Genomic DNA, 144,179 nt, shown 5'->3' with positions numbered 1-144,179 from the left:
TCTGTTTGCTCTCTGAACCCCTTCTTTGTACCAGGTCAGCATTGCTTCCGCGGCATTTCTGTTTCTCCTTTCTGATCCACATGATCACGAAGAGTTTGAAGCCTGACTCAATGTTGGAAATAGTCTTTTAAATCTTTCCTCACTTGTTTTCAGCTTTAAATTTTCGTTCTATTGAGTTTCCTGAGGTGATTCATCACCCCCGATGCTGCTTCTGGGTTTGCTACCATGTGGAAGGGGAACTTACTTTTCTGATTTCTACCCCTTCATGCTTCATCTTCTCTGCTCTCTCACTATCTCTTCCTTAAGATTTTGCTTTTCTGCTTCATGATCTTCTTTTACTATAGCATTGATTTTTGTGATTGATGAGATGTTTAGTTGCAATACCAATCTATTGGAAACAATTTGGGATTCTACTTAGTTTTGCAGTTTCCTTCTTCCCTCCCTCCCTACTTCCACCCTTCCTTTGTCCCTTCCTCCCCTACTTCCCTCCCTCCTTCCTCCTTCCCCTCCCCCTTCCTTCTTTCACTCCTTCCTTCCTTCCCTCCCCTCTACTTCCTTCTTCCTTCTTTCCTTCCTTCCTTCTTCCTTCCTTCCTTCCTCCTTTGTTATTATTATCCCTTTTCTTCTATGTTCCTAATCATTGAATGAGTGGGTGTTTCATGAGCCAGGATTTTCTAGAGGTTCCTCTGAGGTGAGAGGAGCTATACTGTTCCTCACATGGTTTGTATGATGCAGAAACTCACCTTTTCTTCTGCCACGGAGGGCACTGCTTTCTGCATATGTGGTTTGTCTCTTGATTCCCTGTGCACACCCATCTTTTCTGCTATGCGAAAGGAGCTGGTGCAGGGTTGGGTTGGGTGTTCAGCAAGCCTTCCTAGTGGACTTCTGTCCAGCTTTTGTTCCTCAGCATCAAGAAGCGGGTCTGCTGGCTCTTCACACCTGCCCTCAGGTTCTCTCTGTGCACTGTGGTCTGACCTCAGTTCTGTTTGACATTCCTTAGAATTCACATGGAGTCTGCAGATTATGCCGGCCGCCATGTTTTGTTGAAAATGGAGTTTTCACCAATTTTTAAAAATATGTTGCCCTTTAGTGATTTCCCAGAGGATAAAGGGGGAATGCTCACGTATTCAGTTACCTTCAAACTGAGAGTCTGGATTGACATGTTCAAATGTTAAGGTGTCAGTATTTTTTGTGTGAATTAGAAAAAATATACAAATATCACACCAAATACATGTTTCATAAATTGTATTAGTTAAGATAAGAGAAAAGGTAATCTTTTAATAAAAATCTACATTGTGTAGATCATACAAAATATAGGCATGAGCACTTATAAATATAGATAAATATTTAAAGACTTCAGTAACTAAATCATCTGCTGCTTATGTTCTGAATTTTGGGTAATATGAATGAAACCAAAGAAAAACTGTATTTTCTAAGCTTCACTTCCACTCACACCCTGAGATGTGTACCATGAAGCAGGCTGAAGATTTAAAATGACAGTGAACATTGTCAGTTATGTTAGGAGCAGAGTACTACATTCTCATTTTATAGAAAGTCACTGAAAATATTTCAAGTTGAAATATTTTCAATACTTCATAAATATTTTCTCAAACCAGGTGGCAGTAGTGAGTGAAAACTAGGCTTTTTCTGCTTTCTTTCTAGATATTATGAAATAGCATAGTACAACAGAAGAACAATCCATTGCTCCTAGAAACAGAGATTGTGGAAGGCTTTTGGAAACAGAAGTATTTTTTAAAAATATGTTCTTGATTTTGATTATAAATTAATGAGAATTTGATAATGAGAAGAGGTGAAATAATTGTGATTTTTCAAACACATGAGTTGATTTTTGGAGAATGGCTTAACATCAAAACCAAAAAACTGAATTCTCTTCTGAAATGATCGATGTTAGGGAAATAGTACATGGGAGATCTTGACACCCACTTTTATGAAAATACGGCAATGATCTGTGATTCACGTGAGTCTCAGAGCTCACATTACAGGAGAAAGATGCTGCTAGTGCAGCACGGTTGTTTATGGAGATTCCACAAAAATGGATTGTATGGATCAATCTGAAAGTCAGCTTCAGTGTTTGATCTTCTCTAAGCTACAAAACAAACAATGCTATGTACAATCTATGAAACATATTATTGATTTAATTTCACTTAAGATACATTTGGGAGGCTTATAACATAAACCTAATCTGAGAAAGGCAATGCTGCACCGTAGAAACACTATGGAAAATTAGAATAGTAACTGGCCTTCCTAGGCTTATTCCTATTCAAAAGTTTCATTAGCATGTTGGGTTTCACTATAAAAGTCTTGATTATCATGTTCTTAGATTAAGCAAATTTGGCAGAGATCACAAATATGTAAAATGATATTTCACTTGCCAAATATCTTTACAAACTAGAGCATAAAGCCAAACCTAATATGATATAATTCAACCAGGCTAAAAATAAGTCAGCATTTTCTCCCCTCCCCATAGCCCACTCCCCGAATTGAATAAATTAGAGTGGCAAAAGATTGGTTTAAAAAAGCAAATGTGGGGGTTTAAGAATTTAAGGATTTCCATACCCCTACCTCACAGTCAGTCTTCAGTGAAATATCTATTTTAGGCAACATTTTTGTGTTGGCTGGGGATTAGCAAAAAGGCAGAGTAAGAAGCTCAGCATAATTCTCTCTCCAAAAAGCAATGAAAAACCTTGACAAAATTGTCAAAAACAAACATTTCTGAACTCTAAAAATTAACCATAAGCATAAGCAAGCTGAAAAACATTTATTCAAGGAAAATCACTGACCTTGGTAAAAACAGAGGGTTTGAATGTTTTCAAGTGGTGACACTCCCAGCCCCGCCTCCCGAGCCTCCCCCCAAGAGCCTCAGTGGCCCATGGAGGCCCTCAGGTAAAGTTCAGCACTGCATGGAAAACCATCAGGGAAGGTCAGGCCCCAGCTGCTTGAGGTGGGGACAATGGCGAGAACAACAGACAAGTCCACAACATGCGGAAGGGAGATCTGTGGACTGACCCGAGGCTTGATAAGCCCCACGTATTCCTGTTGATCTCAAAGTGTGCATGGATCCATCTTCACAAAACACAATTTTCTCCTCTTGTACGAGCCTCACGCTGGCGCCTGCAGTTTTACCCTCCTAGTCTCTGCTAGAACTTGAAGCTGCCTTTGACCAAGGAAACAGATCACATAGATAAAAGCATCCCTGTGTGTGTCTGGGGTGCAACCAGGGAAAGGTGGGATGTGTCTGACTCGGAATGATCTGCAGTTAGATCATGTGCCTGTCTGGAATCCAGTCTCTGCTCAGAGTATTCTCAGAAATGCCTCTGTCCCACACAAGAGCCCAGATGAACACTGGAGGTACCATGATGCCAACATTCACCTCCACAGGGCGGTTTTCCACCAAATTCATCAGAGGTCTTTGGAAAGCCACCATGTAAATAAAACTTCACTTTAAACAGAATCAAAGATCATGAAAGGGACATAAAATGAGCAGAAAACCACCCAGTACACTCGCTGCCTTACAAGTGAAGGGTGTATGTGAGCCAGAGGGCTGGGAAGAGAAGGAACTTGCCGACTTCACTCCGACAGCATTTTGATCAGGTAGTGTAAATTTAACAAAGAAATTTAAAAAAATATACACAAGTACTATGTTCTAGTTGGTAAATTATCTGTTTAGTGGTGTGGGAGAGCCATTAAGAAAGACTTCATGTATGTACCAGGGTTGAAGAAACAGGAAAATACCTGAAGATATGAGAGCCATGGTTCTCATCCTTACAAGAAGTTACAAGTACAAGCCAGGGGAAGGGGCAAACCTAAGTCTTGAATTAGAATCAGAGGCATCAATATGAACTCATGGTTTTCTAATATGCATATGGATATGTAAATGCAGGAATGTGTGTATAATGGGTTAGTCAACACACTTGATTACAAGGGGAGAAACAGTAACCTGAGAATAAGAGAAACCAGCAAGTAATCAGGGTTAACATCCTCAAGGGTAAGATATTGAGGGACAGTCTCTACAAGTCCCCTCCTCTCATGATAGACATGAAGAGACTGAGGACTGTTGACACAGGGAGAGACCAGGGAGGTATGGCAACTAGAGGCAGCGTGGGGCCTGCAGCTGGATCCTGGAACAGTGAAGACAACAGTGGAAAGACATGAAATCCAAATAAAATCTGTAATTCAGTTAATAGTTTAGATAATTGTATCTTGGTCACATAAGATATTAATATGAGAGGAAGATGGGTATGTGGGAAATCTATGTATTATTTCTGCAAATTTCCTGTAAGCCTAAATTTATTTCAAAATAAAAAAAAATACAGAATTGCATTTGAATTTTTTGCATAGAGTTTTTTTTTTTTTTTAAAGTCTGCATATTTTTAAGTGCTGTTTGAATATGTCTTTAAGGCCTGAGTCTCTCTTTGGCATTCTTAGGGGTCATGGCTAAATTGCTGTCCTTGGCTGGGTCACTGTTGTGTTTGGCTTTTCTGTATGGTTTATATGCACATTTAAATGATTTCAGAATTGTATTTTTGTTATCATAACAGTGAAAACAAAGCTGTCTCTCTTCACGCACAGTTCTTGTGAGCCATGTCAGCAAAGGGTGGGAAGTAGAGACAGGGACGACTTCGCCCGAGGCAAGGGGACCTTCTCGCTGGGTTTCTCAAGGGCCACCTGAAGATTGTCTGCAGCCCTTAGGCTGTTGGCTCATCAAATATTAAAACAATATTTCTGGGAAAGCTACCCAGACTTGGACATAAATTTGAAAGAAAAAGAAGCCAGTCTTGAGGATTTCTTTCTTTTCTCAGCCAGGTCAAAGCCATGCTGTGAACACACCGTTCCTTGCTCAGAGGGTCCTGCTGGCCCGTCTCTCCAGACTTCATCTGGCTTCCACGGATGAGAAGCTGGCGTTCCTTGTTAGTTAAGACCCACACCCACTTAATTTCTGTAGGGCCAGTGTAGATTCTGATAGGCTGATCTCTCCACCAGATGCCCCCAAAATTCCTACTGGTCACAGCGTAAGTCAATACAATATGCCTTATGTCATATCAAGAAGAAAATGATCAAATAATCTAAGTAAAACACCAATAAAACAAAGTTTTAAAACATATAATTGTATTAGTTAAAAATGGTGAGCAATGTTTTTCTTTAACATGTAAAAATGTCTACACTGTCATTTAAATCAAACGAAAAGTGTTAAGAGTGTGTTTCAGGCTTCATGGCTTACCAGTTATTTTTTAAAATCGATCTGCCCTTGAGCCCTCACGATTGAGTGAGTGCAGGACTATTGTGCAAATACTGATGGTGAGGAAACCACCAGCAAGTGCAGAGCAGAGCTGCAGGACCATCTGCGGTGCTGTTTCAAAGCCACGCAGGGTCTCTGGTCGGCTGGGACCCGTGGGGACCAGCTCTTCTCCACTGCAGTTCTCAGCCACACACCGCAGGGTGCTGTTTCACGGTAGTCCTTCCAGGGCCCTCACTTGGGGTGACTGAGTCTATGCACATACATGTTAAGTCAACATGAGATGCTATGATCAGACAAATACCAGATCTGGAGCACAAATGCCCGTGAGACACTGGCCCTGCTGTCCACCAGCTCCAAGCTCATGTAGACAACTTGCCATTTTGAATCCTGGTTTCTCATCTGCAGAGTAGGTACAAGAGAAGATAATAAATATGAATAATCTCAGTGAGGGCTGGGCACACAGGAAATGCTCAAACAGCATTACTAAACTATTATTACTACTGTCACATAAAATCTCCAACTTGAGCTGGTGATCACCATTGACCAACAGGCTTAAACACAACAGGTCATTCAGATTCCAGCCACAAGTGGAGACACAGAGCTTTACTCAGCTTTTGCCACCTTCTGGCATGGTCATCAACAGAACTTCTTGCAACCCGGAACAAGTGGTAGGAGCCCGTGGAGCATCACACAGGGTTGTTAATTCAGGAATCCCTGCACGAAGGATTCTAACTGTAGTTTCTGTCACACATTTATTGAGGATGGGTCATGAGCTTAGTCCCTGAAGGTCCTCACTCTAACTTAGCCTACCTCTAGCTCACACGGTATTTTCTGTGCCAGCTTCCATCTCGTATCTCCCACCAGACAGCAGTAGCTCCCTGCAAGGACAGAGCTGTGTCATTGTGCCCTCTGAGCCCAGCATACTAACGGATGAGCAGTAAATGCCAGTTAATAACTGGGTGTTGGGTAAGTTTTGTAGTTCCCATGTTAAGATTTGATACCTACATTGTATATTAAGACCACTTCTTATAAGAATTTAATACAAGAATCTATTATGTAAAATGCCAATTCAATCATCCATTCATTCGATCGACATGTGTTTATTATCTACTATGTTCCAGACACCGTTCCAGGCAGAGAATAAAAGAGACAAGCATTCTTGCCCTTGTGTGGTGGTGTGGGGGTTACTGAGGAAATGCCCGGAGGCTCTGTATCTGGTGTGCAACAGAAGTTGCTTGCATTCCTGTCACTTACCAGGGCCTAGGAAAGTAGCACAAGAATGCATTAGAAGCAATGTTTGGTGGAACTAACTCCTGGTGATGCCATGCTATGAAATAAAAGTGAAACTCATCTGGTTTCACTTAGGTCTTAGCCTCCATGAAAGACTGTCTCTTTCCTGCCCTGGACACACAGAAGCCAGGCGTTTCCCACCGCCAAAGTACAAACCTGCCATTTGACAGCCTTTCTCCTGTCTGTGTCCCTCCCAAGACTGGACTCCTGATGGCAGGGCTGTGCTCATTCTCCATTCTTTCCTCAGTACACATGTCAGGTCAGCAATATGCTCAACTGAACTGAAGCAAGTCTTATAGCTTGCTTGCATCCTTGCAAAAAAGGCAATAGCCAAATTAAGGCTGAATAAGACCTAAATGCATGTGGGGATATGTTTGAGCTACTCAAAGACAACCAACAGGCTGGCAGGACTAATTTTTACTCAGTGTTTTGGATTTTTATTTCCCTAACTATTCTAAAATGTTGGTGCTGCTTTATTCCCACAGAATAAGAACAGAGGAAGAATACCTCCTTCTACAGACCTTGGCTGTTCTACAATGTACCCATCCCTGAAAAAGCAGCTTCCATCTCAGAATTTATTTTCCTCATTACATGCACGTTATCTAAAAAAACCCAAAGAATGTGGGAAAGGATAAAGTTTAAAATAAACTTTAAACTGTGGGAATGCAGGGGACCCTGAGAATGACAGAGAGAATGAGTTTAATATCTCTGTTTTAATGTACTGACCCAACAAGACCCAGGAGAGGGGGAGTTCATGTTGCCAACTGGAAATTAAGGATGCAAAAATGAGATAAACTGATTTTATTCTAATATATTTAATGAATTTTAAAGTATATGGGCATAGGCTATTGTGGCCGTGCATGTTATAACATTTAACTTTTTAAATGCCTAAAGCTTCGAGTTGTATTTCTTCCTCTATGGTACAATGTTATTTTGTTCACAGACATGCTAACATTTTATTTATCAGTATTAAGAAACTGAAATATTACTCAGCCGTTAAAATTATGATTGTGACAACCAAACACCAGCACAGACAAGTGCTTCTGATACATTGTCCAGAGGAAACCGAGGTCCCCCAACTCCGTGCGCATTATGGCCACAGTGTTTAAACTGCGCATGTTCAGAAACCGGAAAGAAAACGGAGCTGGAAATGTTTTGTGTGTTGGGTGCTGAGGTTGTGCACTGAGACTTTTTTTTTGGCCAACATTTCATAGCATGTCTTATTTTCTTAGTAATGGTAACAGCTACAATAAGAATTCAAATAGAAACTAATTTTTTCTGAAGGATAAAAATAAACAGAACCACGTACCACTTGTTCTTGCTTTGTTCTGGCTTATCTTCACCAGACTAGCTGGACCTTCTCCCCTAACACCTCTAAGGAGATTATAATTATAGTTTAAATCCTGAAAAAGAGACCTTCCCATGAAATTACATTGGCGGCTCCTTAGAAACAGGGTCTGTGCATCACAATGTGGACAGGTTAATGTCATGTAAGTTCTAAAACAAAGTTAACTGGGAAACCATCTGCATCGGTCCACACACTTAAAGAATAACTTTCTTGGAGCACATGTCAACAGTTAACCTTTTATTTTAAAGATTTTATTTATTTATTTGAGAGAGAGAGAAAGAGGGAGCATGAGCTGGGGGGACAGGGAGAGGGAGAAGCAGACTCCCAGCTGAGCAGGGAGCTCAATGTGGGACTCAAACCCAGGACTCTGGGATCAAGACCTGAGCCGAAGACAGATGCTCCACCAACTGAGCCACCCAGGTGTCCTGATAACCTTTAATTTTAAATGATTAAAAGCAAGTGTCTTTTACCCAATAGAGTAACAAAGAATCAAAGGCGTTGCTTGTCCCTCCTCGGGTTGTGTGGTGGACTGAAGGAGAAACCCCTGTCCGGACCCTCTTCTGGAACTAGCGGTACCTACCACCTGGGCCTGACTGAGGTGACTTCAGTAGTTAGGCGGGCCACTTGGACCAGGTTCTTAATCTCCGACAATATTTGAAGGGTTTCATAAACATAGGACTTTAAAAAGCTATAATGCGTTTAGTGGAAAAAGATTGAGTGTGTGATATATGCCTATAGGCACACACCACATAATTCTAGAAACAAAGTAATTAAAATCCTTAGCTTCTGCTTCCCAGGGATTATAATGGTTTCACTAAGGTTCCTGTGCTCTGCTGAATGAAGTCCATTTTCAGTTTAGACCGGGGGAAGCAGTGTTCTTTCCACTGAAGAAGACGCTCTCTCCCCCCGTCCCTGCCGTGAGCACAGCTGACCCTGCAGAGTCCAGCACCCACCAACAGGGTTACAGACATATCATGGGCTAATTCTTCTGTGGTTGGTGATAAGGAGCTGAAATAAGAACCAACAAAATCATAGCACAGAGAAGTCCACGGAAGTTAGACTTTAGACACAGAATGAAATCCACCCTGGACAGCAGTCCTTTCCGTAGGGGCTGCTGATGTTGCACTTTACCCCAGTCCACGCTCCTGGAGAAGAGCAGAGGTGAGGCAGCCCCAATTCCTGTTCCGAGAAAGAGCCGCCTCCTTCCCCATGTTCGTAGATGGGACTCACAGTGCCGCTTGGTCCCATTCTTGGTCCTATAAATGATGTAGCTGAACTGCTTCGTCTCCACTGAGGTATGGAACAAAATGCTTGTTAGCCAACCCTTGGCTAAGATTCTCCCTTAGGAAAGGGCCTTGAGCCTTCCCTTGAGCATTGGAAGGAGGAACAATCCCCTACTGCTTCCCTGACCTCCTGCTCAGCAGGTTTGTTCACAGCCCGCCCCGGTGTTCCTGGCCTATTGATTCTTCCTCAGGAAGGAAGAGCCTTGGACCACAAGATGTTTAAAGATGTAGGGGCCAAAAAGCCCTCCTTATTGCTATAAAGTCCCCTCTGCTTTGTGAAAGAGGCTTTTCAAATAAAGCCTCTTCTTATCTACTCAGGTATATATGTATTTATTTTGCCTTTTATTTGACTAAACTGGTTGAGAATTACACAACCAGTCCTTAATCACAGTGAGCAATAAATGATAGAGAGAGAGCTCACTCTCTATAATATGGCATATCTGTGGATCACAGCAGAGAATACACAAAGATGCCAGAAAAAATAAAGCAAACGAAACATTTAAAAAATTATGGCTGAGCATGTAGAAACATACAGTGAGACTTGGAATTCTGATCTGTAAGAATAGGCAAGTTTTGTTTGGCTGAAGGAGAACATTAATCCTTGGTGGCCAGAAGTATGGATTTCATTCTACAGATGGGAGATAGAAACAGTTTTTGTAAATTCAGGTCCTCTGAAGGGGGACAGCTCCAGCACTTGAGAAGGAAGCTGAGCTTGCTGAAGTACACACCTCTCTAATGGAGGGAAAACAGGGTAGAAGAGAGAAAAAAATCACACAATGCTTCAACTTGGGGCTTCAGTTCACACCCATGACCCCCAAACCCTAATTCTAAAGTGTAAAACCTGGTATCAAGCACTGCAAACACATGTCCTCTGTGGGGCAAAGGGTTCTGAATATGGCCTGGGTTTAGGTTCACACGGGCCAACACCTTTAGTTTCAGGCCTTTGCAAGATTCCTGGTAGGTGAGTGATCCAGTGCTGGGGAGTGGTGGTCAAGGAAGGACGGAGGTGGGTGAGTAGAGGCCACAGAGGAGTTGTGGAAACCCCCAACTTCCTAACGGATTGAAAGGTGAAGGCAAGGGTGAGGGAGGGGTAAGGACCCAAGCTGTGGGAGGAAGGGAGTATGTGTGCTTAAATGGAGGACTTGTGCAGTAATTCTCTGAGGGTGCCTGTTAGCAAAGGGATCTCGAGAGGAAAACGGGGTCAGCAAATCTGAAGCCTGAGGAAGAGCTGAGGTCAGGATGCTTGCATTTACCCGAAGTGAAGTACAGAGGAGGAGAGAGAGGCAGGTCCTGGGAAGAGCTCTGTGCTGGACTGGGCAGGACTGCGGATGTGGGTAGTTAGCAAAGTAGGGAAAAGCCAGGAAGATTTAAGGAAAGGAAAGCTAGGGAAGAAAAATAGTCAAAATTAGAGGCAACACCAGTGGGGCCAGCTGCCACTGGGATGTCAAATAAGACGAAGATGGAGGAGAGGTCCTTAGGTCACTGGCAGGGAAGCCATTGATGGTTTTGCCAACAGCCATTCCAGGTTTGAGTTGAGGACAGGATGGTGGATCCCATAGAGGAAGACACAAGAAGCAGGGAAAGTCAGCTGTGAAGGTGGCTACGGGAAGGCAGAAGCAGTGCACATGGAACAAGGAGGCCCTTCTGCAGGGGTTCGATGCTCTCAGTGGGGGCACAACTCCAGGATGGAGGCCCAGGCAAGGGCGGTTCATTCAGACCAGCCCACCAGCTACCTTGGGAGGCAAGAGGAATGGCTGAGTTCAAACGCTGACAGACTGGTAGGTCTAGGGCTCGGAAGACCACGGCTGTCCCATCTGACTTCTATTGTCACAAAAAAGAAGGAACGCAGTTTCTGTGAGAGACATGGGGGTTGAGAGAGGAGAGTAGTTGGTGGCTTTGGAGACTGAGAGGTAGTTTTAGGGAATGGAGTGTAGCTGTCAGTGACAGTCTGGGGCTGAGTCCTCCCTGGGCTGCCAAAGGAGGCCCAGGGTGAGCTGCCTGGCGGGCAGTGTGGCCAGGGGTGACTGCAACAATGGGCACCAATCCTGAGCCAGAAAGGAAGCTTCTAGGTGATTAACGTGGGGCACCAAGGCATGCAGAGTAGATTCAGCTCAGGCTGATTTTTGGTTCTTTGTTATTTGGTAAGTCCCCCTGCAGGGACCAATTTCTCCTTTGAGAAGCTTAGAGACCCATTTAGGAGCAGACAGTGAGAAAAGAGCAAGTATGGGAGAGATGCAAGGCTTGGCTGTGGGGCTGGAGACAAGCCAGGCTTCAGGGCAAAGGGAAGGGGAGGAGAGGGGACTGGAGAAGAGCTATGTTGAGAGACGGAGAAGTCCCGTGTTTCTCTCACCTAGGTATGAGGATGGTTCAAATCATAGTATTTCAAGCCCTTAAATATGTACTCGTTTGTAAAAGCTAAAGACTATCTCTGATATTACTTGGCTAAATATAAGGACATGCATCTCAAGAGAATAAAGGGAGAATGAAATGATAATAAAAGGTACTCATTTCAATATGGATTGGCATAATATGACCTAAATGTCTAGTGATGGCAGTGAGTGTGAGAGAATCTTGGAAAGTCGCTCTTTAGAATGTTGTGCAAGAATACAATGTAGCAACACATTATGATACTTAGAGTATAAAGTGAAAGGAATGCAATATCAGGATATTTTCTCTAAGCGAGGATTAAAATGAGGTAAACATGATTTATCCATATGAGAAAGGACTAGAAGGGTACATGGAAATACAAACAAATGATTTGGGGTAGAGAGAAAATGAGTAAAAAGAAGGAACTTTGAGGGGTTTTATTTAATGTTATTGTTTCTGCATTAGATGTTCTTTAAAGCTGTACACGCACATTCTCTCTAGTTGATTAAAGGTGCACGTGATTAGCAGAGGGTACAGCAGTGAAGCCCAGGGAATGTCTACACAGGCATGTCCATGTCTGTGTCTACACTGCTCAGGCTTCTTTCTTCGAAGACTAATAGTTGTGAGACCGTCGTAAGAGACAAGAGCCTGGCTCCCCATCCTTGAGAAGTTCTCCTGCCCAATTCCGGTCTCTGAAACCTGCTGCGAGAGTCACGGTCTGTGCCTCCATCTCCTGACCCCGCTATGTGTCCAGAGCCAATCAAAACATCCACAGGTTCCCAGTTAAGAATTAATTTCTATTGATTTGGTTATTCATTAAACACAGGTTGTGAGCTAGTAAGAGAAAATACATTTTAAGTCTTGGTGATTTTTTAAAATCAACCTTCTCCTCAGGCTCATGGTATGTTATTAGTTATGGGAAAATGTCCATATGGGCCACAGAAGGGCCAAGACTGTGTAAAATTGGAAGGTTAAAAATAATTTCTAAAATAACCCTCTCTTTCTTTGCTTCCCCCAAAGCTAGAAAATTTTAGAGGAGTCAGATGTTTTCAGAAGGGAAATAATGTCCCAGGGAGGACTGTTTATAAATCTGAGTAACAGAGCTGTGCCTCTGTGGCCTATTTATAGTCGCCCTGAGCTTTGGGTGAAGGAAGGTGCCCTGAAAGGAGTTTTTGGAGGCAGCCATGAAGATGTGAGCCTCCAGGCATCGGTAGGCATGATAAAGGACGTAAGTTCTTTGCAGAGGCAGAAAACACTGGTGTGGTTATCGTGCTCAGTGCAGCGCTTCGTGCTCAGTGCAGCGCTTCTCCAAACTACAGAGTGGAACACAATCTGGGGGTGAGGTGCAGATAGATCTGCTCGTGATATACTCAAGCAAGTGAAGTTCATGGCTGATTTTCCAGGAGTAAGGAGCAGCCAGTCCCAAGCTTTACTGAGAAGGCCAAGTGGTGAAGGCCAGGTGAGAGCTAGGGAGAAGTCTGAAGATCCTGGGGTCCCAGAAGTTGAGGAAACACACCCTCTCTAGGAGGCTCTTTCTCCAGCAAGACACTGGATGTCCACGGCAAAGACGAGAGCTGTCCGCTCTCCTGCATGGCTGGTGAGGACACACCGCGCAGCCACTTCACTAAATTGTCCCGCAGTTTCTCAAAGTTAAACACATCAGCCCAATGACCAACAATCCACTCTTAGATATCCACCTGGGAAAAATGAAGACTGTCACCTGATATTAGGTAGTATCTATAAGTGCGAAAAAAGAAAACATGCCCACAAATACTGATATCAGCTTTCCTCACAATCCCCCCAAATTGCAAACAGCCCGGAGGTTCCCTAGTGAACACACTGTCATACAGACGTTCAGTGGTAATGCTACCAGCAGGGCACTCTCCCCGATCTGAATTGGAGACAATTTGGTTAAAATGGAGAAATTGCTAAGGGTGTTCAAATAGCTGGAGGCCCTTGACGTGGGAAAAGCACAGATGTAGGATTCAGGAAGGCCCCACGACAAGCAGCAAGTTGGCCTCAGGCAAGACTCTTAACAGTTTTCACCACCAGGATTTTCACAGGTTATGAAGAAACACTTAGAACAGGTAGGTGTAGAACTGATACCCAGTGTTCCTGCTTTCCTCCTGAGTTCTCTTGCTGAGAAAACACTGCTATCTTTCCTTTGTTTATTCCTTTATTCCAGCAGTGACCCTGCTTCCAGGAGAGCCTTGCAGAACGGGCTGCTGTCCTGCACCAACTGGACAGGTTTGCTTCTGTTAGTTCCAGCAGGAGGGGCTGGCTGGGGTGTGGCATGGGGTTTTGAGAGGAGGCAGATAAAAACAGGTGCAAATAGAGGAGAGAAAAGCTGGCTGTCATCTGGCAGAACAGGCAGTGACAGAAAATCTACAAATGCAGGTTGTGGGGCAGATGTCCTCAGTCCCACGGCTGGCCCTGCACCTGAGATCCAAGCTTCTCCTGGTTTGGGAGATTATGCCCCATGAGTGGGTGAGCACGTGTACTTTTTAAAAACTTTAAATTTCATTTCTAATTGTTATTACAATCACAGGACATTAAATTTACCACCTTAAACATTTCTAAGTGCACAGTTAAGGAGTGTTAAGTATACCTACATTGCTCTGCAACACATCTCTAGAGCTTCTTCATCTTGCCAAACTGAAACTCAATGCCCATTAAACACTATGCATCCCTTCCCTCCCCAGCCCTGGGCAATGACCTTTCTAGTTTGGGTTTCTGTAATGTTTGAGTGGAATCACCAGCATTTGTACTTTTGTGACAGGCTTATTTCACTTAGCATAAGATCCTTGAGGCTTATCTGTGTTGTAGCATGTGTCACAAGTTCTTTTTTTTTTAGCTGAACAATATTCTCTTGTATGTTCAGACTACATTTTCTTTATCCATTCATCTGTCAATGGACCTGGGGGTTGTTTGCACCTCTTGACTCTTGTGAATAACACTGCAGTGAAAACATGGGAGTGCAGATGTGTCTTGGGATCCTGCCTTGAATTTTGGGGGGTATATACCCAGAAGTGGGATGCTGGATCATATGGTAGTTCTATCTGTAATGATCTGAGGAACCTCCATCCTGTTCTCCACAGTGGCTGCAGTAATTTACAATTCCACCAACTGGGCAAATGGTTCTAATTTCTCCACATCCTTGCCAACACTTGATATTTTCTATTCTTCTGATCATTACCCTAACGAGTGTGAGCTGATCTTTCATTGTGGTTTTTATTTGAATTTCTTCAATGATTCCTGATGTTGAGCACACTTTCCTGTGCTCATTGGCCATATACATATTTCTTTGGAGAAATGTCTGTTCAAGTCCTCTGTCCTTTTTAACCAGATTGTTTTGTTGTTGCTGCTGCTGAAGCAAATGTGCTTTTAAATCACACAATTACCACACAATTAGGTTAATGAAGAAAGCTGGTGATTTTCTTCCCTTAAGAGATGCATATGACTCATCTGTCATCTGATATTAGGGAGTATACACAGGTGTAAAAAAAAAAAAAGAGAGAGAGAGAGAAAACCCATATCATTTTGAGGTTTCATTTAATTCAGGGTTTCTCAACCTCAGCACTGCTGACATTTTGACCTAAATAATTCTTTGTGGTGTGGGCTGTTCTGTGTGGGGTGGGGTATTGGGCAGCATGGCTGCCCTCCACCTGCTGGATGCCCATTGTGACAAGCGTGTCTGCAGATGCTGGCATCTGGGAGTGAGGGCAGAACACCCTGGCTAAGAGCCACATGGTCCTTGTGATGACGGTGTTGTCACTGGGATTGCTGGTCTGGATATTGCCCACGACGGTAAGATTGTGGCTTCCTTTCTTACCCAAGCAATGTTGTGCCCTGGAGTGGAGGTCTTGTATGCCCGTGTAAGAAAGATAGAAGACGGCCAACAAGATTCTCCATTGGTTAAACTATGGGATACAAATGACTCTGAGAGAAAATTCTGATGTTGTGGAGGAATTTAAACTTTGTTTTTACCTAAAAAAAATCTTATCAGCAAGTGGTTGGAAGCCAACAGGGAGGTACAATTTGTTTGTAAAACAACTAACTTAGTATTATTTCAATTATATTTGACATGTGTACCATATTCTAAGAATATAAAAATAAAACATCTCTCTAGACCATTATAAATATTCTTAGAAAAATAAACTCTGTATGTAATTGCTCTTGAATTTTGGCACAACCGCATATTCTTTAAAAATGACAACAAAAACTCTTTTTAATTTTTCCCTGGTGTCCACTTTAGCTAATTAAGTCTATAGTTTACCAAAATTTTTTAACACAAATGACATGTCTTCTTAATTGTCCTAATTATTAAAGAAAATATCAGATAAGCCATTCTCATTTCTCCTACAAGATACTGAAGTGTTGTTCATTACTGTATGTTCTTTAGCACATGCACATTGTATTGTGTATAGCATATAGACACATGACCATCAAACTTTCACAGGTGGATTTGGAAATATGTGATAGTATTAAGAAAAAAAATAGTGTTTCTTCCAAGTCTTTATATGAAATAAAAAGTGATTTAAATTACACTGTGCATTACTATTTTATACATTGCTGGTTAGATTTTAGCATTTCCCCAAGTTTTTCCCACTTTTAAATAATTTATTGTAGTTATATGTATAGATTATTTACAGGCTTTTGCTGTTCCATTTAACACTGTCACATACAACTTTGTGTTTAGGATTTTCTTGTAGCACCCCACATGGGCAGAGAAACTGCTAAAATACTAAGTCAGAGGTTATATTTTAAAACTTCTGATATATATTAACAAACTCTTTAACAAAGTTGTACAAATGTGTTTAGCATCAGTAGACATATGTATTCCCAGTAAGATATGTTTTCAAAAAAATCACAGGGGCATGCTGCTGATAGAATTATATAGGAATGGGTATAAAGGTGAATACATTTTTGTTCATAAAAATAAGAAGATGAACAATAAACAAAGAAGTAGTTGAAATAGCTAATAGCCATGTGTTTCCCAGAGGTTTTTAAGGTTTTCCAAGCTAAGAATAATAATTTATAAAATAACAGTGTCTGTTGCTTTTGTACAATTTTTCTTTATTTATGCAAGTCAGGTTTTTTTTTTTTAAGGTTCTATTTATTTATTTGACAGAGAGAGAGAGAGAGAGAGAGAGCGCACAAGCAGGGGGAGTGGCAGAGGGAGAGGGAGAAGCAGGCTCCCTGCCGAGCAGAGAGCTTGACCCAGGGCTTGATCCTAGGACCCTGGGATCATGACTTGAGCCAAAGGCAGAGGCTTAAGAGACTGAGCCACCCAGGTGCCCCAAGTCAGGTTTTTTTCTTAATAGCTCTTATTACTATGGACCAGATAATGATGCAGTGTTTTCAAAATCTTGTTACCTTTGATATACCAGTCACAGGATTCCATATGCTGTAACATACTCATATCTAATCAAAGAATAAAAGCTCACTTGTTTTTTTATGTGATTTCTTTTAAAAATTTTAAATTAAATTAGTATTATTGAGGTATAGTTGACATATAACATATTAGTTTCAGGTGGACAAATTACTGATTTGATATTTGCAAACATTGTGAAATGATCTTTGAAGTATGTCTAGTTTCATTCATCACCTTACATGGTTACAAAAAATTTGTTTTCTGGGGACTTTTATTGTTTTTATATTTTTTGTTTATTCATACAACTTTGTTAGTATTCACTTTTATAATTTTTAACCATTCCCTTCTTAAACTGGTCTTTTTTATTGACCTTATTGGTAATTTTTTATTGTGGTGTAAGTTGAAATAATTCTAAGAATAGTAGAAGGAACTATCACCTACAATTTGTCCTCTTACACCCATTGTGTACATTTTCCCCCATTTGCTTATTGTTTCATATATCTTTATATATTTTCATATATGTGCATATTATTGTTTCTGAACCACTTGAGAGTAAGTTGGAGATATTGGGTCACTGTGTCTCTAGATACTTTGGCAGATATTTCTTAATGGTGAGAACTAAGGGTGGAGGAATATATTTGTTATCTAATGCTACATAATATATTACCCTAAAGCTTAGTGGATTAAAACAACAAACATTTCTGTGCTTTAGGAATCCAGGGGTGACATAGCTGGGTGCTTTCACCCCTGGGTTTGCACAAATCTGCCATCGTATTTTCAGCCAGAGATGTGATCCCATCTGAAGGCTTGGCTGAGGGTCTGCTTTCACACTCACTCTGAGGTTGTTGGCAGGATTCGCTTCCACTGGGGCTGTTAGACTGAGGGCCTCAATGCCTTCTGGCTATTTGTCAGTGGCCCCTCTCAGTTTCTTGACACATAGGCTTCTCCAGAGGGCAGCTCACAACATGATGGCTGGCGTCCATCAGAGCAAGCAAGTGAGAGAATGGAAGAGCACAAGCAAGATGGAGCCCAGAGTCTTTCTGCAGCCTCAGCTTGGAAGGAACTTGCCCTCACTTTTGCCACATTCTGTTTATTAAAGTAGGTCACTAGGTTCAGCCCACCCTAATGAGAGGAGTTTACACAAAGGCATGAATAGCAGGAGACAGGATCACTTAGGGACCATCTCAGAGGCTGCCTACCCCAGGAAAGATTCATTCAGTTCTGACTGCCCATCTCCAGCGAGCTTCTAATAAAACTTAGTAACGACTCGGGAGCTGAGGCCACCACACATCCCAGGTCAGCTTGATCATGTGTGCTTTATGTTACAAAAAGCAACAAAATGAAAAATAATAACACTTTCAAATATAATCTTCTTTAGAATAACCTGCATTTGTTTCTTGAAGGAATTGGAATACAAATCATACTCATTGTTGTTTCTCTTCCCCAGTAAAGAACAGTGACTATTTGGAAACAGTAAAATAATGTGCACATTTTCTTTGAAAGATATACTACTGTGTTTGTTTTCCTGTTAACAAGCAATGGGAGTTTTATAGAACTAAACTATGTAGGGTCCCTAGTTGCCTCTTTACCTCATCTTCAATTAGATTCATGGGTCGTTTACTTAGCTTGATGCGTAGAGACAAGCATGTTGTTGTGTGAACAGTGAGCGTGTGCATGGAACTACAGAGACTTGGGCTGGTAGTGTCTCCCATGGAGCATGCTGCACATCGAGGGCCCACTCGGGACTCACACTCCAAACACCTTGATGCTTCTGAGACAGTTGATATGTCTCTGCATTGAGTTGTGCCTACTAATTCGTCCCATTTATTCGCTTACTCTAAAAGCATTTAGGGAATCCTTGAATGAGGCCTGGTGGGCTGTCCCTGTATTTAAGTGACTCTTAGGTTAATGAAGGAAATGAGGGATATTTACAGGGTTGCAGATGTGCACAGATGATCACAGGAAGACGGGATCCAGAATCGTGAAATTCAGCAGTGGGTGTTGCATGCCGGGCCCCTCTGGACCTGACTCCTGCTTGCTCCTGCAGTCACACCTCTCCTCATGCAGTCTTCGCACACTGCTGTAGGGAATTATGTGTGGCTCTCTGAAGTTGTAGTTCTTTCTGCCTTTGCCCTTTCTCACCCAACACCTGGTGCTGAATGAATCAATGTATTGATTTCTCTTTCTGGGTCAAACATCATTCTAGGCACCTCACCAGGCAACACGTTTTATCCACACATTGGCCCTGACAGGTAAATATTGTTATTTTCTGTTAACTGGAAGAAAATCGAAGTTCGGAAAAGTATGCCCACGTTCTGGAACCCCGTACAGGTGGAAAGGGGCTCAGGATTCATTCTGCTCAAGTCCAGCTGCTTCCTGATGGACATGCTCTGTTTCACATGTTCAATAAGCCAAGGACACTGAGAGAGCACAGATCTTCCACAAGTTTCTTCTTTGAATCAAGGTCATCTTTTTGTAACTTTTGTTGCAAGAGAAATATTTGAGGCCTTTGTCAGATCAAAATGTTGATGTTAAAGGTGTGTCTGTTTTTCTAGAATACACTGCATTTAGGAATTTATGACTCAGTAATGAAAACTTCCTCTGGCATAGCCTGAGGCGTTTAGTCTCCCAGACCAAGAAAGATTTGTTTTTCCAATAGCTGACAAAACCTGGCTCGATTATGGTACATAGGAATGCAACACCCCAAGAAAGGACCCCAGCATTTTGGAGAATTTTGTTTAGATTACCTTAAGCCCCAAATGACCTTAAATTCTAAATAAAAGTTCCATGGGCAATTTGTATAAGAAGCTTGTTAAAAAAAATAAATTATATGACAGTTTTATTATATATATTACAATCTAGACTGGTGAGCATTTTACTCAACATTTTAAAATCTTTAATTAAGACCTTGCAGTAAATAAAGCTTACATAAGAAAATGTAGCAAAAATCTTTAAAATCCAAACACATTTCTAAAAGAAAGAACGGCGCCACATCAACTTACAGGGTGGCTGCTCTGTGCTGGGACCTCCTTTTTCCTTGTCTCGCTGTCTGGCTTACCCAACAGCGTCAGCCCACAGGAACTTCCACAGCGCTGCGTCCTGTGGCATTTGGCAAGTAAGGTCTGTTTAATATAAGGTGTCAATGAAGCCAAGGTCATGATATCTAAAAATAATCAACACTCATCCCCAGGACTGCACATTTTAGTTAGTGTGCTCTATGACCTTTGCTTGGATCCATCTTCCCAGGATCTAGAATCCAGCATATGGCACCTCCTTTTTTCTGAAAGAAGAACTGAGCAGCCTGAGGACTTGCTGATGTTCACAAAGTTTAGAAGAGGAACAACAAAGAGCCTGTCCTGTTCTTTATTCTACAAGGTGGGCAGTGTCAAGTGCATGTGAGCTTTGCCCTAGGTCACAAGGGCTGTCTGCTAATATTGACTGCTTTTTCTTGGAAATCACAGAATTTCAACTTGTTTTGTTTTTACACATTTCCAAACAGATCATTTGAAAGATCAAAGAAGTTTGTATTCACTTGGAATGAAAAATCTGAGCGATTAGGCGAAGCTGAATGTCAGAGCACAGGTTTGGTGACCATCTCTGGTGTGCCTTCAAGCAATGTGCAGAAGAAAGCTGCCCCATGACCCTGGAGGGCCTGGAGAGGGGCCTGGAGGGGGGCCTGGAGGGGGCCCTGGAGGAGGGCCTGGAGAGGGGCCTGGAGGGGGCCTGACTAGCCTGACTATGGGCTGGGATCCCCTTTCCCTGGAGGAGGGACGAGCTTCCCCACTGACATTCTGGCCTCACAGGTGCCCCAGCCACCTGCTCTGCAGGGGAGAAAGAGAGGAGCCAGAGTCCAAGTCACTGCTCCTTCTCCAGCGGAGTGTGAGGGTTACAGGTGGGGAGGGCCTGTGGAATTCCTGTAAGCCGCAGCACAGCTGCGTCAGCACAGGTGGTGGAATTTTTTCGAAGATGTCCGCCTTCCCCCGCTCTGAGCTGCAGGGAAGTTCACCCCGTGCAGTCTCGGTTTGTGGATGGTTTTTCAATCCCCCCATGAATATTCGTACACAGTGGGTACTGGGGCGTACTGGAGTGACTCTCCAGGCACCATCTCCATCCATCCACTGCCTACATTTTCTTTTTCTGTCTGTCCTTGAGACTCATGTGAAAGAGAAAACGAAATCAGGTCTCATGAGTCACACAGGTGTCCTTTGGCTCCAAAGGGAGCTGAATCGAATTCAGCAAGCACAGGCCTTAGTGTGGGACTGGGATTCATTTCTAGACAAGAAGAACAGGAGGACAGGGAGACAACAACCCTCCTGCCAAGGGCATACCCCCAGCAGCCCAAGTGCCTTGTTTGACCTTGTTTTGCATGGTTCACTGTGGGTATGTGTGAGCATGCATGTATCCACATTGTGAGCACATACGTGTGTGTAAGTGTGCATGCTTGTGCTTGCACAGGTGTCCAGATGTGTGGGTGTGCATGTATGTGTGGCACATTTGCTAATTTAGTCTCCAGAAATCTGACCAGAGTGTTTTCTTTCCTGTATTTTTATGTGGGCATATACGTTTTCATTTCTTAACATGGACATTTTGCAGTTATGTGGGTCATTCTTTCCAAGTGAGGGTTTAATTGTTTCACATCTGGAATATCTCAACTTTATCCTTCTTGGAATCAGTGTCATGCGTGTTTTTCCCCTGGGTCAGTTCAAGAGTCTGCTGCCAGCACAAAGCTCTCTAATTACATGGATTCGTGCAAGTTCTGGCTCCATGAACATAAGCTCCTGTGTTTCAGGCTTCTTTCACCCCTGTTTGCATATTGTCCCTTACTATGCCCTCCCTGCCGCCTCTGTCTCCGGTGCCCCAAGTTCCCATCTTGCCCCATTACTTTCGGGTGATGGAAGTCAAAGGCATGGAGTCAGTCCTCTAGGGCTCTGGTCCCATCTCCACTAATTACTTGCCAAAAAAAGCTGTGTTCCAGCAGGTAGCTTCATTTATTTGGTCTTGGATTTCTCAATAGTTAGATTTTTACATATATTAAAATTATTATAATTACGTAGTTGTTTAATAGTCAAACAAGACACCGTATATCAGCCTGTTTTGTAAACTTTAAAGCTCAGATCTTGCTTTTCTTATATGATTTTAAAATCCTCCACGCCTTGTTTCTTCCTTGATTGCTGGCCTACATATTGAGTTAATTCTATCCTTCTTATTTTTTTTAAAGTTGTCATGTTGAACATGTGAAATTGGTAATATGACTATTTTTACCTATATGAGTGGTGATTTCATATGGTTTGTCCTAGTAATTAAACATATATCAAAGTGATATATTTGCCTGGCTGAAGCCCTAAACAGTGTCTAAATGAACAGGAACACAGGAATGCTGCTTGTGTCTCATTTTGCTAGGGGCTCAGTTTCTTGAGAATAATCATATCAGCTGGTTTATGTTCATGTTCTTTTCCCTGGAAGCAGTTTCCCTTAAATGTCTGGTGATCCTTTATTTTCTGTTCACATTTAATAGTGTTCCCTTAAAAAGGTGAACAGAATCTATGTTATCATTAGTAGGGCTTGTTCAGGGGCTTCTGTGGGGTAATTTGACAGGGAGTCCATCGCTATGCTGGAGATTTCCTGAACATCGGAAGGTGAGGTCTTTGGTCTAGTCTGTGTCCTTTCTCTCCAAACAAGTTCTTTCTCTCCTGCTGGAAGGCAGGTGCTTGCTTGCTGGTGTCCTGCCACTAGTAGCAGAGAGGGCTGAGGTGGGGTAACGGGGTGCCCCACTTGAAGTACAGATCTTACTCGATCCCTCTATTTTCAGGTAGTTGTCTGTGTTCTCCTCTAGGCCAGTGCCCTGCAGTCTCAGGGCCCAGCATTCTGTGCCTCAACTCCACAGACCTCTGATGCTCCAAGCCGGGGTCCCCCTTTCCCCGGCTGTGCTACACAGTAACAGAAATGTTTTCTGGGGAGAGGAGGGTGACGTGTGTGAGCACTTGGTCTAACATTATTTTATTTTTAAAAAGAGATTTATTTCATTTGTTTATTTGAGAGAGAGAGAAAGCACAAGAGCACAAGTGTGGGGAGGGGCAGAGGGAGAGGGTCTCAGGCCGAGATGCGGGGCTCCGTCTCAAGACCCTGACTGAGATCATGGAGCTGAGCTGAGACCAAGACGCTTAACCAACTGAGCCTCCCAGGCGCCCCTTGGTCTATCACCATGAACTTGGAAGGCTTGTTCTTCTAACTAATAGCAAAGCATGGGAAAAAAGTTTAGACATACTCAGTAACTCAACTTTTTGGGACAATATGAACATCTTAAGGCACTAACTTCCTGAGTTTCCTGAAAGTGATGATAAGGGAATAATTAATTATTTAGCCTCTGCTTTGTTTTAAATCTAGTCTAAACCTATCAAATTTTGATGTAATGTTTTCTCTGAAGAAACCACGTAACTATGCTTTAGTACCATGCTTGCAGTGCCCCCGAATCTTTGAGACAAAATGGACTGTTTTTCTATATAAATGCAGATACTGTATTTTGAAGAAAAATTATTTGGGAATTCTTATATTTTTCTTGTTTTCTTGAAGTTTTGGGATGAAAGAAAATGACCAGATTACTTACCGTATTGTTCCTGTTTAACACCTAGCTGGGCAAGAAATTAGTGGAGCTTTGTAAGAAGAAAACAGGGGAGAGGGAAACTCTCACTGACGCCCTTCCACAGAGGAGGACACGGAGCTTCAGAACTTTTTTAAGTGGTTAAATTGAGACTAGAACCTGATTTCCCATTTAATAGTTTAATGTTCTTTCTCTCAGAACCGTGTGGTGTTCCATCCTTCTGCATGGATTTCTTTGCTAAGGCTGATAATGAGTGCCAGCCCTCGACACGCTAAGGCTGATCATGAGTGTGCTAGCCCTCGACACGCTAAGGCTGATCATGAGTGTGCCAGCCCTCGACATGCTAAGGCTGATCATGAGTGTGCCAGCCCTCGACATGCTAAGGCTGATCATGAGTGTGCCAGCCCTCGATATGCTAAGGGTGATCATGAGCGCTCTCCCTCGACACGCTGAGCCTGATCATGAGTGCTCGCCCTCGACACGCTAAGGCCCTCGACACGCTAAGCACACTTTTCTTGCTCTTACCCTTTATTGCTGTGGTGTGCCCGTGGATTGGAGAAGGCTCCGTGTGACCATGCTCCCAGGGTGTGGCACGTCCACCTGGGCCTGGGTCTGTCCCCTGCAGTGGCAGGGGGCCCCCTGGTGGCCGGCGTCCTAGAGCCAAAAGGACGTGCTCAAGGTTCCCAGGAGAACCCCTCCTCTTCTGTTAGACTCACCTGTCTCCATTCAAACAGGTTCCCAGAAAAAGGTAAATTATCCAATTAGATCAGGGATATTTGAGAGGTTAGATGTCTCTGACATCATCTGAGCCAGTGGTTTTCAAAATGTATTCAGGGAACATCAAGGAGCTTCATAACTTACATATTTTATATTTAAACTCTGCCTAAAATAGTTTAACCACTTTATTTCCTCCATTCTAGGGCATAGTTTTTCAAATTTTCATATTTCTGAAGTCACAACACATCTTACAACTGTTGTTCTGCACTACTGTGATGTGGCCTCTCATTGCTCTGAAAAATATAAGTTCATTGGTCGTCAAGTTTCAGTTACTAGGATCTCAGAATCAAGAACATCGAGATTACAATCATTAACCATTCCACAATGTTTAAATGCATGAGGATTATATTTATTTTTAATGTAAATTAAGTTATACATAGCAGAAGCTTCCACATATCAAGATGAGGAAAATTCAGGTTCATGGGGGTTCCTCTTCACATTCTCTAACAGAACACTGGACACTTGTGTGACTCACAGTAAACTGGCAGGACCCACTTCTGCAAGCCCTCCTGGCTGTTCCTTCTCCTTTGCTACACCTGCTAGGTGGCCCTTCCCTGTTTGGGTGCTGCCCCTGATCCTGTGGGAGGGATGCGCCTTGCAAGACTTCGGGGCAATCAGATGCTGGGCCTGCACTGGACAAGGGCTTAGCGTACTAGGAGCCTTGATATGCGCGCCTCTCTTCTGGCAAACACCACCCCAGGACCTTCATTTTGCTTTCCCATTAGATAGTGCAGCTTAATACTTTAGAGGACTCCAGATCTCCTCAGGAAGGACCTTGCTGAGTCACACAAGCAAATTTTTTTTCCCATTTAAACCCCCCAAATCTGTGTGTGTGTGTGTGTGTGTGTGTGTGTGCGTGTGTGTGACAGAAAGCCCTAATCTATACAAATATATCTTGGTCTTTGGGAAATGGGTTGGAGAATGGGAAAGGAGATGCAAAGCACACACAAAAAAAGTTATGAATCAGTAATTTCTCTAATAATTTAGTCTGTAACACTGGGCATGTCTGTAATAACAGATTTAAAAATTGTGCTCATCAAGTGTGTTTTAAATTTTAGCATTGATGAAATAATTGAATTTTGCCTGTTAAAACCTATATTTGGAATAAATTTCCCCACTGTCTCCATGTACATAAGTGCTGCTGGCTAGGAATTGTAGACCATTTTTAGTTTGACTACAATCCCCTGGCAACCACTGATCATTTTAATGTTTCCATAGTTTTGGGTTTCCCAGAATGTCATATAGTTGGAATCATACAGTATGTGACCTTCTCAGATTGTCTTGTTTCAATTAGTAATATACATTTTTGTTACTCCATGTCTTTTTGTGAATTCATAGTTTATTTTACAGCTGAGAGATACTCTGTTATATGGGTGTACCACACTTTGTTTATCCATTTGCGTATTGATGGACATCTCCCTCGCCTCTAGTTTTCAGAAATTATGAATAAAGCTCCTCTAAACATTTGTCTGCAGGTTTTGTGTTGGACATAACTTTTTAACTCAATTGGTTAAATATAAGCACAATTACTAGATTATATGAGAAATGTGTCTGAGCTTTGTGAGAGACGGCCAAACTCTCTTCCCCAATGGCTGCACCACTTTGCATTCCCACCAGCGACGACAGAGCGTCCCTGCTCGCCAGCACCTGTACTGTCCACGGTCTGGATCTCAGCCATTCTAATAGCGTGGAATGCTAGCTCATTGCTGTTTTAATGTGCATTTCCTTGGTGACAACTGATATTGAGTATCTTTTCATGTGCTTATCTGCCATCTGCATACCTTTGCATATTTTCCAGGCATCTGTTCATTTTCAATTGAGTTACCTGTTTTCTTATTTTTGTTTTAAGAGTTCTTTGTATATTTTAGATACAGCTCCTTTCTTAGATATGTTTTGCAAATATTTTCTCCCATTCCATGGCTTGTCTTTTCGTTCTCTTAATAGAAGTTTTAAATTTTATTTTTATATTTAGGTAAATCATAAATTGGTAAACTTTGGAAAAGATTCCAGTATTAGAACTCTGAACTATAAAACTTGAATTTTCATCCTAAACTGTGTGGGGTTTTATTTTCCATTTATTTACCAAAAACTATAAGAAATTTCATTTGGGTATCTTCATAGAGTGGGAGACGTGACATCAACATCTGTGTATTAAGTACTATCACAAAAGTCACACGGATTTTTCTTTCCCTTCTAAACAAAGGTCAATGAAATGTAACTGGAACTTAGCCCAGTATTTGTGTAAGGTTACCCTGGTAGGCTTCTCATTTGCTGCACACATCTCAGGGTTTCCTCAAGCAATTTCAGGGGGAGGAAAGACACTGCCTGTGAAGGCAGTTCATGGCCTCTGTTAAGTCGAACTACTGGGAAATTTTCCTTGTGTGGCATTGAAGCCGGGCTTCCTCTGGCAGGCATCTGTGATCCATAAAATGTCCACGTGACTTTTCTACATAGCTGCACAATCAGTGTTTGGGGGACTACATGCTCCTGCAAGAAAAATGTCATTGTTTATGTTCCTGAAAAGTCAAATATTCAACTGCAGTATTAAGCATCCATTCCAGTGTGGAAATGTGTTGAAATTAGACTTAAACCTTGGAACTTAGAGTTTAATTTGTTGATATGCAGCTGTTTTCAAATTTCAACTACAATGTTCAAAACCACTAGTCATATTTTTAGGGAATATTACATTAAAATGATTAACCATTGTTTTGAAATTGATGAAAAAATAGAATGGAAAATTTCACCATCCTTTCTGAATATTCCAGTGGAGGGAAGATTCCAAGGCAGCAAGGTCTGTGAGGAAACAGTCTCTTCCAAATTTTCTCTGCACTTAAAAAAAAAGAAAAAAAAAGTTTAACGTCCTTGCAAAAGTCTAACTTTGATTTACTTCTTTCACTAGTCAAAGGCTATAACTCATATATCCCAGAACAGCATATTGTGAACGACAGCTACCCCACCTCCACGAAGTCCTATTTGTTAAAGATTTTGGAAAGCCAAAGTGTTAAGGAAGAATATCAGATTTATGGGGCAGAGGGGTTTCCTTTCACTAAAATCCTGCGAGGTAATAAATTATGTACCATTACTGCTTTAATTTAAAACAAGTTGGTTTTTTCTCTGTTACAGTGTTGTGATTTTTTGAACATGGATTTCATGGCCATTAGTGCTTGGTGATAAGAAAAGCTCTGTGGAACAGGAGAGAAAATGACAAAAATGGTGTGCAAGTACCATTAAGTAAAACTCACTCCTGCAGGATGTGAGAACCAGACCAGACCCAACAGCGTGTGGGGGAGAGCAGAGGAAAGGACAGGTAGTTCGTGATATTCTGGGCATTTGGGGCGTCACTCATCTCAGAAGTTCTTATCTTCACAGACCTCATCCCTGGAGCTCATGGTGCACCCGGAAGGAGCGATTGGGAAGATGGTCATGAAACTACTGAGCCAAGGAAGGATCAAGGTTACAGGAGCCAGCACAGGGCCTGCTGTGCCAGAGGGACCACATGCACATCTCAAGGGGGAGGGGGTTGCTGCCAACCCTGTCCAGTCTGAAAGGTGGCATGCAGCTAGGCACTTTTTCAAAGGAGTGACTCTATGAATCACAAACATGGCTTTACATCAGCATAACTACATTTCATTCTGAGGAAATGCTTATTGTAAATTAAAATAGATTTTTTTCAACTTTTATACACATCTGCTAATTTGGTAGATGTTTGATACAGTCAGAACCATTTCTGCCAATTAAATTAGTTAGACATGTGTCCTGATTTGAAAACGGGATTACCCAACATGCACTCAGTTGTTCTTGTTTGAAGTATTGTCAGAAAGTAATGTTTCCTTGAGATGCCACTTTGCCAAAATAAATTGTCTGGATTTGCTTTCTTCGTGTTTGTCCTTATTTTTCCCTTCTACCTCAACTGTCATAACTATCGGCATTTCCTGAGAGTCTGATGACAGAGAATGCAATTTGCAATCATGAAGCAATGTGGGCCTAGCAATTACAAACAAAAAGAAGAAGAAACATGCCACTCTGAGCAAGTCTGGAACAGCATTATTGACCCTCCAACACCCATCCCACCCAAGCCTGCCCTGTGACCTTGTTTATTCGTTCCCATCTCAAGGCACAATACTCCCAGCTGCTCAGATGGGGAAACTTGTGAGCTGTCATGGTCCCTCTTATTTGCATGCTCCATGTCCAGTCTACAGAAAGTCATTTGTCTCTTCGTATAAAGCATAACCTCACTGTGATCCCACCTTGCTGTGTCCACTTGGCAGCCACAGCTCCTTGTCCCCCTGCACCACTACCGCTATTTCTAAGTGGGTCCTTGCCCGGGCTTGCATGGCCTATTTTCCCTCAAAATGCCTATTCCACCTGAACACTTTCCCCCCAGACCTTTACATGGCTGTCTGTTGCATCATTCATATTTTGCCTCAAAGAAACCTCCTTACAGATTCTAGATAAAATAACACAAGAATACAATCACCCCATTTCCCCACATCACTCATTGTCTCATTGCTTTGTTTTGTTTCTACAGAATGATCACAAAATCCTTATCTAATTGGAAATTATTTCTTATGTTCACTTATCATCTGCTTAGATTTTAAAATTTCCTCCATTCTTTCGAACATAAATGTTATGCTGAAGGAAGTCATTAAGCATTCTTTAATTCTCGCTTTAGGCTGAGCTATGAGAACTACTCTGTCCAAGACTTACTTCTTGTCCATTGGTCTCCCACAATGCCTCACAAAGATAACCAAATTCTCAAGATTGGATAGGAGGATCGCTTAGCAAGTCATGTCACATCCAATAAGCCACAACTACCAGGCTGGGTCGTCATGCCCTGACCAGAGCAAGAGAGGGGCCACCACTGTCTTCATCCTGAAGCTTTAGCAGCTGGGCCCCTTCCAAGATCTCACTGTTGCTCCCTGCGGGAGGCTGGTCTGAGGTGGTGGCTTTTCCCCCTAAAGCCCTGCATATACCCTTGTTAGCTTGACAAGGTCTTTAACTGCCACTGAGATGCAATATCACATAAGAGGATTTTGTAGCCACTCTGTATACCACTGACAACCATATTAAATTATAATTTATTTCTTTGGTTGTTTTTACTCTGAATTTCTCCATTAGGAGTCCTTCTCTGTTTCTTCTGACCGTGACAGTGAATGGGAAATAGTAGGTTCTTGATGAGCATTTGTGAGATAAGTAAAAGAATGAGAGATAAAGTATAGTGAGAGTACATTTTTTTTAAAGATTTTATTTATTTATTTATTTATTTGACAGAGACAGAGATAGCGAGAGCAGGAGCACAAGCAATGGGAGTGGGAGAGGGAGAGCAGGCTTCCCGCCGAGGAGGGAGCCTGGTGTGGGACTCAATTCCGGGACCCTGGGATCATGACCTGAGCCGAAGACAGACGCTTAAGGACTGAGCCACCCTGGCGCCTGAGAATACATTTTTTATGGCTTTTGCCTTTTCATCCCTCTTTGTATATAAATAAGAGAAAATTAGAACATGTAAAACAGTATTTAAAAATTATTATATATACTTTTTAATATAAAAGGTTTTTCTAACATTATCAAGTGAAGAAAGTATATTCAAGCTTATTCAACTATATCTGCAGTGTAAATGGATTAAGGTAAAGTGCTACACACACACACACACACACACACACACACACACACAATTCTCTTTCTTTGTAATTGTTTGAATTTTTGCAATAATATGCAAAATGTTATTTAAAAAGAAAAGTTTTTCCAAGTTTCACCCCTGGTATGGTGGAGAAAGCTTCAAACAGACTAAATATCTTGTAGAAACCCCAAATTCTGAACATAATACATAAAAACAACTGCTTGAAATCTCTGAAGAATAAAAAATGCCAACAGGATTTTAAACAGTAGCAAAATATGTAAGAGGGTATTGGCACCATCTTTCTGGTTTTCACCTAAGAAAAGGCCATGAACATAGTATGGTGCAGGGTGGCTAGAGCTTCCTTGAGAATCCCATTGTCTTTTTGGCCTGAGAAAGGGGTCAGGCCAGCAACAGCCACTCAGAAGTGAAGATGAATCCAGGAGAAGAAAGAGTTAGAGATGCGGACCCTGGATCTATTGTAAACTCAGCCCAAGTCTCTGGCTTACATGCAAGGCATGTGTGAGTAGGACAGTTCAATGTGGTTTACAGGTGAGTATAAGAAACTAAATTGAGGCTTGAGTCACTGTCCACTGCAGTTAAGAACAAGTTTGTCATTTGAGTCAAATCAAGTTGTTAATCTGCTAAATTTAAAACAACAACAACAACAACAACAACATTGTTTGGATTATAACAGCATAATATTCACCATGTCCAGGATACACTCCAAAATTACTAAAAATAGGAAGAACCAGGAAAATGAACCCATTCTTAAGGAAAAAAGACAACCAAGGAAAGGTCAGTCTCAAGGTGATGAAGAGGTTGCAGTGACAGGGATTGTAAAGTAGCTATTGTAACCATACTCAGTGAGGCAAAGGAAATTAAGTTCACGATGAATGAAAAATGGAAAATCTCAGTGGAGAAACAGAAAATATGAACAAGAACCAAAGGGAAATTTTATAACTAAAATATGCAATATATGAAATAAAAATTCACTGGATGGATATACTTAAATTGCAGAAAGGAAATGATAGGTTAGAGTCAGATAACTTGAAGACACATGAATAGAAATTGTCCAATCTAAAGAAGAAAGAAAGGGAAGAAAAAATAAAAATGTGAATAGACTGTGGAACAATAACAAGAAACTTAGAATTCATGTTTGAAGTTCTAGAATGACAGAAGAGAGAATGAACAATAATATTTGACTGAATAACTGAAAACTTCTCAAATTTGTCTAAAGACAAATTCAGATTCAAGAATCTCGGCAAACCAGGGCACCTGGGTGGCTCAGTTGGTTAAGCGACTGCCTTCGGCTCAGGTCATGATCCTGGAGTCCCAGGATCGAGTCCAGCGTTGGGCTCCCTGCTCAGCAGGGAGTCTGCTTCTCCCTCTGACCCTCCCCCGTCTCATGCTCTCTGTCTCTATCTCATTCTCTCTCTCAAATAAATAAATAAAATCTTAAAAAAAAAAAAGAATCTCGGCAAACCACAACTGAGATAAGTAGAAAGAGAGCCATGACTAGGGACATCATAGTACACTGTTGAAAATCAAAGATAAAGAGAAACTCTTGAAAACTGCCAGAGAAAAACAACACATTACATACACATAACAATGATTCAAAAGAACTATGAACTGCTGATCAGAAACTACGTAGGCTAGAAGACCATGGAATAGCATTTTTAAAGTTCTAAAAGAAGAAAAGTCAACCTGTAATTCTATATTCAATGAAAATATCCTTCAAGGGCGCCTGGGTGGCTCAGCTGGTTAAACGGCTGCCTTCGGCTCAGGTCATGATCCCAGGGTCCTGGAATCGAGTCCCGCATCGGGCTCCCTGCTGAGCAGGGAGCCTGCTTCTCCCTCTGCCTCTCTGCCTACTTGTTCTCTCTCTCTCTGTCAAATAAATAAAAATCTTTAAAAAAAAAAAAGAAAGAAAATATCCTTCAAGAGTGAAGAATTAAGAATAAGATATATTTTGAAAAAGAACACTAAGAGAATTCATTGTCAACCAATCTGAATTACAGTAAAATGGACATTTCTTAGAATTCCTTAAATAAAACATGATCTTTCGTGCCACCATAATATTTATTCATTCATTAAATAGTCATTGAAAGCTTCTTATGGCCCAGGCACTGTGCTAGGTTCTGGAGATATATGGCTTTCCCTTTCCTCATTACCTTGGGCTCCTGGCAAACATCTATTCATCTCTTAGGTTTCAGCTCAAGCACTGTATTCTTTTTTTTTTTTTAGATTTTATTTATTTATTTGACAGAGAGAGAAACAGTGAGAGAGGGAACACAAGCAGGGGGAGCGGGAGAGAGAGAAGCAGACTCCCCACTGAGCAGGCTCAATCCCAGAACCCTGGGGTCATGACCTGAGGGGAAGGCAGACGCTTAACCATGGAGTCACCCAGGCACCCCAAGGACTGTATTCTTTTTTTTAATTTAATTTAATTTTATTATGTTATGTTAGTCACCATACATCATTAGTTTTTGATGTAGTGCTGTATTCTTGATCAATCCTTTACTGATTGCTCCAGATAATTTACCGTTTCACAACTAGAATGAAACTAACTATTGGACAGACTTCTTATTTTCAGCCAGGATTTCCAATCAGTTTGGTAGAGCCATGCAACTAAATAAGAATGGATACCAAGTATCACCTTTAAGGAAAGCTTTCAAATTGAAAGTCAAAGGCCAAATTGAAAAAAATAAACAAACATAAAAATAACAAAGAAAATACAAAAATTAGGAGAAAAAAATTGAAAAGAAAAATTTCTGTAATATTCTCAGAGAGATTAGAATGTATATTTCCTCAGTGAAATAATAATAGAATGTTTTTTGTTTTGTTTTTTAAGAAACAAAGAGAAAATGGGCACATGGAAATTTCAATACCATATCTGATTTTTTAGATAAACTAAAAAATAAAGATAAGAGTGTAATATTAAATTCTGGTGTACAATACAGTGATTTAGCACTTCTGTACAACAATCGGTGCTTATCATAGCAACTGCACTCTCCACTGTATGTTAACTAACTGGAATTTAAATAAAAACTTAAAAGAATAAACATGAGAACAGTGTTAAAATGTCTGTGCTACCCAGAGCAATCTATACCTTCAATGCTATCCCTATCAAAATTCTAATGACATTTTTCAAAGTGCTGGAACAAACAATCCTAAAATTTGTATGGAATCAGAAAAGACCCCGAATCACTAAGGAAATGTTGAAAAAGAAAAACAAAGTTGGGGGCATCACGTTGCCCGATTTCAAGCTATATCACAAAGCAGTGATCACCAACACAGCATGGTACTGGCACAAAAACAGACATATAGACCAATGGAACAGAATAGAGAGCCCAGATATGGACCCTCAACTCTATGGTCAAATACAAAGCAGGAAAAAATATGCAATGGAAAAAAGACAGTCTCTTCAATAAATGGTGCTGGAAAAATTGGACAGCCACATGCAGAAGAATGAAACTTGAGCATTCTCTTACAGCATTACACAAAGATAAACTCAAAATGGATGAAAGACCTCAATGTGGGGCAGGAATACATCAAAATCCTAGAGATCATAGGCAATAACCTCTTTGACATCGGCCACAACAACTTCTTTCAAGATACATCTCCAAAAACTAGTGAAACAAAAGCAAAAATGAACTTTTGGGACTTCATCAAGATAAAAAGCTTCTGCACAGTAAAGGAAACAGTCAACAAAACTAGGAGGCAACCCACAGAATGGGAGAAGATATTTGCAAATGACATTACAGATAAAGGGCTGGTATCCAAGGTCTATAAAGAACTCAAACTCAACACCCAAAAAACAAATAATCAAGTCAGAAAATAGGCAGAAGGCATGAACAGACACTTCTCCGAAGAAGACAAACAAATGGCTAACAGACACATGAAAAAATGTTCTTCATCATGAGCCATCAGGAAAATTCAAATCAAAACCACATTGAGATACCACCTTACACCAGTTAGAATGGCAAAAATTGACAAGGCAAGAAACAACAAATGTTAGAGAGGTTGTGAAGAAAGGGGAACCCTGTTACACTGTTGGTGGGCATGCAAGTTGGTACAGCCACTTTGGAAAACGGTGTGGAGGTACCTCAAAAAATTAAATATAGAGCTACCCTATGACCCAGCAATTGCACTCCTGGGTATTTACCCCAAAGACAGAGATGTAGGGAAAAGAAGGGCCATATGCACCCCAATGTTCATAACAGCAATGTCCACAATAACCAAACTGTGGAAAGAGCCGAGATGCCCTTCAACAGATGAATGGATAAAGAAGATGTGGTCCATATATACAATGGAATATTACTCAGCCATCAGAAAGGATGAATACCCAACTTTTGCATCAACATGGACGGGACTGGAGGAGATTATGCTAAGTGAAATAAGTCCAGCAGAGAAAGTCAATTATCATATGGTTTCACTTATTTGTGGCACATAAGGAATAGCAGGGAGGACATTAGGAGAAGGAAGGGAAAAATGAAGGGGGGGAAATCGGAGGGAGAGATGAACCATGAGACACTATGGACTCCGAGAAACAAACAGGGTTCTAGAGGGGAGGGGGTGGGGGGATGGGTGAGCCCAGTGTTGGGTATTACGGAGGGCACGAACTGCATGGAGCACTGGGCGTTATATGCAAACAATGGATCGTGGATCACCACATCAAAAATTAATGAGGTATTGTATGGTGACTAACATAACATAATAAAATTAAATTAGAAAAAAGAATAAACATGAGAAATTTTTCAAAAAGTTAGAAACCAGCCAAAGGTTGAAATGAGTCAGTCACAAAAGAGCAAAGGAAGAGGTTGAGCACACAAGGTCCAGTGCCAGAAGGAGGGGAAGGAGGTTCCAGGGTTACCACCAACGCTGGGGAGCCAAAGGTCAGAAGTGTTGCTGCTACTTGATGCTACTTTTGGGAGGCTTCTAACTCAGAAGATAGTCTTACACACCTTGAAGAACAGATTTTGAACACTAAGAAATGTTTTGATGGGCAAATAGATCAGTTGCAGAATTTGTGAAGGAAATTGTAGTTTAATAGAAATGCATAATAATGAAAATTAAGAAAGTAATTGAGTAAAACACCAAGTGTTATGAGAAAGGAAATACAGTCACAGTACGTCTGGCTCAGCAGTCACCGAGCAGTACAGTGATGAACAATATAATTAACAGTCACAGTAACACGAACATGGATCGTTGGTACCACAGGGTTGTAACTTGACATGGAGAAGACATCAGGAGAATGGGAGAGATGTACATCTCTCTGCCAGAACAAAAGGGCAATAGGATAAATCAAGAAAGAGTACTCTAAGCACAGTACTTAAAAAGAAGTAGAAGAAATACCAGAATATACTACTAAAAATGATTGTAGTGGCTGCCTCTGGGATTGGTGGTGGGGAAGTGGTGTAAAGATGGTGCAAAGGACTCCCATGTACCATAATAAACCTTTGATAGTCTTTGATTTTTCACTATGGGCATGTAATATTTGATTGAAAAATACCTTTTCCTTTGGAAGAATTGTTTGTGGTGGGTGATGTATCCTTTTAAAAGTTAGATAAAGGAGTTCAAAACTATAATCTTAATTTGGCCCAAAAGATTAATCTCTCTTTTTTAAGTTAAAAATATAAGAGTTAAAGTGCACACTAGTCACATCCCAACGGCAGACTCAGAAATAATAATTTTTAAAAATCAGTGAACAAACACCATTTACACAAATTAACTCAAATAGATCAAAGTCCTAAATATAAGACCTAAAAGTATAAAATCTTGGGAAGAAAACAGAGTAAAAGCTTCATGACATTGGATGTGGGAATGATTTCTTAGACACCAAAGGCATAGGCAACAAAAGAAAAATAGCCAAATAGGACTTTATGAAAATTAAAAGAAATTGTGCATCAAGAGACACCATCAATACAGTAAAAAGTCAACCCACAGATTGGAAGAATATATTTGCAAATCATACATCTGGAAAGGGATTAATATCTAGAATATATTAAGAAAGACTCCTAAAACTCATCAACAATAAGAAAACTTGATTTAAAAATGGGTAGATGACTTGGATAGATATTTCTGTAAAGAAGACATATAAATGGTCAATAGGCACATGAAAAAATGGCCATCATCACTAATCTTAGGAAGAGTAAATCAAAACCACACTGAGATACTGCATCACACACATTGTGATGGCTACTATAAAACCAACAACAATAGAAAACAAAACAGAAAACAAGTGTTCATGAGGATGTGGAGAGATTGGAACCCTCACACACTTTTGTGGGAATGGAAAATCATGCACCTGTTGTGAAAACAGTTTGGTGGTCCCTCAAAAAAAAAGAAAGAGAATTACCATTTGATCCAGCAATTCCATTTCTGGGTATACATCCAAAACAATTGAAAGCGGGGTCTCAAAGTAATATTTGTGTCCCCATGTTCATAGCAGCCTTACTCACAATAGCTAAAACATGGAAGCAACCCCAGTGTCTATCGACAGATGAATGGATGAACAAAATGTGCTCTATCCATACAATGTAATATTATTCAGTCTTAAAAAGGAAGAAAATTTGGGGCACCTGGGTGGCTCAGTCAGTTAGGCAGCTGCCTTCGGCTCGGGTCATGATCCCAGGGTCCTGGGATCGAGCCCCACATCGGGCTCCCTGCTTGGCGGGAAGCCTGCTTCTCCCTCTGCCAAGCCCCCTGCTTGTGTTCCCTCTCTTGCTGTGTCTCTCTCTGTCAAATAAATAAATAAAATATTTAAGAAAAAGGAAGAAAATTTGACGTCTGCTACAATTTCGATGAATTTGAGGATATTATACTCAGTGAAATAAGCCAGTCACAAAAAGACAAATATATATGATTTTACATATATGGGTACGTAGAATAATGAAATTCATAGAGGTAGAAAGAATGGTGGTTGCCAGGGTCAGGAAGGAATTATTGCCTAGTGTGTGCAGAGTTTCAGTTTTGTAAGATGAGAAGAGTTCTGGAGACAGATGGTGGTGAGGGTTGCACACCAACGTGGATGTGCTTTGTGCCACTGACATGTACACTTAAAAATGGTCAAGATGGTAAATTTTATGTTTTGTGTATTTTAGCACAGTTTTAAAAATTGGAAAAAATAGGAAGTAAATCTCAAAGAGTGCTATGTTTGTCATATAAAATGAACAAACATATGTAACTGGCTGTTGATATCGTTAGTATATTGGGACCCTCTGGATCTTTTTAACTTAAAGAAAACTATCTTTAAATTTATTTTGGCCTGGAACGCCGGGGTTTCTCAGTCGTTGGGCATCTGCCTTCAGCTCAGGTCATGATCCTGGGGTCCTGGGATCGAGCCCCACATCGGGCTCCCTACTCCGCGGGAAGCCAAGTTCTCGCTCTCCCACTCCCCCTGCTTGTGTTCCCTCTCTCGCTGTGTCTGTCTCTGTCAAATAAATAAATAAAATCTTTAAAAATTTTATTTTGGCCTAAAGAACACTAAACAGTTGGGATAGTGGTCATGAATTCTACTTTTTACTACACTGAAATAAATCAAACTCCCAACATCTGCAGAAAAATGAGTGAATAAAATGTAAGTGTTTATATTGGTTATTAGTATTTTTTTAAAGATTTATTTATTAATTTATTTGAAAGAGAGAGAATGAGAGAGACAGCACATGAGAGTGAGGAGGGTCAGAGGGAGAAGCCGACTCCCCGCTGAGCAGGGAGCCCGATGCCGGACTCGATCCCAGGACTCCAGATCATGACCTGAGCCGAAGGCAGACGTTTAACCAACTAAGCCACCCAGGCGCCCGGTTATTAGTATTTTTAAGTGCTCATGAATTGTAAACTATAGATTCACATAGACCTAGCTTTATTTTGGAAACTAGACACTGAAATAGATCACCTATGCTGAAGATAACCTCAAGTTTATTCATCTCATTTGGAGACTTGGCACTTTCAGAATGAAAGCAGAAAATATGTCAAATAAGACTGCATAAAGATAAAAAACCTAAAAAATTTTAATAGAGAAGTAATGTCAGAAACAATGTTTTGCATTTTGGAGATAAGATGCCGTGGAGAGAGAAGTACACCGGAAATCAATTAACGGTGGTGCCGCTACTTCACGGTGAGACCCTGGGAGAGAGCCAGCCTCCAGCCTCCAGGGTCTTTATCTGTAAAATGGGGAGAGAGAGATTTGCCTCATATGTTTGTTCTCTGAAAGAACAGATATGTGAGAGGCTTAGGAGCTAATATACATTGTATAATATTACTCTCATTGGCATTCATTTAAAATTCCTGTGGAGATTAAACTCAGAAATAAGATTGATGGCAATGTTCCATTTGTTGAAGTGTCTGCTTTTTTAGGCTGTGGCTGGGCTTACAGAAATTCTCATTTTTCTATTTAAGTCTAAAATATTTATGTTACTACTTTAAAATTTGAAGTTCAGTCGCCAAGAAGCAATTCTTTCTTCTTATACTCTTTATAGTTAATAGTTACACGATGCAGCAAATCAGGAGCAGCATCTGGTTTGCGTTCTATAGCTAAGGTAACACATGCAATGTGCTACCCGTTCTTCATGCCTAACAAATATTATCTCATTTCATCCTTATCATAACCCATTTACTTTTTACTCCACCTTCACAGACAAAGATGGGTTTATACTATTCAAAGTAACTTAGTTTTGAGCAAGAGAGCTGGCATTTAGGCCCAGTTTAGCTGGGTTTAAGTAAACTAAGACCCGACCTTGAACTTCTACTCCACATTCTCCATGTCACTTCTCATCTTTTGAACCCAGGGCTTTGAGGCACAGACTTGATCGAGGTGGGATACAGCAAAGCTATGTAGAGGCACTCCACATGCTTTATATGTATTGAATCAAGGAAACTGGAAACACCAAAATTAAATGACATGCCAAGTCTCCATCCTAGCAAGATCTAGAGCTGGGATTTGGACGCCAGAGATGTGGAGCTAGAGGGCCTGCTGCGCGGTCAGCACACGTGGCCATCTGTTCACTCGCGTTCAGACTGTCCGGGGACACAGTGAATACTGATGTCTTTATGGGGTTTAGTCCCCAAAGTCTACTTGAATGAGAATTTTCACTTGGATAAATAGAGCCACAATCTTGCTTTTCCCTTTTCTTTTCTTTTTTTGTTACACTTACCATGGTGGGACCAAAATCATCTCAAATTAATCGATAACTTTATGTGTGTACATGGTAATGTGCACAGTGGGGGCGGGGCAAGGACTGATTACCATTTAAACTTCTGTCCCTATAATTTAGTATACTTCCCATTAGTATTAGTTTATTAAAACCAACTAAAGAGAATTAAAGCAAATAGTTCACCATTGTATATTCACAAGGTAAAAGGTTTCCAAGACAGAAAAGTCCACTAAAATTTGATCTTGAAGGAAAAGGTGGGTGGCACTTTTTTCCTTCAACCATGACCAGCATTATATTTGGAGTCCTGTATTTGCCTACATGGGGTCTTTCTGTCTCTTGTCCTTACTCTGGGGCTCATGACCTTGACTCCATCATAGCAATAGACTTGCTTCTATGTATCATTCTGGATGTTGTCCTCAGTTAAAATTTCATTCCTATATAAGAACCAATAGAAAAAAAATAGCTAAATAGTTGCTTCATTTCTAGACCTACTATAGATTATAGTTTGTGTTTTGTATGGCTGTTTAACTATCATGGCTTATTTCTTCCTCGGTTACTCAACTGAAATAATCCCCATCCACGGAATAAAACACTGAATATTTTAGCAGATGCTAGGTTAATTTCTACCACTTTTCCTGATATAAACTGAACTTCCATTGTTTGCTTTCCACATTGACTTTTATGTGATATCTGGATAATACTTCTTTAATTCATAACACCTGATGGTTAATTTTATGTGTCAACTTGACCAGGCTAGGAGATGCCCAGATTAAACAATTTTCCTGGGTGTGTCTGTGAGGGTATTTCTGGATGATATTAGCACTTGAATTTGTGAACTAATCACTAATTGAATTTGTGAGCTCTCCCCAGTGGGCATCACCTGATCTGCTGAGGGCCTGGGTAAAAGGAAAGGAAGAAGAAGGAAGAATTTGCCCTTCTGCCTCCTGACCACCCAGATGTGACAGGCAGGAATCCTTTTTCAATAGGGCAGCACCATCTGAAGAGGAATTACTGTCAGCATTTGGCAGGATTTCTTCCAAGCTAAGCTTTGTATTCCATTTTGTCTCCTGCTTTCTTGCTTCACATTGTATTATAAACACTTTCTACACATCAGAAATATTAACATCATTTATTGGCTAAATCAAATCTCATTTAATAAGAACAAATTTATTTAAGCCACTTCTGTATTTGGGGGACCTTCAATAGCTTTGTTTCTTCACTTTCTTTTTGCTATGTATATATTTTCATATAAACATATGTAAGCAAATCTGATCATTTAATTTGGATAGATATTGTGAAATGGAATTAGTAAGCCAAAGAATATAAACTTTTTAAAACTTCACATTTATATCGCTGCTTTGTTTTTCAGATGTATTGCACCAGTGCATGGTTCATCATTAAACTGTTGACAATATTGCTTTGTAAGTGGTATTTAGTTCCCAGCAACATTAGAAAGCTTCTGTTCTTCCAAATTTGGCCCATGCATCACAGTCCCCCAACACATTAACCATCAGTGTAGGGTTTCACACGAAGACCAATGGCTAATTCAACAGCTTGCATAAGAGCTGTGAGTTCTGGCCTTCGTGCTGATTTTATGTTTAGGAGTACATAAGCCCCTGAAACCTCATGGAGACTGACTACGGCACTATGCTCTTCTCTTTCCCAAGTGTTTCACAGAAGAACCACGACTGAGCACTGTCAAGTCAGCCCTGGGACGAGGAACAACACAGGATCCAGACCAAGGGCCAGGATCTCCCTTGAGGGCTGTGAAGTGGTCAGGATCTGGTGATATCCAAGCTGGGTTCAAAAGGAAGCATCAGGGCCGACCACAGGCCTGTTCATAGCCGGTAAGGAATGGCAAGACGGGCTGTGTCTTATGAACTTGTCAACAAGCAGCAACCCCACATAGCACATGGAAGCTAAACATCTCATTGTTGAAGCCGGAGCCTTTGTGGTCAGGGGGACAGCTGCCCATGGTCCCTGAGCACCCAACAGAGTCTCCTACCACGGAGACGTGAGCTGGACTTGTGCACACACCTGCAGCCTCACAGGGTACACCACGAGTGACTCTCTTGTCCTCTTTCCTTACAGCAGGAGAGGCATTTAGCAGAGTTAGGCACTCCTAACACAGTAGCTACTCTAAGACTTTGAAAGGTTTCTTTTGCTTATTTTGGCCACAATAAAGGTTCTTCTGATTTATCATGTAACATTTCAGAGAAAGGCTTTGCTTTTAGGGAAAACTAACCCCCCAAATTGACAGGCTTTTGTTTGTTTGTTTTTGATTTCTGGGAGGTTGCTGCCTTTGTAAAATAGGCTGACTTCAGGATTGAACTATCCTCCATCATTCAGCCTGGAACAAATGTCTCTAATACCTGACTTCGTGTTGATAATTTTGCAATGCATCCAAAGAGGCTAAAATGTTTAGTAAAGCTAAGGTATCTTATCTACAAAGATGTAGTGTTAGCAGCTACCAATAAATCATCCTCATATTGAATTAGAATGGACCCTCAAGCTGAAGAAAATTCTTTTGTTTCTCTTGTAAATGCCTAAAATTTACAGCAGACAAATCTGAGGACACATTGCCATAAACGTTGAAAGCCTCTCTAGGTAAATACAAAGAAGAATTTTGATTCCTCATTGAAAGGTGTAGAAAAGAATGGGATGCAAGTCCCTCACAAAATAATGGGTGTTGGAGGGGCAGTAGACTCTCCCTAAATCCGGGTGGGCATTCCTTTTCCCAGGGTCCTGACTTCTTACAATAGTGACAGGCTGGCTTTCCACTGGAGGGTTCTCTTATCTGTTGGTGGCCTCAGATAAGGGTTTATCCCCTTTGTAAATAATTCCATCTGGGTAATCTTAAATTTTTTTTTGTCTTCTTTATCATTCTCTAGAATTCACCAGAATTGGGTTGCTGTCCCCAATTTATGAGAGCCATTCCTGCCACCACTTACATTCCCCCTTACTTGTGTCTGAGTCCCAGGAATAAGGCTCCCACAAAAGTGGCAGTATATGGCCATTTTGTTTATTGTTCTTTGCTCACACTGTATTTCTTTTTAAATCAAATCCCATCTGCTTTTTATCTTTCAGAAATTTCTCTAAATGTTCACTGATCACACTCTTTCTCATTTGTCATTATGTCACAAGTTTTCCTCATTTTATTGTATCTCTTCTGTACTTTCAAGGACTTGTGTAGTGGGAGGAGTCAAGAACAGGCCAACTAAGTCTGCCTTTTTAAGGTCAGATCCAAACCACTTTGGATTTCAACCAAAATGATGAACTACCAGGATTATTCCTCTGCTTAGCTCAGGATTCCTCTGCTTAGGGTTAGTTTTCAACTGAATTTTAAGTTGCTTCCCACAAGAAAGTCTCTATCACTCATTTTTCTCAGGAAATGTCATAATTTTACTTAACTTCATTTAAAAAATAAACCTATTCCCCTTAACCCATTCTCTCTGACAAGTTTCATAAAAGATTATTATTTATACATGTCAATGAATTTGGAACACGTAGTTTCACTTTCTACCTATGTCCCTTTCTTTACAACTCTATAATAGAAAAGAAATAAAGCTTCGTAATTTATGTCCTTCTTGTCATTCTCTAGCACATTTTAAGAATCTGATTAAGGGGCGCCTGGGTGGCTCATTCGTTAAGCGTCTGCCTTCAGCTCAGGTCATGATCCCAGAGTCCTAGGACCGAGCCCCGCATCGGCTGCCCGCTCAGCGGGAGTCTGCTTCTCCCTCTCCCACTCCCCCTGCTTGTGTTCTCTCTCTCGCTGTGTCTCTCTCTGTAAAATAAATAAATAAAATCTTAAAAAAAAGAATCTGATTAATAAAATTTTAGCACATTTAACTTTTTTTTAAAGAATTTATTTATTTATTTCAGACAGAGAGTGTGAGAGAGAGCATGAGGGGGAAGAGGGGGAAGAAGGGGAGGCAGAGGAAGAAGCAGACTCCCTGCTGAGCAGGGAGCTGGCATGGGGCTCAATCCCAGGACCCTGAGATCATTACCTGAATGGGGCTCGATCCCAGAACCCCAAGATCATGACCTGAGCTGAAGGCAGACACTTCACTGACAGAGCCACACAGGCACCCCCAAGTCTAATTAGATTCTGATAAAAACCTGATGTGATAGGTCTCCATGGTTGTGTGCTATGAAGTTCTAAGTGGTGCACAGAGGTTTGGCTGTCACCCCTCCTTCTGGCCCCAAGAAATGGGTAGCAGCTGTTAATGGGTGTGGCCAGAGTTCTCTCTGGGTCTCCCCCCTTCTCTTGTCCCCATCCCAGCTTCCATGCCCATAACCCAGAGTGCTTTGACCCTTGGTAATGTTGTTATTCGACACTACTTACTCAAGCAGATTTTGTAAGTCCATGAATTTAGGTGGTGAGTCTTTTTGCAGAATGCCTTACTCCTCTAAAGTGCAGGCTCCATGGCTGGTGTTGAAGAGCCACACCACCCTCACCTCTGTCTCAGCCTGAGCAGATCCTGCTCACTGTCCTCGAGGACAGTGTCCTTGCTTTTCCTCAGTAGGCTTACTGCCCCCTTGCTAGGGAGCACCCCTTCCTATTTCTAATCTGATTGAAACAGGCCCCTGATGCCCATCACCATGACACTTGCCCAAATAGCCAAAGCTCAGAAGTAGGGCTAGGGTTTTCCCATTCTCATATTTCAAGTCTAAAATTTTAAGGTCTTACAAGGTTATGAATATTGCAAGTTTGAGTTCCCTCATGTCCTTTAAAGACTAAACACAATGCTTTCTGTGCTTTTACCATGAGGCAGAGGTGGCGTGGTTGTGGTCCACTGAAAACCTCCACTGGCCGTTCTGCATTTCCTGGTGTTGAGGCACAACCCTACCTGCTCGCCTCCTCTCAGAAGCTCCTATCCCCCATGTTCCTCAACAAGACAAATGGAGTGAGATATTTTTAATCACCCCAATCCAGAAAGGTACTATGAGTAGCTAGTTCAGAATTAGTGTAGCTCATTTCAGAAAATACAGACTTCTAAAGTTAATAGTCCTAGATATTTAGAACCAGAAGCAATATTGACATGGTGGCAGAGGCCCATGGAGAGCAAGGGACTTGCCCAGGGACAAGACATTTGTGGTAGTGAGACCTGAGCACATGCTTCCCATTTAGAATTCTCTCTGCAATGCTGCACCTGCAATCTGCCAGGCTTGGTACCAGCCTTGCTTTGTAGTTCTATGACCCAGTCCAAGGAAAATGGAGTAAACCATAGTACAGGGGTGCTCTTGATGACAGTTTTTCTAGTGAACTGCACCATCCAACTAAGCAAGTCCTGAACTTGTCATCACTTAGCTTGAAATACATCTTTAGAGTGTGAGTCAAGTATTAAGTGTCAATAACAGGTCCCAGAGGCACCTTCCACTTCATGAGTAGCTTGAAACCACTTGGTTCTAGATGTATTTCTTCACATGAACAGCCCTGCAAGTGAATTTCATTTCTGCTCACAGATTTCTGTGCTTTGAGATGATCCCAGGTGAATGGAAACACAGAATCTCTATAATATAAAATATGCTTTAGAAGATTAGTGAAGAAAGAGAAATGGTAAGATGCCATGGAAACCACAAGTCATTATGCAAACACTACTGTTGTCATGATGCACTCTGCTCTCCAGTCACCTGGGGGTTGAGTGTGGAAAGTTCCTGGCTCAGGTTACTCTTCTAAACTAAGAATAAGAAGAGACTCAGAAAATGCAAGGAGTAGATTTGTACCAGAACATGACATTTTGACTGGTTACTTTTCACTACCTTTGAAAACTAATCTGGGTGACATATAGACCAATGGTTCCCAAACTGGCTACAATTTAGGATTATCCTGGAGACTTAAAAAATAATAATGCTCAGATACTCTGATATAGTTATTTTAGGGTAAGACCTGAGCATTGGTATATTTTTAAGATTCCCAAGGCAAACCATTCCTTAGATGAAACCCAACACTGAAAATTGCAGGAATATAGATTTCAGAATTAGACTTTTATGTGTTTAGGTGAATCTCTGAACAATCTTCAGCAAAGTTTTGCACTGCCCATGCTGGAGTCTAAATATTGTGTAGCCAACTATCTGAAGAGTTCAATATCATTTATTAATCATTCTGCTAAAAAATAATGGGGTTCCCTAAATCAAGCAAAAAGCCTTCCATATCTCAACACTAAATTGTAATTGTGACTTCCTATGATTTCTGATTTTCATTTGCTGGTCAGAGCCTAGGATTGTTGTGGCTAAAAGAAGAGAAAAGCGTATTCCATATGTGTGTATGTTCTAGTTCCTCAAATGAAGATCTTAAGAATTACAACAGTATACTAGTAAGTATCACAATAAGAACTACAATTAATGAAACATAAGGGGCATCTTTCTTTGGATTTCTCCCACAGTCCTGTTTCTCCTGCTAAAATATCTCTTATGTGTTTACTTTAAAACAGCTGTCAGTTTTCTTCCTTTTCTCATTGCCATCACCTGCATCTGGGTCCATGCTGAGCTGTGTCCTAGCTGGTCATCTGCTGCTCAGATATCCCCACTTCAGTTTATTTTCTCTAACCTGTCATGTCCACACATGATTAAGTAACATCCTCATCAGTGCCCAAGGCTAATGCTCTCGTGGTTGCGTGTCCATCTAGACTGCTGTCCTGGTTCCCAGGTCTTCTCTGACCTGCCCCAACTTTCACTTTGAGCTTCTCACCACAAGTCTCCTGCTTGTAAACCTCACATCAATCTCTGAGCATGTTCACGGGTTTTTTGTTCTTAACTCTATGCCTTCATTTATGATGCATCTTAACCCGGAATGCCTTTCATCTTCTTCACGAAAAAGGTCCTTCCTAAAAAGTCTAACTAAAATCTTACCATCTTCTAACCATTCATTCATTTGTTCATTTACCTGTGTATTCATTTATTTAATCATTCAAGAAATGCTTATTGAGTGTTTAGCACAAGCCTGGAATTGGCACATCTACTTTGATTGAATGTAATTTTTTTCATTTTCTGGATCTTAGTTAAAAATTAAGAGAAAACAAAGTATAGAGAAAAAATGTACATTAAGTCTAAGTTCCTATTTCTTAAATGTATCCAAAAGAAAGATTTAATTTTTATGCTGTAAATGAAAAAAATATGTAAAAATATTTCAGGTAGAGTAAACATTAAGCAAATATAAGGATTATTGTTTTTGTTATTTTTATAACTCTTAGGTCTCCTGGAATTTAGACCAAAATGATCTTTTTATACTGTTATCAGTTGATATCCAAGTCTGTTAATAAGGATGTGCCATGGATTGTCCGTGTTAGATGTCACAAAATTAAATGTCCTCAGGACCAAGGCAGGTAAGGTACTGTTTAAGTTGGCTAGGTATACAGGCAGATAAATGGATAAGTTGACCACATGTACAGGAGAAAAGGACCTTTGGCAAAGGAGAGGATACACATCCTGCTTAAGAGATTCAAATCTTAAAAGCTGCATATATATATTGTGTTGGCCATAACAACAACATCTATGAGTCCTAATCAGCCTTCAGGCTGATAATTTGTGACTCTTGACCAATATCATTCAAATTTGCCCAACTTTTCAATACAAACTTTCTGAATCAAGGCAAATGTGTTTGCTTACCACCCTGGGGATATGTCAGGCTGATCCCACCTCCTCCTCCTCATTCCTGAAGAACCTCCTGGTCTGCTTTCTGGACTAGATCCTACATGAGGTCAAGGAGTAGCTCATTCCTCCCCTGTGGGGTCCTCATGGACCACTGTAGTTTCCAGCATGTCAGTCTCCTTAGAATTAAATTTTTTCTGATTCTTAATTATACATTACCACCCACTGTTTATTTCACATTTGAAGCATGTTTATCTATCAGCTTCCAAACTGTTCAAGGTGTTACAAAGGAGAACACCTTCTCACATTTTGTTTGTGTCCCTAATCCTAACAAGTAATCCTAAATCCTAGAACACAGCATGGGGAAGTGCAAGGGTTCAGAGTCATGCAATCTAGAAAAGAATCCCAACACCATCTCCTGACAGCTGTTACCCAGGCTGGAGAAGAACTTGCCAGTCATTGAAACCCCAGTGTCCTCAGTAGCAAGATGGGAAAAACAGTACCCATGTTGTGGTGTTGCTATGAGCAAACAAAGGTACAAGTACCCAGCCCACCATTGAACTGTAATAGATTTTCAACAACTGGGGGCTATTGTTAGAGCTGAATAAGTGAATGGAAACTAGATGTAACAATTCCACTGAATCAAGATTGTGAGGTTCTTTTGCTGGTACAACTGAAATTTAAATATCATTGATAGCATAGTATCAAAATTTTAAAAATCCTGCTGCACAATGTCCACAATAGCCAAACTGTGGAAAGAGCCAAGATGTCCATCGACAGATGAATGGATAAAGAAGATGTGGTAGATATACACAATGGAATATTATGCAGCCATCAAAAGGAATGAGATCTTGCGATTTGCAACAATGTGGATGGCACTGGAGGGTGTTATGCTGAGCGCAATAAGTCAATCAGAGAAAGACATGTATCATATGACCTCACTGATAAGAGGAATTCTTAATCTCAGGAAAGAAACTGAGGGTTGTTGGAGTGGTGGGGGGTGGGAGGGATGGAGTGGCTGGGTGATAGACATTGGGGAGGGTATGTGCTATGGTGAGGGCTGTGAATTGTGCAAGACTGTTGAATCACAGATTGTACCTCTGAAACAAATAATACATTATATGCTAAAAAAAAAAGGGGGGGAAGAAGATAGCAGGAGGGGAAGAATGAAGGGGGGGAAATCGGAGGGGGAGACGAACCATGAGAGACGATGGACTCTGAAAAACAAACTGAGGGTTCTAGTGGGGAGGGGGGTGGGGGATGGGTTAGCCTGGTGATGGGTATTAAAGAGGGCACGTTCTGCGTGGAGCACTGGGTGTTATGCACAAACAATGAATCATGGAACACTACATCAAAAACTAATGATGTAATGTATGGTGATTAACATAACAATAATAAAAAAATAAAATAAAAATTCTGCTGCAAAATATTGTATTAAATGTGGGAACCTACTCTCTCATCCAAACACAAAGTAAATGAAGCTGTCAAGGATTTCTTGTGCAATAAGAATTTGGAGCATTGAATTCATAAATGGCACTATTTTATGTGCTTTCCTTCCATACTTTAGTCTATCTACTACGGACAAAAATGGAATAGCAGTGTTATAGGAAATCCACTAGAGGTAGTTGCTGAGTAAGCTTGCTATGCGGTGAATACAGAATGATATTTGTCTTTAAGAAAGACAACCCCTGCTCTTGGACTTATTTTTAACAAAACAGAGGACATAAGGAGCTTGATAAACTAGAAATAGAACCCTAATGACTAATGTGGGTAATACTCAAGTTCTGATTGAATCCAGCTCATATCTAGAGAAGGAGTTTTGTAGAATCAAAGAACCATAAAAAGAACAAAACTGTTATCATTCAACAACACCTAGAAGATCCGAATTCATGGGGAAAGCACAGAAGGCGGTCTTGTAGTTCAGAATTGCCAGCTCAGCTATTTCTGACTTTTCAACACCCAGAGTCAAACATTCTTTTCAAATCCTCTTGGCCATTTCAATAGGTAATCTTTGAAGCCCATCTGTCAAATAATTCTAGAAATTTTAGGTAGAAGACATTGTGAAGAAAATCTGATTCAACACTCTCCTTTAATAGATGAGCGCCAAGGGATTTTCCCAAGTCCTGTAATTATTTAGAGACAAAGCTTGGTCTGCAATTGGGTGAGTTTGCCTTCAGTCAATTGTTCTGTAAGAAGCGTACCTTTCATGCAACTCTTTAGCATAAGTCTCTTCTCGTTTTCTGAGTCCTAGGCCATTAAACAACATTAACTAAAAAATCAATTAGAAGGACATTTTTATTTATATTAAAGTGAAGAAGAGAAGGGTAAGCAAATACTCTAACTTCTTGCTGAAAGGGACTGTCTCTGAGAATTCTGGCACAATCTTCTTTCAATTAAGAAATTTCTTTATATACAGCAAGTCACAGCAACCTGTGGTCATTTGGTATTTTACTGTTCTCGGTCACTCTTGGGCACAGGCTAGGTGAGCCGGCCCACAGTTGAAACCCCGTCCAGAATTGTCTTGTCTTCCTCTCTACATCCCATATTATCTACCTCAAGGCCTGACATATATTGAGTCACAATTTTTCATCTCTCTTGTGCCTGACTCTATGCTAGGTTTTCAAGGTACAGACATAAATAAGACATGGTCTCTGACCTCAAAGGGGTTAGAGTCCATTGCACTCAGTAAACAATTATTGGCACGAAGTAATGTAGTTTCATCTTTAGACACTTTCTCACAACACAGGAGAGTGGTTGAGAGAGAGTTCTCTAGAGTTGAACTTCCCGGGACTTAAATTTCCATCCTTCCACTTCCTGTCATTGCTACTTTGGGCACGTCCTATAAAGTCTCAGTTTAAGTTTTCTTGTAACCCAGAACAACCAATTGGCATTTGCCAAGAGCTGTACCTATGTTTACTCCTTTATTTTTCACATCAGCTCTATGAGGTAGGGGTATTATTATCCCCACCTTACAGATGAAGAAACTGAGGATCCAAAATTTTAAGCAAATAGAAGGGGCAGAATTTGAATGCTCTGTGCTTCTAGTCACTGTTATACTGCCTGGAAAGAGGTCTATTCAGAGAGTAGCAGCAGGTGGCTGTGGGTTGACATGAAATAATTTATAGTAAATGCCAACCAGAATGCCCAGCTGTATAGTAAGCATTCAGTCATATAATAAGATGATGATGCTTCTCAGTCACTGAGAATTTCCTATGAAATCTTGTCATTCATCCTGCAGGAGGCTTAGATCCCAACAGTTCACCTTGGTTTTGACCATCTTTCATCAGAGCGCTTCCTCCGCTCATTGCCTAATCTCGAGGTGTCCTCAACTGCAAGGAACGTTCCCGGACATTCTTCAAAGGGAACTGTCAGAGTCGACACTTGCTAAATGATGTATTTTTGCTCAAAACAAAATGAGGGAGTCTATGTGCCAAGCTTCTTACTCATGATGCATCACAATCACAAATATTGCTGGCAGAGGCAGGAGGGGCCAGTGTGCTCACAAAGGCACATTTCTGTTGCTCATTCTAATGTGATACTTCATTTCATACTAAAATTGCCTATTCTCCAAAGAAGCATCCCACAGACTTTTTCTTTCTTACTCTGTAAACACTTCGTTGGGCCTGTGGTTCAGCTTTTTTTATACTGTAATGACCCAGCCTTTGATCTAGTGCTGGAATGGTCTTCTCTGAGGCACATTACTTCACCCAGATTTGCTCCAGGTGTTCTGAAGTCTTGGCGGCCCAGGTGGGCTGCGTCTCTGGTGTCTTCAGGTAGGTGGGTGTAAGTTCTATGGACTTCGGGCCACAGTCATGCCTGTGAAACTAAAGGCAGAACAAGGTATATCCACCATAGCAATTGCTTTTAAGTTTGTTTTTCAGAAGTGGTAATGGTAATAAAATATTGTGTGGGGCTAATGCTGAGATGTTAACGAACACTGCTAGGCAGGTGCCATTATAAAACAACTTGCACCAGAAAGCATTTACAAAAGTGTGCAAAATCATCCTTTGAATTTAGCTCTTCTCATTCTGATTAGTGTTTGAACTAACACATACTTTGTATGCTCAATTCGATTATACTTTATGTATTTTATTCATTTTTGTCTTCCTCCAGCACAGTCTGTGACATCAGTAAGATTCTCAAATATTTGTGATATTAAAAACATGCTATGGTTGACACTTGAGAGGGTGCAAAAGTGTAGTAAATTCATTTATAATTTTTTTAAGGTTTTATTTATTTATTTGATAGAGAAAGACACGGCCAGAGAGGGAACACAAGCAGGGGGAGTGGGAGAGGGAGAAGCAGGCTTCCTGCGGAGCAGGGGGCCCGATGCGGGGCTCGATCCCAGGACCCTGGGATCACGACCTGAGCCAAAGGCAGACACTTAACCAACTGAGCCACCCAGGTGCCCCATCATTTATAAATTTTATTATATCCTCAAAATATACCATTGAATCTGACGGCCTCGGGCCTCACAACTTTGCATCTGGGGCTATGTCGTAAATATTTTTGGTTTGACCTCACATGAGTATTTAATTTGCCATCCAGATGACAAATGTGTTTAATTTAAATGCATATTCTGCAATTATGTCTATAAAAATTTGTAATTTTGATCATTATAGGTTCTGGGGTAGGGAGCACTCATTATCTATAATGACCCATTTCTTTTTTCCCCATATTATCATGACAGTTCTATACACGAATGAGGTGTGGAAAGAGTCCTACACAGCTCATGGGCCAAAAGTTACTGCATTTCCCAGACCCAATCCACAGTTTCTGAATTACTAAAAATATGTTAACATTGTTTGATCTTCCATATAGTTAGTAGGGATTGTTGATGTAACTTAACAACAGGCCTCCCTGAGAAAAGAGATGGTCTTCTGAAGTTCCAAGGGTGTAATGGGTTTGTTTAAAAATATCCCTGACCATCCTGAGGCAGTATGTGATTTATATTTTCAACATTTAGATTCATTAAATAATTAGATTTATTTTTTAATGTATTGGAATTAAGTCCTGGCGTTAAGATTGTAGTTACACTTCTCCAAAATGTTCCATCTCCAACTACTACTGAGTTTGAAGAAAGTGGAAGTAAATAAAATAAAAACATACAAATACCTGCTTTTCAAAATAACCAACAATATATATAAATGCACTGACATAAAATGAATTCTCAGACACTGCACATAGCAACTGCACATAGCAGAGGGGAGATTAATAGAGACAGATTTTTTGTCATTTGGTTGGAATGCTTTCGCTGAATTCATTCACTGAAATAATGGTAACTGTGCAAAGGCAGAGGATATGTCCATCAAAAGCTAAAACTAAAAAATACCTCTATGTGGCAAGCACTATGCTAAGAAGTTTTCATTCATTCAACCTGAACAACAATCCAATCTCTGGCTTCATGAGTGAGAGCAAAGAGGAGTTCAGGCACTTGCTCAGGTCTACACAAGTGGGACACAGACATGCAAGCAAAGCCCGTATTAATCATCAACCACCCTATTCACTACTATCAGTTCTCTATTATCAGGTATTTTAGAGGAGTTTTAATAAAACTGGCGGAGGTATGGAGGAGTAATAAAAAGAAATGCAGCTTCACTCCCACAGGCTGCTGACCATGTGGATTCTTTTTTTTTAACCTGTTTATATGCTTTTTGCCTTTGGAAGCTTATGTCTCAACATTGGAACACCAGTTCTCCTCATGTATTCAATTATTCATTCAGTTATTCATTTCTCAAACTTTCCCTTGTGTTCCACACCAAACAGTGTCTTAGGTGTGGGCGTTACAAACAGGAGCATGCAGTGGACATCCCCCATATGAGCCATCTTTCTCTGTGCCACCCTCTGATTCTGCACATCTTCCCACCTGCAGCTCCCAAATGGGGCTGCCCTTTGGATATCTCCAGACTTTGGTGATCCTACTTTCTGGAATGTGCTTCCTTCTGTCTTGTACTGGATAAATTTTACTTATTGTATCCTCCTTCTGCTCAGCTGGGGGGTTCCCCTAAGAAACCTTCCACGACTGTCTCCTCCTGCCACCTCAGTTTAATGTGCATCCTTCCTTGACACTTATCTTTGCCAAGCACTCCCTGAATTAGGTTGTGGTTGCCTCCCTGGCTGACTGTCCTTGATTGCAGAGACTGTGCCTTCTTTAGCAGACAGAGCCTGAGAACTTAGTAGAGGTCATGGAATACAGTGAAAACCAAATACATGGTTATTGAATGAATGTTTATGTCCCCATCTGTACCCTAATTACTGACCTCCCTGAAGCTTGCTTGTTCAACTCAAATTTCTCTGATCTACTGAATTTCCCTCCAGTCTTTCTTCCTGCCCCACCCCACCTCTCTCTCTCCACCCCTCCCATCCAAATCCTGCCTTTATCATTTATCAGATCTGTGACCTAAGGCAAGTTTCTTCTCTGAGTCTCATTTTCTCATTTAGGAGATGAGAATTGTAGGAGTACCTAAATCATAAGCATCACTGCCAGGGTTAACGAGGCCATGCACATGAAGTACTCACCAAGTAGCCCAAGACAAGCTTTAGTACATGTTAGCTCCAATCTTGGAAGAATAGAACTGAAGAACTATTTTGGGATTCCAGTTGAGGACTGTAGCTCTGGTGAACTACATTCATTTCCTACTGAAAATTAGTCCTCCATACTTCAGAAATTGGTCTTTTTCACTCAAGCACATGATTCCAAAGGAATTTGCATAGAACAAGAAGTCCAGAGAAGCCCCTGCCTATTTGGTCCTGTTATCCAAACGAGTCCTGGCATCAGGGGGGTGAAGCTGCCGCAGCCTGGCTCACCTTGCATTTGTCCCTCAGACTGCTGGAGTATTTTTTACATCCAGACCTGTCAGTGGTGCTGAATATTTTGAAATATACAAAATATCTTATGAGTAGTGTGACCAAATAATTTATTGTCCAAACCCGGAGACTTCAGAGAGTGAAAGGGGCCACATGCATAATTACACTTAGACAAGAGGTAAATGAGGACTTGCCGGACAAACCGGTTGGCATGACACTTAGACAAGAGATAAATGAGGACTTGCCAGACAAACCGGTTGGCATGAGCATCTCACCTTTAGCTGCCAGCTTTCTCTTCTGATGATAAGAAGTCATGTCTCCACAATGCCCAAGTGATTTCTCCTCAAGTGAACTACATTTAAGCTGTTAGGTTTTTTTCCTCTTGTCACTAATCTTCCAGTTTACAAGACACATCAATCAGGACAACCAAATTTAATTATTGGGAATGATAAAGGTGAGATAATGTTCATCTTGCAAAGACATTAGATATTCAATAAGTACAAACAAGATTTGTTCTAGCCATCGGGTAGCAAGCAAACAAAACTTTGTATGGAAAGTGGTGTCAGCAAAATATAGTGGACACTCACCACTGCAGTCATGGCAGGAAGACCCAGGTGCCACTTCTTAGCTGCAAAGTGTGAATGTATTTGAAATTCTTAGCAACCGTGGGCACTAACCACCATGAAAGACACAGGTTGGCCATTGAACAATGGGAGGAGATGTTAGCCCTAATACCAGCCGAGTGCACAGTGTGTTCACCAGGGCAGTCCCACTGGATTTCAGAGCTGACTGACCATGGTGTCTCAGTTTCCTGACTCTAAGGGCCAGGATAGTCCTGTGTAACTCTCAAACCTGGGTGCTTACTTGAATCTCTTAAGGGAGTTCCAAAAAACATGCTGCATCAGAAAACCAGATCTAGAATTTGTTTTTTTTTTTAAATAGACTCATTGCTAATTAATGATTAGCCTATTTAGGAATCATGAACTAGGCAATATCAGAGTTCTGATTCAGGCCTAAAATGTTGTTTGTAATTCCTAAAAGGACAAGTAAATAATAGAGAAAATATCAGTATATCTGAGGCAGAAATAAATATTCTTCCCAATTCTCAATTTACTTAGACATAAGTAGAAATTGTTCCCAGTAGCCTGACTTCTACCAGATGCTTCAGGACTTGGAATCAGTTCTCAGTTTTGAATTAATTTCACAGCAGAATTTTAAACATGGCATCCGAGTAGAAAGTGTGGGTGACAAGAGGAGAGTTTCACTTCCCAGTAGGGGTCTATCCAGGTAATGTGAGTCATGAAAATTCACACCTAATCAGCCATATGAACCAAACATTTTAGGGAAGGTGTAGTGAACAAAAGCTTGGGATTTCAGAAGTTTGGAAATCCTTGTCTGCTACACGAACAATTCCTTAGATACCATATTCTTTCCTTCAGTCTAACAACAGTCAGGCCATTAGACTGGGGAATAATTCTGTCCAGCTTTGAGGACTTAGCTGATGACTACCCACATGACAGGAGCAACATGAGCATAAAGTAGCTTCTTTGCAAGAAAACCATTAGTTAATACTCAGAAGCCTTTTTCTTGGTTGTATTAGTTTTAACCATTCCAGAAGTGTATGGATGACGGAACAATAAAACCCTAGAGTAGATTGGAACAATAGAACCCTAGTGTGTGCGTATGAAATATGGAGGCAAATGCCAGGAAAGTAGCTATAAGATTAGAAAGTAGAGAAGTGGATCAGGAAAAGCTACTTTGTTACTGTTTTTTTTTTAATTTTATACATATTTAATTAAAATGGAATAAACATAAAACAAAAACAAAAGAAAGTCAAGATAAAGTGTCATGGCCATTTTCTTTGCAAGGAGGGTTGGGAAACAGGACAAATGACCTGGAAAATACCCTAAGACCATCCCAAAGTAGCTAGGTTAAAGAATGTAAGAGTAAAAGACAAAATTAGGTATTATTCCACTTAATCTACAAATGAAAAAAGGGAATCAAAAGTTCATACTATTTGGTATAAGAATTTTTAAAAAAGATATCCAATCAAAACCATAAAATTCCCAGCCATAATAAAAGATAGAAGGGTCTTCATGCAGCATCCACTGTCTGGCTCCTAGAAGGCTTCGTGTGCATAATATAAAGTTATGTTACTCAAGAAATAAACTGGGGAAGTTCGTTGAATTTTCCATTGTGCCATGATTTTTAAACCTCAGGAATGGTGTGATCCATAATGCTTAGTACCATCCATTTAATAATATGTTCAAAGAAAAAAGCAGGCATGATTGTAATAGTAAGTTTAGTCTCAAATGTTGACAATATGTCTGCAGTTTGGCAGTTCTCAGCCGAGTGACATTCTGCCCATGACTTCACAGATGTTATGTTTTGGGACAGGACTGTTGCTGGCTGCAGAACTATCTTTCACTATGGGTGTTATCTTCCCATTTTAAAAGATAAAGCCACCATGCCCAGTACTATCCTTATGCATGGTAATTGTCCCTTCAAAGGGCCCATCCTGAATAGTCAGTTATGTTCTCTCCAAAAGCCTGTTGGAGCAACTTGTGCTTTATCAGAGCTCTAGCTTCTGCACAGTTTTCCCTGCTGATCTGGAGTACTTGGTTCCCAAATCTCAGACCAACCAATGAAGCTGGAGAATTGGCCTGGACCAGCAGAACAAATAAACTGTTATCTATTGATTTAAGCCTGAGCTCAATTTTTCCATCTTAATCCCTACACAGAATGACTTCACAAATTCCTTGCTTAATTTCTGTTCTCCAAATTCCAACATCATTGCCAGTTACAGGAGCCACCATATAGTTCATACTGGAAGGTCTTTCTACCAACTGCCTCTAAACTGATGCTCCAGGGACCAAGGCCATATTTGCATGCAGTTCTTCTTCATTTAAACTCAGGCCCATGTACTGAGAGAGCCCCACATACAGTTTAGGAAGAGATGGGATCTTGAGAGAAGGAAGCAGAAGCTTCAGACAAAATTGTTGGGTTGGCAGGATTTGCAGAAAAGGCAGTTTGAGCCCAAATTGCTTTGTCTCCCTTCAGGTAGGAGAGGGGTACAGAGACATTTCTGTAGGCCTTTTCTAGGCCCCAAGGACCCACCTGCCGCTGTTGCTGCCTCCAGTAATCTGCACAGACTTCTGAGACCCGGTTAGAGAAGAGCTGTCCCTGTTACTGGTTTTAAAAAACTTTTGAACTTACTGGAAGTAATTTGAGAAAAATAAACCTTTATTTAAAACATTAATTACAGGGGCGCCTCGGTGGCTCAGTCCATTAAGCATCTGCCTTCAGCTCAGGTCATGATCCCAGGGTCCTGGGTTCAAGTTCCGCATCAGGCTCCCTGCTCGGAGGGGAGTCTGCTTCTCCCTCTACCCTTCTCCCCTACTCGTGATCTCTCTCTCTCTCAAATAAATAAAATCTTTAAAAAACATTAATTACAGGTATATAATGTGTGACTCAAAATGCTCAGTTTTTGGGCTTTAAATTAATCCATTACATTTGCAAAAATTAAATAAATTAATAATAATTAAGGCTGTATGTATTATTACATGAATATTTGATATTTTAAAGAAGTACAACATAATTTATTTCAATTATGTACATATGGCATAAAAATGGCAATAACCTGTTTATTAGAAGGTTGGATGATAAACATATGAAACAAATCCATAATAGAAGAGAGTATATCCACTAAAATATAACAAAGTAGATTTATTTATATATATTATATTTATATTGATAATAGAGACATTTAAATTACATACTTTAAGTTAAGGATCAGAATACTGAATATCCTTATGGTATAATCTCTATTTTATCCAATTATATGTTTTATCTAAGAGCTCATAAAGGAATTTAGAAAATTATTCTTTAAAATGTTTGTGATGTTTGCCCCTGGAGAAAACTTACCACTGCATCTGAGCAAGCTGACTGTATCAAACTTGACAGAAATGACCATGGGCACGTGGTGCAGAGGGAGAGAGAGAAGGAGACTCCCCGCTGAGCAGGGAGCCCGATGCGGGGCTCGATCTCATGACCCTGGGATCATGACCTAAGCTGAAGGCAGACGCTTAACCCACTGAGCCACCCAGGGACCCCTGAAAAGACCATTTAAGTCATTAGAGATGAACCAAAAAGAGAGACAAACGTGTACCCTGCTAAAGGGTTGTGCCAAGAACGCTTCTAACCCTATAATGATATTTGATGTCCTAGTTTCTGCTTCTCTTCTCTGGAGAGAATGGAATTCCTGACACTTCTCTTCTCTGTGTCCTTTGGAGGCCTCGCTGTGGGCTGAAGTTCTATACACCTCAGCCTTCCCTTCACATGGGCAGTTGATTTGTACTAATAAAAAAATATGTACAAGTGCACATATATATTTATCTCTTTTGAGTTTACAACTATACAGTAATTTCTCATTAGGCCGATGTTTATATGATTTATAGCAATTGCCTTTAGCTCAGAGAATACTTCTCAGATACCCAAGCAAACATCAAAGAATCTGACTCTAATTTTAAACTCAGTCAGCAGTAAACAGCCTGTTCCTATATGTCCACAATGACATATTCCAATAACGAGAATAAAGGTACAAACCATTTCAGGTATCTTTCAGTTTCCAAATCACCACTGGCCTACAGTAAAATGAATATAGATGTTTTTCCTACTGTTAATAAGCTCCCTATCCTTGGGTGTTAGGTAAAGAATGGGGGAAATTAGACATGGAAAACAGATTTAATGACTATGATACTGGATGAAATAGCTCATATTTCAAATCCTGGAAGTATTTCCCTGAATTCAGGGTTGGTAATCTGGAAATAAAACTCTGAGCTAAGAGTATGTCTATCATTGATTAAATCTCCAGCCACATACAAGAGGCAGGGTGGTTCATTCTACCACTTTTTAAAACATTCCAGTAGTACATACTTCTGTATGTCTTTACTTTGGACCCTAAAGTACACTCAGGAAGACATGTCCCCATAGTTTATGGGCTCATTAGGATACTTCTCCTTAAAGACATTGGATATGGCTCCCCACTCCTTAGATGTGGGCTGTGTATGATGACCTTTTTCAACAAGTATGCATGGAAAGGGGGGGAAAGATTAATTTTACAGTGAAGAAACCTGAAAAACATGACCTCAGCCAGGTGATACAGGTGACCATCACCATGATGCCATGTTGATCACATGCATTCTTGATACGACATGATGAAAAAGACTGCTATGATCTTCCTCCCAAAACCACATAATCCCAGTCTAATCATGAAAAATAGGCATACAGATTCCAAGTAAGTGACATTATACAAAATACCTGACCAGTCGTCCTCCAAACCATCAAGGTCATAAAAATAAGAAAAGTCTGAGAAACTGTCACAGAGAAGAGGATCTTAGGAAGACATGACTACTACGTAAGTTGATGTTCTGAGGGCTCTTGCAACTGAATGAGGACATTAAGGAAAAATTAAGCAAATCTGAATAAAGCATGAGTTTTAGTTAATAATAGTGTACCAACATTGGTTCATTAATTGTGACAAATATACCATACTAATGTAAGATTTTATGATAAGGAACACTAGATATTGGGTATATGAAAACTATTATTTTCACGATCTTCTATAAAATATAGATGATATAATGTATATACCTTTATTGGCTATAGTACATTTATTCAAAAACCACCTTTGGAGGTGACATCAGCTAGACACCTGCATCCTTTGCCAACAAGGGCCCCATAGTCTTCACCAATGTTGAATCTAGTTGAAGGAGCAGCCCAGGGTCCTTGGGACCAGAGCTTTTGCTGCGGTGAAACCTGCCCCAGAGGCCGGAGTTGCTGCTGCCCCACAATCCCTGGCATTGGGATCCACAACTCCTCAGCATCTATGGACCTGACTAATGCTGTGCTGCGGCCTGACCCCCGGGTCCTAAGTTAGGCTTCTGACCTGCCATTCCTGGGGCCACAGAGCTGCTGCACCTTGCACCCTGGGCCCAAGCCACTGTTGTGCCCTCATTCCTGGGCCCGTGCTAATGCTCTGTTTCATCCCCAGCCCCAGACCTGAGGCAAGGTGGTGAGCCCCAGACACCTGGGGCCCGTTGCGTTGGTGATCGGCACACTCTCCAGCCTCACACACCAGCTCTACCACCACAGCAACTGCTCATTCCTGTGCCCTGAGCCCCAGGAACTACAGCAGCTCCATGCACCCCTGACTCCAGCTCCAATGTCCCTCTGAGTGCTCTATGCCAGACCCAACGTGAAGAGGGTTCCCCTTGGCTGAGCACTCCACCCATGGAGGACAAAAGGACTTCAGAAGCCTTTGCCACCAAAGACCCCAATGGCCCTCACACCGAATGTCCAGCAGACTCCCCCAGGACCCCTGCAGTCTTGGTGCCTGAGGACCGTTGCCGTGTTCAGCAACACTGACCTCAGTTCGGAGCTGCACAAAGACTGCACCACTGTGTTCTCCCAGAATTAGAGATGCTGCACCCCACCACTCCGCCTTCAAGCTGGTGCCCTCCTTGCCAACTGCGGGTGAAAATCTTTCCCTAACAGGCCTAGTCCAAAAGCCTGGGAGAGGTGCTGCTCCCTTAATGGCACAGACATGAGATGGCTTCTGTTTCCAGGGACAATGAGGACTACGTAGTAGCTCCAACTATTCTTTAGCTCACTTCTCCTACATGGTGGCTTTGCTGTGTTCTGATGACAGGCCCTTCCATCCCCGAAATGACGGAATTCAGAGAATGAGTCCCACCAGCATTCCTCTGAATATGTCAGCACATTGGCAATGATAGAAAATCAAAAACACCTCAAGAGCTATACCAGAAGGAGGCAGGGAGATTATCTAGTTCCGTAAGCTGCAGAAATAGAATGAAATCTATGTAAACCCTAGTCATAAATCATTCTCGTCAGGGGATTTAGCCATTGGCGCTGTCTTTCTAGGAGAGGGAAGGAGACACAGATCTCCTCTCAGTAAATGTTCGGTCTGACGATAGAGGAAGACTCTTCTTGCCTGAGTGTAAACAGTGTGACGGTTTTAGGTTCACTAAGCTGTTACTCTATCTTTCAAATAAAAGCAGTTCTCCCTGCGTATATAAATTGTGAGCCAGAAAACAACCTTACTTCAGCAAGCCAGAGGGCCTGGCAGAGACTGGGCATTAAACAAAGAAGAGACAGCATTAAATACAGTTGTGTGAGAGCCAACATTTCAAACTGCAAGACATTAGGAGTTTATTGACATCTATTCAATGTAAATGTCTATTAACAGACTGTTAGCAGAAGGTGACAAAAGGATTGTTTATACTTCAATGCATGGTGTGTAAATGAGATGTGGCATGATTATTTTTACATTGCCAAGCTCTACCCCTGTGTAGCTGCCACACATTCCCCAAGACCAGAGAGAGAACCTGTCCCCACTCCTGCCATCTCTCTTGAAATTCATCTGGAATAGAGACCTGTGGCCGTGTGACAGGCAGCCTCTGTGGTCCCCCAGCTGCAGTCTGCATGTGGTTGCAGCTCACCACAGCTGCCAAATCCGTCACAGAAGCATTTTGAGTCCTACTTTTGACTTTTGGGTTTCATGTGCACATGCATGAACAATACACACACACACAGGGTTTATTGGTGAAAACTATGACTAGCATCAGAGATTCCATCAAGTGTCTGCGTTAGCACACAGAATCCTTCTTTCTTTTTGTCTGAGCAGTGTGAAATTTTAATGGACTGTGTGATTTCAGGTACAAAAAAAAAAAATCTCATGAAAATCCCACTGTTACTCTTAGGGAACCCACACTAAAAATAAATCAACAATGTTTGGGGAAAAGCAAAGCAAATTTCACCTTAAGTTATAGGATCAGAAGTTTAGTTACTAGAGTATTAAACTAATGAATAATGAGCATTTTATTACCTCTGTGTCAGTTACTGTGCTAGCCATGAGATAGAAAGTATGAACAATATCAGATATGATCCTTTCCCTCATGCATTTTGTTGTCTAGTGGGAGAAATATCTACTAATCAAATAATCACAAATGCAAATAAATAAATTTTCTATGATGATAAGTGTAATAAAAAGATAAGTACAGGAAGCCATGAAATATATGAGGGGATGTGAATTAATCATGATCACTGAAGGGTCCCCAGAGGAAACCCTTAACTGTAGGAAGAGGTTGGAGAGGAGAGTATTCTTGGCAGAGAGAGTGACAGGCTAGAGAAAAGGGAGAGGACCAGAGCAAATGGGGAAAAAATCCCCACAGATCCAGCTATACCTAGAGTTCTGGAGGCTTCAGTTGTGGTTCCTTTAACCTTTTGCAGGATATTAATGACCTGGAGTCTGTCCTGAGGATGACAATGAGGATGGTGGTGGTGCTAGAAGCTATACCATTTTAGGAATGGTTGAGGAAATCTGGCAACAGTCTGGAGAAAATAGAATGACCTTAAATTGTGTAAAACTCTCTCCAAAAGGAAATAAAGATTTAGTTACTTATTGCTTCCATTGGCAGCTAAAAAAATAGCAGGTAGAACATGAATGCAGATGGGTTTTCAATTCCACATGGGATTACAGTTAGGATAAGTCTGGTTGAAATTTCTCAGTGTTCCCGTATGTAAATTCTACATAATTCTATGAAATATGTTTTCCTTTTACTCTTATTTTTAGACTTTTTTATTGTTTCAAAATTTGATATGAGTGTTACCTTTCATGGAATACATAATTATTTCTCTAAAATCCATATCTATTTATTTTTTTCTATGTCTTTCTTCAAAAAAGGTAGAATCTCAAGGTCTTATTCTTGGGAGTAAAATTTAAATGAAGTAATTCATTAAAGTAGTTTATTTATTTATTCATTCATTATTTTTTAAAAATAGTTTTGGAGTGCCCACTTGCCATGTTGGGGCTAGAGTGGTAAATGAGGTTGATACTTTTGAAAATAATAATCTGTGTCTGCTTGCCAATTCTCAGACTGGAGGATCTAGATTCAGCCCTAGTTTCCTAAGCAACTGGAACTCATCTCTTCCTAGTTGTATTACACTTAATATGATGCAGTCTCTTAATTTAATAGCTTTGTGGAAAGTCAGTCAGTCCATACCCACTGTAATCTGACCAATCATTGCCCACCAGTCAACACCAGGCCACCATTTTACCCTGGGGAGTTCCTCTGCTTCACTACCAACTTGGAGGATGCTTGTGTGCAGACGGCCCCAAGAAACTGAAGAATTGTTTACTGCCTTTTATAGGGAAAGAGAAACTCAAGTTTTGATATATTCTTAATTCCAATCTTTGGGTTATCTTTGGCTATATTAGTATCTCAAAAGTGAAAAAATTTTTGCTGACCAAATTTTATAATCTTCCTATGCAATAAAATTGCAAAGAATATTTTTAACACTTCATTTCACTCATTCAGCAAATAAATTCTAATCCATTCTACTTGGATGATGATCTTAATTCTAATTTACTGCCTTTCCCTGAAAACATCACAAAAGGATAGTTTTGTTGGTTGGCATAATGTACTACATTTTGGAGTAATAAGAGACATTTTTTCTTGGGTTTCTATGAGAAAGTTAAAGACTTGTCCAAAAAACAGAAAATTGACTTATGCTATAACTCTCTATGACCTGGTGAATATCAATTGTTTTAATGTCAAGAATGAAAATGTGAACAAAGTAGTCTTGCAATTATGTGAATGAGCTAGCACAATGGCACCGCGCTCTCTTCCCACAGTCCTGAGATTTATCTACCTCATAGAGCATGCTTTTTAAAGCTCTGATCCCACCATCTGGGCTTTGTAGTGAAGGAAATAAATCACAAATGACTTTTTAAAAAGATAACAGCACATACATTTTAAATATAATACGTAGCTGTGAGTTACAGTTAGAAAAAATACCTTCATCTACATTTTTATTTGTTTTGCATATTCTACCAAGATCCTAGAGCAAATGATATCACAATGAAATGAGTTCTGGCCCTGCAATCAGAAGACTCTCCCACTTACTACCATGTGACCACAGACAAGTAACACTCTCTTTGTTTGTTTCCTTATCTGCAAATCAACAAATACAATACCTAATAAATTATTGTTGCAAGACTGAAAGAGATAAAGTATGTAAACTATCTGGCACATATTAAGTGGTCAATAAGTGGTATATTAATATCATTGATATTAACAGATTTTAACAATTTTTATTCTGTATAATGTCTACTGTATCTCATTTATGTACCGAAAGTTACATCTTAGGTTGCTATTGCTATTTCTGTCTTAGGAATATATGTAAAATGAAATTTGTCTTATAATTGCCTCTTCTTTGTTTTCTCAGGATGAAAATATGATAATGAGTTTAAGAGAAAAAATAGTTCTTGAATATTATTGGCCCAAATTAATGCAATTTATCAAATAATATCTAATCTTTTATTTAGGGGAATCAAGGTTATGTGTCAACATTTAGACCTGACCCTTAAAAGTTAATAAGCAGGTGAGGAGTTTTATGTCCTTAAACAAGTCACAGTCCTTTAAGATTAGATAAAAAGATGCAAGTGAACAAAGGTTTTCAACTCTTGGAGCCTTTGATAGGGATTCTAAGTTGGGCAAAGAATGAATTATACAATGTCAGTTCAGGGAAACACATGCCAGCAACTTAGTGATTTCTAGACTGGAAATGCACACGTGCACATGCACACACACACACACACACACACACGCAGAGCTATATTATATAGATAGATAGATTTAAAAAATAAAATGTCTTCAAAAACAGAGAACTATACAAAATGCAAATGTATATCCCATATAATCCCACACATGAAACAATCATTCTAAATTTGTTTTACAAATCACAGAATTAATATATGGATATGACTAGAGACTACTATCACAAGGAACATGAACCCGGACATACTGTTTTACATCTTGCTTATGTTACTCACACTATATTATGGATATGATTTCTAAAGAAAAATGAAGTTTACCAAAATGCTAGAATCAGCTGAATTTAATTTTTTGCCCGGGGCAATTTTTAGGGTAACATCTTTTTCAATGGGGTTAAGGGATAAGCCATTTACAATCCCGGGACTTAAAAAAAATACTGCTCACCTAACACAAATATAAACTTGAAAAGCTTTTCAAGCCAGATATCTCGACGTTTTGTCTACATAAACCTGAACAGGTAATAATTTAGAAATATGTGTATGTCTGTGGGAATTTATCATCTCATTATATTCCTTTTTCTTTTTTAGTGTTCAGGCTCCATTGAATTATTTGGAGTAATGTGGAAACTATAAATTATCAATACCAATGAAGAATATTTTAAATTTTGTCCTGCCTTACCAGGTGATGCTGATTTTTCTAGTACATTTGATTTGCTTTCAGGAAATCATAAAAATAATCAATTTTGCTAATCTCTTAGCTGTTCCAAACTAAGCCTAAAAGTCAAGATAAATTAAGGATGAAGAGCCTTTCAGTATTTGGGTAAGTTGACAGTCAACCTGTAAGTCATTACTTTAAGGTACACAGCAATTACGTGTGTATATAACCAGGTTTTCAAACAAACATAGCCTCTAACATTTACCCCAATTGTAAGAATTTCTGTTAGTGTAACATCTTGGCAAAGCCAGAATTGGTTTTTGTCAGCTCATAAGTATCCTTTACCTTGAAAAGTTTATACTATTCCTCTGTGGACACTCTCTTACCAAAAGAAAAGAAAACAAAACTTCTTAAAATGTTGCATGCCCAATCAAATCACTAAGCAAAAAGCTTACAAATGGTTTTTCTTAAGAAAATATAACAGGTGGTTCAAGTCACTAACTTAACAGGATCGTAAAAATGTCAGCATTATGCAATTACTTCAAAAAAGAAGTTAAACAATACAATATGGTTAGTTCACAAATTTCCAACTTGTTACACCACTGTTGTCAGCACAAGGATCAGAAGACAGTAAAAAAGAAGTCACTTTACAGAAACAAAATTCTAGACTAAGAATTAAATATTGTATTACTTTTTTCCTTTTTTTAAAGTCAGTTTCCTTCTCCTTTGGGCCTCACTGACTAATATTTGTTTAAACTATTAATCAGTAATGAAATGTAGCACAAGCTGCCTACAGTTCTTAATCATAATGATATCAGTTTAAGAATTAGGGAGAGTTTTGCTTTAAAATTTCCTAAAAAGTGTCAATACAATTTACGTGGCAAGTATGGGTCTTGTAGTTTAGTTTATGAGGACACTTTACTCTCAGTACTAAATGAGACATGATAGTAAGATTTGTACAAACCAGTGTTCAAATATCTGTTTTTTAATTTAATTTAGCAACGGTCATCTAGGCAAAAGACCAATGAAAATTACCCTAATAAAGCTAGTCATATGGTTTTGGCATACCTACTGTAATACAGCCACCAGGCTAAGTGATATGGAGGCAAGATCTCATTTCGTCCTCCTAACAACCCTATAAGATAGATTGTTTCAAATATGGAAACTGAAGTACAGAAAATTCAGTAGCCTGACTCCAGAGGCAGCACCCTTCATATCTTTACATCTCTCTTTGGACCAAGGGAAACTAAATCCTGCTTTTTAATTATTTCTCTTTATCCTTAATCTTTGCATCCCTAGTGCCACACCGTGAGTGCTTTTTCAGGAAAAGAACTAACTCTGTAATGCTGGAACCTGATAAATTAGAGGTGGCAGGTTTGGAGCTCGAGCAATAATTTCCTCCTACTTAATTGGTAGACTGCTAGCATACACTGTTAGTAAGAAGAAAATCGAATCCCAGGGGAGGACCCCACGGTCTAAACCATAGGACTCAGATTTAAAGTAAAGAATTCCCTATTTTCTTTGAAAACTTAGTACAATTTTAGAAAAAATTGTTTCTAAGCAGAAGCAATATTATTGGGGTGCCTGGGTGGCTGGGTATGTTAAGCATCTGCCTTCGGCTCAGGTCATGATCTCAGGGTCCTAGGATCGAGTCCTGCATCAGACTCTACTAAATGGGGAGTCTGCTTCTCCCTCTCCCTCTGTCTCTTCTCACTGCTCATGCTCTCTCTCTGAAATTAATCAATCAATCTTAAAATAAAAGAAACAGTATTATCAAATACTATATTTTAAACAAACAATATCTGATTGCAATTTAAATCTTTTAACTAGTGATTCAAGCTCCATCTAACCTTGTCATGGTCATTGAAACTCACCTTGAATTCTGTTTTGGAGTCATACCTGTTTCTCTGGTTTATATATCTCCTGGGGTTCATGTCATCTTGCCATAAGACATGTTTTGACAATATGTTATTTCATTCAACATATGAGTTGTGTTGCTTAAAGTCAATGCTTCTGGATATTTTAGCTTAAGGAATCATTTATTAACAATGGCCTATTACAATCTCCTCCCCAAGCCCTACAGGAGCAACCATCCACAGGTTTAAGCCTGAACAAAAGAAAAACAATTTGGTAGGGAAGAAGTGGAGGAGGAGAGTAAGTTAGAAGAAGAGAGAAGAGGAGGGAATGAAGGAAAAGGGAGAAACTGAGAAAAACAAAAGAAGAAAATGAAGTCAGTATGGCCTTCCTTTCCCAGGCTTGAGTCAAAGACAGCACAGTAACCAGAAGAACCAGCTGTCTGATCTGCCTCCCAAGTCTCAACCAGAGAGGTTGAGGACATCTTAGGGCTGTCTCTGAGTTCTTACCACCCAGTGACCATGTACATACCTTTACTGAGATCTTTATTTCTCAATATGTTTTTCAAGTTTCTGTCTAGTGTCCTTTCATTTCAACCTGCAGGACCCTCGTGAGCATTTTTTTTTTCAGATCTAGTGGTCATGAATTCCCTCAGCTTTTGTTTACCTGTGAAGTCTTAACTTTTCTATCACTTTAGAAGGATAAATTTTCTGTATATAGGATTTTTGGTGGACTTTTTTTTCCTTTTAGCATTTTGAATACATCAGCCCACCATCTTCTGGTCTCCACAATTTCTGAAGAGAAATCTCCTTATAATCTTATTGAGGATTCCTTATATGTGACAAATCACCTCTCTCTGGCTGTTTTCAAGATTCTCTCTTTTCTTTGACAGTTTGGTTATGTCTTAATGTCATTCTCTTTGAGTTCATCCTAACAGAATGAGTTGAGTTTATATTCATGTCTTTCCTCAATTTGGGGAAGTTTTCAGCCATTATTTCTTAAAATATTCTTTCTTCTCCTTCTGGGACTCCCATAATGCACATATTGGTCTCGTTAGTGTTGTCCCAAGGGTCCTTCAGGCTCCATTTGCTTTTCTTCAGTCTTTTTACTTTCTGTTCCTCAGACTTAATACTTCCCATTGTTTTATCTACAAATTTGCTGGTTCTTTCTTCTGCCCACTCAAATCTGTCTCTGAATCCCTCTAATGAATTTTTCATTTTAGTTACTGTATTTTCCAGCTCCAGAATTTATTTTTGGTTTATGTTTCAGTTTTGTATATCTTTACTGATATTTTCATTGTGCTTATACATTGTTTTCTTAACATTCCCCATGTCTTCTTTTAGTCCTTTGTGATCCTTAAGACAGCAGCCTTAAAGTCTTTGTCTGGTATGTCTGCCACCTGGTCTTTCTCAGAGATAGTTTCTATTGTTGTTGTTCCCTTTGTATGGTCATACTTTTCAGTTTCTTTGTATGCTTTGTATTTTTATCATTGTTGTTTTTGTTGAAAACTGGATGTTTCAATATATCATGTCATAACTCTGGGAATCAGATTCTCTCCCTTCCCCAGTGTTTGCTGTATTTTTCTTTTTGCTACCCCAAAGTGGGGATGCTTCATGGTAGCAAATGGCTCTTGAACTGGGTGATAGATAAAGCCTGGAAGAGTTTTTATGTGCATACCAGAAAAAAACCTAGATTGCCATCAAGAGACAGTAGAAATATGGATGTTAAAGGCAATTCTTGTGAAGCTTCAGAAAATGAAAAGGAGAGCTGGAGAGAAAGCTTCCATCTTCTTAGAGATATAAATTATATATATATAAATAATCATGAACAGAATGTTGGTAGAAAGATGAACATTAAAGTCCATTCTGGTGTCTCAGATACAAATCAGAAATGGTTATTGGGAAATGGAGAAAAGGTAATCCTCGGGACTAAAGTGGCCAAGAAGCTGGCCAAACAGTGTTCTGGCTTATTCTGAAAGAGAATTTGTGAATGATAAAATTGAATATTTAGCTGAGAAGATTTCTAAGCAAAATGTTGAAGGTGTGTCCTAGGTCCTTTTGACTACTTCTAGTAAAATCCAAGAACAGAGACATGAAGAATTGTTAAGCAAAAAGAAACCAGAATTTAGAGATTTAGAAAATTCTCTGCTTATCTGTATTGTAAAGAGAGAGAGAGAAATTGTGTTCTAAAGAAAACACTAAAGGTGCGGTTGAATGACCATTTGATAAGATCAGTATGCCTGTGAATTGCAAATTTAATCAGCCACCTCAGCAGAAATCAGGAATGAAAATGGATTATATGAGCAGAAACAATGCCAGTTCTAACTGAAGGAAATGGAATGGAGATGTGACAGAATGAAGGAAGGCTATTGGATTCTAAGATTCTACAGGACAGGACAGTAAAGCTAGTCAGCTGTGAATATGTGCTAATCTTCAAGAGCTCATCAGGGCTACCTCTTGGGTTTCAAAGTTTGTGGCCACTGTTGAGGTTTCAACAGGCCATGCTGCTGCCTCCTGGAACTTGAGAGTGTAACTTCTCAGAGCCTTAAGTGTGGGATCCCTGCCTGGCAGAGACATGGGTGTATAACCCACACCTCACAGAGCTACAAGGGCATAACCTCTGCCCCAGGGGGTCCAGAAGGCAGGACCACCATACCAGTGAGTCAGGAAGGCAGGGAATGAAGCAAACAGGATTATTCTCAAGACTTGAGATCTAACACAATTTGCCTTCCTGTGTCTTGAACTTGTTTGGGACCTATCACATCTTTATTTTTCCAGTTTCTCTCCTTTTTATAATGGCAATGTCTAACCTATGTCGGATCCCTACTCCCATTATAATTTAGAAGCTCATAATTCTCTGACTTCACAGGTTCACAGCTAAAGAAGAATATTGCCTCAGGATAAATCATACATCACATCGTACCCATGCCTAATTTAGATGACATTTAGATGAAACTTGGACTTTATACTTTAAAGCGGATCCAGCAATTGCACTACTAATTATTTACCCAAAGAATAAAAAATAGTAATTCAAAGGAATATATGCACCCCAACGTTTGAAGCAGCATTATGTATAATAACCACTTTATGGAAAGAGCCCAAATGTCCATCAACTGATGTATGGATAAAGAAGATGTGATATATATACATATATCTATATATCACATGGTACTTCCCGCATGAAGTGTTTTCATAGCAAGAGATAAGATGGACATACACACTCACACTATGTATATATATGTATGTGTATATATATGTATATGTGTGTGTATATGTATATATATGAATATTACTCAGCCATAAAAAAGAATGAAATCTTTCCATTTGCAACAGCATGGATGGATCCAAAGAGTATAATAGTAAGCAAAATATGTCAGTCAGAGAAAGACAAATATCATATGATTTCACTTATATGTGGAATTTAAGAAACAAAACAAAAGACCAGAGAGGAAAAAAAGAGAGAGGGGGGCAAACCAAGAAACACACTCTTTTAAGTATAGAGAAAATACTTACGGTCACCAGAGGGGAGGTGGGTAGGGGGTGGGTTAAGTAGGTGATGGGGATTAAGAAGTGCACTTGTTGTGATGAGCACTGGGTGATGTATGGAAGTGTTGAATTACTAAATTATACACCTGAAACTAATATTACACTGTATGTTAACTAACAGGAATTTAAACAAAACTTCAAGAAAAAGTTGATGGTAGAATGAGTTAAGAGTTTGGGGGCTGTTGGGATAGAATAAAAAAAATGTATTTTGCATGCAATGAAGACATGAATTTGGAGGGGGCAGGAGGACAATGTTATAGATTGAATGTATGTGTCGTCCCTGAATTCATACATTGAAATCTTAATCCCCAGTGTGACTGTATGTGGATATGAAGGCCTACAATGAAGTAATTTAAGTTACATGAGGTTTTAAGGGTGGTGCCTTGATATGATAAGATTAGTGCCCTTTAAAGAAGAGACACTAGCTCACTCTCTGTCCACCATGGGAGTACACAGTGAGAGGGTGGCTGTCCACAAGCCAGAAAGAGAGCCCTCACCAGAACCTGACTGTGCTGCACCCTGATCTCACACTTGCAGCCCCTAGAACTGTGAAAAAATGAAATTCTGTCATTTAAGCTACCCAGTCTATGGTATTTTGTCATAGCTGTCCAAGTAAACTAACACAGTGCCAAATAACTTACTTCAGAGCATATTGCAGGAAATATTTGATGTTTGTTAAGGGATTTTAGTCTGTAGAAAGAACCAAGGAGACAAATATACCGTGCTGGATAAAAGCACCTATTTGCACAGGCCTAAGTGAGGGAGCTGGTATGAACACTGAATTATAGAAAACGGTCATGCTTCAAATATGAATTAGAAAGTGATCGACCCTTTTGGGCTAAAGGGAGTATCATTGTCTCAAGAGGATCATCTATAGAAAATTCTTATACTGTAAGCATAATTCTTTTTTTTAATAATTTTTTATTGTTATGTTAATCACCATACATTACATCATTAGTTTTTGATGTAGTGTTCCATGATTCATTGTTTGTGCATAACACCCAGTGCTCCATGCAGAATGTGCCCTCTTTAATACCCATCACCAGGCTAACCCATTCCCCCCACCCCACCCCCGCCTAGAACCCTCAGTTTGTTTTTCAGAATCCATCGTCTCTCATGGTCCGTCTCCCCCTCCGACTTACTCCCCTTCATTCTTCCCTTCCTGCTATCTTCTTCTTCTTTTTTTTTCTTAACATATATTGCATTATTTGTTTCAGAATTACAGATCCAAGATTCATCAGTCTTGTACAATTTACAGTGCTCACCATGGCACATACCCTCCCCAATGTCTATCACCCAGACACCCAATCCCTCCCACCCCCCACCACTCCAGGAACCCTCAGTTTCTTTTCTGAGATTAAGAATTCCTCATATCAGTGAGGTCATCTGATACATGTCTTTCTCTGATTGACGTATTTCACTCAGCATAACACCCTCCAGTTCCATCCACGTCGTTGCAAATGGCAAGATCTCATTCCTTTTGATGGCTGCATAATATTCCATTGTGTATATATACCACCTCTTCTTTATCCATTCATCTGTCCATGGACATCTTGGCTCTTTCCACAGTTTGGCTATTGTGGACATTGCTGCTATAAACATTGGGGTACACGTACCCCTTCGGATCCCTCCATTTGTATCTTTGTGGTAAATACCCAGTAGTGCAATTGCTGGATCGTATGGTAGCTCTATTTTCAACTGTTTGAGGAACCTCCATACTGTTTTCCAGAGGGGTTGCACCAGCTTGCATTCCCACCAAGAGTGTAGGAGGGTTCCCCTTTCTCCACATCCCCGCCAACATCTGTCATTTCCTGACTTGTTAATTTTAGCCATTCTGACGGGTGTGAGGTGGTATCTCATTGAGGTTTTGATTTGGATTTCCCTGACGCCGAGCGATGTTGAGCACTTTTTCATGGGTCTGTTGGCAATTTGGATGTCTTCTTTGGAAAAATGTCTGTTCATGTCTTCTGCCCATTTCTTGATTGGATTATTTGTTCTTTGGGTGTTGAGTTTGATAAGTTCTTTATAGATTTTGGATACTAGCCCTTTATCTGATATGTCATTTACAAATATCTTCTCCCGTTCTGTCGGTTGTCTTTTGGTTTTGTGGACTGTTTCTTTTGCTGTGCAAAAGCTTTTTCTCTTGATGAAATCCCAATAGTTCATTTTTGCCCTGGCTTCCCTTGCCTTTGGCGATGTTTCCAGGATGAAGTTGCTGTGGCTGAGGTCGAAGAGGTTGCTGCCTGTGTTCTCCTATAGGATTTTGATGGACTCCTGTCTCATGTTTAGGTCTTTCAACCATTTGGAGTCTATTTTTGTGTGTGGTGTAAGGAAATGGTCCAGTTTCAGTCTTCTGCATGTGGCTGTCCAATTTTCCCAACACCATTTGTTGAAGAGACTGTCTTTTTTCCATTGGACATTCTTTCCTGCTTTGTCAAAGATGAGTTGACCATAGAGTTGAGGGTCCATTTCTGGGCTCTCGATTCTGTTCCATTGATCTATGTGTCTGTTTTTGTGCCAGTACCACACTGTCTTGATGACAGCTGTGTAATAAAGCTGGAAGTCCGGATTTGTGATGCCGCCAGCTTTGCTTTTCTTTTTCAAGGTTCTTCTGGCTATTTGGGGTCTGTTCTGGTTCCATACAAATTTTAGGATTATTTGTTCCATTTCTTAGAAAAAGGTGGATGGTATTTTGATGGGGATTGCATTGAATGTGTAGATTGCTCTAGGTAGCATTGACATCTTCACAATGTTTGTTCTTCCAATCCATGAGCGTGGAACGTTTTTCCATTTCTTTGTGTCTTCTTCAATTTCTTTCATGAGTATTTTATAGTTTTCTGAATACAGATCGTTTGCCTCTTTGGTTAAATTTATTCCTAGGTATCTTATGGTTTTGGGTGCAATTGTAAATGGGATCGACTCCTTGATTTGTCTCTCTTCTGTCTTGTTGTTGGTGTATAGGAATGCCACTGATTTCTGTGCATTGATTTTCTATCCTGCTACTTAACTGAATTCCTGTATGAGTTCTAGCAGTTTTGGGGTGGAGTCTTTTGGGTTTTCTACATACAGTATCATATCATCTGCAAAGAGTGAGAGTTTGACTTCCTCTTTGCCGATTTGGATGCCTTTGATTTCTTTTTGTTGTCTGATTGCTGTGGCTAGGACTTCTAATACTATGTTGAATAGCAGTGGTGAGAGTGGACATCCCTGCCGCGTTCCTGACGTTAGGGGAAAAGCTCTCAGCCTTTCCCCATTGAGAATGATATTCGCTGTAGGTTTTTCATAGATGGGTTTTATGATATTGAGGCATGTACCCTCTATCCCTATACTCTGAAGAGTTTTGATCAAGAAAGGATGCTGTACTTTTTCAAATACTTTTTCTGCATCTATTGAGAGGATCATATGATTCTTGTTCTTTCTTTTGTTAATGTATTGTATCACATTGATTGATTTGCGGATGTTGAACCAGCCTTGCAGCCCAGGGATAAATCCCACTTGGTCATGGTGAATAATCCTTTTAACGTACTGTTGGATCCTATAGGCTAGTATTTTGGTGAGAATTTTTGCATCCATGTTCATCAAGAATATTGGTCTGTAATTCTCCTTTTTGATGGGGTCTTTGTCTGGTTTGGGGAGCAAGGTAATGGTGGCCTCATAAAATGAGTTTGGAAGTTTTCCTTCAATTTCTATTTTTTGAAACAGTTTCAGGAGAATAGGTATTAATTTTCTTTAAATGTCTGATAGAATTCCCCTGGGAAGCCATCTGGCCCTGGGCTTTTGTTTCTTGGGAGATTTTTGATGACTGCTTCAATTTCCTTAGTGGTTATAGGTCTGTTCAGGTTTTCTATTTCTTCCTGGTTCAATTTTGGTAGTTGATACATCTCTAGGAATGCACCCATTTCTTCCAGGTTATCTAATTTGCTGGCATAGAGTTGCTCATAATATGTTCTTATAATTGTTTGTATTTCTTTGGTGTTGGTTGTGATCTCTCCTCTTTCATTCATGATTTTGTTGATTTGGGTCATTTCTCTTTTCCTTTTGATAAGTCTGGCCAGGGGTTTGTCAATCTTGTTAATTCTTTCAAAGAACCAGCTCCTAATTTCGTTGATCTGTTCTACTGTTCTTTTGCTTTCTATTTCATTGATTTCTGCTCTGATCTTTATTATTTCTCATCTCCTGCTGGGTTTAGGCTTTATTTGCTGTTCTTTCTCCAGCTCCTTTAGGTGTAGGGTTAGGTTGTGTATTTGAGACCTTTCTTGTTCTTGAGAAAGGCTTGTATTGCTATATACTTTCCTCTCAGGACTGTCTTTGCTGTATCCCAAAGATTTTTGAACAGTTGTGTTTTCATTTTCATTGGTTTCCATGAATTTTTTTAATTCTTCTTTAATTTCCTGGTTGACCCATTCATTCTTTAGGATGCTCTTTAGCCTCCATGTATTTGAGTTCTTTCCGACTTTCCTTTTCTGATTGAGTTCTAGTTTCAAAGGATTGTGGTCTGAAAATATGCAGGAAATGATCCCAATCTTTTGGTACCAGTTGAGACCTGATTTGTGACCTAGGATGTGATCAATTCTGGAGAATGTTCCATGGGCACTAGAGAAGAATGTGTATTCCATTGATTTGGGATGGAATGTTCTGAATATGTCTGTGAAGTCCATTTGGTCCAGTGTGTCATTTAAAGTCTTTATTTCCTTGTTGATCTTTTGCTTAGATGATCTGTCCATTTCAGTCAGGGGGGTGTTAAAGTCCCCCACTATTATTGTATTGTTGTCAATGTGTTTCTTTGCTTTTGTTATCAATTGCCTTATATAATTGGCTGCTCCCACGTTAAGGGCATAGATATTTACAATTGTTAGATCTTCTTGTTGGATAGACCCTTTAAGTAGGATATAGTGTCCTTCTTCATCTCTTATTACAGTCTTTGTTTTAAAATCTAATTTGTCTGATATAAGGATTGCCACCCCAGCTTTCTTTTGGTGTCCATTAGCATGGTAAATGGTTTTCCACCCCCTCACTTTCAATCTGGGGGTGTCTTTGGGTCTAAAATGAGTCTCTTGCAGACAGCATATTGATGGGTCTTGTTTTTTAATCCAATCTGATAGCCTGTGTGTTTTGATTGGGGCATTGAGCCCATTTACATTCAGGGTAACTATTGAAAGGTATGAATTTAGTGCCATTGTATTGCCTGTATGGTGACTCTTACTGTATATTGTCTGTGTTCCTTTCTAATCTATGCTGCTTTTAGGCTCTCTTTTTGCTCAGAGGACCTCTTTCAATATTTCTTGTGGGGCTGGTTTTGTGTTTGCAAATTCCTTTAGTTTTTCTTTGTCCTGGAAGCTTTATATCTCTCCTTCTATTTTCAATGATAGCGTAGCTGGATATAGTATTCCTGGCTGCATATTTTTCTCATTTAGTGCTCTGAAGAGATCATGCCAGTCCTTTCTGGCCTGCCAGGTCTCTGTGGATAGGTCTGTTGCCAATCTAATGTTTCTACCATTGTAGGTTACATATCTCTTCTCCCGAGCTGCTTTTAGGATTTTCTCTTTGTCTCTGAGACTCATAAGTTTTACTATTAGATGTCGTCGTGTTGACATATTTTTATTGATTTTGAGAGGGGTTCTCTGTGCCTCCTGGATTTTGATGCCTGTTTCCTCCCCCACATTAAGGAAGTTCTCTGCTATTATTTGCTCCAATATATCTTCTGCCCCTCTCTCTCTTTCTTCTTCTTCTGGGATCCCAATTATTCTAATGTTGTTAAGTCTTATCGTAGCGCTTATCTCTCTAATTCTGCCCTCGTTATCCTGTAGTTGTTTATCTCTCTTTTTCTCAGCCTCTTTATTTTCCATCATTTGGTCTTCTATATCGCTGATTCTCTCTTCTGCCTCATTTATCCTAGCAGTTAGTGCCCCCATTTTTTATTGCACCTCATTAATAGCCTTTTTGATTTCGACTTGGTTAGATTTTAGTTCTTTTATTTCTCCAGAAAGCGTTTCTCTAATAACTTCCACGCTTTTTTCAAGCCCGGCTAGTATCTTTAAAGTCATTATTCTGAACTCTAGGTCTGACATCATACTAATGTCAGTATTGAGTAGGTCCCTGGCAGATGGTACTACCTCTTGTTCTTTTTGCTGAGGTGATTCTTTTCGTCTTGTCATTTTGTCCAGAGGAGAACAGATGAATGAGAGAACAGAATGCTAACAGGTTAACAACGTCTCCAGCAAATATACTCTATACAAATCAGAAAAGACCTGAAACCATGGGACAAGAAAGGGAAAGAAAGAAGAGAAAAAAAAAATAAAAAGGAAAAAGAAAAAGAGAAAAACAAACAAAAACAGAGCAAAACAAAAAAAAAAAACAGAAAATGATCAAATATGATCAGGCTAGTGCATAGATCAGTTCCACACACTAGCTTTTGGGCATATTTTGGTCTGTTAGAAGAAAGTGCCTGCTAAAATTTTAAAGGAAGAAAGACTTATATATGTACAAAATAAGGGTTGATACAATGAAGGGATGGCAGATGACTGTAAGGATGAAAATTATAAAAGATTTTATAAAAGGAATTGATAAGTTAAGAAGTTGTTTTTAAAAAGAAAGAAGATTTAAAAAGAAAAAGAAAAAAGAAAAAAAAGAAAAAAAAAGGGAGAGAATGTGATCAGGCAGGAGAATAGAACAAAGCCATACACTAGTGATTTAGGGTATATTTTGATCTGTTAGAAGAAATTGTATCTCATAATTTTAAAGAGAGAACAACTTATATATATATGCCAAAAATAAGGGTAACTACTATGAAGGGATAAAAATATGACTCTAAAAATGAAAAATAAAAGATTTTTTTTTAAAAAAGGGATTGATAAGATGTTGTTTGAAAAAGGGAAAAAGAAAAATTTAAAAAAAAAAACAGTTAAAAAAATTAACTTTGAAAAACTAATGAATTATGGTAAAAAAGCCATGAATTCTATGTGCAGTATTCCCCTACCGCTGGAGTTCTCCCATTCTCCTTGATCGGTAAACTTGGTCTTGGCTTGCTGGCTGTTTGTGCTGATCTTCTGGGGGAGGGGCCTGTTGCTGTGGTTCCCAAACGTCTTTGCCGGAGGTGGAATTGCCCCGCCCTTGTGAGTCCGGGCTAAGCAAGCTGCTCTGGTTTGCTCTCAGGAGCTTTTGTTCCCTGCAAGGTCTCGGTACAGCGTTGGAGGACCAGGGTGAAAATGGTGGCCTCCCAATCTCCGCCCGGAGGAGCTGAGAACTCGGGGCCCCGCTCCTCAGTGCGTCCCCAGAGAAAAGCAGTCACTCCCGTCTCCCCAGTCTCCGGCCGCACTCCGTGCTCACCCGGCCTGTGACCGAGCATTTCTATCTCTGGCACCCGACCCTGTATGGAGTCTCCAAACCCAGCAGATCCCTGCGGTGCGCTTCCACGCCGCTCCTCCCGGGGGAGGAAGGGGAGTCTCCCCAGCTCTGCCGCTTGCTGGGTCCCTGCTGGTGGAGCAGTGGCCCGACTGGGCCACGGATCACAGTTTATGGCCACCCTGAGCTGAGAGCCCGCGCCTTGGCTCCGTCTCTGCAGCCGCCTTCCCCACTCTGATACCTGGGAGCTATGCCGCACTCAGGCACCCCCGGTTTTTCTGTGACCTCGAGGGTTCCACCCCCAGCTTAGCCACTGGAGTGACGTCCCTCAGCGGAGCCAACTTCTAAAAGTTCCGATTTTGTGCTTCGGGGCTCTATCACTTGCCAGAAGCAGCTGACGGCGGCCCCTCCCCCCCCCCCCCCCCGTCTATCCTCCCGAATATCGCCTCAGATTCACTTCTCCGCACGTCCTACCTTCCAGTAAGTGGTCCCTTTTCTGTTCAGAGTGTTATTACTCTTCTTATCTTAGATCTCCTGTTGAGTTCGTAGGTGTTCAGAATGGTTTGATCCCAATTCAGCTGAATTCCTGAGACCAGACCAAATCCAGGTCTCCTACTCCTCCGCCATCTTGCTCCGCCCCCTAGTGTAAGCATAATTCTTAATTTACTTTAGACTTAAAAGGGAACTAAAGAGCAATGTTTTTTGTTAAAATGAGTTTTCTAACATAATAATAAAAAATAAATAGGGTAACAATAAGCACCTGCATTTCTGCTTTATCTCACTTAGTTGGAAAGAGAACATTCATACATTTAAACAGATATTCGACATCTGTTTTGCACCAGCTGTTGTATAAACACGGCAAGTAAATTGGAAGTAAGTGTGGTACTTCCCTCATGAATTGTTTTCATAGCAAGAAATAAGGTAGACACACACATAGTTTACTCTGTTGTAATGGAAAGCAGCTACTAAATAAGTATGGCCAATTCTGTGACAGGAGTAATTCAATATATCTTATGTAGGAAGGGAGAATTCACCAAAACCTCACAGCATTTCAGGGAGTTCTTCAAATAATTGTAGGCATTTATTAGGTGAGGAGGAAGGTGCATATTCTGGACATAAGTCACCATGTATGAATTCATTTGCAATCAGTGATCTTAGATAGAAGAAGCTAAAGAGTCAAATTATTTACTTAAAGTCATCCCTCTAATAGAAGAGTCAACACTTAAGTTCAGGTCTTCTGATGCCAAATCTGTCAATCTTTCACTATTGGTAAATCATGTGTGTGGTAGCACTTTGGAGATTCTGGCTCCTTCCTTTTGGCAGAGGATGTTGTATTACTTAACTATTGCTGCACATCCAATCACTCAGAATGACAATACTCATTTGTTGTCTCTCATCCGTTCTACTGCTTAGGTCCTGGGTTGTCTCAAGAGGCTGTAGTTCTATGTCAGCTTAGGCTAGAGTCATCTGAAAGTTTGAATGGGACTCAAAAGTTGGTGCTAGCTGTTGTGGAGGCTTTAGTCCTCTGCCCATGGACCGTCTCTAGGATGGTGACTGGGTTTTCCAGAGAAAACAACCCAGAAGGCCAAAGTAGAAGTAGCAATGCCTTTAATAACCCCTCTTGGAAGCCACACACTCCCTCCATACTATATGGATCAGATAAGGCCAGCCCTGAGTCAATGTGGGAGAGAACTAGTCAAAGGCATGGTTATCAGGGGGTATACATCACTAGGGGCCACAGGTCATTATATTCATATTTTATAAGTAATAATAATTTTCACCTGGTTAGAATAAAAACTTCTCTATAACAAAAATAGTTAATGCCTTAAAAAAAAAGTCTTTGTAATCCTTGGGAAAGCATGACTACAGATGTCAAGATTACTCCTATGAGGAGCCAGTCATAAGAGGGCCTCCACAATTTCATGAATTTTACCTCCAGGATTTCCACCAGGTGCTCACATGAAAATTGGAGGACAATCTGCTACACTTCCAATAGACAGACAAGATAGTAACCACTTTGAAATATGTCTGGGAAAATTAACCAGTAGGAAGTACACCCAAAACATTGTGTTCTCCCTCTGCCCTCAAAGAAACCTCCTTTACCACAGCCAACCCACTGTGGGAAGGGAAATAGCCTTCCTGTTTTACCCAAGCGTGAGAAAAAGACTGGGAAGCACATTTGAAACTTGCAGCCAAGGGAAATGGGCTCACAAAAAGGCTAAGATATAGCACAGTATCATGGAATGTTTACTCTGCACCCATACTTTGCCACAGCAATAGGGCTCCCATGTGGAGATAACAAGTGAAAAGAGCTGCAAGCCTCAGAACCTATTAAGAAGTCCAAAGAAACCCTAAGACATCAGGGGAGACAAAAACAAGGAAACTAGAGAAAATTTTAGTTTCTACATCTTCAGCTATAGCAAGGAACACAGTCTAAGTCCTAGCCAGACACACGTAAGTCCTCACACTAATGGCCTATTTACCTCAATTCCTTTTACTATACACATCATGTCCAGCTTTCACCATAAAATTACAAGTCATGCTAAAGGGCAATACCCAATCTGAAGAAACAAATGAGCATCAGACTCAGATTTGGCAGAGATTTTGTAATAATTAGACGGGGAACTTAAGACAGCTATGAGTATTATACCAAGGGTTCTAGTGGGAAAAGTGTACAAAATACAGGGACAGTTGGGTAATGTAAGCAGAGAGGTAGAAACTAAAGGAAAAAATCAAAAAAGAAATGGTAGAAATAATAATTTAAAAAACATGTTAATAGAAATGAAGAATGTCTTTGATGAGCTTATCAGCAAACTGGAAACAACCAAGGAAAAAGAAAGTGGCTTGAAGATATGTCAATAGAAACATCCAAAACTAAAAAGCAAAGAGAAAAAAAAAAAACACATTGAAAAATATGGAACAGAGTATCCAAGAACAATGGAACAATTACAAAAGGTATAACAGAAGTATAATAGGAATATCAGAAGAAGGAAGAGAGAAAGGAGCAGAATAAATATTTGCAGTAATAATGACTGACTGAGGATTTCCAAAATGAATGACAGACACCAAACCACAGATCCAGGAAGCTCAAAGAATACCAAGCAGGATAAATGTATACCTAGGCATATCATGTTCAAACAACTCAAAACAAAACAAATCTTGAGAGAAGCCAGAGGGGGGAAAAAAGAAACACCTTACCTATAAGAAACAAGGATAAGAACTGCACCAAGCTTCTTTTCAGAAACTGTGCATGCAAGGAAAGAGTGGGAGGGAGATATTAAAAGTATTGATAAAAAGCCCCACAACATAGAATTCTGTATCCAGCAAAATTATTTTTCAAAAGTGAAGAAGACTTTTACAGATATACGAAATCTGAAGAAATTTGTCTGCAGTAGAGCTGACATGCAAGACATGTTAAAGGAAGTTCTTCAGAGAGAAAGAAAATGTTATAGATCAGAAACTTGCAACTACATAAAGAAAGAAAGAGCATTAAAGAAGGAATAAATGAAGGTTAAAATTAAATATATTTTACTTATTAATTTTATTTTAATTATTCCTAAAATATATATTGATCTGCTGGCCTTTTTCAAAATAATAATAGCAACAATGCAGTGGACTATTATAGGTCAGGGAGTGAAATAAATGACAGCAGTGGTAAAGGGACAGAGAGCAGGAGTGGGGTGCTCAGTTACAAGACCCCTGTGCTGTCTGTGAAGCAGGACAGTATTATCTGAAAGTAAACTTACATTCCTTTCAATGTATATTGAAAACCCGGTTGCAGCTCCTTAAATGATGTTTTATTTTTTAATTTTTTTAAAGATTTAATTTATTTATTTGACAGAGAGAGACGAGAGAAGGAACAAAAGCAGGGGGAGTGGGAGAGGGATAAGCAGGTTTCCCGCAGGGCAGGGAGTCTGATGTGAGACTCAATCCCAGGACCCTGGGACCATGACCTGAGCCGAAGGTAGACACTCAACGACTGAGCCACCTAGGCACCCCTTAAATGAGGTTTTAAAGTACAATTAATACTCTAAAGAAAGAGAGAAGGTGGAATTATTTAAAATGCTCATCCTATAAACCCAGAGTTGGGATTACTGGCTCATGAAGTAGTTCCATTTTTGAGTTATGAGCGACCTTCATACTGCTTTCCATAGCATCTAAACCAATTGAGATCCTGATTTCAATTCTTTTGGAAATCTCTCCAGAAGAGAGATTGCTTGAATCATGTTATATTTTTTTAGAAACTTGCATGCTGTTTTCTACAGTGGCTGCACCATTCTTACCAATAGTACACAAGGGTTTCGATTTCCACCAACACTTATCTTTTTTTTTTTTTTTGGTAATGACAATTCTAACAAGAATGATGTTATATCTCAGTGTGGTTTTGATTTGTATTTCCCTGATGATGAGTGATGTTGAACAATTTTTCATACACCAGTTGGCCATTTGTATGTCTTCTTTGGAGAATGTCCCTCATTTGGGTTTGTCATGTTTCTTCCTAATTTGAGTCATATCATGCATCTTTGGCAAATATATCACAAAAAGGATACTATGTCCTCCTCCGTGCATCCTATGGGAGGACAAATGATTTCAACTTGTCCCATCAAAGTTTATGTCAACTTTGATTGTTGAAAGTCATGTCTTCTGAGTCTTCCCACTATAAAGTTACTATTTTTTTCCTTTAAGGGTAATGAGCACAAAATAATTGGTCTGTAATCTTCAAAACTGGCATGTGTTAAAAGACAAGGTTACAAAAGATAAGCAAAAGCTAAGATCCTTGAATTTGGAAGTAAAATAATGTCTACCTTATTTAACCAACCCCTTTTTTGTATATGGCAACCTATTCCCAACGAATACAATGGCTTTGCTAAGCAATCTATTAGGGATTTTATTTTAAGATAGAAAATACATTTGCATGTTTTCTGAGTACTTTGAAGTCAGACCTTACAAAAATTATTACATTTTTTTCATACAATTGTAGATTTTTGTCTCTAAAGATGTGATATTTGTTCACAGATATTCACAGAAAGATGTCTTCATCCTGTACATGTGGAAGAATTTAAGCTTCTGGCTCCATAGTTAACAAAAATATAAAATAAGCCATTTGGCCTCTCAAAGAAACTGTTATTATCACTAACAAGGGGTTAAGATAAAAAATATGTTAACAATATGTATGTGTGTGTACCTTTTCTAAAAATAACAGATGTCCATGGCATTTAATGACATAAGCACTTTCAAATTGTTTTGGTATCAACTAAAGAATGCTAATTACTATTTTCTGGTATATGGCTCCCCGGGTTCTGGAAAGACTGCATTACTGTTATGCTTACAGTGCTTCATTGCTCCCTTATAATCAGCAGCCTTGTATTTCAGGCTCCCCCCTACTTGCAAGTCTTCCACAGATGAGCACACCTTTTGACATTGTCTGATTCAGAGTGGCCCTTAGCTCTGCCTCCTTCATATAGCAACTTGTGAGCAGGTGGCTAACGCTAAACAAGACACAACTACAAACGACCAGTAAGTAGGCCATGAGCCAAACTCCCCATGGGAGTTCTGGGGCTTGGCTCTGTGGACTTGGGTTTCCCCACAACAATTTCACTCTGCTTGCCTTTGGTTCCTGCTTCTGATCTGACACTTTCTTGAGATACAGTTTGGGCCTGGTACTTTACTCATGAGTGTGTACTTGCACTTTGCTTGTGATCTATCCCCTACCTCAAACTGATTCTGTTTATGGACTTAATCATCAATCTCAACAACATTCTCTGCTCCAACTACCCTGGTGCCTTCCTTGGGCATCCAAACCCTGAAGGCTATGACGGAGTCCCTGTAACGTTCTTTCTCCACTTACTTCTTAAACAATCTTTCCTGCTTCAATTCATAACTTCAAGCTAACGTTAATCAGTGCTTGACTACTGATTAAACCATGACGATCAATAACTCTTTATATATTTTACAATATGCTTTTACATGCCTTTGTGAGGTAAGCATGCAAAGATTTTCCATCAATTTTAAAGATAGAACCAAGATTCTGAGTAGTTAAATGATTTATTCAAAGGCATACAGTTAGTAATGTATAATTAAAGCCAGCCCCTAATTTTGTACTTTAAGCCTAATCCTTCCCTTAAACCATAGCTGCCCGGGTCGTAGCATCTTTCTTGGCTAAATTAACAGTGCAGGACAACATCCAACTCTAGGTATTATGGATCAGAATAGGCGCTGTGTGCATATGTTACTCATTAGTAAAAATGTTTTTAGACTGTGGTTCCTGTAACCAGACAATGATTCCCCTCAAGATTCTGTGCAATTGCCTTTATACTGAATAAAGGATAGTAGAAGAATTAAAGACAACTCACTTGTATTAGACTGAACCCTTGGAGAAATGGCAACATAGCAGATTGTGTTAGCACAGATTTTGGGATAAGAAGAACCTCAATTTGAATCCTGCCTTTGGGACTAACTAGTGGTTTAATCTTATTCTGTTTAATCTCAGTATCCTTATTTGTCAATCTGGAATATTAGTATTTGGTGCATAGAGCTTAGTACCCATTAGATGCTCAATTAATATTTGATAAATAATATATAAATACTGATTAAGTGTTCTTAAATTAGTATGTGTATGTGTTTGTGTGTGTGTGTTTCCTGGGGAAAAGTTTTGTAGCTTAATCACAAAAAATAAAGTGCAGATGAGAGCAATGCACATGAAGGGCCCAGAAAGTTCTTGACAGCTGTAAGTTGTCAAGGTTTCATGTGATCTTATGGTGTGAAGTAGGTGCTCAGAGAGTAGGGAAGGCAAAAAGCCATGCATTTTCTCAATTTTAAAGTCGAGTTATACGCAAACAATGAATCATGGAACACCACATCAAAAACTAATGATGTAATGTATGGTGATTAACATAACATAATATAAATAAATAAATAAATAAATAAATAAATAAATAAATAAATAAATAAAATAAAGTCAGGAAGATAATCTGAACAATTTTTAAATTTAATTCTTTCTTTTCACAGCTAAAATTTATTACTAATGTCAACAAGATGCAAATAAAAGGAAAATTACAGAGGTTCCAAACACAAAAATGTTTAATAGTTGATCCTCACAACCATCTTGGGAGTTGGTAGAACAGATGTTAAAATCATCATTTATAGATGAAAAATAAAGTCTCATCTAGTAAATGCAGAGATAGGTCTCAATCTCAGTTCTTTGGTCTTAAGACCCAGTGCTCTTGGGGTGCCTGGGTGGCTCAGTAGGTTAAGCAGCTGCCTTCTGCTTGGGTCATGATCTCAGGGTCCTGGGATCAAGCCTCGTGTCAAGCTCTCTGCTCAGCAGGGAGCCTGTTTCTCCCCACCCCCAAATAAATAAATAAAATCTTAAAAAAAAAGGCCCAGTGCTCTTTCTAGAGTTATTAATTTTCAAGTCAAGAAACATTGGTTATTTTCACCTTTGGCAAAAATTCTGTCTCCATTCCTGAATTAAAGTTACCATATATCTATTATTTGTTATTTTGCCTTGTTATTCCTACTTATATAATATCCACAATATCTGCCTTTAGATGGCATAGAAAGGGATAAAAACACACTGTCTACTTTGTGTTTGTGCCAGGTGCAAGCTCAGAGGGCCTGGTGGCAATGAATAGATTCTGAGAGTGTGGTTGGATTACATTCATATCTTCCTCTTGTTTTGATTTGTGCCCCTTTCCACTTCAGATTTTCTCAGATTGTCCTGAAATACTAACAGCTAATAGCAGGAGAATAAGCAGCTCTACTTGTTGGAATTGCTGGAAAAGCTGGCATGGTGTTTAGGGATTATTAATTGTAGTACCCACTTGGGAACAGGCTCCAGGAAAGAGTCCCACTCACATCTGTGAAGATCTGCTCAGTCATGATCCAACCACCGACTTGGAAACAGGCTCCAGAAAAGAGTCCCACTCACATCTGTGAAGATCTGCTCAGTCATGATCCAACCACCGACTTGGGAACAGGTTCCAGGAAAGAGTCACATTCACATCTGTGAAGACCTGCTTAGTCATGATCTGGCCATCAAGGTTGCAATAATTCTTGAACTGAAAGCCACAACCTTCATGCTAGTAGGGGTGCATGCTTTTACTTCTCTTAGCTTTGTGTTGTAGTGCTTTGCCTGCATGCAAATGAAACTCTTAAGGAAAATTTAGCATAATTTTACTTAGGAGTAAAGCCTTAAGACATCATGCTGTAAAAATTCAGTAGAACAGTCGTAAGAATACAAATGTTTAGAGTAAAAAAATTGGTTTCTGGCTTTACCACAAGCTAAATGAAATTGGGCTAATTGCTGAACCACTCTATGGTTGAATATTCTCACTCTAGTTAAAATAACTGTTATACAAGACTATGGCATAATAAAATTCATAAGTGTAAAGTAGAAAAGTTTTGTAAAATATGCAGTAATTGACAAAGAACTTATAACATGTTCTCTGGTGTCACCTCCTTTATCCCCCCAAGCTTCTTATCGCCATGTTACTGGTGGGAGAGCAAACCCATGTTCTACAGCAAGTTACATCAAAATTAGGAGAATAGGGCGCCTGGGTGGCTCTGTTGGTTAAGCGTCTGCCTTTGGCTCAGGTCATGATCCTGGAGCCCCCAGATCGAGTCCCACATCGGGCTCCCTGCTCAGCGGGGAGTCTGCTTCTCCCTCTGACCCTCCCCCCTCTCATGCTCTCTCTCTCTCATTCTCTCTCTCAAATAAATAAATAAATAAAATCTTTAAAAAAATTAAAAGAATAAGGCACATCTTTTGACCATGGGGATTATGGGTTAGCTGCCAATATGGTCAATAAGGAAAATATGTTTTATATGGTTTTGAAGCAATTTTCCTGCTGAAAATTGGCTGAAACTGCCCTTTATATCTTCACAGATCAGATGCACTTAGCATGGGGTTGAGGGCATTGAAAGGCTGAAGGCCATAATGTACCCACAGTTAAGTCCTAGGCAGTCCTTTTAAATGTCATAAAGAGTTATTGTGAAAATGAGCTGTTGTGATAATACATCTGACTGTTTTCTCCAATCTTTAAATGCTTGACTCTAGAGTTAATTAAAAATAGTTTACATCAACAAATTCTTGCCTTTGTTTTCTCTCATCAAATGCACTTAAATTCAGACTACCAAATTCATTGAAATTAATGGGGTAGAAGGACGTGAGCTTGCATGAATTTCAATCAGTGAGGGAGAGAGTGAGGACTTCTCGTGTTGGCTCTTGGTTCTTGGAAGGAATCGCCAAGAATCCCTAAGGTGGGTTTTTTATTTAATATCAGCAAGGACTAGGTGTCAGGCCAACTTCCAAGGACCCTGACTAACAGAGACATGGTTATCTTCCATGGGTAGCTCTAAGACCCACTGAAGTCAGCTCCAACAATATCTACCCAGTGGCCAATGGGGTCAAGGTCAGAGTGGAGGATCAGTGGGAACACTTTTATGGGCTGACCCTGGAAGCTTATGCATCGTTCTGTCTAAATTCTGTTGGTTGGGACTCAGTTGCATGAATTCACCCATGCAAGATGGGTTAGCCCAATATTTTCCCTCATAGGAACATTGTAAAATATTGCACAATATGTGCATGAAGGGGGCCACAAATCTTTGGTGGAGAGCTGTCCACTTATCCATCCCTGCCCCCATGTGAGAAATGTGACTTCTGTTATGTTAAGCCCCTGTAATTTTGTGGGGTTATTTTAGTTATCACAGCAGGTGTCCTTTCTTATCTAGTACCATGGGAGACAATTCCATAGCTCAGAGGGATACCACTGACTACCAGTTGACTACTATCAAGATTTGAAAGTAGAGGGAAAGGAGATGGGACAGTAGAGAAACAGCTAAGGTGGGTCTTTCAAGAGACCTGTCTATGGGATTCCTTCATTTAGCAAAGGAGTGTGTAGCACTTACCACAAACCAGGTGGTGTACTAAGTGCCAATATTAACCTATCTAATCCTCATAACAGCCTATAAGCAATGTGTCTATCCCCATGTATCTAAAGCAGAGGAAGTTAATGTAACATACTTAGTACCCCTCCACTAGCAAGTCACAGAGTCAGGGTTTAAACTGGCCTCTGCTCTGGCCTTTATGCTCTGCTTTATGTATTACAATTTCGGAGATTCAGAGAACAAGTGAGGAAACACCTCCAAGGCAGTTGAAGTTTTGGCACCAGGCTGAGGCAACCAAACATCTGAAATGCTGAGGGAGCTCAGAGATGAGGAATCCTGCTTTTCTCCAAAAAGCAAGTATCTGTGGGAATGGGTGCTATGGTATCTGCTTCAGTAGGCATGAACTATGGGTAGATGGTATTACACCCATTTTACCAATTAAGAATCAAAGTCTAAGAAAGGCCATATGCTTCACCCAAGATTTCACATTTACTGACTTGATGGAATCAGGCTTTGAAGTCCCATCTCTGACTCAAAACTCCTCCATTTTGTTACTCTTTCTCTCTCATTTGTTTGTTTTTTTGTTTGTTTGTCTGTTTTTTGTTGATTTTTTGAGAGGGGGAGAGAGGGAGAAAATGACTATTGATTCATTTGAGAGTTAAAATAGAGAATTAAAGAAAAACATAGAAAGTTGAAGAAAAACATAAACCAAATCTGCCAGGAGATACTTATTTTCCATTTTCAGATGGTGTTATATGCAATCACCTCATTACAAGTTATGATAATCTTATTCAAAATTCCTAAATAATAATTTTCCACTATAAATCATTGTTATGTATGGGATGTAACCAAAGAGCATTTTATTCTTCATGATTCATATGAAATGGTGTCTATTCTAAAATCTAGAAGAAAAAAAATATTATGCTGACAGCTAACTAACCAGGTGTTTCCATTACAGATCTGTAGTAAACTATCCTGCAATTTAAACTCAGATAAAATGGAAATACCAACAAGATAGCCCTTTGGGACTTGGACTTGCTTTGGATTGAACAGAGTTTGTATACTGAAGGGGTTCTGCATGAACAAAGGCCCCACACAGTCCAAAGCTATCATCCATTTTCGCCAACTAATTCCCTTTCTCCTTCCTTTGGTTCTCAATGGGTGTCCAGAGTTTTCCAGTATGGCTGTTTCTCTCTTTAGGGTTACATGGATGCAGGTTTCCCATCACTGGAGCCCAAGGGCACCCTGGAACACAAGAGATGGAGTTTTAAGGATCAAAATCAGTATTAGTCTGCTCAACTGGAGTATCACATTGACAACTTTAGCAAATTTAGCACATTTCACTACAGAGGCAAAGATCTGCCCTAAGAATCTTTTAAGAGGTTGTCAGGGAAATGGGTCCCAGAGTCTCTCAGCTGCTTTCAAACACACTTTCTAGCTTAGGGAGCCTCGAGGTTTCACAACTGACAGAAAGAGAATATCTGAGTGAAGGGGAAAGAATTCATTAGAGGAAGAAAAAATGCTGATTGTATCAGAGACATTTGAACATAACGTCCTTCACAGTCTGTGTAGAATCCCGTGAGGAAGGAGGAATTACCTCATACAGCTCTAGCAAATAGTCCTGAGCTGTTATCAGGCCTTATCACTAGTAGGTGACAGAGCCAGGATTTGGCCGCAGACCACCTGGCTTTAAAATCAGTGTGCTGGGACACCTGGGTGGCTCAGTTGGTTGGGTGACTGCCTTTGGCTCAGGTCCTGGTCCCGGGGTCCTGGGATCGAGCCCTGCAGAGCAGGGAGCCTGCTTCTCCTTCTCCCTCTGCCTGCCACTCCCCCTGCTTGTGCTCTCTCTCTCTCTGTCAAATAAATAAATAAGATTTATTTGACAGAGAGAGACACAGCGAGAGAGGGAACACAAGCAGGGGGAGTCAGAGAGGGAGAAGCAGGCCTCCTGCCCAGCAGGGAGCCCAATGCGGGGCTCGATCCCAGGACCCTGGGTCCATGACCTGAGCCAAAGGCAGTCGCCCAACCAACTGAGCCACCCAGGCGCCCCAAATCTTTTTTAAAAGCATAAAATCAGTGTGCTTTCCCAACCCAGTGTTGACTCAGAATCAAAATCAGAACCAAAAATTGGAGCAAACATGTCCATGCAGCTGTTTCTTCCATGGTCTATCAATGTTCAAGTCTTTAAGAAAAAAACTATCTCAAAATTAATAAACTTCCTTCTTAAAGTACAAAATAAATTAATAAAGTCTGCAATTATCTCTGAAAGTATAATGTTGTATAGGTAATTTATTATTTATCTTCCTATTTAATTAATATCCAGTTCTTAGCAATTGATTTTGGAAACTTCTGGATCCCTTTGATTTAGAGGAGGATGTGATATCTTCAAGTGCAACATTACTAAACTTCCCCTGGGTCACAGAGGGCTGCTTGTCATTTGGCCAGTCAAGGCAAACATGGCAAGCCATGCCTTTCTCCTCAACAGCCATGGAAAAATAATTAGGTTTCTTGATACAGGTTTTTAGTTTCCAGAAACCACATCTGCCCTCTTAGAACAGGTTGAGGTAATGTGTGAACTGCCAATTGATTATATAAAATCATATTTGCTGAAGATTAACATCCACACAATGCCTTTAAAGTTTTAGAGAGAATTATAAACATGTCACTGCAATTTGACACCAATGTCTTCTTTCACTCAGGTTAAAATGTCACTATTTGAAGCACTGAACTCAAGACTAAGCACACTGGGCTCTTGTCCAGAAAGAACAATTGTGCCACTTTATATTTTGACCGGCTTCCCACAATATTCCTGAGGAGTCTGTGTGTGTTTGCTTCAGTGCCATCCAGCTGCTAGGGGTGGGGGTAGGGTAATGCCCTGACCTGGAGCCACCGGGGACTTCAAAACCAGGGGAAATAAGCACCCTTCCCCAATACTAACCCCTCACTAGCCCCCCCAGTACCACCCAACACTAACCCTCCCTCCCTCTGGCAGGCTGGAGCTGTCTGCTTCTGTGGTCTCAACCCCTGGGGAAGTAAGCATGCCCCCACTAACCCCCCACAAATCCCCCCACCAGCCCCCCACTAACCCCCCACTAGCCCCCCACTAGCCCCCCACAAATCCCCCCACTAGCCCCCCACTAACCCCCCACTAATCCCCCTCTAACCCCCCACTAGCCCCCCACTAGCCCCCCACTAGCCCCCCAACTAATTCCCCCACCAGCCCCCCACTAACCCTCCCACTAGCCCCCAACTAATCCCCCCATTACCCCCACTAAACCCCCCACTAACCCCCCACTAACCCCCCACTAACCCCCACTAACCCCCCACTAATCCCCCTCTAACCCCCCACTAGCCCCCCACTAGCCCCCCAACTAATTCCCCCACCAGCCCCCCACTAACCCTCCCACTAGCCCCCAACTAATCCCCCCATTACCCCCACTAAACCCCCACTAACCCCCCACTAACCCCCCACTAGCCCCCCACTAACCCCCCACTAATCCCCCTCTAACCCCCACTAGCCCCCCACTAGCCCCCCACTAACCCCCCACTAGCCCCCCACTAACCCCCCACTAGCCCCCCAACTAATTCCCCCACTAGTCCCTCACTAGCCCCCCACTAACCCCCCACTAGCCCCCCACTAACCCCCCACTAACCTCCCACTAGCCCCCCACCCCCCCAACACTAACCCCCCCTTCCCTCTGGCAGCCTGGAGTTGTCTGCTTCAGGAGCGCTATGACTCAGCTGCCTCTGTGTACTGGGAAGTCTCTGTTCCCCGTTTCTTGTTTCCTGATGAACTTGAAAGCTGCCCTAGAGTGAGTGTAAGGAAGAGAATGGACCATGGTGACAGTCACAAAAAGGTGAGCAAAGCCACCCAGAGTGATGCCCAGATTGTGAGAGGCTATTAAGGAATGTCTTCTCATTACTGCTCAGTGGGTTTTCACAAGCGGATATTGACCAATTTCCCTGAAGTTTAGGACAGTCTGTAGAAGGAAATAGGCTACATTGAAAACAGGCATTTCAGTAGGTGAGAGACGGAGTGTTGGTCTTGCAGCTGCTGGGACCGGCTCCAGAGGTGTCTTCCTCTGGCTGAGGCGTGAGGACATGCCTGCAGGAAATGGGGCCCTGACATATAATAAAAAGTCAATAAATAAATTCTCTCTTTTTAACTTGTTTTCAATATTAAAAAGGTACTTTAGTGAATTTACCTTGTTCTTTCTGAACAAGGCCTGTGTTCAGAGTTTGGCAGAACACTGAACTATGCACTAGGACACTCAAGCAAGGGTTTGCTCTCCGGTAAGTGTGAGAAGGTTTGTATCAAACAAAATTCAATGGATTTCTGTTGCGTAAAAGCACTCAGATTCTTTACAATATTATTGTACAATCTTAGTCACAAAAAGGACAATTTAAGAGGTAATTTCCCAAACTTATCTGAGGACAAGGCCCATTTCCCTGGGCATTCCTATAAATGCCTCCAGCTACCACTTAGGAAGACACTCCTTTTCCTGGAATCAGGGGTTAAATGAAAGCCTCTTTTAGATATGACTAAAGTTGGGGCCTAAGAAAATTAGACTAATCTAATTAATTTAGGGCCTCATTATTTTGTCAGTCTCCTAACTGGAAATGTTTGATGAACCCTATTACCTAGCATTTCACATGTCTCCTCAACACCCTCTCCCCAGCAAGGCCCTGAACATTTACCAATGTTGTTTCCCACAACCTGCCCAGGGCATGCTTCTATTTGGTCAGATTTATCATACAAGAAATACTAACCTCTGTAACTAGCAAAGAAGGCATACAGCAAATTTCGTAGCAAATTAGATGGAAAACAATAGAAAGAATGTGTATATGGCAAACCGTATCTTGAGAAAATGCCTCAGCAAAATCCAAGAACTCTCTGTCATTCATTAAAACAAAACAAAACAAAAACACACAGAAAAACAACAACAGCAACAAAACAAGACAAGGGAAGTATGTAGCAGAGATTGCAGAGGGCAAGACCTCATGACACACACACAGGTTTTCTGTGTCTGGAAGGAACAGCATCCAAACCAGAGCAATGTCCCCAGCTACCCTGAGAGGGGTAGTTACAGAGCAGAGCATGAAGAAGAAGGAATTACTGTCTGACATCAGTATCTCCGTCATGTAATCTTGCATGCAAATCTTATATTGAAGCAAAATCTGTCTTCTTCTCATTGCAGGATACTTTCAGTTATTCTCAATAAGGCCTTTTATCCCCTTCACAATTGCCAAGCTAAAAAAGTACTCGAGGTGTGTTGTAGGTAACACCTGGACTGCATGTGACTCTGATGGCTGTACATGAATAGAGTAAGGTCAGAATCATTCCATTCCTTTCCTGAATTGTCTCAACCAGCCTTTCTTCTGTCTGCTTATGTTTCCTGCCCTGCTATCATCACAATAGGTTCACAAAATGCTGACTGAAAGCACAGGAATCTGATACTCTGGTTAAGCTAATCAGCTGTAAAGTAGATGAACAATTTCTATTTGGATTTTCAAAGTATTGAAAATAGTTTATAGATCCCTTGTATTACGTGTGAAGATCTCAAATATCCTGGGCATTTGGGCTGGAAATCCCTCTTGCAGTAGATGCATTCCTAACGTACTGGCTCAGAGGCAGCGCCAGCCCCACCTGCAGCATGGCGTGCCCCACGAGCAGCTCCCCTTTACAGGTCTTGTTGTTGCTCATGTTGTTTCTTCCAGCTTTCCCCCACCGGCCCACATCCTCCTGCAGATTCTATACCTAGAAGACATGAAGTTTATCTAACTTAGAGGCCTATGTAGGACAAAGTGGATTGTTGCGAGAGCTTTGTCATTCTTCACAAGCCTTTGCAAGAGTCCCATGAAGCTTAGCAAGTGATAGCACACCAGAGTCTGATCAGAGAGCCGTGTTTGCATTGTTGTTTTATTTTAAGGACACCTTTCTTTGAATTTCTTCAGTGAAGAATTTTGTTTTCCTGAGAACCAGAAAACCATAAGAAACATCACTCTTTAGACCTAACTGTGCTTTCCTCACAGGTCACAACAGCAGAGCCAAACAGACCTGAGGCGTCACCTAGGCTGACCTTCTCGTTTTAAGAATGGGAAACTGAGCCCAGCAAAAATTAATTAATCTACACAAAGACACACAACTGGTTAGAGCTGACTTCATAACTCAAGGGATCATATGGGTCATCATTCCAATGAGGAAATTTTTTATAGTAAAGGGACAATATTAATAATCGGTGAGAATAGCAAGCATAAACTGGGTTAAGTGCCAGTCAAACACAAACCTATGCTCCCCCAGCTATAACCAGATCTTCCGTGTCTTACAGCAAGCCTACTCTAACACTGACTCATAAGAATAGTGAGAAGCCCTTTTGTGCACTGGTTCTACTGAAAATGAAAGTGTTTATTTATTGAAGAAAATAATTTGTATTTTGTTTCACAAACTCAGCTCGAAAAAATCATTTTAATGTTTATGCAATTTACGGTAATAAATCCTGCATCCAGTCTTCATTATCATTCCCGTGCTGTCACAGCTGCTCACTACCCTAACTAGGACAAACCAAAGCACTTAAGTAATAACGTCATTTTTCAAATTCCTCAGTGTGAGTAAAAGAAGGCAAGAAACCATTCATCAAAGAATGGAACTTAATTATTTTGAAAATTAGAAACTGTAATTTAGCACCCTCATTAGATTCAGGGACTTGCCATCATATGTACATAGAAACTGATGTCAAACAGAACAAACACTGACTATTGTAATTAAGCTTCTGATTCTGAAATGAAACTAGAGCATGAGAACATGTTAATATAAAAATCCAAATGATTCATGATTTAATGAATATATTTAGAGAAGTAGCTGAAAAGGTATTTATATTGATCAATGTCAGTAATTGATCAGGAGTATGAAAATACAAATCAGTTAACAAACTTCTATTGCTTACCCACTGAATGCAGATACTCTGCTAGTTGTTAGGGACTCAATACAGAAAGAAAATGTTCTGGCCTTGAAAAACCTACATAATATGATAGGAAATATATTGCATAAGGTTTTAAAAACAACACACCTGACAATACCAGGCAGACTATGATCTCCTTTCAAGTTTCCTGTGTAGACCTGGGTGGGTCTGCTGGGCAGTTTCAGAAGGAGAGCAAAGGAGACAAGGAGGAGAGAAGAGGCAGTCAGTCTGCAAGGTGTGTGGGAGAAAGCAGGGGGGTTGGTGTGAACTGCACAGCATCCAGAGTCAGCTTGGAAGGGCTTAGCCTAAGCCAGGTGTGGTTTGGGACCAGCAGGCCCTGTGCAGTCCTGCTCAATAAGTTTATACATACCAGATACCATGAGAAGTATTTTCTTGTTTTAGATTTCTGTGTTACATTTAGAATGGGAAAAAAGGACTTAAAAATAATAAAGAGACATGCAAATAACCTCTAGTCTCTCCCACTGAGTAGTTATTAAACCATCTGCACCAAAAAAGTGTCATCTTCTCATTATAATCTTTGTGAAATATTTAAAAAGCTTCCCTAATTTGATCAGTTTCTGGCACTGATGGCCTTTTGACTATGAGAAGGTATTTTCAGTAATTTTTATCTGACATTGTGTCTGTTAGAATGGAAGCCAGTAGTTCCATTTTAATATAATTTTACACTCTTGACTGAGGATAGTCCATTTTAAAGCCACAGTCTGGCCATGGGTAGGCAACAGAGAGCACCTCATGACCTTATGACTCAGTTTCCCCATCTATTTCTCCTAAAGAGCACTCCCCAGGTGCCTGTGTGTCCCACAGTAGATAAGGTTTGCCCCCTGCATGTGGGCCACTTCGGAAGAACAGTACACAGCAGCGTGTTTCTCTAGACATTCCAGCTGCATCCCCACCAAACTCAACGTCATTGCAAAGGTGGAAAAGTAAGTGATGAATGGATTTTACTCTCAAGGTTCACTCTTCTTAAATAAATAATAGAAAAAGGAAGTGAAGAAGGGATGGGAGTGCCTCCTGGGGACTTGATAAGTTCCACATGTGAAAGAATTTCCTAAGTTCCTTGGCCAGAGTGGCTGTGACCAAAAGAAGATGGTAAGATTGAATACCATCCGTGATTTCACCTGTGGGCTTGTGGTAACATAAATAGTGAGATTTCAATACTTAGATTTTATCTAAGTTTTCAGGGGTTTGGGGTTTTGTTTGTTTGGCTTAATTGACTCAATCCAAAGTAATCTTATTTAGAAAACTATTGTCTTTCTTGTAGCCCACTTTTCAGGTTATCGTCCTTCTTGTTTTCCACTCTGAAAATGACTCTGCTTATATCTTTCATTCTACACCACCTACTCTCTCAGTAATTCAGTGAAAGCCAGCATCTATGTCCGTCACTCAATGAAAACCACACCCTGGCCAAACTCCAGCAGTTACTCACAATCACCTCTTCTTGAAATTCCCTCCTTCTTGGATACGGCATTACCCAAACTGCCCAGGTCCATACTCTAGCCTAGACTTCTCTTCTGGTCCCAGAACCCCACCACACACACACACATACACACACACACACAGCGGTTTGTATGAGTCTTGGTTTGAGATTCTCTCTCTCTCTCTCTCTCTCTCTCTCTCACACACACACACAGTGGTTTGTATTAGTCTTGGTTTGGGATTCTCTCTCTCTCTCACACACACACACAGTGGTTTGTATGAGTCTTGGTTTGGGATTCTCTCTCTCTCTCTCTCTCTCTCTCTCTCACACACACACACAGTGGTTTGTATTAGTCTTGGTTTGGGATTCTCTCTCTCTCTCACACACACACACACACACGCATGTGTGCACACACATTCTCTCTCTCTCTTTTTACACTTGTGTTTGGGCTCTGGTTTTATCTTCCATTGCCATGGTTCTGCTCAGTTGGCTCCTGTGTTGTGTCACTCTGCTCAGACTCCTCCTCTAAGCTTCATGTCCACAACTATATCTGGTTACTGGTTGTTTCCATTCAAAGAGCCTACTAAAACCTAAACTAAAGATGTCCCAAACTGAGCTAATTATTTTCTCCTTAAATACCTACCCCTTCATATTGACTCACACATTTGAGGCCTTTCCATTCTCTGAGTCAAATAGACTAGAACCTACCAAGTTCTTTTCTTCCTCTTTCTTTCCTTAGCCAAGCAATTGCCAGTCTCTGCAGACTTAGCCATCCCAATATATTTTCTATCCAATCTCCCATTTCTTATCCCACTGTATTGGTCAAGGTTCTTTAGAGAAACAGAACCAATAGGATGTGTATATCTAAAGAGATCTATTTTGAGGAATTGACTCAGGTGATTATGGAGGCTAGCACGTCCAGTCTTCAGGCTAAGTTGTCAGACTGGGGATCCAAGGGAAGCTAGAGCTGCAGTTCCGTCCCAAAGGCTATCTGCTGGCAGAATTCTTCCATGCTGGGAGAGTTCAGTCTTTGTTCTCGTCAGGGCTTCTAACTGCTTGGAGAGCAATCTGCTTTACTCAAAGTCCACTGATTTAAATGTTAATCCCATCCAAAACACCCTCCCAGAAACATCCAGAATAATGTTTGACCACAGAGCCGGACATGGTGGCCCAGCCAAGGTGACCCATAAATGCAAGCATCATATCCACTATCTTATCCATCTATCACTGCCAGTATCTCATAAAATTATAATACTCTCCGATTGACCTTTTGTCTCGCAATCCCTCACTACCTCAAACCATCCCACCACTGCTCTATCGGCATCAGTGTATCTATCAGTATGATGCTATCACTCTGGTGCTCACTTTTTTGCTCTTTGAATCACATGAATCTAGTAATGACATACCAGGCCCTCCCTGATATGGAGTTAACCAGTCTTTCAAGCCTTACCATTAATGCTCTTATTTCACATGTCGTGGCAGCTGACTGGCTATTTCTTAAACATTCCTGCTGCAGGTGAAAACTTTTGTCTCAGTGTTTCTCCTAGCAGGAAACGTTAACCCTCCACCTCTTCTGCTGAAATTCTGTTTATAACGCCCCAGCTACCACTACCTCAACATTACAATAGTAGCTACACCCCAACACATGCCCTTAAACACTGGAATTGTCCATATCACCACCAATACCAGCTACAAGTGAAAGAGAAAAGAGAGCTAGTAAATGACACACGGACATTTCATATTAAAGGGTTATTCTGAGAGCAAGAAAAAATGACAGAGTGTGAGATCTAAATATTTTTCATATTCCTGAAAATAAACATTGCATCTTGAATTGAAACCCCTGTCCTGTTCTCTCCTCCCCAGAGGAGACTTCTATGGTAAATTCAGTGTATACTCACACCATACTTCTATATTATTTTTCATAGTTGCAGATGTAAAATAATGTATTGCTTCTCATTCTTTTTAATTTATTAAGATATTAAAAAGTACATAGTGTTCTGTAATTTGCTTTATACGAAATATTGTTTTTCAGATTTATGTAAGTCAATACATAAAAAGTTCATTCATGTGAGCTACTTTAATGCATTCATTGTATAAGTAATCAAAAACTATCGTTATAGTTCCCTACCAATGGATATTGGGGTTGTTGCCTTTCTTTTTTTTTTTTCTATTACACATAAACATGTCATGTTTCCCTGTTAACATGTATATAATCAGATAATACACTCAAAACTTAAATTGGTAGGTGGCAGAGTGTTTTCATCTTTAAATTTCCCAGATAGTGTGCAATGGTTCTCCAAAGTGATTCTGCCAATTTATATTCCAATTACAGTGTATGTTTACATTTCCCTAAATCAATACCATGGTCAGAATATTTTAAGTTTGACCAATCATACCAGTGCAAAAACATTTCTTTATTGTTTATAATTTCTGATTATTATGAGCTTAACCTTTCTATATGTTTGTCAGCTATTTGCATTTTCTCTTCCGTGAATTGCCTGTTTATATCCTTTGACATATGGCTGTTGAAATATTTGTGTTTCCTAATTTGTTAGTGGAGGTTCTTTATATAAAGTGAATTCTAACATTTGTCAATTAGATATATTGTACATATCCTCTCCTATTGTGTGGCTTGCCTTTTATTATATGTTCTTTTGTGATACATAAGTTTTTATAATTGTGATGTGGTTAAACTATCAAAAGTTTCTTTTGTTATTACTATTATCTATGTCTTATTTAAGAAATCTTTTGAATTTTTTTTTTTTTTAAGTAGGCTCCATGCCCAGCATGGAGCCCAGTGTGGGGCTTGAACTCACGACCCTGAGATCAAGACCTGAACTGAGATCAAGAGTTGGATGCTTAACCAACTGAGCCACACAGGCACCCTGAAAATTTTTAATATTTTTGCTGTAAAGTTATGTTTTTTCATTTTGGTTCTTTAATCCATCAGAGTTTACCTTTGTGTTTTTGAGAAAAAGAGATGTAGTAATTTTCTATTCGTAAAGACAATTGTCCTCAAACTGTTATGAACATTTACCACCCACTAATTTTAAACGCTACCTATATTATATCTAATTCAAAGCTATTTTTAACTTACCTATTTATCTATCTTTGCAACAATATCATACTCTATTTATTACTATAATTTTATAATAAGTCTTAAATATCTGTTAGTGAAAAATTCCTTCCTCCTTTCAATTTTTAAAAATTGTGTTAGCTGTTTTTGGACCTTTACTCTTTTTTAAAACCTAATAATATATTTTATTTAATCCAAAATATATAAAATATCATTTCTTCAATATAAAATATAACATTTATGCTACATCTTAATTCAGACTAGCCACATTTCAAGTGCTTAGTAGCTATGTGTGCCTAGTGGCTAGTGGCTAATATGCTAGACAGTATATCGGACCTTTATTCTTGCAAGTGATTTTTTGAATTGTCAAGTTCTATGAAAAAAAAGTTGGAATTTTATTTCCAATTGCATTGTTGCTTTTTAAAAAATTTCAGAGATAGGGCACCTGGGTGGCTCAGTTGGTTAAGCGTCTGCCTTCGGCTCAGGTCATGATCCTGGAGTCCTGGGATCGAGTCCCGCATCGGGCTCCCTGCTCAGCAGTGAGTCTGCTTCTCCCTTGGACCCTCTTCCCTCTCATGCTCTCTATCTCTCATTCTCTCTCTCTCTCAAATAAATAAATAAAATCTTTAAAAATTTTTTTTCAGAGATAATCTACATTTTTATAATATCATCCTTCCATCTATGAACAAGTTGTGTCTCTGTTCATTTTTTTTAATTCTCTGTTCATTTAGATCTTCATCTATATCCTTAAAAATGTTTTGTATTATTCCACATCCAGGTTTTGTATATTTTTGAGAAACCTTACCAGATACCTTGGAATATCTATGGACTTTCTTAGTTTTATGTCTTGACCATTTTTTCCTATTATATTTTCAATTTGATTGTTACATATCATGTATCATGTACATGAGTACTGTTTGATATTTATATGTTGATCTTATGTCCAATAATCTTGCTGAATGTCTTGTTTGTCCTAGTAATTCTATACAGGTTCTTTTGAAATTCTGACATTATCAATTAGATTGCCTATAAATAAGGAAAACAGTGCCTCTTTAACCAGTTCTTATACCCTGCAATTACTTTCCCCCCTCACTCTCTTGTTCCTGCTGCATTGGAACAATGAGTACCCTCATGTTGTTGCCATCTTTAGGAAAAGCTTTAAAAATCTAGTGTCAAGCATCATGAGTGCTGAAAGTAAACATAGGGCCTCTTTACCAGATTCAGGGTGTTCTCTTCTGTTCTTAGTTTTCTATGAGTTAATATATTTGAAACTGTGGAGCAGAGCATTTGGCATATTATAGGTGCTCAATACATGTATCTTTAATCAATAAAATGAAAATGACTCCATGAGACGAGATTCATATGAAAAATAAAGATAATTCCTAACTTTAAACATGCGTTTTAATGCAAAATGAAACTTCTGTAAGTCTATGGTTTGTAATCAAAATACTCCTCCTCAAAAGGAGTCTTAGAATGTTTATGACAACAGTCTTGCTCACAAATGTCCATTTAGTTCCTAATGTGTGTGAAAAGAATTTCCAGATCCCCTTTTACTCTTGGTTTGTATTTTCTGCCCACTCGATTACTCAGGATCCTGTCTAGGTTCCTGGAGGCTATATCAGGCACAGGGTAGGTGGGTGGCTGGTGTGCATTTATGGCTGACATCTGTCTGTACTGGATCTACTGAATTGTTTTTGCTCCCTCTGGCCTCTGCCATCCATCCATGTAGGTTTTTGCTGAGTCCTGTTCCCCACCACGAGGTGTCCAGATGCAGCTCTGAGGAATCAGTCCATGATGCATGTCCCCTGACAAGAGATGTGTGTAGGGATGATACACACTCATCCTCTGCTTTCAGATCCCCAGTCTATCATTATGTTTTGTCTCCTCCCTGACACACCCCCATAACTTCTAGAGCTCAGCTGTAAGGAGAGGGGCTGGGGGTAGGGTCGAGAAACCCACCATTATCCATAGCCACTCATTTTTAATTTCTTTTATGATTTCTTCATCCAGTGTAGGTCCAGGGGAATTCTAAATCTAGTCTGGAGGTAGGGCTGAGCTTCTGATTCCCAAATGCCAGGAAATACGTTGCTGAATCCATCTCTCTCTTGTGTCATCCCCTTCTTCGGAAGTATTGAGCAGAGAATGACATTGATGCTCCTACATAGGAAAAGGAAACTGAGAAAGTTCTTGTTAATGTTTTAAAATATCATCATGTTATATATAGTTAAATGCATTTGCTATAAAAGATACTAATATTGTTACAATGAGAGTATAGGCATATTATCAATGGATGTTTCCAAAGTCCATTTGTAAATAAATTTAAAGGAAATCCAAACATACCTTTTTATAGAAACAATGTTGTAAATGGTGATATTATGGATAATCCATCACAACCACTATTTAGCCCATAAAGTAGCTGAAACAGTGTCCAAATAGAACTATTGTAGTAACAGTCATTTGATGTTGGCAGAATCTAGTAATGGCATTGTAGTTATTATTAAATAGTATGATGTCCAGTAATTTGTCTATGGGGAAAATGCTTCACTACAGCTGGGAGGTTATGCTTTTCCTATACTCCTAACTTAGTCTCAGAATAATATAAGCTCATGATTTTTAAATTAGGTGTTGATATGTCAGGGAGCTTCAATAATTAAGCGTAACAGAGAACAAAATGCCATAATAAATAAATTTGTGTTTCTCCTAATTCTTCATATATTGAAGCAAAACAAGCTTAATTAGAAAGGGATGAACTGGCACAGGAGTACCTGTAGACATTTGGAGGGTGACTTATGGACATTTTTACCAATCATGTTTAAAATATGTATTTATTTAGTCATTCAAAATTACTAAGCAATTTGGTTTAACCTATGCACAAAATTTTGCTAAGTGTTTTATAATAAAAGCTATATTCAAAGAACCCTCTCTATTTTCCAAAGCCCTTACTATGTATACTACTTGATTTAAATTTTATAATGACCCTATAAAAGAGAAAAAGCAGATACTATTATCCCATTTTAGTGATGAGGAAACTGAGACTAAAACAATGTAAATGATGTGAACACCTTCATTCAGGTACTAGTGGAAATACCCAGGATTATGACTTAAGTTTCATAATTTTTTTAAAAGATTTTATTTATTTATTTAACAGAGAGAGACACAGCAAGAGAAGGAACACAAGCAGCAGGGGTGGGAGAGGGAGAAGCAGGCTTCCTGACAACCAGGGAGCCCGATGCGGGGCTCGATCCCAGGACCCTGGGATCATGACCTGAGCCGAAGGCAGACACTTAACGACTGAGCCACCCAGGCATCCCTTAAGTTTCATAATTTTAACTCTAATATTCTTTCTGTTGAACTGTGTATATATTAAACACAGAACTCATGTTATACACACATTCACACATCAATGTATATGTACATATATTAAAAATAGCAGATATTTCCCTTAATTTTTATCTGAACCATCACGTATTATAAAACATTAGCCACATTAGTACATTTCACATACATTTATAAAGCATTTTATTCATTTATATTTTTTCACTTTAATTTCAAAATAAAGAATATTTTCCATAGGAATTTTAGTAACTTACTGTCAATGGGTGATACATATTGCATAAAATCTCTGGGAATCAAAATGCTTTGGATACTATCATTTTGCAGTTTAAAATGACTGATAAATTCCAGGGTATAATCTCCATGTGCTTCTCAACTCATTAATTGAGGAAGGAGGACATATTACCAAATGTATTCAAATAACAAACTTTAAAAAGATATGTAAACTTCTCTTTTTTTATATGCAACCTTCTCTTAAGAAATTCATTAAAATACTATAGTGTTATTTTAATCAAATGAATACTTTGTAACCATTATGTGAATATATGTTAGAGTCTGTTGTCACAGGAAAGGTGAATGAGCATATTGGTGGTTTTTCTGTTTATGTATTCGATCTGAAGATAATTAATATGCTTTAGAGTAATTGTGGTTATTTGTAAATAGATGTGTTTAGTGTTTTACTTTAAAATCTGTAGTCATAAATAACATTCATAACAGAAAACAAATTTAGCAAACACTGATCATTAAAGCAAACAAACAACTAATATTAACTTAATTTGAAAACAGATGCATATATTAAGTATGGTTTAAGCTTATTGTTTTTTATTATCATTGTTTGTTTCTGTATCTTTGGAAGCTAGAACAGTGCTCTTCATATAATAAGTGCTCAATAAATACTTATTATGCTCTACAATGTACTCTGAGACTGAAGTACTGGAGTAAATATAACTGATACACCTATTTATTTATTCACTTTTTATATTACTATTTTTGTTTTTTAATTATTAAACATACTTTGAGATTAAAAAAAAGATAGATTAACATGCAGATGTGAGAAATAATAGAGAAAGATCCAGTATGCCCTTTACCCAGTTTCCCTCAAGGGTAATATTTATGAAATTGTAATAAAATATCACAGCCAGGATACTGTGTGAGTACAGTCCAGATAGAGAACATGTCCATCACCACAAGATGCCCCATGTTGTCCTTTATAGTTAGACCCCCTTTTCAACTACTTCTGTCCCTAAGCCCTAGCACTACTAATCTGTTCTCCATTTCCATAATTTTGAGAATTCTATACAAATGAACTCATACAGTCTGTAAACTTTTGGGATGGGCTTTTTTCACTCAGCATAATTCCTTGTGGACTCATCTAAGTTGGGTGTATCAATAGTTCATTCCTTGCTATTGCTGAGTAATACTCCATTGTATAGTTTTACTGCAGTTTTGTCTTTTTTTTTCATTTTTTGTGGCAAAATACCTATAACCCAACAATCACTATATCAACCATTTCTGAGTGTACAGTTCAGTGTTACTAAATACATTTGAATTGTTGTGCAACCAGCACCACCATCCATCCCCATAACTTCTTATCTTGTAAAACAGAAACTCTGTCCCCATTAAAAGAAGATAACTCCCCATTCTCCCCTTTTCCTAGCTTCTGGAAACCACCATTATACTTTCTGTCTTCATAATTTTGACTATTCTAAGTACCTCATATAAGTGGAATCAGAGAGTGTTTGTCTTTTTGTGACTTGCTTATTTCACTTAGCATGATGTGAAGGTCCATCCATGTTGTAGTGTATTATAGAACTGTTTTCCTAGTTAAGGCTGAATAATACTCCATTGTATGGATATACCACATGTTGCTTACCCATTCATCTATTGATGGACACTTGGGTTGCTTCCATATTTTAGTTATTGTGAATAAGGCTGCTATGAACATGGGTGTGCAAATATCTCTCTGAGACCTTGCTTTCAATTGTTTTGGATATAAAACCAGAAGTGGAATTGCTGGATCATATGTAATTCTATTTTAATTTTTTTGATGAACCACCATGCTGTTTTCCATAGTGTCATACTATTTTATATTCCCAGCACAATGCACAGGGGTCCCCATTTCTCCAACTCCTCATCAGCACTAGTTGTTTTCTGCATTTTTTTTTGTTTTGTTTTGTTTTGTTTTAGCCATCCTAATGGCTGTGGGGTGGTAACTCATTGTGGTTTTTATTTGCATTTGTATAATGATTACTGTGTTGAGCATCTTTTCACATGTTTATTAGCCATTTTTATAATCTGTCTTAGAGAAATGTGTATTCAAATCCTTTGCCCACTTTTGAATTTGCTGTTGTTGTTGTTGTTGTTTGTTTTATTTTGTTTTTGTGTTCTTGAGTTTTAGGATTTCTCTATAATTCTGGATTTACTCCCTCATCAGATACATGGTTGGCAAGCATTTCCTGTCATTCTGTGGGTTGCTGTTGTACTCTAAGGATGGTGCCTTTGATGCACAGAATGTTTTAATTTTCATGAAGTACAACTTGTCTATTTTCCTTTTGTTGCCTGGGCCTTTGGTGTCACATACAAGAAATTATTGCTAAATCTAATATCATGAGGATTTTGTCTTCTCTTTTAAGAGTTTTATTGTTTTAGGTCTTACATGTAGGTTCTTGGTCCATTTTGAGTTAAATTTTGTATGTGAAGTTAGTTAAGAGTTCAGCTACATTCTTCTGCATGTGGATACCATTCTCCAGCACCACTCACTGAAAGGCCTGTACTTTCCTCCATTGAATGGTCTTGGCACCCTTGTTGAAGATCACTTGATCATATATATCAGGGCTTATTTCTAGGCTCTCTATTCAACTCCATGGTTTTTATGGCAATACCACACTCTTTTGATAACTGTAGCTTTGTAGTAAGTTTTGAAATCAGGGAGGTGAGTCCTTCAGTTTTATTATTCTTTATCAAGATTATTTGGACTATTTGAGGTCCCTTGAGATTCCATATGAATTTTAGGGTTGGTTTTTCCCTATTTCTGCAAAAAATGTCATTGGGACTTTGATAGGGATTAAACTGAATCTGTAGATTTCTTTGGGTAGTATTGACATTTTAACAAGATTAAGTTTTCTAATCCATAAACATGGCATTTTTTCCATTTATTTACATCTTTTTAAAATTTCTTTCAGAAATGTAGTTTTCATCGTACAAGTCTTTAACTTCTTTATTTCCTAAGTATTTTGCTTTTTTGATGCTATTATAAATATAATTGTTTTTGTAATTTTCTTCTCAGATTGTTAGTGTATAAAGATGAAATTGATTTTTCCTTCCTTTTTTTTAAAAGATTTTATTCATTTATTTGACAGAGAGAGACAGAGCGAGAGAGGGAACACAAGCAGGGAGAGTGGGAGAGGGAGAAGCAGGCTTCCCGCGGAGCAGGGAGCCCGATGCAGGGCTCGATCCCAGGACCCTGGGATCATGACCTGAGCCGAAGGCAGACGCTTAACGACTGAGCCACCCAGGTGCCCCTGAAATTGAATTTTCTGTATTGGCTTTGTATCTTGCTACTTTGCTGAATTTAATTTTTCATTCTAACAGTATGTGTGTGTGTATGTGTACACCATATTTAGGGTTTTCTATGTATAAGATCATATCATCTGCACACAGAGAAAACTTTACTTCATCTTTTCCAGTTTGGATGATTTTATGTCTTTTTCTTGCCTAACTGCTCTGGTAGAACTTCCAGTACTATGTTGAATAGAAGTAGTAAAAGCAAGCATCCCCATTAGTCTTTCATCATTAAATATGATATTCACTCTGGGTTTTTCACAAATGGCTTTTATTATGTTGAAATAGTTTCCTTCTATTCCTAGTTTGTTGAGTGTTTATCATGAAAGGGTATTGTTTTGTCAAATGCTTTTTTCTGCATCAATTGAGATGATCATGTGCTTTTTTCCTTCATTCTGTGGATGTGGAACATTATTTTGATCAAATTTCATATGGTAAACCATCCTTGCATTCCAAGAATAAATTCCATTTGATTATGGTGTATACAGTTATTTTCAATATGCTGAATTCTGTTCACTAGAATTTTGTTGAGGATTTTTGCATTGATGTTCATAGGGTATTGATCTGTAGTTTTCTTGCAGTGTCTTTGTCTGCCTTTGGTATCAGGATAATGCAGGCCTTATAGAGTGAGTTAGGGAGTGTTCCCTCCTCTTCGATTTTTGGGGAAAAGCTAAGAAGGATTGGTATTAGTTCTTTAAATGTTTGATCAGTGAAATCATCAGGCCCAGGGCTTTTCCTTTTTGGGAGAAATTTGATTATTGATTCAATCTCCTTACTAGTTATAGGTGTATTCAGATTTTCCATTTCTTCATGATGTAGTCTTGGGACCTTTTGTGTTTCTAGAAATTTATCCAGACTGCTACTGTATTTGTAACACTTTAAAAATTCACATATATTATGATAATTTCTTACTCCATAAGACGCCATGTAGAAGTATGATTGTAAATCGTTGGATAATACTATCCCATGGAGTATCACACATCACCTAGCCTTTCCTCCTGTTGTTGAATGTAGGTTGATTTCAACTATTTGTCTGCAGTGAAAGTCCTCATACTGTGCACACATCTCTTCTTGGTTCCTTGCGATAAATTCTTAGAAATAGAGTTTGTGGATCACTGGATCCATAACCACTTTCTCCTGCTCTGATCAAGTCTTTTGAGGTGATACCAGGAAGGAAATTAGGTCAAAGTTTAAGCTACAAATTGAGCAACAAGAACACTTTACTTAGGGGTGCCTGGGTGGCTCAGTCATTAAGTGTCTGCCCTCGGCTCAGGTCATGATTCCAGGGTCCTGGGATCGAGGCCCACATTGGACTCCCTGATCAGCAGGAAGTCTGCTTCTCCCTCTCCCACTTCCCCTGCTTGTGTTCCTGCTCTCGCTATGTCTCTCTGTCAAATATATAAATAAAATCTTTATTAGAAAAAAAAACACTTTACTTAGGCAATTTTCTTGTAATTATCTTACTATTCCAGTTCCATTTTTCCAGTAAATTATGTTTAATGGGTAGAAAATTATGGATATAAATATAGTTTTGTCCAGCAGCAAGGTCTTAAATACTTTATTTATAGTAGTTTTACTTTTATTCTTAATATGTTCAGTACTCAAATGGAAATTTACTGACTGTATTTAAAATTTGATAAGCAACTAATTTCTAACCATCATCAGCAAAATAACATTTAGTGAAAATTTGCTCTGTGCCAGAAGTAGTCCTAAGCCCTTTATGTACATAATCTCATTAACTTAACAAAAACCTTAGCAAAGTGGATATTATGAGCTCTGATTTATAGATGAGCAACCAGAGGCACTGAGGGGTCCAGTCTTATAGCCTTAAGAGGAAACAGAGCTGAAACCTAAGTCTGGGTTGTTCAGATTAACATTTATTTAGTGCTCAATATCAAGCAATGAATGCTCTAAGCTATAAAAGTGAGAATTTTATAAATGACAAAATAAAGATCCTGAAAGGTTTGTTATGCGCCCAAAAGGACTTAGTGAATAAATAAGGCACCTGGGCTCAGATATATCCCAGGGGCCCCATGCTTAAGAGTTCTCTCAGAACTGCTGTAATTACACAGGAAAAAGTACAAATTAAATAAGGTAGCCACTTTGGACTAAGCAATTAAACATATATATATTTTTTTTTTTCTTTTTTTCCCCTCTGACAAGAGACCATGCTGCCCGAGGGGAAAAAAAACGCTAGACTTTGGGCTCTCATCAGCTGTGGGAAATAATGTGTCCAACCCAGCATCCTGCCCTCTCTAAATCTCACTCTTACTCTATGCTCCCCCCCCCACCCCCTTACCTAATGGATCATAGTCTTCTTTTCCGTGACTATAACATTTTCCCAGGATACTATCTGCGTGGTCTGGTTCTCAGGAGACCTGGTTTCTTGTTGGGCTTCTATTCTTGACTATGGGATTTAGCCTCACAGGAACTAAAGGTCTAAAGACCCATTGGCCAACCAAGTGCAGTTCTCTGATCATCAGGAGATGGCGGTCAGCCAGTGCTGCAACTGCTGACACAACCAGCCCACTGGCACTCAAGAGGTGAGACAGAATCTGCCCAGACCTTGAGAACCCTCCTGTCCGCCATCCACAGGCTGCTGTGTTGCACTCAACCACAACTCTGAAAGGTCAGTGTATCTTGGAGTTGGCTTTAACATAAGAGATAAAATGGACATTTCACTCCTCCAGCAAATATTTTGTCCTTTGTCCAACTTTTGGAAAAAATGTAATTTTGGAAATATTTTCTTAGACTTTTAGCATTCCTAAGCTGATCCATTGCCCTGGTTAACGGTTCCCCACTGCCTTGGTTACAGGAAAAACAGCAGTCTTTCTGGGATTTTAGTCAAGTTTTTTTCCAACTCCCTCGAGCCTCACCTCTACCACCAGCCTGCTCTTCCCATGAGTCTCCGCACCTGGTGGTCTGGTCTGACCCATGGCTGGCCAGTGCCCGTGTCTGGACTCAATCCAGGTCTCTGCTGTGTTCCCAGATTCTTTTTACCTGACACATAGCCCAACCCTGTGGTGCGATGAGTCCTTCCTTTTATATCCGTTTCCCTTCTGGTAAGAGTACGTGCTCAGGAGTAAACCTTAGAAAATTAAGGAAAGTCAAAAGTTTCGAAACACGCAGAGGTCACTTTAAAAAAATCCAAAGACGGAGGACACCAGCTCAGGGGTGGGGACAGCCAGCCGGGTCACCCTGCCCTACCCCACTCCGGAAGTGCCAGCGTCCAGCGGTGACCCCAGGCAGCCCTTGGCGGGGAGGAGGCGGCTGATACCTGGGGCTGAACGAACTCAGTTGTTCCGGGGTCCTCCGCCCCGGGGGACAGCCTAGGCTTTCCCGCGCGGGAGAGCCCCTCCCGGTTGCGCAGCCAACTAGCCGCAGTCAGCCCCGCGGTCCTGCGGGCGATTGGCTGCGCAGCCGCGAGGTGCTGGGGGAGGAACCGGGTGTAGCTACCCTGCGGGAGGTGAGAGGCGGGGCCCGGCGGAAGGTGAGGGCCGGAGCCCGGCAAGGGGCGGTACTGAATCCGGAGCTGTGCGGGGAAGGAGGTGAGGGCGGGCTGGGAGGAGCCTGGGGGGGGGGGGCGGGGCGGGTGTGCTGGGGCCAGTCGTCAATAGGTGCAGACTCGGGTTTGCCCAGACTCTGGACCTGGGCCGGCTGGCACTTGGGCGCCATTCCCCACCCCGCGCGGACTTCGGAATTAGCCAAAGACGCTCAGGAACCGCAGGCGGAGCGCGTTTCCACCGGGCGCGGAGCACCAGCCGAACGCCGAGGATGCGTTCCCTGCCAGCCCTGGACGCGCCCCAGAACGAGCGACTGCTGACCCGGCACCCCGAGGCCCCCAGGGTCAGGGACGCGGCGGTGCCAGCACGCAGGAGCGCGGTGGAGAGGCTAGCGGCCGACCGCGCCAAGTACGTGCGGGGCCCGCCGGGAGCCGGCCCGGGCCGGTCTCCCGAGGGCAGCAACCCCGGGGCGAGCGAGGGGACCGCGGGCGATCCTCGGCCTCCAGCTCGCGTCCCCGGTGCCGTGGCGCGCAGGGCCATAGCTCGGAAGCCGCTGAGACCTGACTCCCTGGTCATCTACCGGCAGAAATGCGACTTCGTCCGAGGACAGGGCGCCGACAGCTCCAGGGGGGGCCTGGTGAAGAAGCTCTTCCAGGGGTCGGGCAAGGACAAGACGTCGGTGCCCCCGGAGACGTCCCGGGTGGGAGAGGAGGTCAGGGCCAGGCGCGAGGAGGCTGTCCTGACCAAGCCCGGCTCTACTGCGGCCTCCGCGGTCCCCGGCGTTCCCGCGCCCCCAGCGCGCGCAGCTAGCCCAGCGCCCTGTGGGACGCCCACCAGTGTCCCGGCTGTGTCCCGGGTCCCGGAGCTGCGAGGGACAAGGCGCGGGGGGCTGCAGCGATCGCAGTCAGACCTCAGCTCCCGCTACTCTTCATCCCTGGCCGAATGTGACACGTTCTTCCAGTTCTGCGGCCTGGAGCCTGAGGTGGTGGAAGCTCTCGGTAGGGAGAATTTCTCCGCGGGGTCGGACCGCGTCACACTCAAGGTCCGCAGCGTGAGCGTCGCCACCTCTGACAGCGGCTTCTCCCGGCACAGCGGCGGTGAAGAGGGGCTGCAGGAGGAAGAACTGACCGAGCAGGTGCCCAGCACCACGTCGGTCATCGAGAGGAACGCCCGCATCATCAAGTGGCTGTACACCTGTAAGAAAGCCAAGGAGAAGACCGGCCAGGGGCTGCAGGGCCCAGCGTGACCGCTCGCGCTCTGCGGAGACTTGGACACTAGGTGTGCATCCGGAAAGCCTGGGAGGGGTGTCTTGTGTGTGCGTGTCTGTGAGGGCTTGGTGGGATGGATCCAGTCCAAGGGACCCTACATAAAGACACAGAGGCTCATGCGTCCAAGGACCACTGCTAAGAGAGCAGAAGGGCCGCCAATCCAGGTCCCCTGCAGGACCAGCACCCTTTCTTTTGAGTGTTTTGCTTCTAACTGCCTGGAAATGTAATTCTGATAAGAAGAGAAGACAGAGTTACAAAATGCTTAGAGATGAGTTTGCACCCCTGCTATTATTTCCTGCGTTGAAAATAGCCTGAGAGCTCTAGGGTCTGTGTGAATTGACCTGTGGGCATCCTGAGGTTGGATCAGAGCTTACTGGTCCACCTGTAGCCCTAGAGTGGGACTGCCAAGCCCTCTCCAGCAGAACGGGAGGCTCTGCGCTCATTCCTGGAGGCCTTCTGCAAACCTGGCAGAGAGGGAGAACTTCTTTACAGTTTGGCATTCATATAGCTGCACAGGTCTCCATGTGGCTAAATTTTGTTTGAGTTGTCTCGAGAGCTTTCTAAGGAGAGTCTTAGTTCACAAGAAGGAGCATCAGTTTGTTGAACTGGGCCTGGGCTTGGTTATCAACTGGTGTTTTAGAACTCTGTATGGCTGTGATTCTATAGTTTATTTACCTCTTATGATCATACAGGAGATAAATTTCTTCCCCTTGGACACCAGTGGCACAGGGTTGATCTCAAGTTCTTTTTCACTGAGGAACTAAGGAATGTTTATCCTTAGTGATCTCTACTCTTCCTTCCAAGAACATGTGGTGAGGGCATTTTGGGGGTAGTGAAGGGAGAAGAGAAGGTACCTTTTTGGGGTTCTCCTTAGGAACCAAGAATTTAAACATTGCACCATTATTTTTTCTCTTACCCTTCAGTGGCAACTTGCTATAGATTAAAACAAAATTCATGTGATGGAAGTATTTTTGTCTGCCCTTGATATAAATCAATCAGAGACATAGTATCAATCTTCAGAGTGGTGAGGAGGCTGCTACAAGATGTGATTGTACACAGCTCACCTGTTTGAGGACTGAACAAAGGCCTAACTTCCTTGAGTAGCCATGGCCTAAGCATAGACTTAAAAATTAACAAGGAGAAATAGATTGGATTCAGAGGAATCACAACTTAAGTTTTCCCATACAATTTATTGAATATTATTGTATTTTTCACCAGCCTTAGAATTAAATAGTCAGCATTTAAATTAAAAATAACAACACATTAACTTGTACTTTTCACAAATTGTCTTTTGAAACTGAGGTGAATACATTCCTCCCAAGCCATCAGGAACGCCTTGGTGTCAAGGAGGAAAGTTGTGGGGACTGGCATGGTTCCAGAGGGACATGGTCTAGTAGACAGAGCACTAAAGTGGGGGGACTGGGAGGTGTCTACCATTAGTAATCACTCCTCCACCTTAGCCTCCCATTGTCCATAAAATGAAGGCAGATAGGCAAATCGTTTCCAAACTCTATTCTTTTTTATTCTGTATAGTTTATCTGTATATCTGTGTTTTATGATTGGAACCTAGAAAAAGAAAACAGAAAACCATTATCTATTGGAGTATGTAAAAAGTAAACTTAAAAATAAGTTCCCTTCAAGTTGCCAACTTTGTGCTGTATTTTGTGCACAAAGGGTAGGTAGAATTGTTGGTATAAATATGCATCTCGTGCATAACGAGATGATGCACAAACAAAATAAAATAAAACCTGACAGCATACAAATCCAAACTCTCCCCTCTGACCCCTCCAGACCCAGATGCACCCTCATCTCCAGGCTCCAATGTCAAAGCAGTGACCTGCAAATTCCCGCTAGGAAGTAACCTTCTGAAGCCCCTTTTAGGTTTGAGCCTATGAAAAATGGAAGAAGTTGGGTTAGCTTGTGAGAACATTCACTTTTATGACCAAGAAAAGTAGTTGAGGCAAGAAGAAAAGTGACAGAAGGTTTAAGAAACTGCCAGTGTGAATCTATGCAGGAGAGCAGAGGTCTTCCCTCTCCCTTAATCCCGTGGGTTCCAGTGGAAGACAGTGTCATCTGCCTTCTGAGCTGTTATGGTTTTGCTCAGAGAAGGGAGATGGATGTGACCCAAGAGTCTGCCTGCGGTTCTGTGTGTTGCCATTCACCAGCACTGTAAAGATTGGCCTCACAAATTTGCTCCCCAAAACCATCATTCGCATTCTTTGAAATTCATTGCAGGAGACCCAAAGGCTGGCTGCTTATGTGGTCATGGAGGAGGTGAGTTCCCCTGGGCTTTGTCCAGCTCAATGGACTATGCAAAGTCTGTGCATGACCACAGGACCTCAACTCAGCACATCCAGATGGTGGTCTCTTCAGAGGAAGAGCCAGCAGAGAGAGGTCAGCACGGAGCATGGCGGCCACTACCTCCCTTGTCGAGGGTCATCTAGCAGCTTGAACAGAAAGGCAGCTGACCTGTCCTCACAGGCTTACTTGTCCGAGACTAATTTCATAACTTCTGGAGGCTGTGGAAGGAAGAATTCAAGCTAGTAGTTTTTCTTTAGTTTATCATGATATTTGTGTCAGAATCCATATGGAATCATTTTAGGACTTCGTGAAAAATTCAGAATATTGGAGATGAACAAAGGTGTGCTTTCTAAGTGGGAGGAAAAATGAATGTATTTTATATAGAGACCTTTGTTCCTTTGGTAAATAGAAATAAATTAAAATAAAAATATCCCATCCAAAATTAAATAAGAAGTTCAAACTCATGTAAAGTAAAAATGCTTGCTTTTCAAAATTGAGACTATCAGAGCTGGAGACTAGCTTATAGAATCTGTATGCAATCCCACTGGGGATCCGTGCGCAGTAGTTCTGCATGGGTGACTGTGGCATTCTGTGTCTCAGTGTGTGATTCGTGAACACTGTTCTTCGTCTGCTGGTGCTAGTCATCTTCTGTCCTTTGGTTCATTACAACAGCAGGGCTGCCCAGATTTAGGTCTCTCCGGTTTTCTGTATTTCCCATAGAATATAGAAGTTACTAATGTTAGCGTTATAAAAGAATGGTAACTTGTTCTTTGGGCTAATTAGGGATGGATGTTGTTCGATTTGAAGGCAAAAAGCTCAGATATTCTCACATTTCTCTTAGATACAACATGGAGCACCGGTGGAAGTCTCCTGTAAGCTGGTGGGATAGAACTGTGTCTCATCAAAGATGCCATAGAGGGGTAGGACAAACTGGGACGCTCCTGCCTTTCTGCGCCTTTCGTTTTTGACTAGCTGAGAAGTTCTCCAGTCACCATGGGAGAGTGGATTTTAGGTGAACAAGTGGCTGGAGTAGCTAGAAGGCCACTCTTCTCTGTCTTCAGGCCAGCCCCTGGGCCTTTCTGAGAGATTTCTGTGTGAAAAGGGTGGAATCCGTTTGCCTTCACATATTTATTTGGACCGCCTGCCTTGTTTTCACTTTGCTGTCCAACTCTGATAGTTAGCACTGGCCTTACCAACATTAAAAAGAAATTTTCTTACTGTCCCATGAGTAATTGGAGGCAAACAGAAATATAAAAATCCAGAAAAAGGCCTCAGGGAGATGCATATTTGTTCTGCCACAGAAGCCAGATGATAGGTGTCTTTGCTAAGGCTACCAACTTCTTTTCAAAATTTAAAATGCAGAAAATATCACAAAACCAAAGACTGTGAGGATCAGGCTTCATAGTATAGTGTTTGGCTTTACAACTTTTGCCTAGACTGACTGGTGTTGATTCACTGCTTTTTCCTTACTCCTCAGGAAGCAAGGCTTCCAGACTGTGGGGGCTTCTTGAAGTATGTCCTGGATGTTTGGGGACCCCAGGGCCATCCTCAGTGCCACAGGATTTGTCCAATGCACCCAGGTGACTACATGATTGCTGTTTTCCCAGGAATAAAGCACTCCATTGAAGAAGCATACAAAATTCAGAAGGTTTGAAATGCTATGGAGAAAGGGGAACATGGAACTTGGAAATTAGCTGGGTTGTAGCTGTTAAGACACAGCTTAAGCTCTGGGAGATATTTTCTTGCTTGAGGTGCCTCTATCCTTGCTTCCAGAGGGCAGCAGAGGAGGGGACAGCTGCATAGAAATATTTTCAGGGGTATCTGTTTGACTGGCTTGGTGACAAAGAGGTAGCATGATGCATTTTAATGATATCTAATTTGATTTTTAAAAGAAAGGCAAAGGGTATGAAAGCTAAGCATGAATGCCATAGGATTTACTGCTTGCAATTAATCTGGACTGTTTGGCACCAATTAAATCAAAGTTCTGTAATCGTGAGAAGGTGTATTCTACTTTAACAGTGTGGCTAACAAAGAGCTAACATACACTCACATGCTCACACGGACACCTCCATTTCTGAGCATCACTACCACTTAAACTGCAGAAAGTACTTTTAAAGTTATTTTAGTAATGCCACTCCCATTGGGTTGCAGACGTGTGGATGTGCCATTAAAAGAGAAGTTAGAGTTGATACCGCTAAAAATGCCTTTTTTTTGGGAGCTGGCAGGAGACTCAGGAGCTCCCTTCCCTCACAACCATGGCAGCCTGCCTCCTTTGCACCCTGTAGAGCATGCCTCCACAAGGCTCTGGTTCCCAACTGCCCAAAGCAGAGGAGAGCCCCAGGTTCCACAGAACACACCCTGCCCATTTGTCTAATTGCCACCTCCATGGATCATGCAGTCATCCCAGATTTGGCACCAGCTCACCCTTTTCTGCAAAGGTTGTGTTTGAGAAGAGGGTCAGCCTCTGGGAAGCTGACCAACTCCAGGATCAGAACACTGTTGGTAGGGAGTTAGTGTGACCCTCACCCAATCCTGACACCCAGACTGCACAGATTTCAGATTTAGAGCCTTTGGAGAGAAATTTTATATCAACGATGACAACCCAAAGAAAATGTGTAACCCAGTTGACTCTTTCAAAGCTTATTGTGTTTTAACAAAATACTTCTCCTCAGGAGCAAAATTATTATGGAGAAGAATATGGAGGGCAGAACAATGGGTTTCTCAATGGTAGAACATTTTATAAACCAATCCATTTTGATATGTTCATGTACTTGTTTAATATTGTGTTCTATTATGTAACTTTTACTGGGAGAGTAGGTCTTTGAGCACCTTAATATTTATTTTTACAGTTATTGGTCTTCAGATAGTTTTCCTTAACATCATATGGTTTTAGTTTTTATCAGCATGGCTTTAAGTCATTTTCTCCTGGGTTACGTTTTTGTGTACATTGTTTCATTGGATATCCCACTTCTGACGGTAAGCATAGTACTCGCTACTCTATGAAGTGCTCAGTACCATAGTGATTTGTTTTCAAGTAAGTCCCATATATGCATTTTTGGAGGCTCTGTTGGCCCACGAATGTACCTTTCTCATTGTAGACTCTATTTCAAGACAACAGAGTCCATGCTTTAAGAATTTTCCCCCAATTGTTCCTCTCAAAATGCTGCTATTTTACTGTTCAATGGATTGCAGTTAGTTTAAAAATTTATTTTAAAGGCTTTTTACATATGCCCAGTTCCCTTATTTACAGGTGTTCCATTAAGTATAAATGTCAGTGCTTTAGGTAAAACCGTTTTGTGCCTTTCTACTGTCAGAATAGGATGAACCTTGATCATATTTACCTTAGATCATAATGGTGCAGACTCATAATCCATATAATAGATAAAAAATATAGAAACAAACTGGTTGTATTCAAAAACACCAAGATCTTCCAGAAGCATCTGTGCTTCAGTGGAGGTACAGGGAAGAATTCAGCTGGAGTGAATTCAGAAGCAGATCTTAGAGATGGGTGTGAAGAAGAGGAACAGGGTGTCCCTGGGCTCCAGCAAGATCCAGGGATACTCCCTCTCTTCCACTGAGATTCATGCCTCAGTGTCAGGTTCCAAGTGTATGGGTGGAAGTGAGAAGTCCCTTCTTCATCCTGAATTACCCCAATCTGCTGAATGACTTTGAGAAAATCAAACTTTGAAGCTCAGTCTGAAAACAAAAGCTTGTAATTATTTTTCACAAGGATAGCAATAGTTACTGCTATGAAATAGTTTCATTTGTTCATGAAAGAATAGCATGTAAAATAACATGATTAAATACAATGAAAAGAAATAATTATTGGTAAAGCAAGAAAAATAGCTTGACAGTATCTTTCACTAATATATGGGTACAGATTAACAGTGCCTCTGACTGAGAGGTATTTATGTTTTTGTAACGTTTCCTCATTTCAAAATGTGGACTGGTCACTGGTCCTGACGCTGGTCAGTGACACTGAAATAAAAAGAAGGCTTTATTAAACATTGCCCTTTTCATTAGGTTCAAAGTTCAGTGCCATGGTTACGGATGGTGAAGCCATAAAACATCAGGCCCAGGCAACTGTTATGGTGGTTTTGTAAACAGAGTTTTTTTCTACACACTACGTGCAACTAGAGTGCAATATTATGTATTCTGTATTAAAGAAATAAAGTATTTTTTCTCATTTATTACTGGTTATGAATCTGTACCGTGTAAAGATATTGAAGCCAGAGTGTGCATATTGTCATCACTCATGTCTTCTGTTGTCTCCCTTTCTCCCTAATGTCAGATTATCAGCAGAAATGAGGAAGCATTGTAGGCAAGTCCGATGTAGGCAAGTCCAGTGTAGGCAAGTCAGAGGGCATGGAAGTCTCTGGCTCTCCCTGCAGATGGAATGCAGTCAAAACAGTCTTGAATATTTAGCACATTGTTTATCTTTGTTTCATCAGTCTTTTGCTTAAAAATATTTTTTACCCATCTTTATTAATATCAATATTGGAAAATGGGCCCAAAGATAAATAAGAAAGCACAATTTACAACCTTTCATGTTAGTTAACTCATTAGAGTTTGAAGATCGAAGGCAAACTCTATGAACACCAACTTAGCTCTCAGTGTCTGCTCAGACTGGGGAGGTAGGAGAGGCAGGAAGGGTAGCTTGGTCCCTAAGTCACTGCCCTGACTCAGCCAGACTGGCTTCCCTTTCAGTCCTGCCGTAAAACCTAGGCCAGCATCTAAAGAAAGGCGTTCTTTGGAGAAGTGATATGAACCACTCTGCATTTCCATGAAGACAGTGGGCAATCCCCCAGGCACCGTAGGAGCTGTCTTACGTAGAGGTCAAGAAACAGTCAGAGAACACATGCCAGATCCTTCCTTCAGGTAAACTTAAGTTCTCACCTTTCAGTTACTCTTTGTGAAAATTCAGCAAAACAGAAGGAACAAAGTGAGGTGTTTAAACTTTACTTGCATTTTCAGTAATGAAATAGATTTATATAATATTTGAATGTTCCAGATTGGAAACACTGAACAAGAAGGAAATTAAGTTCTCAAACAAGAGCTTATAATCCTGGTCATGGAAGTATCAGGGAGCAGCTGATGGGGAGAAAATGTGTTCCTACCCAATGATACTTTCCTCATTATGTCTGCTACAATACCCAAATTCCTCAATTGATTGTCCTCTTCATGTTATCTCCTTGAAAATTGTCATAAAATTAGAATTCTGTCTGAAGGGGAGAATGTATTAAACCATGAATAACTATTCATCTTTAGGTCAAAATAGAATATTAATTTCCTTAGAGAGTGATAACCTGAACCATAGGAACAGAAATGGAAAGACCTGGATTTTGGCTTCAGTGTAGCCTGAGGTATGGTCAGTTTTTAGCTTAAGTAGGACTCTTGGTTACAAGTGCCAGAACAGGACACCACATCGCAGACTAACCCCATGTCCTGCTGTCCACCTGATGGTATGGAAACCTCTGTGCTCCTGAGCAATGTTGACAGTGATCGAGGACAGCCCTCTGATGACAACAAGCAGAATTTACCCACGTGCATTTACTGAGGAGCCAAATACTGCATGAGGCACTGGGGAGTCCCCAAGCTCCATGCCACCATGGGCTGACATTCTCGTGGGGGGTCAGATATTCCATAAGGATCGATAGATGGATAGATAGGTAGATACACAGATAAGATATATGATAGATAGACAGGCAGATAGATGACAAAAACAGATGGCTCACTGAAGGACAGGAAGGGTAGACCGAGGGAGGGAAGGAAGGAGAGAAAGGGAATAGATGCACCAAGTGGCGCTATGACCCTAATTTATAAATTTCAATATGACCTTTTTGGTTTATGGTTTCTATTTGGTGGCCAGACTGAACCACACAGGGAACTCAGAAGTCCAAATCATACTAAAAAAAATCAAGCAAGAGAGAAGGGAAACAGGCAAATTGTAAATGACACTCCCCCCCGCCTCAGAGTTTTATTTTAATCCCGGAGGCCCTTCACCTTGGATGACTACTGTCAAGTCTTACCAACCTAGCAATACAGCCTAACGCTATGAAGTCTAAACTGATAAAAAGCAGAACACATTACAGATGAGACTTAAGGCCTTCGTCTATATCCAGTCAGAAGTTTCTTGGTAAGGGACTGCAAGCCTTCCCTTGGCTTTGAGAGGAAGTCCACTTTTCAAGCAGAGGGACAGAATAAAAAAAGGCAAACAAATAAGCAGTGACTCTTGCAGGCCAGAGCAGGGCAATTCCAGAGAAATGGCAGTGTTTTCTCTGGGTGGTCTCCGAAGCTGTCTCTGCGGCCGTCCTGGGAGGTCAACAGCAGGCTGGGCAGAACCTGGTTGACACTGTCAGCACTCAAGGATCGTGTTCCTTCCTAAGCTGTGTGGCAAGTCAGGACTGCAGCATCCCCAGCTCAGAAAGGGAGCACCTCCAAGGTGCCCAAGGGCGCTCTCACACTGTTTCCCTTGGAGGTGTGTGGGGTGCCAACAAGAGAAGGTTCGTGTGGGCTTCTGCTGAGATGGGCACAGACCACTTGGTCAGGAGCATAGACGGTGAAGGCTGGAAGTAATGTTAGAGATCACATGGTTCCACCCTCCCAGCTCCCTGGGGAAACTCAAGATCCAAGCTCACATAGTTGCCTGGTACGCTGGGGCCTAGAAGGTGGACCCCTCCTCATCTGTCCAGGGTTCGTTCTGAGCCCTGCCTGAGGTAGGTGAGTGTTAGTAAGGTGATCCACTGGTCCTGTTTCCCCTCCTTTCTGGTGTTAACACTGAGTTCATGTGCTGGGGAAGCTTTCAGTCTGCAGTAAGCTGGGAAGGTTGTACACCCCAAGACAGGGAGCCTTGACTAACTCATATCTGGATGCCAAATTCTTCATTTCACTTTAACTCCCGCCCTGAGGATATTGAGGTCAAATTAGGGCAGCTTGGGGTGTTTCCTGCATAGTGGGGAAGATGATACGTTTGGGACTGGGGAGGGCCAGAAGTTTCTCTGATAAGAAGGAAGCATGGAGCCCCGTTTTAGCCCTGCACCTGGGAGGACCTGACTCTGTGGGAAGAAGCTTGTCACCTCAGATGAGGATGGAAGCCGGCACTTCCCCGGCATCTTCAGCAACAGTGATCCGACTGCATGCTTTAATGTGGTTCTTCCAGTCAACCCTCACAACAGTCTATGATGATCATCATTTTATGTAGGAGGTAGCTGAGGTGTAGAGAGGGTTAGTGCCAGCCCGGGTCAAAGAACTAATAGGTTGGAGAAGTGAGAGTCTGAACTCAAATCTGCCTGGCTCTAATGTGCATGCACCATGCTGTTTTTAAGAGGTAAATGCCAACCCGAATGTTTAAAAGATTTCATCATTTCTCAAAGGCATAGACTGATTCAACAGGTCAAAACCTAAGCAGGATTCTGATACAAGATGCCACTCCCAAGTTACCTGGATGCCCAGATTACCATCTGCTGAATGACTCAGGCAAGGCAATGAACATGCTACCCCCACATCCCAGATCTCAAAGCAGTATGCAGACGTTCACATTACAGGAAATGCTCTCATGGTTTAGTTTATGTTGATAATTTTATAGAAGATGGCATGTGTTTTAAAAAGAGGACTATGAAGAAAATCAGAGGGAAAGCAAAAAAGCTATACCAGAAGAGCTCAGACCAGTGCTGATCAGGGCCTCGCAGAGGCTGACCTGCTGACCAGCACGGCAGTCACTGCCTCACAGAGATCCCACTGCAGAGAGTTGCGAATCCAAAGTGCATGTGTACCAGGGGATTCTGAGGCTGAATAAGAAGTTCAAGACCTTCTAGATCACTGCAGAGAATTCTGGCAGAACTGTGATTATTTCGGTAGCTAACCATTGACTTTTAGGTAAATGGAAAATGTCCACAGTTTTAAAAAGCAGGGCTCCTTTAAATTTACTTTGAAATACTAGAAAGTTTGGCACATCTTTGGGTGATTTTTTTTTTCCAGCATTAGTAAAAGAAAAGGTTAAGATATGCACACTCAGAACATCAACTTGCAGCCTCTTGAGTGCATTTCCAGGCCATACAAATATTACTCTTTTCCAGATGAGAAGTAAAAGTGAGTCAAGTGTCATGCTCCCTCCATGCAGGGGCAGGTGAAGGCAGCATGACTCACGTTTCCTGCTGGCTCGGGGCTGGGCTGAGGGAAAAGCTCTGACTTGAAGGTTGCAGGAAGTTGTTGCTTGCTCTGCTAACATTGCTCAGGATTTCTCACCTAAGGCTACCCTGGCCATAGGATGCATTCATGTGGTCAGCATCATAAACCTGCAGTGGTCCATGGTGTCAGGACCCCTGTCAGAGAGCTACAGAGCTTTCTCCAAGGAAGAATGCATTCTAACAAAAATGCATCTGCGCACACAGTACAGTGGGTGCCCATTGAAATAGAGGCTTGAGGAAGCCAAGTGCCTTAGGAGCACAGAGTTATGTGGTCTTCAGAGCTGATGGACTTGGAGCGGATAATCATCTTTCCGTTTCCTGTCTATTAAAAGATGACTGAGTTGGGGCACCTGGGTGACTCAGTCGTTAAGCATCTGCCTTCGGCCTCAGGTCATGATCTCAGGGTCCTGGGATCGAGCCCCGCATGGGGCTCCCTGCTCCGCGGGAAGCCTGCTGCTCCTTCTCCCACTCCCCCGCTTGTGTTCCTGCTCTTCCTGTGTCTCTCTCTGCCAAATAAATACATAAAATCTTTAAAAATTAAAAAAAAATAAAAGGTGACTGTGAAGATCAGATGGTGGAGAGTGTATTTAAAGGCACTTAGCATGTAGGAAGCACCCAGTCATGGTAGCTGTTATTAATCTAATCATATCAGTCACCTAAGATTTCGATAAATGTTTGTCATTCACTGATTAGTCTAAAATGTGTGTAATATTGTCAAGTTGCTGGCACTTTTGTGACAGTTCATACTTTTTCTTTTTTGGAGGCCTCCAGCTTTCATGGCTCTAAAACGTGGATTTGCTGATCAGCTCTATCATTCCCTAGATAGAAACTGCTTTCAGCCGAAGAAGAGTCAGTGGTGTCTAGAAAGTCCCCTCGCCACCATGGTTCAGTAAAGTGAGGGTAAGCCAGAATTTCAAAATAGGAAACACAGAAGGAAAAAACCCTTTTTTGTTATTTTTGTTTCCAGCTGGAGCAAGTACCCCAGTGGCACTCAGAAATTCTGGAGAAGGATTACAAAACTTGGGGACCATGTGTACTTAAAAATCTAGAAGTCACGGGGCGGGGCGGTGCCGTCTGGCTTGGTCGGGCCGGGGCGGGAGTGCGGCGCGGGACCGCAGGGCCCGCGGGCTGCGGATGGCGGCCTGGGCGGCCGGCAGAGTCCTTATGATTTCACATGTCTTTGCTGAACTTGTAAAAGAGGCACTTGGATGATGGATTAACAGGAACACTGAGATTCTGTGAAAAGTTTCAAGTCGGAGAGTATTCAATTTTCACCCTAGTCCGGCAGCTGTGCTGCTCACTTAAATACAGATGAATGAAGACCCCATTCGGGAAGACACCTGGCCAGCGGTCCAGAGCGGATGCAGGCCATGCTCGTGTGTCTGCAAGCATGATGAAGAAAAGGACTTCCCACAAAAAACATCGGAGCAGTGTGGGGCCGAGCAAACCTGTTTCCCGGCCCCGGCGGAACATCGTAGGCTGCAGGATTCAGCATGGGTGGAAGGAGGGGAGTGGCCCTGTCACCCAGTGGAAAGGAACCGTTCTGGACCAGGTGCCTGTAAATCCTTCTTTGTATCTTATAAAATACGATGGATTTGACTGTGTTTATGGACTAGAACTTAATAAAGATGAAAGAGTTTCTGCGCTCGAAGTCCTCCCTGATAGAGTTGCGACCTCTCGAATCAGCGATGCACACCTGGCCGACACGATGATGGACAAGGCGGTAGAGCACATGCTTGAGACGGAGGACGGCTCCAAGGACGAGTGGAGGGGGGTGGTCCTAGCACGCGCCCCCATCATGAACACGTGGTTCTACATCACCTACGAGGAGGCCCTGTCTTGTACATGTACCAGCTCTTAGGTGATTATAAAGAAGGCGACCTTCGCATTATGCCCGATTCTAATGATTCTCCTCCAGCAGAAAGGGAACCGGGAGAAGTTGTGGACAGCCTGGTAGGCAGGCAGGTGGAGTATGCCAAAGAGGACGGCCCTAAAAGGACTGGCATGGTCATTCATCAGGTGGAGGCCAAACCGTCTATTCCATCAAGTTTGATGACGATTTCCATATTTATGTCTACGATTTGGTGAAAACATCCTAGATGTCATCATGAACTTCGCCAAATTTGTGGAACTATTAAATGTATAATTTGTAGACATAAAGACTTGATTGCTTTCCAGTTTAATGAAAGCTTAAATGTCCCTGTGAACCCACAATCTCTGCCAGCAGAACTGGTTTTGTTCTGAATAGTACAGATTTATGTGAACACACACACACACACAAATCTAGAAGTCACGAATGAGTCTTAATGGCAAAGTAACAATATCTCATACTTGTTTAGAAGTTTAAAGTTTACAAGGTTCTCTTATGTCTAGTTTCTCATTTGATCTTTACAAACATCTTTGAGGTAGTCAGGGAAAGTATTACCACTGCTTCTGTTTTGTAGAGGAAACCAAGAGTCAAAGTACCTATCCAACATCACAACAGCCATTTAGTAATATAACTGAACTGGGGTGGTTGGAGTTGTAAGAAAGAATCCATTAGCTTCACTAAATTGTCAGGTTCTCCTAACCCTAAGGCTCATTCAAGAACTTAAATGGAGGCAGCTCTGTTTTTTGTCTTGACTGTTGGGTTTTCCTAAAACTGTCTGTCTAAAATCCCCATATCTTTCTCATGAGATTCCCCACTAATTACTTTGTCCAGTCCAGTGACAGATCCAAATAAATTTTTAGATTCATCCTATTGCATAAAACCTGCTGTATGTGGAGTGCAAAGTATGTCTGTGTGTACTCTGTTTTGACATGACGTCTTGACTGCTCTGGCTGGTCACACAGAAGCTTGTGTGTCATATACACAAATAGCTCTTCACTCTTAGAGGAAGGAAAACTTAGCTAGTTATTTGAATCCTAGATTACCCCTCACATTTGCAGGACATGTTTACAAGGGTTTTCATATACACTGCTGTCTTATCTGAAATGCCACTATCCTACAGCATAGGTAATATAGAAATGGTCATACCTGTTTTCAGACAGACTCTGGGGAAAAAAGAGACAAAGTTTCTGAATGTTGCCAGGTTGTTGCTTCCTATCCTGATTCCATCCAACAGTCTTTGTAATCAAAATTCTAGGGTGCTTATCTGATTTTTCATTTGTTTTGTTTTTCTAGTTCATCATAATAGGTCATTTTTATATTCAGAATTTTTAGAAATAAGTATCATGAAATGCATAATATTGCATGAGAGTTTACAGTCTGAGACCCAACACTTCATAGTTGGGTGAAAAGTTTATTACTATTCAAACATCCCTTCATTTCTGATCAGAGAGCCTTTCCTGCTTACAGTAAATTAGAACACCTGAGTATAAAAACTGTTCAAAGACATTGTTCCTAATTAGATTTCAAAGTTATCTTCCCTTACCTGGCTCCCTGGCTTATTTGGAAGACCCCCTACTTTGTAAGGTATGCATCCCCCTGGACAAAACCTCCAGGCAGAGGCAGAGGGAGTATTCCAGGCGTCTAGCCAGACCTCATGGCTCTGCTGAATGTATTCTGGTTTTAGGTTAGATTCAGACTCTCCTGGGATGTGAAGGTGTGGACATGTTGCTTATGCTCAAGAGGGGACTTCTTTCCTACATCAATTGGTCTGTGTTGTACATCTGGGTAAAGGGTTAAAGCACAGATTTAAGTTCAGGAGCTGCGAAGAAGGCCACAGATGAGAGGATGACATGGGAGGGCCTTCAAGATCAACTGTGTGCATCCCTCCGTCTGCAGGTGAGGAACCCCCACAGTCATCCCTGGTGACAGGCTGTAACTGACCCCCACCCACGCTCCTGGGTCCACTCTCAGAGCATTGTCACGAGCCGCTCCCTGCTTGTCCTCCTCATCAGAAACATCCTGGAATCAACGATCTAGAACTCTTTAAGTAACTTAATGAAAACTTTACATTTCAGAACAAAAACAATTTATCTTTAGTGTCTAGAGCAACAAAATGCTATAACTATTCATTAAAAAACAGAAGTGGGGATTGTCCAAAAGAACCTGCAGGTAATATTTGCAGAGAACTAGTTCCGGGTTAATGTGTAACTCACTGGGTCCCTGGGTGTCTCCAAAGGTGACACTGCAGGGTTGACTGTGATTGGTCTTACTCACCTTTGCATCACTGTAACAGTCTCATTCCTTGCTCCCTGCCCCAGCTCTCTGCAGAGTCGGCCTCCCCAGAGCCCTGCCTCCCAGATCCTCAATGAAACCATCACCCCAGTGTCAGCACCTTGGCCTCTTTCTCGGCAGCTTGGAACATGTCCAAGTCTTTTCCTGCATGAAATGACCTTCTCTGGACCACATACCACTTGCTGATGGCCCCTCTCTTAATAAGCCATGGTATTCTTAAATTTTTATTATGAAATTAGTTTTAAAAATCATAGTGCCCCAAGTCTAAGGGATTTTTCCTCTAAAATATGACATATTTTGGATGTTTTTTGGGCATGCCACACCAGGATGATTTCAATCTCTTTCTTGTTCATCCTGCTTTCTAAGGCTGGTTGTTTCTTTTAGGGGCCTTTTCAGAAAAGCCCTTGGAACACAATATTGTACCATGACTTCACAAACTGAAGTCACTGAAGACCTTCTCTGGACCACATACCACTTGCTGATGGCCCTTCTCTTAATAAGGTAATGACTGAGAAAGGAAAACACTTTAGTAAAGACATCCAGGTGGAGGAAACAGCATATACGAAAATCCTGTGTTGGAAAGAATTGGATCCGCTGAAATGTGAAAGAGTCACTGTGACCAGAACACAAGGGGTGACAGGGAGATTGGGGGGAAGATGGTTGCAGAAAAGTAGGAAGAGCATATGAGGGCCATCTGGCTGCAACATCTATCACCCCACAATCACCACGGTTGATTCCGCTGATCTGGCTGGCTAGGTGTGTGTCCCCTTCCTCCCTCAGCTCTCCACATGAGTCCCTTCCAAAGCTCTGTGCTGTTCCAAGCCGAGGATCTTCCCTGCTCTCTGGTCAGGTGCCAATGAATAGCTGCACTCCCCTGTTAGAAACTTCAAACACCGTCTCCAGTTCCATTTGTAGGAGGGCATGGGGTAGTCAAGCTTCTATGACTCTCAACATGTCCAGATGAGGCACTGCAGGTGCAGTTTGCCTCCCCTCACCCCCAAAAAAGGCGAAAGCCAGATTATTATGTACTGTAGTCTTCAGACCCAGTAAGCAGTATAGATTTTTTTTCTTAAATGCAGTGAGGAAACTGTTTATAATTCTAAGGAGAAGCCAGCAAAGGAGATGCAGGAGCCATCAGAAGGCAGGCAGAAAGCCAAGAGGACAGATGTTTTGCTTTCTTTTTTATCCTTGGGGGAGGGGTGCTTAGTAAAGTTAAGACTACAAGGTTGGACAAGGGAGTGCCCAATAAGATATTTTTAGAAAGACTCTTAATGTGTTATTGGAGTTTGGTTTTGGTGTTATTTTGGAAAGAAGGAAAACAGACTGGAATGGTTTGGGAATGTGGGAGATGGAGAACCAGGGACAAGGGCAGGTGGTGCCTGAAAAGAGGGAGGTGGGGTGAGGGTTAGCCTGCCATGCTAGGTGGGAGAGACAGGTCCTGGTTGCCATTGCTGGGCAACCTGGAAAAGAAGAAGGTGCTTGAGACAAGGTGACGAACAGGAGGAGCAGGGCCCACAGAGGGTGTGCAGGACAGAATCAAATGTCCACAGAGGCCCTGCCATGGTCCTTTCTGGTGTGAGGCAGTGGCTGCTGCATAAGCTCATGGTTGCCACCTCCATCAAGCCCTCTGGAACCATCAGTTCCAAGATGTTCTCAGGGGTCAGTCAGCTGTAATAACTCGACTAGCAATGTGTTGACACTCCCAGACGTCTTTCCCCAACTCATTTTCATTTAGGTTTTCCATCTCATTTGTACCATATGAAAATGTTTATGTTGGAATGAGAGATGCCTAGTCACAATGGAAGTGAAGAGTCCTGTTGTGTATTCTTGCTACAGAGACAGAGAAATATTTACTTTTATCAAAGGCACAGCATGACCAAAAAGCAATTTTCCCTCAGACACTGTCTCAGTGAATCCTGGAGGTTTAGGATCAGACAGGACCTTAAGGATTCTCTAGCCTAATGCCCACATTGTATAGATGGGGACATTGAGGACTAAGAAATCACAGAAGTTCCCTGAGGTTAAATTTCCCAAGGCATGGAGGGGGTCAGTGGCAGAGCAAGGACTTACAACTGGGAGAAAAGATTTTCAGTTCAGTGCATTTTTTATTATACCAGTTTGTTTAGTTGAGACAGATCTTGCAAGTGACTCTCCACCAGCCCACTTATAGTATAGCCTAAGGAAAGCAGGTGCCTTCTCATGTCGAAGTAGCCTTGCCAAACGCTATTCACATTTCCCCCCCACCCCGTAAAGTTTCAGATGAAGATTCCTGCCTTAGCTCCTTGGCCATGTGCAGGGATTTGCTTGGTCTTATCCCTTCTCTGAAGAACCACTGGTAAAATGGTTACCCACTGGGCCAGGGAGCCCCTGGGATGCACAGGATAGAGCCTGGGTGGAAGGTTGGGTCAAGAAACAAACCTAGAGATATGATGTGAGACCAGGCCCCCTGAGGTCAAAAGAAAATAGAACAAAGTGGTTATGTCCTCTAAGTAATGAGGCCCAGAGCCTTGGTGAGATAAGAAGTTAGGAAGGACAACCAAAAAAAAAAAAAAAACAAACAAAAAAAAAAACAAAACTTCTAAACATAAGCCCAGCAGGTGAGCCAGTTTCAGGATCATTCAGGCAATGACCATTTTATGATGGATCATTTCTAGTAGATGTTCGAGAAATACTGGATGCAGACTTTATCTTAACTTTCCTTCCTTCACATCCCTGCCCCCATCTTATCTCTATGTTCAGTTGGCAGAGGTGAAGGAAGAGAGTTCAAATAAACACTTGGAACAAGGAGAGGGCTCTTTGCTGACTCTCTGAGAGAAGTCCTGAAAAATCCCTGTCACCACACCCCAAGCTAAATAGCCAAATGCATGAGGGTACGCTCTGTGTCTGTCCCCACGAACATTCTCAACCCAGCCCATAGTACTCCCCATCCCTGCATGCCACAATTTTCCTGTAGCTCCAGCTTTTGGCATGCACTATTAGCATTTTGAAATAACTTATGCTCAGATTCTTGCAAATCACCCACTTGGAACAGGGCTGTGACAAGCCCAGACTGGATCCCAGTAACTAATGGGAGGCAGGTAAAATAATTAAGGAATAAAACACTATGTGTCTTAGGCGCCATGTGTGCAGCTTGCCAACCAGGAAATAAAGAGCTTTCAGACCTCAAGGAGCTCAAATGGCCCCATTGCTCTTTAATCTGCTAATTTCCAGGTCAGATTATGGGGTTAGCACCACCCACTTATGTGGAGATACCACAATGCGGACAAGGAGGGTCTCCACTGAGGTGGAATTTCAAATACCCTCAACATCTTTTTCATGTATATTTGCTACTTTACTCAGTTGGACAAAGGCAGTGGAGTCTCCATTTGACTTTGGTGTGCGGGGCTGAAGGCATTCTGATAAACAGAAATACAGGTGCTGTGCATAACAGAATCAATATTAAGACTTGGAAAACACCGTGATCCAGTTAAATTTCCGTGGGTGGGATAATGTTATGTCACAGTAGGTGACCAACTGCTCTGGTTTGCCCAGGACTGTCTTGGAAATTTGGAATGGTTGGTGACCCAGAAGGACACTGTCATTCTCAGAGCACAGGGGTGCCCCTGGCCCCACTGTGTGATTAGTTGACATGTCTTTTAAGTCTATATAGTTTGTAAGTTTCCCCTCTGTCTCCTGTTTTTGGTAATTTACGCATTGAGGTTATGTTGATTTTGCTGATTCATCTTCATTTTTAACAAACAGACTTTCACAAAGAGAGAAAAAGGAAAATAATCTAATAATCAGTTGAATTTAAATTTGTAGGGTTTCTTGGAAAAATAGTCTGGTAGTTCCTCAAAAAGTCGATCAGAATTACCATCTGACCCATCAATTTTACTCCTAAGTATATACCCAAGGTAATTGAAAACACATGTCCATACAAAAACTTGTATGCAAATGTTCACAGCAGTATCATTCATAATAGCCAAAAAGTGGAAACAACCCAAATGTCTATAAGCTGATGAATGGATACATAAAATGTGTTATATCCAATATGATGGGGTATTATTTAACAATAAAAAAGAATGAAGTACTGATCCATACTATAACAGGATGAACTCTGAAAAAATTATGTAAGTGAAAGATGCCAGACACAAAAGGCTCCACACAGCATGATTCTATTTACATAGATGGGATGTGCAGAAGAGGCAAATTCATAGTGATAGAAAGTAGATTGGTTCCAGACAGGGGAAGGAAGGAATCCTGCTGATAGGTCAGGAGTTGCTTCACGGGACAATGAGGACATCCTAGAATTGAGGACAACCTTGTGAGCCACGCCCCTTAAATGAGCAAGTTATGTGTTACATGATTATATCTCAATTTAAAAATCAAGAACATTTTCCATAAATGAAGTTTATGAGTTTCCAGACTACAAAAATTTATTGAGTGCTCTTCAGAATAAATGTCAAAGGAGTTTCATACTGAAGTACATTATTGTGAAATTGGAGAACATTGGAGATAAAGATCTGAAAAGCTTCCAGTGAGGCAGAAGAAAAAGATCACCTACAATCAAGAGTCTTGCACCGAAATTTTTCAAAAGCAATTTCTTTAAAGATTTTTATGTATTTGAGAGAGAGAGGGCAAGCACGAGCAGGGGAAGGGACAGAGGCCGAGGGAGAAGCCGACTCCCCGCTGAGCAGGAGCCCGACAAGGGGCTCCATCCCGGGACCCTGAGATCATGACCTGAGCCGAAGGCAGACGCTTCACCGACTGAGCCTCCCAGGCGCCCCTGCAATTCTACATGTAATAAGAAAATAGAACTTGGTCTCAATTTCTAAGCAATAGCATCTGTTTTTCTAAACCCAACCAAACCATCAATCCAGTGTAGAATAGAATAAAGACATTCTTGGATATGCACAGCATATTTTCTCAGGAAACTACTAGATGACGGGATCCTTTAAATAAAGTAAAAACCTAAGAAACAGGAGAACATGAGTTCCAGCAACAGTTCACCCATACAGGAGAGAGATGGGGCATTATCAAGATGATAGGTCTTGGGATGAAGGGAGGAGCCATGCAAGGCACAGAGACAGAAACAGGCATGATGTTATAAGAGACGGGCAGTACATTGTTTCTTGCACTTCGGTGTGCATTGTAATTACACAGGATATTGTTACAATGAATATTCCCAGGCCTGCCACTAGAGATTCTAGTTTGGTAAACCTGGATTAGAATCTAGATTCTGATACAGGTGATATAAAGACACCTGTGGTTACAGACATAAGCATTTAAGTCACACAGACCCAGATTTAAATCCCAATCCCAATCCCCTCAGCAATTAAAGATGTGATATCATTAAATTGCTTAGTATCTCTAACATGCCACTTGCACCGGTCAAAAATGAGAATATGACTACATAGTTGTGTTGTAAAGGGTAGTATTTGCAATGTTTTTGTGCGAATAAAATACTTATCATAGTACTAGCACCTAAGAAGTCTCAATATAAAACTAAGAGCTGGTTCTTTGAAAACGTAAAGAAAATTAACAAGCTTCTAGCTAGAGTAGAAAAAAAAAGAGAATGGATCAAAAAAAAACTAAAATTATGCCTGAAAGAGGGCACATGGCCACTGAGGACATCACACAGATATGAAGGCTCATAAGAAGCTCCTAGGAGCAGCTGCACACCAGCAAAGTGGACAACCTGGAGAAAATCTGATAAATTCCCAGAAACATACAACCTGCCAAGAGTAAATCATGAAGGTTTAGAAAACCTGAACAGATCAATAACAAGGAGATTGAGTCACTAATCAAAAACTTCCAAAGAAAAACCCAGGACCAGATGGTTTCACTGTAAACTTTCACCAAACATTTAAAGAAGGATTAATGCCAATCCTTCTCAAATACTCCCAAAAAATTGAGGAGGGACTACTCCCAAACACATTTTGCAAGGCTAGCATTCCCCTGCTACCAGAGCCAAATAAACACTACAGGAGGAGGGCCTTTCTCAGGTGATAGGAGTGAGACGGGCTGGGCACTGCCAGGTGAATGTGACCCAGGACAGGCCATACCCATTTCCTTTGTGGGTCAGTGTTTCTTTCCTTTTTACTTTCACTCTGATCTAAAACTAGAACTTTACATGTTCAAATGTCACCGTTAACAAGGTAAAACTGCACTGTAATGCAGTAAACAGGATCCAAAATATTCAGTTGTGTAAAACATGGGTCTTGTCATTGTAAGGTAAGTAAGAAATGCTCTGCTGTTGGTCATTGCTGGCACAAAAAGCAGAAGAGTGAAGAAACTAAAACATATACTGTTTCCAAGAGGAGCTCCATCCCGAGTTGTTGAGACCTAGTCCCTCCCTAACCACCTCCAAGCAAGACGAGGCCTCCAGCTGCCCCCACAGGAGCTGGTGGTCTGGACGGATGATGGGAGCCAACAGCAGTGGATCCGAGTTCCACCACCACAGGAGCTTCTGCTGCTTTCCACCTTTTATGGATGAAGGAAGACTGGACGGATGGGCTAGGTGTCAGTGCTTCAGTCCATCAACCATCTGGGCTCCCTTATACTTCATTTGAGAAATGGGACAGGACTGAGTTGTTCCTCATTCTTCAAAGAAAATCCTGATTTAGGAAGGAAATGCTGACACAGCCATGGTCCTCGCACCTCCCATGGGGACAGCAGTCTCTCCCCAGGGCTCCTTGCGGCTCTGTGATATAGGCCAGGGCCAGGCGCTGCTCTACGTGGGATGTGGACAAGCTTAAACCCCTGTTCTATTCTAGTTTAATGTTTAACATAAAGACTCATGTTCTGTTTCCTCGTTACACAACAGCTAGCTTGAGTTCACCGGCCTTGTGAGAGCCAACTCCCCACTGGTAAGAACCATACCCTATTCCCTGGAGCCTGTTGGCTATGGATCCAGCATCAGGTTGTCATGTGTGACTGGGGAGGGCCGTGCCCACAAATTAAAGACTTGCTGCACAAGTTTGGAAGCACAGCTTTTCCCTTTTCCTTTAGGCACATCAAGGACAGTGGGCTATTTGCAACCCAGCAGGGACACAGACACCTGGGAGGGTCACTCTCCACTAACACCAACACCTCCCTTCCCCATGCTGGTCGCAGGAATGCCGACTGGGCTGTAGGGCAGCTAAGAGTGACCCAGAGGAAAGCCACATTTGCTGAAAACCTAATCTCACATAGTGCATGTAAGACCCTGTGAATGGGATTTCAGGGTGTCTGACAGTCTGTCCTAGAGGCAGGGAAGGGACCCAGCTGTGCTCACCCTGCCTTCTGCTAAGCACACACCTACAGTTTCCCCTGTAGGCTTTACAACACCATTGGGAGGCACATAGCATTGTCCTCATTTTCTGTGTCAGAACGTTGAGGCTGAGCTATAGCAGGAATGGGAACATGGATGCAGGCCGGCTCTTCTTGTCTCAAAGCCCACACACTTTGTCCTGGGTCTTACTCTATTTGGAATAAACATGTAAACATATAACCACATCAGCTCAAGTCATATATAACTAACTCATAAATAAATGCTCAGCAAGATCATGAATGGTTTATACATAAGAATAGTAACACACTGAAAGCATTATTACTATGATAAAAGAGAAATCATGTAAATGGCTAACAGCATAAAAAGGATTAAATTGAGTGTCCAGCCATGGAAACTGCTGATGTACAGATACATCAAATGGCATGTAAATGTCCATGATCTAATAGTGGAAAAAAGAGAGGACTGGAAATTTTATTTATAGTATAATCTTAGATTTCTAAGTATGGTTAAAAAAACAGGAATAATACTTATCAAAATTTTAGTGGCGATAATTTTTAATAACTCTTTTTCTATATATCAAAGGCCCTCCAGAGCCCTCCAGAGCCTCCAAATACCCCAACCAAGGGGAGTCCCAGGCTCCTGAGGTGTCTGGACGATCACCACCCAACAACCCAGATTAGCTCATCTGTGTCCCCCATCCTTCTCGCCATCCCAGAGTCTACCATCACCAAGCGACAGTCCCTGCACATTCTGCAGGCTTGTTAGAAGTTGTGTGTGTGAACTGGATGGAGAGATGTTGCATGTGCTCCTCCGAATGGGGGATGCACTGGTCCTGCCTGGTGTACTGAGGACTTGCAATCTACTGTAGGCCATGGAAATTTATCACAGGAGGAAGGCCATTTTAAAATCTTTCATTTGTTATCCGTATCAGTTGATTGACATCTATCTACAATAGAAGATATGTTGACTTTTTTTTCCAAATGCAGAAATTACTTATATTAAAGGACTCTTAGAGACACAGACTTCTCAATTTCATTACCTTAAAAACACTAAATGATAGAAAAAAATCAAACTAACACTGGGGGACCCAGGTGGCACAGTTGGTTAAGCATCTGACTTGGTTCAGCTCAGGCCCTGATCTCAGGGTCATGAGATTGAGCTCCACATTGGGCTCCACGCTCAGTTCAGGGTCTGTTTGAGATACTTTCTGCCTCTTTCTCTGTCCCTCCTGCTCGTGTGCATGCCCCCCCAATAAATAAATAAGTCTTTAAAAAAATCAAAACTAACACATAAAATACATTTTTCTCTTGGCACAATATTATATTTTGGTTTGAAATATTTGTGACTTGATCATGCATCTTGCCAAGATGAACAGGAAGGTTATTCATTTAAATCAGTTAAAAATTAGATAACAGTAGTTTTCAAAAGTAGTGGAGACTTATTTTTTTTTAAGTTTTTTATTTATGTATTTGAGAGAAAGAGAATGAGAGAGAGCACAAGATGGGGGAGGGTCAGAGGGAGAAGCAGACTCCTCCCGCTGAGCAGGGAGCCTGATGCGGGACTCGATCCTGGGACTCCAGGATCATGACCTGGGTCAAAGGGAATCACGTAACCAACCGAGCCACTCAGGCGCTCCAAGACATAATTTTTGTTTTGTTTTTGGTTTTTAATTAGTTGATGCCTTCTAGGTACTAGCCTAGTGCAGGTGGTGGTACAGACACAGATATGGGGGGGTGTGGTCTCACCTGTGTGCATCACCTGCAGCCCTACACGGGAGGTGAGCTGCTCTCTGACCAACACCTGGCCCCCAGAACAACACCTGGAACCCAGAAACTGCTCCATGGTATTCTAGAGTGAGCACAAATTTTCCTGCCCCCAACAGATTCAAAGCCTAGTACAAATGTGACTAGGAAAAAGACAATTGTGAATCCCCATTATCTTCCGAGATTGCATTCTGATGAGAAACTTTTCTTCTTGGTCACTTGGGCTGATGGTAAAGAATGCATGGCTGGAGATGCTGAACAAGAGTGATTACATCTGCCTTTGGGGACCCGTGACAGCTGAGTCCTTCCTGGGTGTGCACAGCAGCCTGCCAGCTGGCCATACCTACACTGCACAAACCTGCTGAGTGGAATCAGTGCAGCAGGATCAAACCACCATGTTCTACCCTGAGAAAAGCACAAGGGGGAATAGTAGCTGCTTACCCCAGGAAGAGCCACAGAAATGCTGCAGCCCCCCCGCCCCGGAACAGAGCTAGGAGGTGTTTCAGCCACAGCTTTGTGTGTGCGATTGGCTGTGCTTTGTGTGTGCGATTGGCTGTGGGTCAGGCAGTGCGGAGACTCAGCCACTGTCAGCCTGAAAGCCACACATACGCTGTTGTTGCTGAACCACCTGCCTCCAGTATGTAGACCCCCATCTTCCGAAGCCCACAGACCACAGAAACTAAAGTTGTTCATAGTGTTGACTGGGCGACTGGTGATTTTTCAGAACGAGGGATAAACATATGATCATATATTCAAAGTATCAGAAAAACGCTGTAAGAGGTTTCTCACTTCAGCAACTCATTTGTTGCAGATGTGTCAATTATTGTAAATAAGCTCAGAGAAGCCATTGTGCTGGTCCAGAACGAGACACCCTCCCAAGCCCCACATCTGAGGCGCCTGTGCTATGCCCAGATGATAATGTGAGAATTAGAGAGGGAGAGACAGAAGCAGAGAGGGAGAGAGACAGGGAAAAAGAGTCTAGAACCCAGTCCGGCAGCTGCCCTCACCATCCATACTGCCCCAGGCTGTATTGTCACCTGTGTGGCCCGAGTGAGGAGGATGCTTGTTGGCTACCCACAGCCAGCCAGCAAATACCAGGTGTAACGAATGGAGGGAAAGGTACTCTTTAGGTTAGGAGATCTTGGTTATTACCTATGATGGGGCTGGCAGGGGGAGTGTGTACCTTTCCAATTTACCGGTTTATAACATGAGACATTAAAATTTGTAACATTAAAATGGTGGTGTTTCCTTTCATAAAAAATTCTTTAAAAAAAAAAACCCTCTCGTCTTACACACCATTGACATTAGCTATGACCCTGATAATATGAGAAAAATTTGAAAATGAACTATGTGAACCAGTATTCTCAAAAGTAAGACTTAGATAAATAGTGTCATTCTGAATTATAGCAAAAACATTGCTTACATGGGCAGAATTCTTCTCTCAATGAGTGAATAGAACTGCTGATTATGCTCTCAGGAGAGGAGCCGGTTGGACTCCTGATGGACCCCAGCAGAACACTTAAATTCCACAAACCACAGGAATCATGGCTTCTCTACTCCAGATCAAAACACATGAGTCATCTCTCTTGATCCCACTCAGATACTTTTCTTCAGAATTTCCAAGTACAAAGGCCTGGAACAATTATGATGTAAATAACTTGAAGGCATGTTCCTCTTTGAAGGATGGCCTCAGTTTCTCCATGCGTGTGAGGACGGGCATTCCTGTGGCAGTCACCGATGAGGTGTGCCTTTCAACAGTTAGCACCTGTGCCCTCAGTGACCACTGTCAGAAAATCTGAAAGCTCCCTTCCATCTAATGTACCAACAGAGCTGACGTTTAACAAGTTTCCAGCAAGCCGCCTGCTTTGTGTTGTTTTTGTTCAGCAAACACAACAGACAACAAACAGCAGGTGTCAATCTGAGGGACGCTGAGGGACCTCCCAAGACCACAGCAGGTAAGGGCAGGATCACAGTTTCGATCCGGGCTGAATAACTGCTGAATGCAGGAACGCATGTGTGGGAATGCCTTGTCTTCCAGAGCTTACACAAACAATTTACACATAGGCTGCAGCACCATTGTACATTTTCTACAAGCAAGATTAAAGATTCCAGTTTTTCAGCATCCTTACCACATTTGTTATTTTGTTTTCTAGATTGTACTGACTCTAGTGTGTGTAAAAGGGTATGTCACTGTGGTTTAAATCTGCATTTCATAATGACTAATGGTGTTTAATATCTTTTCATGTGTTACTGATCGTTTTTATGTCTTCTCTGGAGAAGGGTCTATCTAAGTCCCTTCTCAATTTTTAAAAAATTTTGATGTCCTTTGTTGATGAATTGTAAAAGCACTTTATAAATTCTGGATAACAGACTCTTCCCAGTTAAATAATTTGCAATACTTTCTTCCATTCTGTGGGTTGTCTTTTTGATGCACAAAAGTTTCTAATTTTGAGGAAATTAAATTTCTCTGTTTTCTTTCCTCACTTGTGATTTGGTGTCAGATCTAAAAGCATTGCTAAATCCAAGGTCATGATTTAACCTCATTTATTTCTTCTAGAGTTTAAAATTTTACCTCTTACATGTAAGACTTTAACTTATTTTGAGGTAATGTTTATATGTGGTGTGAGGTAAGGGTCGACTTTCATTCCTCTGCACATGGATAGCCAATTGTTTAGCACCCTTCATTGAAAAGACCATTCTCTCCTCAAGGTAAAGTTGTCCATCCTTATCAGAATTCGGTTGACCATAGACGAAGGTGTTTATTTCTGGGTTATCAATTAAATCCCACTGATCTGTATGCATATCTTTATGACAGTATCACAGTGTTTTATTTAATGTTGCTTTGTATTAAGATTTGAAATTGGGAAGTATGAGCTTCCATCTTTGATTTTCTTTTTCAAGATAGTTTTGGCTATCTTGTGGTCCCTGATTTTCCATATGACCTTGGGATTAGTTTATGGGTTTCCTTCCAGAGGCCTCCAAACTTTCCTGGGAACCACATTGAATCTGCACATTGCATTGTGTACTATTGCCGCCTTATCAATAGTACATCTTTTCCTCACCATGGGGTGTCTTCACAACTATTTAAGTTTTTTTAAATTTTAATCCACAGTGTTTTGTAATTTTCAGTGTGTAAGACTTACACCTTAATTACATTTATTCCTAAGTATTTTGTCAATGTTGATGTTACCGAAAATGAAATTGTTTTCTTAAATTCCTTTTTAGATGATTCATTGCTAGTGTATACAAATAAGAGAGATTGTATGTATTGATATTTTATCCTGTAACTTTGCTGAATTAGGTGACTAGCTGTAATCACTTTTTGCTGATTCTTTAGGAAGCTTTCTATATAAGATATTATCATCTCTGGTCTCTGATTAGACATAGTTCTATTGTTTCCTTTCACATGTGGATGCCTTTTTTCTTGCCTCATTTTTCTGGGTAGAATTTTCAGTACATTATTGAGCAAGAGTTGAAAGCCAGAATCCTGGCTTTATTCATGATTTCATAGTAGAGTTGTCAATTTTTAAAATTGAGCATGATCTTTGCTGTAGATATATTGAACAAATTACCCTTTATTTCTACTTTCTTGAGTGTTTAATCATAAACTGACACTGGATTTTGGTTAGAAACTTTTTTGCATCAATTAATATGATCACATTTTTTGTGTAAAATATTGCAGTGTATAACATTGCTTGGATTCACTACATTGAATAACCTTTGAAGTTTTGGTTAAGAGACACTTGCTTATGGTGCACAAGACATTTATATCCTCTTGGTTTCATATGGCAATTACTCTGATGAGGTTCCATACATCTGTATTATAAAAGATATAGGAATGATATTATGCAGGCACCAAAAAAAATGAAATCTTGCCATTTGCAACAACATGGATGGAACTAGAGGGTATTATGCTAAACGAAATAAATCAATCAGAGAAAGACAATTATCATATGATCTCACTGATACGTGGAATTTGAGAAACAAAGTAGAAGATCATAGGGGAAGAGAGGGAAAAAAATGAAACAAGATGAAACCAGAGAGGGAGACAAACCATGAGACTCTTAATCTCAGGAAACAAATTGAGGGTTACTGGAGAGGAGGGGGCTGGGAGGGATGGGTGGCTGGGTGATGGACACTGGGGAGGGTATGTGCTGTGGTGAGCGCTGTGAATTGTGCAAGACTGATGAATCCCAGACCTGTACCCCTGAAACAAATAATACATCATATGTTAATAAAAAAAGAAAAACAAACAAAAAAAATAAAAGATATAGGAATGTGTTTTGGTGATTTTGTGATGATTTAATTGGGGTTAGTGTTAGTGGTTTAAAAAGCACTGGCTGGGACTTGCAGAAAGGACTACCCAGAGATTGGGCCTAGAAGGATAGGGTTAGATATATTTTCAGGGTAAGGAACAAAATTAAGGGTAAAGAGTTAAGGTTAAAAGTTAAAGAAAAAGGGTTGGGGTTAGAGGATAGACGTTAGAGGGTTAGGGTTAGAGTCTCCCTGTCCTCTGCCGTACAGAGGAGCCCATTGTCCTTCAATAACTAGAGTTATCCTTTCGGAACATAACCTTGAGCCTCTCTGTGTTCTGCTCCCCCCCTGCCCGTCCTTTCCAGCCTCGCCTCTCCCACCTCTCCCCCCTCTGTGGTCCACCCAGGTGTGTGGTCGTCCCACATGTGCCTCGGGCCTGACTCCAAGCCTTTGCATTCCCTGTTCCCTCTGCCAGGATCACTCTCCTCTCCCACCGTTTCATGTCTTGCTTGTTCCTCCATTGGCTGGGCCTGGACTTACCCTCTGGTGACCTGACTCATGTCTGCTGGTTGAGTGTTCTCATCCCCTATTTAAATGCTTTCCCTGTGTGAGCGATTTCCTAACCTGCCAGGTATGGGGCAGGCACAGGGAAGTAGCCCCGGTGCCTGATCAAAATAATCAGTCTCAGAGGGGCTCACCACACTTGCCTGATGATGGGGGAACTGCTGTCCCCACAGTGGGGAGCAGGTAGTCCTCTCAATGGGGGACTAGCCATGTGAGGTGGTTGGATAAGACTTCCAGCTTCTTGGGGCCAGGGAGATGTAGACATGGATCCAGAAGCTTACCCCCTTGGATTCAAAGCTGGGGCCTAAGCAAGCCCCTTCTTCTTCAGGGGTCCTCTTTCCCCTTCCCTGCCCACGGGCTGGACCTGATTCCTGATCTGGGGGTGTTTGAGGGTGATCCCTCCTAGGAATACTGATGGACCTTGTCAGCAAGATGCCTTGCTTTAGGTAGCCTACAAGGAGCCTTCAAGGAGGACCCTACAGGGTAGAACAGCTCTGTGGGGGCCTGTGACATCCCACTCAATACAAAGTGGGGCAGGTGGCCAGCCCTGCTGGTTCTACCCAGTCTGTAGGGCAAAAAAACAAGGGCTGTGCCCCAAGGTCCTCAACTCCTGGCAGGTGGGACAGGACCTGCGGGTTTGCCTGGGAGCTCAGCACAGGGGGAGTGTTCCTGGCTCCAGCAGGAACCGGTGGGGCGAAGGGGGAGGTTTCCAACCTTCTAAGCCTCAGGCTCCCCTTTGTATGATGGGGTATTGAAGGCCCCCATCTCTGGGAGCAGAAGGTAGGGAGGCCCTGCTGGCAGACTCGCTCAGGACAGGCCAGGGAAGTGGCTGTTGCTTAAAGCACCCCAGGGCCTGCCGCCTTGAAGAAGGTGCACACGTCCATGGCCCCCAGCTCTAGGATCTTGCTGCCAGGCTCTGGTAGTGACACTACTCCCACCCTGTCCCCTGTCCCTGTAGATATGTGGTCTTCCTAGAGCTGTTCCTGCAGACGAAATTTCCCAGAGGTGAAGTGGCTACTGGAGGACATTCATTGCCCAAAACATTTAAAGGCATACGTGAGTCTCTGCTACCTAGGGCAATGGATAACAGTTGGGGCAAATAGATTCTTCCAGAATCACTGGAAGAAAGGCTGAGTGATAAGGAGCTTTAGGGAAGAAGGCCCTGGAAGCTCTGACTGTCCCTACCTGACTTTCAGATGTTCCTAAGTTACTCCTGTGCCTCTGGTGTCTTCCTGGAACCCTGACCTGGCTCTTCAGACAGCGGGTCCAGTGGTACCCTCAGTTTCTGGGAGGGGGATTTGGTGGAATCCGCAGTGTGTCCTGCAGCCCCACCAGGATCACTTTTTGAAGGCACATCGTCTGGGCCATCTGAGGAGCCAAGACTGTGGGTCTGTGGCCTGGAGGGATTCTGAGCAGAACTGGTGGGATAGGAGGGCTGCAAGGCCCAGAGGCAGGTTTCCAGAAAGCTGTCTGGGGTCCCCGGCATCCTACGGTTTCGAATCAAAGCCCTGAGATCTTTAAAATAGCAGGAATATTACAGCATGGGCCACAAAAACAAATGTCCCTGTGCACCTGACACCACCTAAACTATTGGCCGTTTATTGTCACTTGAGCTGAGTACAAAGGATTGGGAGTTGGGGCTTGAGGGGGGTCCTGGGCCAGATTTTGTATTTGGGGGACAAAGACCATCCAGACAAGCTTGTGCTGAGCCTGAGGAGGGGGTCTGTTTGGAGACCCCAGCTGCAGGCACTGCTGTCCACTGATGCCCCTTCAGCCTGCCCAAGTGCCCCTGCTGCTGGGGGAGCACCTGCCCCCTCCTCTCTCCCTGAGGGCTCTCTCCTGCACCAGGTGCCTCCTCCCCTGCCAGCCACTGCCATCCTGCAGCCTTGGGGGGGGGGGTGGATGCTCTGAGTTCCTCCAGCGGCTGGGGGAGTACCTGCCTTCTCCTCTCTGCAGAGAGCTCTGTCCTGCACCGGGTGCCTCCTCCCCTGCCAGTCACTGCCGGCCTGCAGCCTGGGAGGGTGGATACCCTGACAACCTCCAGCCCTGGGGACAGAGCCAGTGAGGGTGGGATGCGGTCTCCCAGCAGGCCTGAGCGCCAGGCCCCCACGGTACTCACTCTCCTCCTGCAGGCTCACTGTGCCACGTCCTCCTTTCAGGCTCCCTGGGCCCAAGTCTTCCTCTGCTCATGGAACATCCTTGGCCCAGGCTCCACACCCTGGGACTGGGAGCAGGTTGTCTGGACCTTCTGGACTCTTGCTTCCCTGCCCGTGACATGGGCACAGTCCGGCCTCACAGACTGCTCAGAGGAGACTCAGCACAGGAAGATGCAGGCTGCTGCATGGGAGATGCCAAGTGACCCCAGGGGGCGGGTAGCACACAGGCCTTGCACAAAGCAGGGGCTCGCGGGACCCAGCACGGGATGCAGGCGCCAGGCCATGGGGTACAGGGAGTGCTGGTGGGGGAGTCTTGGCGGGCGTGGCCATGGTGGGGAGGCCACGAAGTGTCCCAGAAGAGGCAGGAGACAAGGAAGACGACAGGATAGAGCTTCCCAAGGAGGCTGATGGAAGGATCAGAGGATCTTAGAGACCCTTGGGAAAACTCAGAGGGCCTGGAGATATTGGCTGAAATGCTGTCATTTGGTCAGAAAAGTTATGTCACAACCCCCCAGTCGACACTGGATGATTTACTCTTTGTTGGTTCTAGGAATCAGTGCCTACCTGCCATTAGAACTCACATCACATGAAGTCTAGGATATATTTACTTTTCATCACTTTTCAGGACTAGATTTTTTAGAGGAAGTGCTAAGCATGGTCTCTCCATTCTTTGTGCAACTGGCCTCTGTTTTCAGGAGCAGATTCCTGGTGCTCATCACCAGTGCTAGCCCTGAGGACTGCCCCCGTCACCTCCCACAGTGGACGTGACCATGTGGGTTGGGGGGTGCTCACTGATGAAGCCCCAGTGCTCAGTACCCAGCAGGGACCCCAGATCCTCTGCTGAATGAGGGAGGGCATGAGGGAGGATGAGAGTGAGGGAAAGAGAGAGGGAGGGAGGATGGGAGAGAGGGAGGGGAGAGAGGGAGGAGGGAAGGGAGGATGGGAGGGAGGGGGAGGGAGGCAGGGAGGGAGGTAGTGGGGGAGGGAAGGGAGGGGTGGAAGGGAAGGAGGGGGGAATGAATGAGGGAGTGAATAAATGACATACGGAGGGAGGGAGTGAAACCACAGAAGCTGGATCCATACCTCAGGAGCCATTATTTGGGGTAAGGTCCAAGGGCATCACAGCCCGGGCCCTGGATGGTGGCTCAGGGCACGTCCACCTGTCCTCCCAGTGCTGACCTTCCTTCTCCTTGGACCCGGTGTCATCCTGGATCCTCTCCACATCCTCCTCATACAATTCTCAATGTTCCCAGGGGCAGGGTGGCAGGAGGTGTGGGTCTTAGGAGGGGCTTCCCGGACCCTGTGCCCCGAACAACTATGTGACAGTAGCTGCAGGGCATTCTATCATGAGGACTGGGACCGTGGATCCCGTCCATCTCCTTGGGCATTAGTGCTGTTCCATTCCCTGCTCTCTCCAGCACCGCTGTGATGAACACTCCTGACAATACATCTGTGAAAAACCAAGCCAGAGTTTCCGGGGGTGAGTCCGAGGCTGAGCATACCAGGTGATGGGTGCACCTGTGGCCTGGGATGGGTGCTGCTCACTGTTCTCCCAGACAGGGGTGCCCGTCACCCTTTCCTCCAGGGGACCTGCATTGGACCTCCGCTTCCTCACATTCTCCCCAGACCAGACACCTGCCGGTCTGAGGGTGACCAGCGCTGCCTCCATAGGGTTTCCTGTGCCAGAGTCCTTCCCCAGGAGCTCCCGCATCTCTGACACATACTCCCCACATGCCTGCCCTTCCCCTTGCACTTACATGTGTTTGGTCTCCGTTCCTGTGGAACCCAGTGACTTGGAGCATGGTTTGGACCAGAGTCAGGTGAACCCTTTCTTTGGCCTTGGGTTGTGAGCAATGCTTTTGCCCTTTGTGGTGTGTCTTCCAGCTTTCTGCATTTCCCTGGTTTCTGTGTGGGCCACAGGAGGAACCAGCCGTGTCCTGTCTGGGGTCAGGTTTTCGTGTCCCAGCAGGAACAGGAGTCTCAGCCCCGAGATTGTGCCCATAATTCCTAAAAGGACCTCTATGATTACATCATGTCCCCTGGTGACGCAGACTTCCAGGGGCTCCCATTAGGGTTAGGCTCAGGTCCCTGGGCCTCGTCGGTGCCCATGTGCTGGGCAGTCCCCACAGTGGCTCCTGGCACCCCTGAATCCTGGTCACACATCCCTGTGGAATCCCCTCCCCTCCAGGGTGGATGGCCTATGTGACGGCGCTCTCAGGAATAGAATGGCACAAAATGCCGGGATGTCATTTCCAGGCTGATGGAGTCTGTGACTTCTCCTGGTTCCCTCTGTCCTGTGTTCATTCTCTGTCTCCTTCTCTGTCTCTGTGTCTGTCTCTCCCAGGAGCAGGATCTGTGGGTTCCATGGGCGATGTGAGAAACCTCAGAAGCCTCCCTTGTCCCTGTTTCCCTCTCCGGTCCCGGTGCTCAAGTCCTTCCTAAGGCCTCCTCCCCCTGACCAGAGCAGTGATTCTGGATCCTCTTCCACATGGGGACCCTGAGGCTGCAACAAGGAGGGCCCTGACCTTGGTCTCCAGACTGGTGGCCCAGTGCTCTGCCACGTTCTGCATAGCCAGGTCCTCAGCCCCCCAAGCCCCGAGTCTGTCCTCTGCTGAGAAGGACCTCGAGGGGGTAGAAAGCATTTTCCCAAGACTGAGATCACAGGGGGTCGGGGATGGAGATCCAAGGGCAACAGGCTCTTCTACAAGCCTGTGGGACCCTTGGGACACTGCATCTCTGCAGCCCAAGTGACAGCAGAGTAAGCTGAGGTCTTTTGTGCTATAGCCCTCTGGACTTGGGGGTGGGTATCTCTTCCTACTCCCAAGTGCCCAGGGTGGTGGTGGACACCGGAACCCAGACCCTGTCTTTTCCCAGTGCCCTGGCAACCCCCCGGGCTTCTTGGGGACCCCTGACCATCAGCCTGGCCTGTCTCCCCTCCCCATGCTCTGGATCTGGGTCCTTGCCGGGAGTCCTGATGCCCTGCCCCATGGCCCAGCTGTCTCCAACCTCTTTCTTCTTTCCCCC

General features: G+C 41.5%; 2 protein-coding genes and 1 pseudogene across 8 annotated transcripts; 2 read left to right on the top strand and 1 right to left on the bottom strand.

The window, feature by feature from the left end:
• Positions 1-55,668: 55,668 nt before the first annotated feature.
• LOC113937452 lies at positions 55,669-108,682 on the bottom strand (annotated as a pseudogene).
• Positions 108,683-109,360: 678 nt separating this feature from the next.
• FAM110C (family with sequence similarity 110 member C) lies at positions 109,361-117,008 on the top strand. 7 transcript variants are annotated; one of them, XR_003524858.2, is made up of 3 exons: positions 109,361-110,527; positions 113,660-113,738; positions 114,296-117,008. XR_003524858.2 is itself a non-coding variant. In XM_027623530.2 (2 exons), the coding sequence occupies exon 1, from the start codon at positions 109,521-109,523 to the stop codon at positions 110,493-110,495; it is 975 nt and encodes a 324-aa protein (XP_027479331.1). In that variant the 5' UTR covers positions 109,361-109,520; the 3' UTR covers positions 110,496-110,527; positions 114,296-117,008. The 7 variants fall into 7 exon arrangements, 3 of the variants coding, with proteins under 3 accessions (XP_027479331.1, XP_027479330.1, XP_027479329.1); XR_004820257.1 differs by having other exon boundaries at positions 109,361-113,158; positions 113,660-117,008; XR_004820258.1 differs by having other exon boundaries at positions 109,361-113,738.
• A 5,058-nt stretch (positions 117,009-122,066) lies between these two features.
• Positions 122,067-123,103, top strand: LOC113937896 (spindlin-1-like). The gene is given in 3 exon segments (XM_035728928.1): positions 122,067-122,833; positions 122,836-123,042; positions 123,045-123,103. Coding segments are annotated over 3 exon segments (780 nt in total). The 5' UTR covers positions 122,067-122,319.
• The last annotated feature ends 21,076 nt before the right edge of the window (positions 123,104-144,179 follow it).

The sequence above is a fragment of the Zalophus californianus genome, chromosome 8, assembly GCF_009762305.2.
Source record: "Zalophus californianus isolate mZalCal1 chromosome 8, mZalCal1.pri.v2, whole genome shotgun sequence".
Lineage (NCBI taxonomy): Eukaryota > Metazoa > Chordata > Mammalia > Carnivora > Otariidae > Zalophus > Zalophus californianus.
The sequence above is the reverse complement of the archived record's forward strand: the minus strand, read 5'-3'. Positions and strand labels throughout refer to the sequence as shown.

Excerpts from the sequence above, each read along its gene's own strand:
- FAM110C (XM_027623530.2), top strand. The coding sequence starts at position 109,521 with ATGCGTTCCCTGCCAGCCCTGGACGCGCCCCAGAACGAGCGACTGCTG.